Source organism: Phycodurus eques, chromosome 9, assembly GCF_024500275.1.
Source record: "Phycodurus eques isolate BA_2022a chromosome 9, UOR_Pequ_1.1, whole genome shotgun sequence".
NCBI lineage: Eukaryota > Metazoa > Chordata > Actinopteri > Syngnathiformes > Syngnathidae > Phycodurus > Phycodurus eques.
This window is the reverse complement of record NC_084533.1, coordinates 10,849,732-10,993,910: the sequence shown is the minus strand read 5'-3', so window position 1 is coordinate 10,993,910 and position 144,179 is coordinate 10,849,732. Positions and strand designations below refer to the sequence as shown.

Here is a 144,179-nt window from a genome sequence, read left to right as displayed (position 1 = left end):
TGTTGTATTTACCGCGCTGCCTCGGGAGTGGAGAGGTAGGCGGAGATCTTCGCGAATTACTTAGATAAGCTTGAGAAATTCAAATGACCTGATTACAGGTCTCTCAGCAGAAAAAGTCTGGAACTCAGGAATGTGTGGACGATTTCATTCATATTTCACATTTACTGAGGCACCATAGAGCAAATATTAAATCCCAAATATTAGAAAAAGTTGGTTTGGTAAAATACGGGACCTTTAAATTGAAAATATAAAAACAGAGGGAGACCACTGCTTGTGCTTGGAAGGTGAGTCTCTTCCCATGTAGACTAGAGTGTTGACATTTTTCGGGATTCTCACTGGGTTCCTTGGGTCCCACGGGACTCCAGCTGAATGGGAGTGACTTTCACCATCAATCACGGGATTGGGCAGGAGCGGGAGGGAAGGTCATGAGGACAGGGTGGGAGCAGGAACTATGAAAACAAAGTCACCGGGAATGGAACCCATGACGGTAGGGGTTGATGGGAGTGGAAACCCTGACAGGAGTGAAAGTGATGCAGTTTATTTTTAATCAAATCGATATTTGAACATTTCCTCTCAGCATCGAGTTAAACATTGCTAAACTAAGGGACGAATATGGCTTTTGTTAATAAATGTATGTTTTGTTTCTTGATCATATCGCAGGCACGGGGAGAACATGCAAACTCCACACAGGATGGGCTGGGATTTGTACCCCAATCCTCAGAACTGTGAGGTAGATGTGCTAACCAGTCGTTCGCCGTAATAATGTAAACCTGAATAGTTGGTTCCTGCCTTGACAAACGTTCCTGTGAACAAAAAGCTGCACAGTACTGTATATCAAACATTACAAAGGGTGATCAATCAAAAATATCTTTATTAACGAAGACAACAACAAGTGGAACTGTCCTCCTCATTTATATGCAGCTGCCCTGCCGACACGCAGCCAAACAGTGTCACGAGTCGCTCTGGTGTGTTCATAGCCAGTTGGAAATCACAAAAACCTTAAACTTTATCAACCAGGTTGCTACAATTATGAACAATAAAAACCCAAATCCACTTTACCTTGACTTCTTGGCTTGCAGCTTCTTATCTTGACAACAAGTTAGCATGTAAGTGCCTCATCTCACAAATGACAGTCTCAGAAATACTATTACTTGCTAGCTGATTTTGGTTTAAACGAGCAACAGCTTTTAGACTTGGTCCAGAAGTTTCTCTCAGCGCTTTCGAAGATACTTCACACCCATTGGCCATGGTAGCAACAACATGTATTTATTTTCCACAATAGTGGCAATTGTGGACTTGTTTCTTCCATACTGTACTGTAGCCGACTTGAGAGCAAGCTATGCAATGCATGCAACATTGATATACTACTCACAAATAGTCTTTTTTAAGTCCATAGTGAGTCCCTACCTCTTGTGACGCTTGTCCCTTGCTTTTCTTGGACCCATATTGAGCAAGCAAATGTGAAAATAGAGTTTGAGAGTGGTCCGCCTCCCCACGATGGCTGCAGTATCTGGCAGAAAATGGCTCCACCGCCGGGACAAACGAGATGAATGAAACGTTCGCCCACTGCAGCAAGGTGCAACTATCGGACAATAGTTTTGTTTGGTCTGTGGTTTGTACATGGAATAGTGAATCAGGGTTCCATTTGTAGTTTGCTGTCTGAAGAAGTACAACATGGTGTCAGATATAAAAAGTTGGCCAGTAAAATGTTGGCACGGAAACAGGAGTTTACAACATCCGTAGAGAGATTCTAACATTCGTTTGAAAATAGTATTTATAAAAGAATTTATTGTTAATTTCCCCATAGTGGACAAGGACCTAAGAATATAGCTGGTGTCTGCTTCTATTCTACTGCTTGTTACTTTATTATCTTTGTACGGCGTCCTGGACCGCCCAGAAAGGTACCTATAAATAAAATGATTAATTTTTGTTATCCAGAATTTTCTACAACCCCAATTCCAATGAAGTTACAACACCTTTTCTTTTAACAACATTCAATAAACATTTGGGAACTGAGGACACTAATTGTTGAAGCTTTGTCGGTGGAATTCTTTCCCACTCTTGCTTGATGTACAGCTTCAGGTGTTCAACAGTACGGGGTCTCCCTTTTCGTATTTTATGCTTCATAACGTGGCACACATTTTCAATGGGAGACAGGTCTGGACTGCAGGCAGGAATCAAAGGTCACGGGCATTCAATATTGGTTTTCGGCCTTGCCGTTGACATGCAGTGATTTCTCCAGATTCTCTGAACCTTTTGATGATATTATGGACCGTAGATGATGAAATCCCTAAATTCTTTGCAATTGTACGTTGAGAAACATTGTCCTTCAATTGTTTGACTATTTTCTCACACACTTGTTCACAAAGAGGTGAACCTCGCCCCATCTTTGCTTGTAAGTGACAGAGCAATTCAGGGAAGCTCCTTTTATACCCAATCATGGTACCCACCTGTTCCCAATTAGCCTGTTCACCTGTGGGATGTTCACCTGTGGGATGTTCCAAACAGGTGTTTGATGAGCATTCCTCAATTTCTCAGTCTTTTTTGCCACCTGTCCCAGCTTTTGTGGAATGTGCTGCAGCCATAAAATTCTAAGTTAATGATTATTTGCTAAAAACAATAAAGTTTATCAGTTTGAACATTAACTATCTTGTCTTTGTAGTGTATTCAATTAAATATAGGTTGAACATGATTTGCAAATCATTGTATTCTGTTTTTATTTATGTTTAACACAACTTCTCAACTTCATTGGAATTGGGCTTCTACATAATTAATAAAGTATCTAAATACCTACCTAAGAACAGGTACCTATCAAAGAAAATTAAATGTGCAAAGGGGTAGCTTCATACAAAGTTTTAAAACCTTGACTAGGTGTTTCTAATCAAGAATGAAATGGAAAAAAGATTGTAACGCACATGTTTTCGCCAGATGGCACCATGACCCCCAATCTTGGACGGGGCGGCATCCCTGTCTCCGCCCCCCTCGCGGAGACAAACGGTCACGGGGATGCTTTTTTATCTCATACGGATGCTAAATGAATGACCAGCTAGTCTGAAAGAGCTCATCAAAAGCAGAGATGAGAAATCATGACTTCTCACCTGGACTTTAAATTAATTAACAGTTACCCCAGAAACCTGGGCTCACAGTCATCAGAAGACCCTCTGTGTGGGCAGGGCTCAAGATACCGACACAAAAAGTTTGAAAATCCGCTGGCCTACAACCTTCAAATTATGAGAGAGTTTTTTTTTGTCACTTTTTTTCCTAATGTTTTACGCATCTAAAAAGAGACATGATGCCCCTTTTGAGATAAAATAGCCTGATTTTAAGATTAAAATGTAAATTGGACTAACCCGGAAGTGAAGGCAGGCGTTCAACTTCGGCGAATTCATTTCTCAATTAAATTATGTTTTATCCCAAATCCGTATACGCTACAAGATAAAGCTTTACACTCACGGACACACACACATACACTCATAATTTTATAACAATGATATGAGACGTCGTGACCGCGGAATCTGTTTTTTTTTTTTTTTTTTTTATTCCCAGTGACAGGTTTACCAGCTGGTATAGCTAATACAGTACAGGGTTCAAATAAGTAAAGCAGTGAGTGATCGGTGACGGGATAGTGAAAGACAGTATTTGCTTCACTTACTTAGCTGTGGCAGTAGGGCTATGCTAGCTAGCTCCTCCATTACCGTCACCAGCAGTCGGGCTGACTTTGACAGTGTACAGTTTTCTTGGACATGTTATCCAAAAGGAACAAATCTTCCAGTGAATATATCGAAACAGCACAGTTCATTCTCTTTGTTTTGCTTTTAAACTGGCCGCGTTTGGGAAACCAGCATGTACATCGGTGGCCTGTGTCATTTTCATGTTGGCCAACAACAAACTATAGGCTACATCTGTTCCATTGAGGTTCATTGTTTCAATTCACCCACTTGTTAGGCTGCTAAACTCCTGAAAAGGTTGCTTGGCTCAATAGTTTGAAAGCAAGAGTTTATTTTGCTTCCCACTGAGTTACGTGACTGAATCATGTCCACTGATTCAGCGAATGAGGACTTAATGCACTTCCACCTTTCTCTCTTTCTCCTATGCCGTCCATGCACCCATTTGGTTGTTGTCTTTTAGAGACAGTATGACTACGCAATCATGTAAAATTGCACATAGTTAAAGCAACGTTCATGATTATATCGAAGGCAATATATGTCACCCATCCCTAAATGTACAAGTATTTATAGTTTAGGGCTCTCGCCTCAAAATACATGCAGATTGTCGCAAAACAGATGCAGAAGCAATTGTGTTGCAATATTAATGATTTTAAACTTTAAAACAAATGGAAGTTTTCTTCCAGACAGATGGTGAGCTGGTCTGTTTATGCAACATAACTTCATATCCAAATATAGTTTTAATATGTAAAACCACCTTACAGTTGTTAAAACTGTGATTGTGAATGTAAATAATCTCAACAGATCATGATACTTTTCATCAACAGGCAGGGCAGCTGCCACTTCCTTTAAAGAGAACCACTTTGGTGTATCTTGTGGATTCTGACCCATTTTAGCACCTTAAAAAGAAAAGTCTGTGTGCTACCATTTGCCCTGTGGCCAACATCATCTTACATGTCAACACGATGATGATATAGGCCGTCAGCGATTCTCCAGATGTCTCACATTTCTGTCTGCATCCATACAACTTCCAATGAGCAAGAAAAACATGTTTGATGAATCAGAAAAAAAGAGTGGGGCAGAGAGGAGTTTGGGAATCCAGCGCACTCTTAAATAATTCCCCTTGTGCATAATCAAGGCTAAATAGCTGAACGAGGACTGAAATTCAAATTGAAAGCGTACATTATGTGCTGATACCTCCATGCTGCGATGGCCCAAGGGTGCTGCTTGGGTGAGCAGCAGATAGTATCATCATTTAAAAAAAAAAAAGGCCTCAGATAGTGTGTGGTATTGCCGAGATAAATAAGAGGTTTCATATCCACTCACCGCTCTCTCATTCTCTTTGAACACAATTTGGGAATGCCTTCACTGACCTACCCCTGAAAGCCTGAAGAGCACAGCACTTCCGACATCTAACCCCACTCAGCTCTCTCCGCGTACCCGGTCTCAATCACTCGTTCGAATGTCAACTTCAGAGTAAAGATGATACAGTGTAATTGATGCATTGCTTCGCTCCAGTAAACAGCCAACCTGCTGGTGTGAAAATAATTTAACCCCAAGAGACAATCGGCCTCATTTACTAACAGTGTATACGCACAAATATGTGATTCATCAATATGTTCATACTTGAATTTTTGCATCTTTTGCAAACAAATTTCGAACCTCCTCAGACCATGCATACGCACAAATAAGGATCTGCTTTCAAAAAAACTGTAAACACTAGTGGTCGGTCTCTCCCCTTAAAAATCCAATCAATATTCCTATTGTCTTTGGCGAGCGGTGATCGGATCCATTCGATCTCCTACTCGTTGTATTATTCCAAAAAAGTCCAACAAATGAAAAATCCAATTGGATTATTTGAAAATGATCTATAGCCCGGGGGCACGGTAGGCAACTGGTTGGAGTGTCTGCCTCACAGTTCTGAGGACCGGGTTTCAATCCCCGGCCCCGCCTGCGTGGAGTTTGCATGTTCTCCCCGTGCCTTCGTGGGTTTTCTCCGGGCACTCCGGTTTCCTCCCACATCCCAAAAACATGCATGGTAGGCTGATTAAGGACTCTAAATTGCCTGTAGGTGTGAATGCAAGTGTGAATGGTTGTTTGTTTCTATGTGCTGTGCCCTGCGATTGGCTGGCAACCAGTTCAGGGTGTACCCCGCCTCCCGCCCGATGATAGCTGGGATCGGCTCCAGCACGCCCGCGACCCTTGTGAGGATAAGCGGCTCAGAAAATGGATCTATACCCCCCTGTTGAAGTCCTGTTCGCAGCATTTTGAGGTTACGGATTTAGTCACAACATAAAGAAAGCGGGCGGCAGGCGCATTTCCCCTATGGAAAAAAGCTGTTGCCAAAACCTTTCTTGTTAGTATAACATGGCTTATTTTAACCCTCGCTGTGGCCAAAGTCTGTATCAGCAGATCTCATTGTCGAAAAATGCGTACTCCACGCTGCCTGGCAAAATCTTGTCAACTACCAGCTAGTTAGCTTAGCTGCTAGTTAGCAGTAGCTGTTGTCAATCATCTGCCACGATGTGTCGAATAAATCTTGCATAACTTTATCCAATTCATCTGCCGCGGTCGCAGTCTGCCATGAACATTTGTACAAGTTCTCATGGGGCGCTTCGTTCTGCAGAGATTTGTGTCTCAGTGGAGACGGCTCCATGATACGTTACATATTATACATTAGAGCGTCCAGTCGGTACTGTACAACTGCGCATGCTCAGTAGGTCATACGCACCAGAAGTAAACAAGGTCGTGGCCGGATGACTTCATTCATTCCAGCTCCTGTCAGAATAAGATAGGTCAGTGAATGGGATTTTAATTCAATATTCTTTTTTTTCATTGAGAATTTGGGAATTGATTTGAATAGAGAATATATTTCCTAGCCCTTGTAAACACACCTTTTACCCAAGATGCACAACGTATTGAAAACACAGTCTTTCATAAAAACCTTAAAGATGACAACAGATACCCATAATAATAATGAGTTGACTAAATGTACTAAATAACAGTGAAATGGACACTTTACCTTTGCAAGGGTGAAAGTGATCAAAATGCGTGAAGGTGAAATCGTGTGAGGGTAGAAGTGTCCAGAGCGCCTTCTGTCTAAGACCTATTATGTGCTGTACATGTGTGTATGTACAGTTTGTATGTAGCCAGGCATGGGGAGAACATGCAAACTCCACACAGGTGGGGCCGGGGATTGAACCCCACTCCTCAGAACTGTGAGTCAGACGACCTAACCAGTCATCCACCGTGCCTATACTTTGGAAAATTATAGTATTTAATTTAAATTCGTTTTTATTTTAGTTCATTTTTCAACTTTAATTCTAAATTTAAAGATTATGGTCCTCCTGTAACATTCATCTTCTGTTCCGCTTCTCCTCACTAGGCAAATTCTAAGTTAATGATTATTTGCTAAAAACAATAAAGTTTATCTGATTGAAAATTAAATATATTGTCTTTGTTGTGTATTCAATTAAATATAGGTTGAACATGATTTGCAAATCATTGTATTCTGTTTTTATTTATGTTTAACACACCCTCCCAACTTCATTGGAATTGGGGTTGTAGTTTGTTTGTTTTTCAAATGTAATTCTAAATTTGAAGATTATGGTGCTCGACGAGACCACAGACGTTTCCAATCTAAGTCAGCTTGCTGTATTCGTGCGTTATTTGAAAGACAACATGATAAAGGAAGATTTTTATTTTGTAAGCCTCTTGCAACAACAGTTAAGGCAGCCGATGTTAAGAAACTTGTGGATGGCTTTTTCAGAGACAACAATCTTTCGTGGGATATGGTTTCTGCAGTTTGCTCAGACGGAGCTCCAGTCATGCTGGGAAGAAAGTCTGGTTTTGGTGCGCGAGTGAAAGCCGATGCATAACACATAATATTTATGCATTGTGTTCTGCACAGGCATGCGTTGGTAACAAAAACCTTGCCTCCAAAAATGGCAGAAGTACTAAAAATTGTAGTGGAATGCGTGAACTATGTGCGAAATAGTGCTCTGAGGCACCGCTTCAGTGAGCTGTATAAAGAAATGGGCTCTGAATTCGAGGTACTGGTTATCCCGGGGACAGGTGCTGAATCGTGTTTTTGCAATGTGTTTCGAATTAGCCCTGTTCTTGCAAGAGTACAAACATTGTCATGCATATTGCTTTAAAAATTCTGTTTATTTTCATAATAGCGTACATGGCTGATATATTCGCAGCTCTTAATCATCTCAATCAGCAGATGCAGGGCGGTAGAGTCAACATCATCGAAGCGGAAGAAAACCTGAAGGCGTTTCAAAAAAAGCTACCATTATGGAAGCGTCAAACAGAGAACAATAACTTCGCAAACTTTCACCTGCTGAACGACTGTGTGAGTAAGGCCGAAGTTCTGTCTGGAATCGGAGACATTTCTGTACCTGCAGAACTGAAGCAAGCAATTGCCACGCCCTTAGATGAGCTTGCAAAGTCTCTCGATGGATACTTCCCTACACGAGAGTCATATGCGGCATGGGTGAGACAGCTGTTCACGTTTGATGTTGAGACAGCAGATGTCAATGATGTATACCTCGACGAAATCATTGAAATTCAGCAGAGCCAGATTTACCAGCAACTCTTCAGATCAACAATGCTCTCAACGTTTTGGTGTCGACAAATGGTAACATACCCTGTTATTGCTAAGAAAGCCCTACTGATTTTTATACCGTTTGTTACGATATATCTTTGCGAGCAATCATTTTCAAGGATGCTGGACATAAAAACATAGAAAAGGAACAGACTTTGTTGCGAAAACGATCTGAGAGTGGCACTTGCCAAGGTGAAGCCCCGCATTTCTGAACTGGTTTCTCAAAGGCAACAGCAGAAGTCACACTGATTTGCCATAAGTATTTATTATTATGTTTTGTTTTTGTGTGAAAATCCTGTTTTGTCTGTTTTGTTCTTTGAACACAGTGACGTTCATGCACGATTAATTTTGTGCACCAGTAAAACATATACCTATGTCTTGAATTAAAAAAAAAAAAAAAAAAAATCATATTTTATTGTTCAATAAAGAAGGGTTCGGTGACTGCGCATATGAAACTGGTGGAGTTCAGTACCTCCAACAAGGTTAAGAACCACTGCATTAGAACTATAAGGGGGCATATGATAACCACTCATTCACTATACCGCATTATCAACTAATTTGAAATTATTTGGAGAGTTATCAAAATAACATGATGTGGAGAAGATAATAAAAGGAAGCTTGTACAACATTTTATCAAGTGCCGTCTGTGGAGGAGTTGTAAGTAGCCTCCTAGTAATGACGCCCCTAGTCGTCTCCTCCCTTGTCTATTCACTTCTAAGCGCCAAGCAATCTTAAGAGCACACTTGTCTCCTCGTCGCTTTTTAACAGAAAAGATTATGCAAGACTTAAAAAGGGAGGGCTTCAGAATTTGGCAGGTCTGTTTTGTATTTCATTAAAAGAGCTTAGAATCAAAGGAGATGAATGTTTCTTTTACTTCACTTATTTTAATGAATAAGAAAATTAAGGGGGGAAAAGGAAAGAAAAATCCCTTTGACAGATGATTATGGATTCCGGGGAATCTCGCTGTTTTATTAGGCCGAGCTGTGGGATGATCCCACTGCAAAGAAGAACAGAGGAGATCAGTTGTCATTGTCAGGCCTGACAAGATTAAGCCGCCTCAAAAAAAAAAAAAAGAAAGATGATTAGACTGGGACACATTGTGTATGATGAGGCTAGAAAGGGGTGGCCAAAGGTTGTAAACAAACTTGTGTCATTGATACAGATGGATACTTCATCGTCAGATGGAGGCCAAGCGCTCCAGCAGCACTGCAGACATACAAGGACTTCAATTTCGCTACTGTACATTGTGGCATGTTTGCGAAGCAAAATCCGCCAATCTTTTTGACATATTTCTATTTGGCATTAACTAGTGTTGTGTATGTTAATGATTGGGTGGAGGTAGACATGCTGGAATCCCATGATTGGACAACTTAATGGAAAGAATGCAGAACAGACAGAACACAGTAGAGATGAATCAAAGCCATATGTGTTCTTGTCAACAAATATTGTTGATAGTGGTGATAACTAAGACAACGAAAAGACCCAATTTCTCGAACCACATTTTTAACCATCTGTACATCTACCCATCCAACCATCCACGCAGCCATCTCGACATCTATACATCTGCTTGGTCCCTGGTGAGCTAGAGCCTATCCCTGCTGACTTTTTGGAGAAAATGTGGGATAAAACCTAACCTGGTTGCCACCCAATCACAGGGCACATATAGACAAGCAACCATTCACAATAAACAATTTAGAGTCTTCAATTATCCTAACGTGCATGTTTTTGGAATGTGGGAGGAAGACGAACAAGCCTGAGGAGAACATACCAAAGGAACGCAGAATCTGAGATTCGAACCACAAACCTCAAAACTGGCAATAGTGCAAAGTACTAGACCAGCATGTTTTTAATCAAATTATAATGTTGCCATAACTTGTTGTTAAGTAAACTTGTTCTTGTTCATGACCTGCACTCTGCCCTTTGGAATTTGTTGCTGGTATTGTTTTAGGGACTCTCTTGTTTCGGACATCAACATCTGTTGCTTTTCTTGGCCTACTCATTCCATGTCTTTTACTCAGTCCACCAGTGGTCTATTTCGTCTTCAGGGCAGTCAACTGGTTGTATTGGCTATTGCTAATGTTTGTCCAATGGCTTTGACAGATTTTCCAGTTACATAATCGCTCCCCTCCTCCATCCTTTTTGTGTTGCTTACACCTTTTACCTGTACGAGGTGTGTCAAAGAAAACAAGCCTTGCGAGCCATATCGTATTAAAAGTATGTGAACATACCTCAAGCCCTTCTTGAATGGACTGCCAAAACATCCTCTCCCAAGCACCCAGTGACTCCATGTTTTTCTTTCTTCTTTTTCTTCTTTTTGTTTGCCAACTTTCCCATGGCGATCCATTGTTTGACAATAACTTGTTGTCACCACGGTAAAGGCTGTATACGGTTGTGGTGAAAGGTGACACGTTTTCTGGTCACGCCACAGTGTTTGATTTGACAAGATAAAGGCCAGTGATCGTAAAAGATGGGATATGGTGGTATCCAAATACATAATACACAAGTATTGTAGTGTTGCTACTGTCTGACTGAGATATGGCAAGATTTTTTGGCAGTAGTAAAATCGTGAAAGACCAAACTTGTCTGATCCAGGCACAACACAGCAGCTACTCTCCCACTTATACTCCTCGTGATCTTAAACATTTTTTATAGTTACTTGAAAAAAGGCATGCAAAATCATCATGGGTATCAGGCCATTCACTGCTTTACCAAGTCCCTCTGATCACATGTAGTAGACTGCTAGGGAAAATCTCCATTAAAATATAATGTACATGATTTGTGTCCACCAACTTGTGTTTTTTCTCCCCCTTAGTTAATAACTGATTCCTCATCTATTCATCCATCCATCCATCCATCCATCCATCCATTCATTTTCTGAGACGCTTCTCCTCACTAGGGTCGCGGGAGTGCTGGAGCCTATCGCCGCTATCATAGGGCAAGAGACGGGGTACACCCTGAACTGGTTGCCAGCCAATCGCAGGGCACATACAAACAAACAACCATTCACACTCACATTCACACCTTAGGGCAATTTAGAGTTTTCAATTAACCTAGCATGCATGTTTTTGGGATGTGGGAGGAATGGCCGGAGAAATCCCACGCAGGCACGGGGAGACCATGCAAACTCCACACAGGCGTTGCCGGGGATTGAACCCCGGTCCTCAGAACTGTGAGGCAGACGCTCTAACCAGTTATGCACCATGCCGCCTGATTCGTCATAACGAATGTTATTAAAAATAAACAGAAGAATTCTGCAAACATAAATTGGAATTTTTGCTGTGACAGACAAGTCATTTATTAGCATAACAACTGAACGCATCCTATTTGAAGCGTGTTCTCACACGGCCCTGCCAATACCCATCTTTGATTATTCAGTTTTTTATTCGGTCTTTTATGAGCAGCCAAGCTCGTTGATTATAACATTAGAAGACATGCCCGCTCAGCAGACAAAAGTATTAGAGGCTCCGCTACAGCAACAGCCATGTGTCTTCCTTCCGACATTTTCATCTCCTATGCAAATACATACCAAATGGAGCCGGTAATCATTTATCAGGAAACCGTCCTGAAATGGTAACTGCCTCTGTCCTGCTCATTAATTATTCATCACTCCGGCCAGGTCAGGCGGCAAGAGGGTCCACGATGACTACAGTCGGCCTTATTCAAGTGTTTATCTGCCACATTGCTCTACCAATGTTCTTCATCTCTGGCACCAGGTGGGGTTTAACGCGGCTATAGATAAAACACCTTGCCTACAGCTTCTTTACTGTGTTTAATGAGAAACTGCACCACACGGAACACATAGCGGCTTCACATAAAAATGAGTTTTCAAATATGACAGGCAACATGACGTAGAATACACTAGATGCAGATGCATGTGTGCAATACTCTTCAGCCCTAATGTGCAAGATTTGATTGAAATTACACAGAAGAGGTGAGAACATCAAACTATCACCGAGCATGGGAAAGAAAAATTAGCTGGCACTCCAGCGTCTTTGTGCTGTTTTGTCTTGATCCCTGCATCAAAGTGAATAGACCTGAATGCGATGTGATTGCATTTAGAGGTCTATCTTCCTCTCTTATGATAAACAGCAGCACACACTCCTGGTGCATACCCACCTGGAGGCTGGATTCACTTTGAGTGTCTATGTTTTTAGGTTGAAAAATAGTTTTCCAAGCAAGAAAAAAATCCTCAGTGTTGCCTGATGCATGATCATTCTAAATGATACTTCTATGCTAATTTTTCCCGTCGTACAATCAATAATTCCCCAAATGTACAGTAAATTAAGCCTGTCATGCCACTTAACACAACCACATGGCTGTTGTCATTATACTGCACAACAGGAGGCAATGACGGTAATACACCGTCACACTGTCTTAAGAAGGCACGAATGAAGGCAGCAATCTTTTTTTCCAGAAATAATTTCCCAAGTGTTGGGAAACATTCAAATGGTAACATCAAACCAAAAAAGCTGTCTTCCAGCATCGGTGGCGGGCTACACCCTGAACTGGTCACCTGCCCATCGCAGGGCACATAGAAGCAAACAACCATTTGCACTCACATTCACACCTACGGGCAATTTAAAATCTTCAATCAACCTACCATGCATGTTTTTGGGATGTGGGAAGAAACCAGAGTGCCCGGAGAAACCCCACGCAGGCAAGGGGAAAACATGCAAACTCCACACAGGCGGAGTGTGAACCCCGGTCCTCAGAACTGTGAGGCAGATGTGCTAACCAGTCGTCCACCGTGCCGCCAGTACTTAGATATGTCATTACAAATACAGATGATAATATAATAATGAGAAAAACAATTTTTTCGCATGAAACAGTTGGTCAACGTAATACCTGTGTAATTAGTCTGCGATAATTTTGCCCTATAATAATTCAGTGCTGATGATCTGGCAACACCATTCAGCTCCAAGTACAACGCAAAGAATCTGTAGAGAGAACCTTCCTGATTTCCCTTGCTAATAAACCCATAAATGTCAGATGGTAATTGTCATGGGAACCGATAAGCTCAATGTACAGTACTTAACTTTTTAGCCTAAAGCAAAAGCTTCAGCAAGCAATGGCAAGGAGTTTTTAGTTAAGCTGTGAGTGTTTTGTGAAATCTATGGAAAAAGGCCCAAGGTACATCCCCTTTGGTCTCTTATCATACTTAAGTGAAGCATTGTCTAGGCCCTGCAGCTTACCGCCCCTTGATGAAACCGCCGTTGGTGCAAATTCACCAAGACCCCTTCGAGGCTCATTATTCTCGTTGCAGGTTGTCTGAGAATTTGCTGTATATGTAATGCTTCTCCATGTTGTGTTTATCAGCAACTTTGACTGACTTGTCCGTATATCCACAGTGGGTACGGAAAGTATTCAGACCCCCTTAAATCTTTCACTCTGTTATATTGCAGCCATTTGCTAAAATCATTTAAGTTGATTTTTTTCCTCATTAATGTACACACAGCACCCCATATTGACAGAAAAACACGGAATTGTTAAGATTGTTGCAGATTTATTAAAAAAGAAAAACTTAAATATCACACAGCCATAAGTATTCAGACCCTTTGCTGTGACACTCGTGTTTAACTCGGGTGCTGTCCATTTTTTCTGATCATCCTGGAGAAGGTTCTACAAACAACAAGATTCTGCAACAAACAGTTTGATCAGATCTCTTCAAGTATTCCATCTTTCCTTGTTTATGGATAAAGACAGGTATGGGATCATTTCATATGTTATGCATTTTTGGACTGCAACTGTTAAATGAGACCTTCAAGTCTTGGTTTACACATCTGTTGAAAGCTCTTGTGACTTCTGCAGCCTCCTTTCTTTCTTTCTTTCTTTCTTTCTTTTTTTTAATGTTTTCATTTATTTGATACTCTTCTGTGGTAAATATTGCATAGCTCAAATTCCTGGCCATATGCTGTAAGACTGTCTCCCTCTTTCGCGCTTTCTGTTTGTCATTGTACGTGGTTCAGAAGAAAGAAGGTACAGGGGAGTGAGAGAACAGCATTTGTTGACAAGAGATTTAAAAAATATCAACATAATATGCCAAAATGAGAATCATTGCATTTCAAACTGTACCTGTTTCAGTTCTCGCTACATAGACATTACTTGCATTGTAAGATTCAGATACTTCTAAAAAAATGTTCACCATTTTGAGTGCAGCTGTTCAAAGCACCTCTAAATTTGCAACTGTTATGTTTTTCATTATATTTTCATTGTTTTATGAATTTATAGATTTGTGATCAAATGTTATTTGTTAAAAAAAAAAAAAAAAAACTTAATGTCTTTATGTAGTCCACTCAGTCATTTTCGAAAATAAGTGATTTAGTGGACCTGACAAATTATGCGATTTGGGGGTATTGATCACACTTAAGATTGTCAGTGAGATCGACCTTTACTGAAACAGTAACCTGGCTGCCTTAAAATCTTATGCTGATTCGACTAATAGGATTGGTTGGAAAAACGTATTTTTCCTTGTTTGAGAAGCAAATGTAGAAATACATGTTTGTTGGTTGGACTTGTAATGCAATGTCACCTCAACTAGGCATTTAGTGCATACCACTTAAATTTCCTTAAAGTTCCTTGTTAGTAGAACTTAGAATATCAAGTTGAGCTAACTGTTTATCACTCATATTAATCAATTTAACTTATTATTGTAAGTTGCATCAACTCAAATGGAAGTGTAAAGAACTAGAAATCCTTAGCTCTGTAGCTGTAGCAGTAAAATATATTATTTATAATATATTTTATATATATTCTATATATATAGAATATATAGAATATATTCTTTATGAAACGCAACATTTACATAAGGGCATTTTTTGAGTGTGTGTGTGTGTGTGGGCAAATGATCATTGGAAGATCAATGAGTTGTTCCCCCCCCCCCTTTTTTTCTTTTTTTAACCAGCTGTCAGTCAGCTGCATGGCCATGCAGAATAGTGGCTCTGTATGCCATTTGTGCTTGAACAGTTTTGCTGTGCAACAGGGGAGTTTGAGATAGACCCTCTGCTTATTTAAATTTTTAAAAAATTATTCTGATGTTTATTGAAAATGCAGCCGGACAGAAAAGGGTTTTAGGGGACAGACAGAGGGACAGAACGGACAAAGGGGAAAGAGGTGCAAACCACAGCAGAGCAATAGACAGTCTAAATACTTACTTACTTACCACAAGTAACGTTGCAACAGTGTAGCGACTATGGCGCGGTTGTCATGGCAACCCCAAGAAATTATCAACTGTTGCATTCCTGCCTCCTGTACCTCAACCAGCCAGGTTGTTTTCATAAGACACAGGAAACCTGGTTTATATCATCTGACGCCATAAAACTGGTTGCAAATGTCAGGACTGGCACAGCAAGGGGGCGGGGTGGGTGGCTGATTTGGTGACTGTTGAACAATGGAACACGATCAACGCCCCCCAGTGGTGGTTAGCGACACTGCCATTGAAACTCCACGTTTGTAACAAACGAACCTACAGGAATATTCTGAATGTATGCCTTGATGTCTGTGTCATTAATGTGTCAGTTTACTGGTTCGGCTACGAGGACTGTAGATAATGTAAATGCTTGCTGGCCCAGATTAAAAAAAACTGTGGGCCGTAAATGCCCCCCAAGCCATACTTTGCCCACCACTGTATGAATTATACAATCTCTATATGAAACATCCAGCACCAAGATGTTTAGTGGTAATCATCTAAGAGTCATGACATTGTTATGAGTTAAGACAAAAGAAAAACTTTGACCGTCTCACTCCATCTCGTGCTTTCTGGGCAACCCAAATGTAGATGTGTCGCATGCATTAACGTGAGTCACAAGTTGCACAGAAGGAAGGGAGGTTAGTCGGCCCAGAGCAAGAATGACATGCATTCCGTCTACATAATGTGCTCCAACTGTACGTCAAGCACACAAGGCAGCCAAGTTGCAGACATAATTGTGAGGGACACAGACTTGCTGGGGAGGAACAGGCCATCTGCAAAGGTGCAAACTATCACTATGATGCTCACAAGGGCATGAGTGCCACTGACATGACCAATTTATGCAAAAATCTGGTGTGCTGCCTGGAAAGAAGTTTGTATCTCTGATTTGAATGTGAGAAGGCGCACAGCAGGAGCCAAGGCCAATGTATTCTATGTTTTTTTTTTCAATATTTCAAATAGCATATTACCTAAGATTTTGCTTTTTTCCCAGACCCAATGAGTCTGATTGATTGTGAGACTCAAATTGCCTGTTAACATCCGCTATGGGGTTGGCGCCAGGGAACTAAATTACAGATGAGAGGACACGATGAACAACAGTACTTTAATTCACCACGACTAATTTGATAATAAAAGTCCATTTCCATTTCACAGAATAGCCAATTGCAATATGCTGTCACCGAGCTTGGCTGCCACGACTGCAGCTGTAGCAGTAGCAGCCAACGTGCACTAGTTCCCTGGTGCACAATGTCGTTGATGTTTTTCCTTCACTTTTGTGTGCACGTGTGTGCGCGCGTGTGTGCGTGTGTGTGCGTGTTTTATTTCTACTGTGTATGTAAGATAATGAAACCATAACACACACAGGAACGAAAGGCCAATTAATCGCTTATTAAGAGATGAAAACATGCGTTATAAGAACACTCAAAACAAAATTAACCGAAATACAGCATCATTCAAAAATTAATTGGAGTCTTGTCTTTGACATTGAACAAAACCACTGAATGTTCACAAAGGTTACTTAAAACAAAATTGTGACTCAGGATGCTGTGTCAATAACCTAGTGTTTGGCTCTTTGACCTCACCTGCCACAAGCATTTTGGCTCAAGCATCGTTTAAAATCAATAGTAATCTTGTTTTGACAACAAAACAAAAAAATCCCTGAAAATTTGAGGAAGGTCAATTGAAATGTGGGTCGATTAGTGACTACAGCTACACTACAGGCGGTGCTGGGGATTGAAACCCGGTCTTCAGAACTGTGAGGCAGACGCTGTAACCATTCGTCCACCGTACCGCCAATAAAAAAATCAATCGAATCTTTTTATTTTTATTTTATTTTTTTATGTAGAACAAATCCTTGAATGTATGGTGTTAAGTCGAAATATGTTACTCGTACAATGGTGACAACGAACGCCATTTGATCACTGAACCCAGCTACCTTAGCGTCTTCGATTTAATATTCAAAATCAATAGAAATCTAATATTGACAGAAGTAAAATTCCTGAATGTTTGAGGAAGGTCAGTCAAAAATTGTGACCAACTAGTAGTGGCATTTTATCTTTGATCTCAGCTGCCTTGCTATGGGCGACTTGGCTCATGTAAAAACCTAAATCAATAAGAATCCTGTTTTGTTTTGCGCTAGAACAAAAATCCTTGCATGTTTGAAAGTAAGAAATATGTTATTCCTAGCATGGTGAAAATTAATTTACTGTACTTGAATAGTCATTTGATATTTGAACCCAGCTACACCTCAAGCGTCTAAATTCCATCACTCCATCTATCCATTTTCAATAACAGTTGTCCTCATTAGGGTCGACCACAGTATGTAGCATGTTCAGTACATTGTATAATGCAAGCTATTGTGCTGGCTTGCTTCTACAGTCGGATTAAAAGCAGAGGTAAAATTTTAAAATTGTCCACTCTTGTGTTCAGTCATAACATTTTACCTGCACTGTCATGTTTTACATACAGTGTCAGGGTGTGCACTTACCAACCATAGTGCAAGCTCAATTTATGACCATTTTTCCAGAAGTGCATTTGTGAGGTTACACACTGATGTTGGATGAAAAGGCCTGGCTCTCATTCTCCGCTCTAAATGATCCAAAAGTGTTCTATAGTATTGAGGTCAGGATTGTGCAGGCCAGTCAAGTTCATCCCTACCAGACTCTGTCATCAATGTCTTTATGGACCCTGCTTTGTGCAGTGGCGCACAACAATGTTAGAAATGGAAGAACTGTTCCAACAAAGTTGGGAGTCAAGCTAAGCAAAGCAAAGCAAATTTATTTATGTAGCACATTTCCTACACAAGGTAACTCAATGTGCGTTGCATGATTAAAAGCATTTAAAAACAAAGGAAAACAAAGACAGCATATACATATTTAAAACAAAGAGAAAAATAAAAACAAAACAGCATACAGTGCAAGAAAGATAATTTAAAAGTGTAAATGCTTAAATAAATGCTCTTTTAACCTGGACTGAAAAACATGGAAACATGGAATTGTCCCAAGTATTGGCTCCTTCGCTCCAGTGAAAGGAACTCTGAAGCATTCAGCATACCAAGAGCTTCTCGACAATTCATTGCTTCCGACTTTGTTGGAACATTTTGGGGATGGTCCCTACTTGTACCAACATGCTTTGTGCACCAATGCACAAAGCAAGGTCCATAAAGACATGGATGAGAGAATCTGGTGTGGATGAACTTGACTGCACTTGACTGCACAGAGGCCTGACACCAACCTGATAGAACACCTTTTGGAATATATATTCTGTTTTACTTTGACATATCCTTTCTCTCCTTTCCAGTGCTTGCCGCCACCTTTCTAACAGTTGCCCCACCTGCTCCCTGCTTTCACTGCAGATCACAGTGAAACATATAGTGTATATACAGTATACTGTATATATAGGGTATATGTAGGGGTGGTTTCCACCAGCCTACCAATTGTGTCCCGTGTGTCGCAGCGGGACTTTTTTTCTTCACCAACAGAACTCAAGTAGAAGGCGTCAGTAACCTAAAAGAATTGCGGTCGCATAAATTATAACGGGAGTGGAGACAGGTGAAGGAATCATAGGTGTCAATCATCATTACATGTCATCTGCTCCCAATCGAAATTCCAAATGATCTCTCAATTAAGAAGAAAAATGAAGGCATGGATATGCTCAGTATTTGACATCCTTATTAATTACTTCCTACTCTGTGAAGGACGGACTCCTGCTTCGTGTCACCTTGGAGTCCTTCTGTGGGCTTCGCTACATTAGCCAAGAGAGCAATGCAGTAAGATTAAATTGCAGGTGAGAAGTTTTGATAATATTTTTAAGATGTGTATGATGTCATAAAGCTGCACCATGAAATAGTGGTTACCACATCTACCTCACAGTTCTGAAGCTCAGATTTTGAATGTTTACTCCAGCCTTTGTTTGTGAAGTTTGTGTCTTCCTCGCACATTCCAAAAACTTGCATGGTAGGTTAATTGAAGACTTGTCCATAGGTGTGAATGTATGAATGTTTAGATGTACCTACGACTGTCTAGTGACCAGTGCAGGGTGTACACTGCCTCTCAGCTGTGATAGGCCTCTAATGAGGACAAGCCCTATAGAAAATGGAAGGACGGACGGATGATATCATCATGCAAAAATAGAAATGCTTATTGTCCTATGATTGTTGTGTGCACCTGAGCTTCACATTTTGAAAGATTTTTTTTTTTTCTGTGTCAATCCAATAATCATTATGATTTTGAATAATGATCCAAGACGGTTGAAAAATTTTTTAATCTACAGTATACATGGGAACCAGGACCAGGCCAGTAAAATGTTATTTGATCCAAGGGGCTCTATTTTCGTAGACTGCGCAAAGTGCGCCGGAGAGCAAATGGTGGCATATCTTGATATTCATGGAACCGCAAGGATCGGTGGTGTGTTTGCCAATTTGACAGAGCTGCCCCAACAAAGGGTGTGTCCTTTTTTGACTATTTGGTGACTGAAAGTCAGTCTGAACTTCAGCCTGGTCGGACCATGTCTAACTTTTGGCACATCTCGTCGAATAGGATTTTCCAAAATTAATTACACTTTTATCCAAAACCAATATACATTACATCAGAATGTACAAAATGTACTACTAATTTTGGGGTAAAATACCAGCTTCAGTTTCAACTTTGTACTCCACCCGCTGTAACCTATTCACGCACAGCCACACACGATGTCCTATTTTTCTTTACATATGCCTATTTTTCTTTCCATTACCATTATTTTCTTTTTAGTAAAATCTCTCTGCATTGTTTCCCTGTACGTTTCCCTTTTAAAACCCCAATTCCAAGGAACTTGAGACATTGTGTTAAATGTCAGAATACAAACAGAATACAATTATTTGCAAATCATGTTCAACCTATATTTAATTGAATAAATTACAAAGACAAGATATTTAATGTCCAAACTGATAAACTTTATTGTTTTTAGCAAATAATCATTAACTTAGAATTTTATGGCTGCAACACCTTCCAAAAAACCTGGCACAGGTGGCAAAAATGACTGAGAAAGTTGAGGAATGCTCATCAAACACCTGTTTGGAATATCCCACAGGTGTACAGACTAATTGGGAACAGGTGGGTGCCATGATTGGGTATCAAAGGAGCTCCCCTGAATTGCTCAGTCATTCACAAGCAAAGATGGGGGCGAGGTTCACCTCTTTGTGAACAAGTGCGTGAGAAAATTGTCGAACAGTTTAAGGGCAATGTTCCTCAACGTACAATTGCAAAGAATTTAGAGATTTCATCATCTACGGTCCATAATATCATCAAAAGGTTCAGAGAATCTAGAGAAATCACTGCATGTAAGCGGCAAGGCCGAAAACCAACATTGAATGCCCGTGACCTTCGATCCTTCAGGCGGGACAGCACCAAAAAACGTCATCAGTGTGTAAAGGATATGACCACATGGGCTCAGGAAAACTTCAGAAAACCAATGTCAGTTAATACAGTTTGCCGCTACATCTGTAAGTGCAACTTGAAACTCTACTATGCAAAGCAAAAGCCATTTATCAACAACACCCAGAAATGCCGCCGGCTTCTCTGGGCCCGAGCTCATCTAAGATGGACTGATGCAAAGTGGAAAAGTGTTCTGTGGTCCGACGAGTCCACATTTCAAATTGTTTTTGGAAATTGTGGACGTCGTGTCCTCCGGGCCAAAGAGGAAAAGAACCATCCGGACTGTTATGGACGCAAAGTTCAAAAGCCAGCATCTGTGATGGTATGGGGCTGTGTTAGTGCCAATGGCATGGGTAACTTACACATCTGTGAAGGCACCATTAATGCTGAAAGGTACATACAGGTTTTGGAGAAACCATTGCTGCCATCCAAGCAACGTTTTTTTCATGGACGCCCCTGCTTTTTTCAGCAAGACAATGCAAAACCACATTCTGCACGTGTTACAACAGCGTGGCTTCGTAGTAAAAGAGTGCGGGTACTAGACTGGCCTGCCTGCAGTCCAGAGCTGTCTCCCATTTAAAATGTGTGGCGCATTATGAAGCGTAAAATACAACAACGGAGACCCTGGACTATTGAGCAAGAATGGGAAAGAATTCCACCGACAAAGCTTCAACAATTAGTGTCCTCAGTTCCCAAACGTTTATTGAATGTTGTTAAAAGAAAAGGTGATGTAACACAGTGGTAAACATGACCCTGTCCCAGCTTTTTTGGAACATGTTGCAGCCATGAAATTCTAAGTTCATGATTATTTGCTAAAAACAATAAAGTTATCAGTTTGAACATTAAATATCTTGTCTTTGTAGTGTATTCAATTAAATATAGGTTGAACATGATTTGCAAATCATTGTATTCTGTATTTATGTTTAACACAACGTCCCAACTTCATTGGAATTGGGGTCGTAGATTTAATTACATTTTCTACAAGATTCCATTTCCTGTTGTGTTTTGTGTGTGTTTGTGTTTCCGCTGTAATCAAGAACTCATATATCATAAATGTAGCACCGTTCTAGATAACAGAGATTGATAGAGGTTTTTTGTCACTCTTCCAAAATTTTACAAATATCAAAAGAGATGTGGTGCCCTATATAAGAAAATGATAGTTTGATTGTAACTTTAAACATACGTCGAACTAAACCGGAAGTGTTCGTTTTTCTAAATTAATTACTTTTTTTATCCAACAGTCAAACCGTCTTCTTATTTGTCGATGAGGAGACACTCGGTGAGGGCATGCAACAACTAACCAACAGAGCAAGATGAGAGATGACAGAAAAGGGCAGGACAGGACAGGATGTGGGAAATGAGCAAGGCAATGCTACTGATGAGTGGTGCGGTGGGATGCTTTTTATAATGTCTAAACACCAGTAAGAACCTGTGGGTTGATAGCTTAATATAACCTGTATTATTATGAGTGGTCCCAGCACAAACAATTAAAGCCGATAGCGTGTCTATGGAGAGCATTAGTGAATGAAAACCATATCACATGCATGTTTGTCAACTGGTGTACGGAGTTGCTGAGACGACTCATTGAGGAAGGGTGGGCCTGGTGCCCTCCACCCACAATTGGGGGAGCAAAACAGAACTCACTGTTGTAGAGTAGAGTACAGGACAACGTAAAACAGTAAGCACATAGGAAGCACAAGAATGAATCAGAATCAGAATCAGAATCATCTTTATTTGCCAAGTATGTCCAAAAACACACAAGGAATTTGTCTCCGGTAGTTGGAGCCGCTCTAGTACGACAACGGACAGGGAACACTTTTGAGACATAAATGCATTGACAAAAAAAGCAGTAAAGGGTTGTAAAGGGGGCAAAGGGAGCAGTAAAGGGTTGCTAGTTATCTGGTAATGCCGGTACATTTTTTATTTTTTTTTTGACAATTGTGCAAAAAGATGCAGAGTCCTCTAGCACTTAGAGCAGTTTGAATGACTAATATTGCAATAGTCCGGTGCAATGACCATTGTGCAAAGGTCGCCGAGACTTCAAGGAGTGTATGATGTTTAAAGTGACGAGTAGTGCGATAATCTGGGACAATGCTGGTTGTGCAAATGTTGCAGATACTCCTCAATCAGTGTGCAAATGGAGCAGATGCTACTCTGGCATTAGTGGCCAGTATTGGTCAACAACAGATATGCAAAAAGTACAGCGTGGCGAGACTACCACAGTGAGTGCATGAGTAATGTATAATTGGCCCGACAGAAATGTGACGACAAACTCAAGACAAAAAAAATGGCAGCATGTTGCAAAGGAATTGTAGGTTAGAAGTTCTGTTTAAGAAGTTGATTGCAAGAGGGAAGAAGCTGTTGGAATGTCTGCTAGTTCTAGTTTGCATTGATCGGTAGCACCTACCTGAGGGAAGGAGCTGGAAGAGCTGGTGACCAGGATGCGGAGGGTCCGAGAGGATTTTGCACGCTCTTGTCTTAGTTCTGGCAGCGTGCAAGTCCTCAATGGTGGGTAGGGGGGTACCGACAATCCTTACAGCAGTTTTGATTGTCTGTTGCAGTCGGAGTTTGTCCTTTTTTGTAGCAGCACCAAAAAAGGACAAACTCCGACTGCAATAACTACACGGCAGTCACGGAATACGATAAAAAACTCTATCGAGCATACGGGGGTGAGCAAGTGAATAGTCTGACGCTGCCTGCTGTCACAGCTGTACCTAAAAAGCAGCTGATTGCCAATTCGTGACCGGTGCGCTGCCGGGACACCGCTCACCAATGTTCAGTCAGGTACTGAAACTCAAACACAAACTGAAAAAACATAGGCATGACACTTTATAACGAATGCCAGTGGACAAGAATGGACTGCAGTTCCAGCTCTGTCTGTTGGTCATATAATAAAAAATCTGCCATATTTGTCAAAAAAAATTAATCGTTCACAAATGAATAGTTGTGAGAATGGACTCTGTATCGACTCCAGTATTACACACATTTTAGGATTGGTTTTCGCACCACTCCAATGCACACAATCACGACAACACCTCCTCACCTTTAGATCTGTAGGAAAACCTCATTGTATTTGTGCGCAAATGCTACATCAAAAGCATTCGTTCTACATATTCATTGTTGTCAGTATGAAATTTTTTGGGGGCAGCTTGATAGGGTTAAGCATGAGTGGATTAAAAATGCCGGCACACATCCGTTTGCATACTTTAATCCTCTTAGTGCCCACTCCAAATACGTTTTTATATCTTTCCCATCTCTCGTTGAGGTGAAATATCAGATTAGTTGCTCAGGCTCGATTCGATCTCATTACAACCTCATCTAACACCGAAGGCTTGTTAGGCCGATGGTGGCGAAGGGCGGCTGCTTTGGTCATAGAAATACAGAGAAGCTTGCAATGATCGTGTTAGTGGGTTATCATCTGAGTGTGCAAACATGGCACACACACACACACGCACACAGACACACACACACACACACACAAACACGTGTACATATAGTGGAAACATATTGGGTGCTAATCCATCTTCTTGTCCTTTCGCATATGGAGCGGCACTTTGGGTTCATGACGAGGAGACATGATGGCTATTGACTCTGACAAGCACATACACACATATCAACAAAAGCTACTAAATAACCCATACCTAGAGTAAATACTGTAAGTAAATTGCCTATCAACCAGAGACCTAAATTAAATTTACTTGCCGCCCTGAGCTGGATCAGATCTCATAGCGCTAAAATCAATCATTTTGTTGCTAAGGTTAATGAAACGTAGTGCAAGGGAGCTAAATCAATGAGCGTGTTTTACCCACACGACTGTCTGTGTTGGGGTACAACACAAATTGTCCATATTTCAGAACTATCTTGCGTTCACAGCAAGAGCAGCGGCCATTGCAATTCACTACGTGGTTGATGGAAAATATCACATTCAAGAGGAGAAAAAAAGTGCTCGCTGCGAAGTTGTTACTCTGTTTTATGCTGCGAGTGGAGAAAACTTTTTATTTACCCCAAAGATTATTTGGTGTTTTCGAACAGAAGGAGGCCCAGCTGGCCAGAGGCCCAATGAAAATAATTTAATTCAGTCATGATTAGTGCCAAATAAAACCCCCATGCTGACCCTTTTGTTTTGCAACACCACTGGAAGTCCTAATGATGGCTGGACAGATGGATGGATGGAAGGATGGCTATCTGTAGATGATGTACACGAATATGAGGAATAACATTTAAATTTTCTGATACAGAAGTGAACAAATTATACCGTAGTCCAGTCTTAGGCTATCATTAGTGCTCTTGTTTTATTTGTTTTATTTCAGTTTAAACTACAAAACTGTCTATTCGCGAATCAAACGGGTTTATTTTAACACAACACTCTATATATTTCCATTCCCATTCTATAAAAAAAAGTGAAAATAATGTTTGTATTTTATTAGTCCATGACAATTTAAAAAATAACACCAATAAACACAACCAACATGTCTTCAATTTTGCCTCTCGTTACCCTCATGACAGTCACCCTAAAATAGTATTTTACAAGTGAGTGCATCTGTTTAATCAAACTTTATTTAGTCAAGTAAGGTGCACATAAACAACGTCACAAACATAACCGAAAAAAAGTAATTCTGGAACGACAAAGGCTTCAAGCTGGACGTGTCAAATTATAGTCATAACTAAGAGTATGTCCTGCATGTACGCGGTAAAGCTCACAAGCGCTGAACTATGTTGTCTGTATCGGTTTTCAATATAAAGCAACTTTAAAGTAACAACAAATGCATTAATTTTATGCATGTTAGTCATATTAATTGAACTTGTCTTACCTGGTGAAGAACCGTATGTTTTTAACCAAAGATGTAAAACATCAACGATTGCCTTTTCGTCTTGTCTCTAATGCTGGCGCGCGTATGTCCTCTTTTTTTTTAAATGCCAGCAACATGTGATGTGTTATGCTAAAGTTGAGTTTGTGTTTTAGTGCACCATGCTTCTTGAAAATAGTCCAGTTGCTTTGTTTTTGTACCAAATCCTATTTAAGTCTAACCTCATATTATGCCATTCTCCGTGTTTTATACTACATAATTTGTGTGACTGAGTAAAGTTGTAGTTTATGTTAATTTTATATTTTAAAGTGCCATGTTTCTTGAAAATCGTCTCTATTCTTGTATCATTGTTCTGCTATTATCCATTCAATTCTGACCTCATTTGTTTGATCAATTTGTACTTATTCCTATTAAATTCCAACATGACTTTTGCACAGTATGAGCATGTTTAAGGTTCAAGAAAGGAATAATGTATTGTAATCAGATTAGTTTGTGGTAAATGTTATTTCATTGTACAATTTAATTTGAGGCGGCACGGTGGCCGACTGGTTAGATAAGGGGTGCCCAAACTTTTTGGCTCAGGGGCCACATTGCCGTAAAAAAATTGTCATGCGGGCCAGCATTAATTTTACATGCAACCGACGAGGGGAGTGCTTTTTTTGTATTTTTATTTTACTTTGTTTTACTATGCTGTCTGCTCCTAGGTAGATCTTATAACTGCCTGACCTGGATAAATGAAGGTTAAAATAAAAATTAATGAAATGCAAAATAAAGTATTTTTATGAAATATGACTCAAAATTTGACTTTTGACTCAAACTCAAACTTTATTCATCAGAATCAACAAACAGTTCTTAGTAGCTCTTCACGCACGTTCATTACACTGTCCACTCCTCTAAAAAAAATCAGTAACTGAGCGCTGTCGGATGCATCCGTGCTTTCGTCACAGGCTAAACAAAAAAATTCAAACTCCACTCCTTTTGCGTCCAACTGTCTCTTAATATCAGAAGAAACTTCTTCAATCCTTCGTGACACAGTGCTACGCGCCAGGAAAACATTGGCGAACTGTTGCTTTTTTTCAGGACAAATGTTCTCCACCATTTTCATCACACAGTCTTTAATAAATTCACCCTCAGTAAAAGGTTTGCAGTGCTTGGCAATCAGCGTTGCCACCTCATACCTTGCCTTTGTTGTATTTTCATTCGACTCACTGGCTCTTGTGAAAAAGTGTTGCTGTGCCGTTAAACCAGCTTCCAGTTGCTTAAATTTTTCACTGCAATCGTTCCAAGTTAGCTTGTCGTAATTAGCATGTTCCGTCTGGTAGTGCCTCTTTATATTGAACACAGCCACAGTCTCTTGCAGTTGTTTCTAAACTCAGTGAAAAAATATTCAGACTTCCATTTGTCCTGGAAACGTCGCCCCTCGCTATCAACTTTCCTTTTCTTACTTCCAGTTGCCATTTTAGAAATGGGCAAAAAACAGATCATGCGCAAACGGCCCCGCGAGAGTTCAGCCACAAGTTTACTGCCATCCTGTGGTGAAATATAAAATTGCGCGTGTATTTTGTACTGCCGGGCCACATATTATTAGTTTATGACAGAGGCTTCGGGCCAGTGGAAATATGAACACGGGCCGGATTTGGCCCGGGGGCCGGACTTTGGGCATGTCTGGGTTAGAGCGTCAGCCTCACAGTTCTGAGGACCCGGGTTCAATCCCCGGTCCCGCCTGTGTGGAGTTTGTATGTTCTCCCCGTGCCTGCGTGGGTTTTCTCCGGGCACTCCGGTTTCCTCCCACATCCCAATAACATGCATTAATTGGAGACTCTAAATTACCCGCAGGTGTGAATGTGAGTGTGCATGGTTGTTTGTTTCTATGTGCCCTGCGATTGGCTGGCAACCAGTTCAGGGTGTACCCCGCCTCCTGCCCGATGACAGCTGGGATAGGCTCCAACACGCCCGCGACCCTAGTGAGGAGAAACGGCTCAGAAAATGGATGGATGGATGAATTTAATTTGATTTGACTCCAGAAAGTGTATCAAGTAACCTACAGTACAACACGGCTGCTCCTTTTTTTCTCCATTTTTTAACAAAGAACCTACTGAACATATATCATAACAGTCCACTGACTAACCAAACATTGACACAATACTGCACAATGTCACCCATTCATCCATCCTCATTGGCCAACAATGAACGTCGCAGTTCACCTCCTTATCAGCGGAGAAAAGGCAGTGGTTAATCCACAAGGGTTAGGACTGGCAAAGTCAGTCTTTATCCACTTAAAGATGATCCCGCTTTTGCAGCCCTGCACCCTGCAGATATAAGTCGGAGCATGCAAAAGTGTGCGTTGAACGTGCGCCCTGATGTAGGCAATGAGCCATGATGAGTCTCCCGTGAACAGTGTTCCACACTGAAGATTATTAAGGGACGCAGCACAGGTGGACTCAGTATGTGGCATTAACAGCAGTGTGAATACATATTGATGGGCCCGATTAACAGCAGTGTTGATGCTGGAGGGTAGGTGGCTAAACAAAGCATGTGTGTCATGAGCTATATTTAGGAAAAGGTATGAAAATCAAAACTTTATTACTTTTGAGCTGGACTTCTTCAGCAAACAAATACATTTCAAGTAACCCACAAAATGTGTACGTTTTGTGCTGATTATAGCACAATACTCTGTAAGAAAGCCGACTAAATTCTTGTGAGAAAGGTCTTGGGACTTGTGAGACAGAAATAAGAAATTTTATTATATATATGATTGTATTTGTCCGTGTTTGTCTGTTTGTTGTTGGCAAGATTACACTTTATTAATCCAATAGTGCCTTGAAATATGAGTTTAATTACCTCCATGAATACGCATCTTGAATCATCCATCCCTATTGAACTGAATGCAAATACCATTAATCCGTTCCACTGTCCCTCCCCCTCAAAAAACCCACAAAATTCTGTGTTTGTGTTTTTAATGAATTCGCACTCCATAATATTGTACTTTATAAAAACATACAGTAGTGAAAAAGTAAAATAGAATGTAAAGAATTACACTGCTTTTGCCACATTTGTTTTGCTTCAATCCAAAGGACATTATGGTGCTCCTTCTAGTGTGTGCACCTTGGCCATCTGGGAGCAGTCTTATACAGATATAGAGACAAACAAAGTAGATTTCACAACTGACTCAGTAAGGTGCAATAATATCTTTCACAAAAGATAATGAATATATGCTCATGAGTATTATTATATTGTTTTTCTACATGTGTTGCTCCACCATTTCTGTTCAGATGTCCGTTGCTTAAAGTGTTATAATATTGACACACAGATGCTATTCATTAGCCCTTTTATGGTGTTATACATTGTTTGTTAGCATTAACAATGTGTTTGTTAGCATTAATAAATGGACTTTATTAATGCAAAGTTATGTGGTTGTTTTGACAGTATACTTCAACTGGGAGTGGTAATGACAGCTTGAAGCATCTTTTTTTGAATAACTATTCACTAGCTGCTAAACTACTACTTATTGTGAAGTGAATTAAATTGAGTTCACTGCCGCCATATGGCTCTCATACCTCTTAACATTTGCCCGCAAGTCAAAGCAAAAAAAAAAAAAAAAAAAAGGCTCATATCACAAAAATGAAGAAAAAAAATCAGAAAATCCACAATTTTAAAGCAAATAGGGTTGGCCAAGGTGATCAGAGAGACAGACAGGAGAGTAGTTGGTGTATCTTCTGATAGGAAAGTGGGGAAGAAGACTTGGTGGTGGAACCTCAAAATACAGAAAATCATACAAGCAAAGAGGATAGCTAAGAAGAAGTGTACCACCACTTGAAAGGACTAAGGAAAGGAGAAAGGAATACATGGAGGCGCAACATAGGGCGAAGGTAGAGGTGGCAAAGGTCAAATAAGAGGCATATGATGAACGGTAAAGTTTATAAGACAGTAGATAACATTAGAAATGAGCTCATCAGCGGGACGGTCAATGTTCAGTGTTTTGGAGACAAAGTTAGAGAGAGCAGACTTCGATGGCTTGGACACGTCCAGAGGAGAGATAGTGAATATATTGGTAGAAGGGTAATGAGGATGGAGCTGCCAGGCAAGAGAGCTCGAGGAAGACCAAAGAGAAGGTTGATGGATGTAGTGAGGGAAGACATGAGGACAGTTGGTGTTAGGGAGGAGGATGCAGGAGATAGGCTTACATGGAAAAGGATGACACGCTGTGGCGACTCCTCACGGGAAAAGCCGAAAGGAAAAGAAGAAGAAGAAGTGTTAGTTCTTGTCAGGATGCATGCTGTTGATTGAAGAAACTGTAGTTTGACACAATGTTGGTCAGACAAATGTGCATTACAATTTTTTAGTGTTTTAAACTTTTCAATGCTAGTACAATTGTGTGTTTTTAGTGAATCCTTTCTAAAGCACATCAAATCATAACTATGTTGTGTGTACAACATTTATGCTCATTCTTGATTTCAACATGAATGAGAAACAGAAAGCCAATCAAGAAACAGTATTACCCCAGTATGGTCATCTCCCTCTCTCGCTTTCTCCTTCTACTGCAGCGGCCGTGAATGAAATAACTTGACACAGAGAATAATTTTTCTGTCCTTGTGCCACTGTATGGCCAGTGGATTATGAAATGCTGTGATCACCCTCAGTCTTTAGGCCTGGGTAAACATGAGCTGACACACGGGGGAAAGGAATGCCCTCTGCGTCGGGCTAGATCGCCTCCTGCCAAAATAAGCAGCACCATCGCACTGACTACATACTAAGCAATGAGACATAGTGAAGCCACGGCCCAAAGCCTGGATGATGGAGAGGCACATGCATGTACTCATGCACGCATCAGGAAAGGAAGCATTCAGCAGCAGCAGCCTGAAGTTTGAAGCTGATAGATAGTGAAGAGGAAAAGGCGGAAGGAAGGCTGCCCTTTAGTCATCAACGGCTCAGGGCTTGAATTCAGGCAAGGGAAAGGACTGTTTTTTCAGGTTTTCTTCAGCACTCTGCTCTTGTACTTTGTCACACTTTCACTCCATGCTTCTTTGTTGCTTCTTTTTCAGACATTTATGGAGCATAATGCTGTGGCAGTTTGTCATGCACCAGTAAAGGTTATAAATTCAATTGTATAACCCCAATTCCAATGAAGTTGGGACGCTGTGTTAAACATAAATAAAAACACAATACAATGATTTGAAAATCATGTTCAACCTATATTTAATTGAATACACTACAAAGACAAGATATTTAATGTTCAAACTGATAAGCTTGATTGTTTTTAGCAAATAATCATTAACTTTGAATTTTATGGCTGCAACACGTTCCAAAAAAGCTGGGACAGGTGGCAAAAAAGATTGACTGGCCTGCCTGCACTCCAATATGCGGCGCATTATGAAGCGTAAAATACGACAACGGAGACCCCAAACAGTTGAACAGCTGAAGCTGTACATCAAGCAAGAATGAGAAAGAATTCCACCTCCAAAGCGTCAACAATTAGTGTCCTCAGTTCCCAAACGTTTATTGAATGTTGTTAAAAGAAAAGGTGGTAAACATGACCCTGTCCCAGCTTTTTTGGAATGTGTTGCAGCCATAAAATTCTAAGTTAACGATTATTTGTTGAAAACAATGAAGTTTATCAGTTTGAACATTAAATATCTTGTCTTTGTAGTGTATTCAATTAAATATAGGTCGTACATAATTTGCAAATCATTGTATTCAGTTTACATTTGTTTAACACAACATCCCAACTTCATTGGAATTGGGGTTGTACTGTACTATGCATATACTACCAATTTAACTTCTAAAAAAATGGGATGTACTTTCAAATACAGTCTGGGTAACTGTAAACATAGTTTCAGTACTGTTCACAGCATATTCAACACTGCATAAGGGCACAATCTCCCTATGAAACCAAGTAGTCCTACATTTTCACTTCGAACATCAGCAAATGGACCCGCCACCTCTGCGTAGCGGCTCACGCCACCTCCAATGCCAATGTCTTAGAAAAGCTAATTTCCATGCTAATTTCTTTCTTTTCTCCCTCCTATGACTCTAATTCCAGACCAGGCACGAGGCGGGGAGACATGTGTCACTCGATCTAATGGCTGAGGACTAATTGCATTCTGGAATACTCGCCTGGAATTCACAATGTCTATGTGCAGGCAGTATTAGTGCAATTAATAAGCCTTCTTCAGGGGGGAGGAAACATTTGGAGTGTCCAGTCAGGAGATGCACAGCTACCTTTGCTGTGTTCAGATAGAGAGACAGAAGCGCCATCCCCGGGCAGCCCGACTCCTCTGGGGCTCCACTGTGCTTGGACTATTATGAGGCCAACTTAGCCAGTCTGCTCCAATCACAGAAGCACAAACAAGCCCCTAACCGCACTGAATGCTAAGCCAGATCAGTCTCGGGTGTGGTTTGTCAGGTTTTTGCAGGGATAACATAGCATGAGATTATTTTTTTCAGTCCAGAGTCTCTCACTCTCTATTTTTTTCAGTCCAGAGTCTCTCACTCTCTCTTTCTCTCTGTATTTCCGCCTGTGTGCCTGTTATTTTGGATTCACATTTTTCAGAGGAGAATTGCTTTTCGACATATGCCACTGACATGCACGCACACTCACAAAGTGCTGTATTGTAGACACAAATACACACAAGAAACCCTCTCACCACTTATCTCCCCTTCGACACAATCTGCCAAAACAGTGTGTGTATATTTGTTGCAGACGGGAGGGTAAAAATGAAGACGAGGTGTTGACAGCTTGCAAATTCAAGCCGTTAGAATGGGATGTTGCTGAGCCCAGTGTTATTAGATGATGAAGTGCAACATTTTAAATGGGTCAATCCCTGAGCCAGGGGCACCATTACGGGGTTGCCAGAGGCAGCCACGGCCACCCCTAACAACTTGGTGGCCACCCACTCGCCAGTCAGTCACGTAAATCTTAGCGTCAGTTATATTAAACAGCGGTTACGGTTGTTATGTTATGTTAGGTTTAGGGCAAGGGTTGGGATTTAAGGCGGTTTAGGATGGGTTAAGGTTAGGATTAGGGTGGGTTTGGGTTAATGGGAAACATTAATGCCACCACACTTAGATCACATACTTCTTTTCTTATCTGGAAGCAGTAGGGTATGTTCTCCCGGGATTTATCATATTTTCATGTCAATGTGAACAGTACAATTCCATTTTTTTTTTCATATCTGACCTTTCATATGTGGATATAAATTGGATATGTATCCTTGAAATTGCCACAAATGCTTGTTTGTGCACATGCGCAGTGTGTGCACAAACAAGCATTAAAAACTACACTAAAAAAAAAAGAATCCTTTGAATTGACTTAATTTAAATAAGTACATTTGTTACACATGATTAAAATGTGGTAAAGTAATTTATATATTAAATATGAAAAAAATATGAGCATTTTATTTTAACATTAAGCAATAAGCATTTGTTGTCAACAGTGTGCAGTAGTAATAAGATATCGTGATTTCACTCCTATATGGAGTGCATGTTCTCCCCTTGCATGTCTGAGTTTTCTCGAGGTGCTCTTGCTTCCTTCCACATCCTCAAAAGATGTGTGTCAGGCTCATTGAATACTAAAATTGTCCGTTAAGTGTGAATGGTTGTTTGTTTATATGGGCCCTGCAATTGACTGGCGATGAGTTGAGGGTGTACCTTGCCTCTCACCCTGGTCAGCAGGGATATGCTCCATTTACCCGTAACTTTAATTGGGACAAACGAGCAAAAATCGATGGATGGCTGTTGTTTGGTTGGCTTTCTTGTTTGGTTAAAATGCTGACCAAAACAACCGAGTCACTGTCCTCGATCCCATGCCAAGCCAATTATGGAGAAGTTCATTTGTTACCTTGCAAACCACCACAATAGCCTAATACTTTAGTTTGAGTAGCCAGTTGTAGTTTTTATTTAAAAAAAATAAATAAATAATTAAAATAAAATTTAAAAAAAGCTGTTCGAGTCAGAATGGACACCTAGGCTGTCCAGTGGCTTGAATATTTAATATTAGAACAAGCAAGGGCAAAAAATTTGCTGATATGTTTGCATTTGGGCGGCATGGTGAATGACTGTTTAGCACATCTGCTTCACAGTTCTCAGAACCAGGGTTCAAATCTTGGCCCCGCCTGTGTGGAGTTTGCATGTTCTCCCCGTGCCTGCATGGGTTTTCTAGGAGTACTGCGGTTTCCTCCCACATCCCAAAAACATGCGTGGTAGGTTAATTGAAGACTCTAAATTGCCCGTCGGTGTGAATGTGAGTGCAAATTGTTGTTTGTTTCTATATGCCCTGCGATTGGATGGCGACCAGTTCAGGGTGTACCCCGCCTCTCGCCTGAAGATAGCTGGGATAGGCTTCAGCACACCCGTGACTCTCGTGAGGATAAGTGGTATGGAAAATGGATGGATGAATGGATGTTTGAATTTGTTTTCACCAATGCAACAAAACAATGTTGAATGTGTGATTTTTGTAATCACACATTCATTACAAAATGAGAACAATGATATCAGCAGTCTAAAGCCTAAATTACTACTAAACTAATGTGGAGTATTGTAAAATTATCCAAGAGTCATTAAAAAAGAACCAGCGTGATAGATGAGTGAGCAGCATACAATGTCTGTTAATTATAATTTAAAAGCAGCAAAAGCGGCAACAATCATGCACAAATGGAATAAGCTGCTCCTTAACATGTTTTTATTGGAAAGTGAAATGGGTCATTGGGTAACTAATTATTAATTGTTTAAATGTCAACAAACTGCATATTAAATGAGAGGGGGATTTTGATGTTCAGGGACCCCACCAATCATGCAACTTCAAATGGTCCATTCAGACATTTCCTTTTCTCTATTAACATTTGTATGGAACACTCAATCAATGCAAGTGCATCGGCTTTTTTTTTTTTGCTGCAAAACGAGGCGGATGTGCTCTCATGTTACTATTGTGCAGAAGCCTTGACCTCATGAAAATTTATCCAACTAAAAAGTCACTGAGAGGAGGGCAAACTTCGACTAAAGCAGAATATCTCTCAAACTGTACATCCAACTCCTTTGATACAAATTCATGACGTTCTCGTTAATATTGGTTTCACTCCAGTCCAGTAGATGGCGATAATCCACATGACTGCGATTCCAGTTCACATTACCTGCTTAGCTCTACTTGCAGCAGTTTGAGATGGTAGCTTTTCCCACTTCAAAACAGTTGGAATCTGTGAAATCTGTTTCAAGAATTATTTGATGGAATGACACATGCAAATAAAAATAAAAAAAACAGTGGAAGAGAAAAATGGTCTCCTGTATTTACTCTCAGCATGTGGCTGTTTTATTTGAGAGTAGACTGAGGGCAGCAAGAAACCAGACTGTTGAAACAAAGTGAAGACTGTGGCGTATAATACTTAAGTTTCCAGAGCTCAGCAAAGGCTTAAGTTATCGGTAGCACCCATCCAACCATATTCTATAGCGCTTGTAAGTTGAACCCATGCCAGCTGACATTGGGGAAAAGGTGGGGTACAGCCTGAGTTGGTCACGAGCCACACTCATGCAGGGAACTTAAGAGGCAAACAACCATTAACAATCATATTTACACATGAGGATAATTTTGAGTGTTCACTGAACCTAACATTGTTTTTGGAATGTTGTAGGAAGTTGAGAAAACCCATGCAGAAGAGCCTGAGGCATGATTCAAACACAGAATCTCTGTACTGTGAGCCAGACATGCTAACCACTATACCACCTCCTGCGCATCATTAGCATTTAAAAAAAAACATTTCCAGTGGTGTATCCTCAAATGTTCGAATGATGACCAATGAGTGCTTTGCAATGGTTTACAACACCCATATGTTATCAAAAAAAAAAAAAAAAAAATGTGATGACTACACAAGTGGACGCCTCGGTACCGCGCTCTGTCGTAATGTCCTCTTTTTTGTCTTTTTCGTTCATCTTTGGAGACATTATGCGACTTACACTAGGGAAGACTTGCTAAACAGTTTTTTCTCTGAGATACTAGTGGAGCGACTGCACTCTATGGCGTATGGAGAAGATGAAGACGGCACCACAGAAGGAAGTGTGCCGGAGTGCAAGTTAAGCTTTGACTGCAAGGATTTCGAACACCACTTCTGTCGACTTTGCACGTTCTGCCGCCCTCTGCTTCACAGAAACTTGGGTTTGTGAATGCATCCTCAACAGCGCCGTGCTGCTGCCCGGTTTCCAACTACATGAAGCAACCCATGACACGGAAAACAAAGGGTGTAGTATAACTGTATGGAATTTACATTAGACAAAGATGGATGAACAAATGAGGCTCCCACACTTGCACTTTTTTCCTCCAAATACTACTCCTCTACCGTTTCCTCAATAGTCCAGGTTTTGATGACCTGCGCATAAAATCTAGCAAAGTTTTATCCACATCTAGATTTTATTCTTCTGTTGGCACTGAATGTGATCTTGTGTGGTTGTCATTGTCCTTGAAACCAGTCACGACTTCTCCTTGAAGCGCAACCTGTGCAGTTTAGAAACATAACTATTACTAAAAAATGCATTGTTGAAATTGCTGTCGTGAGACGTGGAGAAAAAAAAGCTTTCAATTACCTTTTTTTGTCTGCACTGCGTACTGGAATGGGAGTCGAACATCTGCTTGATGGATATCCTGTAAATTTTTTAAAATACATACCATTACTAGAGAATACATTTTATTGATGACGTGTTTTGCAAGGGTAAAAAAAAAAACATTACTTTTCGTCGTCGCAATTGTAAAGGACGATCGACTCGGGGGTGATGGATTTCTGCAATGTGGACGAAATTGAAAATTCAAATCAGTACTGGCAACAGATGTTAGATTGTAGTGTGAACTATCCATCCATCAATCCATTTTCTGAGCCGCGGGCGTGCTGGAGCCTATCCAAGCTATCATCGGGCAGGAGGCGGGGTACACCCTGAACTGGTTGCCAGCCAATCGCAGGGCACATACAAACAAACAACCATTCGCACTCATAGTGTGAACTAGTGGGACTAAATAATGTTTTTATGTAACAAGGATTGAAGGACCGTGTTTGCTCGCTAAATGTAGCTAACACGAGCTGCAAACGAGTTACCTTCGTCTCCATATCATCCGGAGGAAGCTCCTAATTAAGCTCGGCTGCTTCCAGGCGATCCAGAGGAAATTCACTCATCTGACGATCTGGCAAGCTGGCAGCTGGCAAGCGGCCGAGGATGTCGCTATTTGGCCCGGCATTTTGCGCGATAGCTTTGCAACAAAACAATCGCTCGGAGCGTCATTCTGGCTCGGCGTCCCCAGCATGATCTAAGGCATCATTCCTGTCGGTCACAGGAATATTTTTCTTGCCTTGGCGCAATAAATCTCTAGTACCGAAAGCTTTTTTGTTAGATTGTTTCATTTTGTCTTTTTTCTTTTCTGCCATTATATTTGCCTTCTCTCATTGTCTCTTGGAACCCCCCGGCCCACCCCCTCCTTCTTCTTCCTCTTCTTCCTCTGAGAGATGGATGTTTAGCTCAAGGCATTGTTGCCCTCCACTGGGTGCCAATCCTCATTGCAGTTATCCAGAGGCTCGACGATCACATATAAACTGCACAAGACCCTACCCCACTTATCCCCTTTAAAAAACGCCATTGACGTCTTTAGACGGCATTGGCAGGGAATAGATGGATTGTGAATGACGTCTTTAGATGGCATTGGCAGGGAATGAGTTAACCTTTTAAATTGTTGACTTACAATTTCATTGCAAAATGCTGCCAAGTTTTACACATCTCTTTTAGGTTTTATTACGCTGCACTATTTGCATACTGTTGTTGATTACTACTGCCCACTTATGTGTTTGAGAACTCTCTGCACCATTTACACAATCATCACTGTACCAGAGCATTGCACTCTTAGTCATTTTAAATTGTTCATAATTGCTTGCAGACTGCATCATTTTCACAATTCCCACAATATCAGCATCACCACACTAGTGGTAAACCTTCATTGCGCAATGACTCTCCACACTTGATTTGTTTTTTCTTTTAATGTCCTAAATGTGTATTTTGTCATAGAGGCTCTTTGTCGTCATCCTAGAGTGGCTCCAACTACCGGAGACAAGTTCCTTGTGTGTCTTTTAACATACTTGGCCAATGAAGCTGATTCTGATTCTGATGAGCTCGGCACCCTTGGAAACCTGGCTGACCAGATGCTACAAATATACTACCTGCCAATAGAATAACGTGGTGAGCTGAGTAAATACCATGGAGTGAACCATGCAGGGTGCCAACTGCCACATGCAACAATATTTTTCAATGCTGCTTCATCTCCTGGTCTGTTGCCCACTTGACCCCCTATGTAAGTGGATGATAGCAAAGATTCTTTGTTGGTGTCTACCTTGGTTTGTGTTTTGTCGAAATAATAAAAAAGATTGACCTTTTTGCATATTCTGGCCTACAAACCAACAAACCAATTTGGTGGAACCTGGGTTCCAGAACGACCATGTTCACGAACAAATCAGTTTACAAAGATTTGCAAACAAATACTGCTTCGGGTAACAAAGCATGCTTCAGTTCATCCACAGTTACAGCATCCTATTTGGGATTTTATTCTCTTGCAGTGTGAACGTCGCTTGCTCTGTGTGTCGTATAGTTCATGTACAGACACATATTTTTGTTTTTTGCTCTGAATTAGCCCTCACTATAGCTTATTACTGTTGGAAAATGAATAAATAAATAAAATAATAGATAAAAATTTGAATGTTCTTGTTTCTGATCTCTGTGCCTGGGCATGTCAGTTCTGTACTATTCTCAAGAACAAAGAGGCAATCAAGTGTTCATTTATTTCTATATTTCTTTTTAATAAAAAATACTGTAGGTAAACATGGTTCTGGTTTGGTTCTGGGGCTAGAATGTATTAATTCAATTTATATTCATTTTAATATGAAAAATTGCTTTGATTCGCAGTCTCTGTAAAACTTAAATCTGTAAACTAAGGGTCCACGCTAAAAACAAATGCCTTGATGGTAAAAAAGCAACTATTGATAAGTAAAGGAGGAATAAGCATGAGAAAAATCATGAGAGAAGAAGGCTCACTGTTCAGAAGAGTACTATACACAACGGCATCCACCAACACAAACATCCATCTTTTATTCACTCAAGCGCAGCAAAACTACCACGAGTAAAAGAAATAGTGTTGAGTCTGATTGATATGGACTGAGCAAAACAAAGCCAAGCAAATGTAGCAATGTAATTTCTTTTCCAACATAGCCAGTCCCACCAAGCTTGTGCTTTGGGGAGATTTTGATTAAAAACGGGTCAAGATTAAAAGTGGCAGATCAGCAAGCACTAGCCCAATAATAAAAACAAACAAACAAACAAACTGAAAACTTACGGAAAAGCAGAAAGAGAGGCCCAGTTTGCTGCTGAGCCCTGAGGGGGTGAACAGTGGAAGACCAAGTGGATGCTTAGCGTTGATATTAATTGATGCATCACAGAGGGTGGTGGCATGGAATGGAGTGAAGGGCGTATCGTCATTGACGAGAGGCGGTAGAGTAAGCCTGTTGGTTCCCATTTCTTTCTTACGCCTCTGGCAAAACATGCATAGGGAGGATCAATTTTTGAGAAGTTGTATCGATGAGGATCACAATGACACCAATGTCATCTTTGGCTCAGGCAAGAGGTGTGTCGCACAGGCTCTGCTATTCCATCCTGAGCAAGAATGGCACTCAGTGGAGCGCAGACCTCAGTCAGGGCCGCATAACTCAAAACACACCCGTCCAAGTCTTTGGATGAATTTCAGTTATGATATTGTATTCTACAGTACACACTCAGCTTTTCTTTCATCAGTTTGGGGTGGGTGCTTTACTACATTAAACCATTTGGTACTGTTGGAAACAGAAATTTATATATATAGTATTTCTTTGGGGGGGCTAGAATGGATGAATGGCATTTCTGGTCATTTCAAGGGGGGGAAATGATTTGAGAGATTTGTTTTGAGCATGCTCACGGAACATTCAAATCGTATTTCAATGGGCCATTGTATTGTTTCTCTGAAAACATTTAATAGAATACATTGTTATCATTTTGATACAGTATATTTCTATTTTCTTGTGAAGCTTGTCTGTTTTGTCACAACGTTTTCTGTACAATGACAGCTGTCTTTTTTAAAATCATCCTATTATACCCCAATGGAGAGTTCCTCAGCATCAGGTGTATGGTTTGCTGTTACAAATCCATTAAGCCAATATCATCATGAAGTGTTTATGGGCTTATTGGTTGATTGAATCAAAGTGAACTGACTTTTGCTCATTTATTCAGCCCATTTACAGTATAGAGTACACTTAATTGATTGAACATAAGCGCCTCCGTGGTGAAAAGATGGCAGTTACTAATTTCAAAATTAATTCTCAAGAGCAGAAGACCACATGAATTAAATTTATGCTACACCATCTGAAATAAGTCAAGAATTTTAAAGTTTTATGCTACCTTAATTTACGAATTTAATTGGTTCTGTCACCAAGCTGACAATTCAATTTGCTTATACATCAAATCACTTTTCCCCATTTGAATGAATTGAAGTGCCATTTATCCATAATTCAGAACGAGACGCAAACAAGAAACAACAGAGAAGAACGAGGCTCTCCTGTATTAACTTCTTTTTATTCAATAGGAGACTGAGGGCAGGAAGAAAACAAAGTGCTGCACCAAAGTAGAGACTAAGGAGGACAAACTGCAACATCCAGAGCTCAGCAAAGGTAAGCTATCATTAACATTCGTCCGTCTGTCCCTTCGTCCATCCATCCATTTTCAAGTTCCGCTTGTCCTCATTATTGTGGCGGGTGAGCTGGAATCTATCCCAGCTGACTTTGGGCGAGAGGTGGGCTACAACCGTACGTGTCCGACACCTCTTGCCCAGTGTCCAAGTTCCATTGCCAGGCGGGCCACAGGGGTGATAATGCCAGCATCTGTCACACAGGCTCAGCTATTCCATCCAGAGGAAGCTTCAGGGACAAGACCGCAGCCGCATGTGCCATTCCTCGGCAGGAGAGCAAAAGAAAAATATGCGATATGAGATAAAATTCCGTGTGTACTTTGAGCTGCAACGGTTCAAGCTTTCTGCCACAAGTGCTTCAAAAAACTTCAAACCCCATGCAAACTTGTGAAATTCCCATGGACTTCAATAGCCTCGCGCTGCCTGTCGCCTTCAAGTTAAAGAACAAACCTTGAAGTGCACACAGCACCATGCGGAGTATGTGTCAGGAAACCCAATTAATTATTCACTTCCTATTATGTCAGTCTATGTTTTATTTATCTCCAGTCTACTGGTGGACAATCATGTGGATTTGGATTATTCACTAATCCAAACTAGTCTCAGTTTCCTGCATGTTTATCATCCACAAATCAATGCAAACCTGTGATAAATTTTCCCTTAATCAATATTGTTTAATGTCATTTTCATGGTCTAAAGTCAAAAATTTATATAAAATGTTCCCAATTGGAAATGAAACACATGGATCTGTTCCAGGGACAAACTGTGGCCACCATAAAAATATTTATTAACTGTATAGCTATACCTTATTTAAACAATTTCATAAGTATAACAAGAACCTTAATAATAAACTAATCTTAGCACAAATATGGTAACAAACATGCTTAATGCATCTGCTTGGGAGTTAAGTGTCTTCACATGAAGACAAAATACATCTTACTTTTTGGTGTATATTATGTCCCTTTTCCAATTATTATTATGGTTGATTTAGCCTATTGGACTGAGCAGCCAGGACACTGACATACTGTATGTAACCTATGTTCTACTCTGGTAATTAAAAAACTGCAAATGGGAGAAGCTATCATGGAATGGAAAAGGGGCATAAGTGGATCCCAACTGACAAGCACAACAAGCTTTTTAACCACCGTTCTTTCTGCGAAAGGAGAAACGCATTGTGGCGAAATTATTAAATTATTGTTATTATTGTTTATGTTTGAGTCTGCCACTCGAGGCAAGACTGCTACTTTTTTTTCCATTTTTTTTCTTTTTTCTTTTCAGACTGCACTCGACTGCGGGGATAAATATACTGTATGTGGAACATTTTTATCCACCTCATGCACTGGAGGAGCTCAAATTGGGTCAAAACTTGCAGACCACAGCTTGGCCCTGAGGACATTGAACTCTCAGTTACGTTGGTTAGCAACACACAGCCTAGAAATGAAGTTTGTGTGTAACACCTTAGAAACATATTCGTACCACATGGGGGGGGGGGGGGCGACAACATACTATGACACGATACAATGAAATACAAGAAATCTTGCAAGTCTGTGATTTTGTCTTATTAACATAATTAGAAAGTCAATGTTCTCCAGTATGTACTGTTAAAAGTAGCTTGACAAATTAAAACATGTTATATAATATAATCTTTAACAAGTATCTTCAACCATCCATTCATTTGAGTGCTTGTCCTCTTTAGTTTCAGAGGTGACCTGGTGCCTAGCTGACTTTGGAAGAGAGGCGGGGTACACCCTGGATTGGTCACCAGTCAATGACAAGGCAGACAAACAAACAACCTTCACACTCATATTCACCCCTGGACAAATTACAGTCTACAGTTAACCTAAAAAGACTGTTTTTGTATATATGGAAGGAAGCTGTCACACCCGTAAGAGAACGAGGACAAGATGGAAACTCCATACAGGAAGGCCTTAACAGAGATTCAAAACCAGAACCTCTCAACTGTGAGGCAGACGTGCTAACAATGCACTACCACAGTTGTTCTAAACTCTTGTCACCATGGAAACCGCATTTTCCTTTATTTTATTTTTATTTATTTTTTTGCAGTCGCGAATTTAAATTTTTCTAGAGGTTAAAAACAATAAATAATTGTAAATTATATAACCTATAACCTTATGTAAATTAAATAACCTCTGACAACACATGTACAGTTTACATTTTTAAAAGTCGTTTTAAATTAGTTTGATGGACTGCCAAAAGCTTGCCATAAAATCCATGAGGCAGAGGCTGAGCTGCACTGTATTTGTTTACGGAGTAAACTAGCGACTAATGCATGAGGCAGCTACACTTCCAATCCTGTCGCTTACATAATATGTTCCATGTGGGAATTTGGAACACCTCTGTCCTGTTATGGAAAAATTAAAATATGAATACATGTAATTTTTACTAGCTGTCCAGAACCGCCCCAAAATGATTATTTGACCCACTTTTGGGTCGCGACCCACCAGTTGAGAATGACTGCACTACCGTGCTGCTTGAGTGTTTATATTGTCCTGTCAAAGCCCATATTTCCACATTAGACAGAAATGAGTGATGATGAATTTAAGGCCAATCGCCACAACTTTGTTTGAATAAACCAAGTATCAGTAACCTTGCAGTGGACTGATACAATCGCCTGACTTCAGTGTAGGCAGCGTTGGTTTAGTTCCAACTCAGTGAAGGTGTGAATTTGAGTGAGAAATGCTGTCCGTCTCTATATGTGCCTTGCGACTGACTGGCAACCAGGTCAGGGCATAGTCCGCCTTTTGCCTGAAGTAAGCAGGGATAGGCTCTAGCCCCCCACGACCCTGGACAGGATAAGCAGTATTGAGAATGGATGGATGGATGGATGTTTCCAGCAGATGATTGACAATAAATGTACATGTAATCATTTTTAGACAGATTGAAGTATACAGATAAAAATTGTGTATATAATTCACCATTAAACTATGACTAATACTGATTTCAAATGAAATTAAAGCTGAAAACAGCATTGAACAGGCCCTCATGCACTGGACCAGTCAGCATGAACGTATGTATGCTGGATCGGGTACTCGGTACAAAAATACAGCTACGCAAGAAGCTCTGACCTCGCACGCTCAGAAGTCAGGTGATTAGATCACTTTACAATCAGTGACAAGATGTGATCATCAGAAATGATTGCAGTTTGATTGTCAAAGGTGAAGCCAGCTCTTGTCCGCCATGCCACAGCCACCACGTGGGGGAAAAACTCACATCCCTGGCAATTTAACATCATCCATTTGTGCACTATACCTGTCTGAATATGGAAGATATCCAGTAATTCCCCTATAGAAGAAAGCTATCCCTGTAAGTTTTAGCTACTCTGTGGCCATGCTCCGCCTACACTCTGTGATGAAACTTTCACAATTAAGTGTTGCCCATCTGTCTAGTACACGTCGCTGAAATTTTGCAGGGATTCCCCAGAAGAGTTCATTTCGGTAATAACCATGGAAATGGCCCTCGAAAAATGGCACTTTCAAAACAGAATTGCTGATTACCTGTGAATTTCACAGCATTGATCCTCCATTGATTTTCGCGCATCGTGTCATAATGAACATCTGTGCCAGATTTCGGGTCAACGGGATGCACTTTTGGAGAGTGCCAATATTTTCTGTAAAATGTTCTCAAAGATCCTTGTGTTTAAAAAGTTAGGTGGATTGTTAAAGGCTGTTAAAGCCCTGCAAAAGGCTAAATAGCTGATGGACAATAAACAAAGCGACTTCATCAGGTCCTCACACCTTCGTTCTCAGGCCCTATATATCAATACAGCTACATAGATCCTTTTACCTTAATTCGAAAAAAGATTTTTCTGGTGCCGTCTAATACTATTCGTTTGTGGTGTTTTTGGCGGCACGGTGACCGACTGGTGAGCACATCTGCCTCACAGTTCTGAGGACCGGGGTTCAAATCCCGGCCTCGCTTGTGTGGACTTTGCATGTTCTCCACGTGCCTGTGTGGGTTTTTTCCGAGCACTCCGGTTTCCTCACACATCCCAAAAACATGCGTGGTAGGTTGATTGAAGACTCTAAATTGCCCCTAGGAGTGAATGGGAGTGTGAATGGTTGTTTGTTTATATGTGCCCTGCGATTGGCTGGCAACCGGATCAGGGTGTATACTGTCTCCTGCCCGAACATAGCTGGGATAGGCTCCAGCAGCCCGTGACCCTAGTGAGGAGAAGCGGTACAGAAAATGGATAGATGGATGGATGTGCTGTTTTTATTAAGTACTTAGCGGTAAAACATGTTTTTGTCCCAGTACATACAGGGGGTGCTCGGTTTATTATGGTTCAAACATGCGTTTGGAGTTATGACTAGTTAGGGCAGTGGCATAAGAATACATTGTTGCGAGGCAAGAAAAGGCTAACTCGGTTACCGCAGTACTTACTGTTTTTAATTTATGGCCTTGAAGTATTTTTCATATAAATATTTACTGTAATTATGACTTAATTACAGCAGCAAAGTGGCCTATTGGTTAGAATTGCCTCACAGTTCTGAGGTTACAGAATTTGAATCTCAGTTCAGAGCCTCCTGTATGGACTTTGCATGTGCTCCCTATGCTTTTGTGGGTTTACACCTGGTACTCTGGCTTCCTCCCACATTCCAAAAACATGAATGTTGGATACACTCAAGACTAAATTGTCCAGAGGTGTGAATGTGAGGGTGAATGGTTCCCAATTAGCCTGTTCACCTTTGGGATGTTCCAAACAGGTGTTTGATGAGCATTCCTCAACTTTATCAGTCTTCTTTGCCACCTGTCCCAGCTTTTTTGGAATGTGTTGCAGCCATAAAATTATAAGTTAATGATTATTTGCAAAAAAAAAATCTACTTTATCAGTTTGAAGATTAAATATCTTGTCATTGTCGTGTATTCAATTAAATATAAGTTGAACATGATTTGCAAATCATTGTATTTGGTTTCTATTCTGTATTTATATTTAACACAACATCCCAACTTCATTGGAATTGGGGTTGTACTTTGGTATCTAAACAATCAACATGTTTGGTAACGTTTGGCAACATTGGACTTGGGGTTGTATACTAATTATCTTGATCCCATTGGGTGAGCACCAAAGATTGCCCCCCCCCCCCTCCCACCAGAAAAAAAGAACGTCTCCAGTCGCTCCGTGCGGTTGTTTAACTTGCTGAAGTTAAAAATCTATGAGGTTCAAGATTCCTGTGGCGTGCGACCCCCCCCCCCCCCCACACACACACACACACACCCCACCACACCCCCATCTTCTGCAGACACATCTCGAAAACTGTTAGGGAGAGGCAAACAAATTGGTACCTACTTGGTTGTCAAGGTGACGCAAGAAATGAGATCAATACTGTATATACAGTCCCCTCCAAAAGTATTGGAACGGCAATGCCAATTCCTTTGTTTTTGTTGTATACTGAAGACATTTGGGTTTCAGATCAAAAGATGATTATTGAGATAATTATGAGACAAAATTCCAGCTTTTATTTCATGGTATTTACATCTAGATGTGTTAAACAACTCAGGACAGAGCACCTTTTGTTTCTTCAGTATACAACAAAAACAAAGGAATTGACTTTGCCGTTCCAATACTTTTGGAGATGACTGTGTAGCTGTGTTTCTTTGGCAACTAGGATTTCAACAGTGTGTCTGTAGCACACAGGTGGGCCATTCTTCAGATATGCTTCACATGCATTATATTGAATACATCATCCCCATTACATCCCCATTAAACATGTCTGTAAATTCACCACACTAAGGCCTAACTTAATGATACCCCGTCTGTTTGCATTTTGACAATACAAGAATTGAAAGCCTTTTTTTTTCCTTCTGCCGCAGCCATTGATGAACAATGATTGGCCTTGGCTCAGTCCTCAATCACCTCTTGGACTCCACATTAATTGTGCTCCAACTGTCCAATACTATTTCAATATAAAGAGCAAACTGATTGCGCCATTGTTATTCTCCTGGCTTGGAAGGCTGTCATTTTCTCTCTTTTTTCCGCTGCAGTGCGAACTATCAATGCATGCAGCTGCAGACACTAGGTGTCACCCTTGTGACTTTGAAGACGGTCTGCCTCTGCATAGAGTGTATGCGTGTGTGGCCTGAAGTGGAACTCGACATTCACTTCCTCAAAGTCAGACTGAAGACGAGACAGCATTGGTATTTGCCGCTTGAGTGTTGCACGGAACGGGGATTTGTCATTCTTTACATTTTAAAGTTTGACACGCTTCAAAAGTGCTGAAATCAATCCCATGACCAGAGAATTTAACATACAACACTGCGCAGCATTTTCACGACACCTGCCTATTAAATAGAAACCTTATGTTTTGCTCCTTCTGAAGTCCTCCGTTTCAAGCAAAGGCAGCATGATATGATGTGATGTGATGTGATGTGCAGAGCAGCAGTGAGTCTATATGCACAGATAATGATGGTTGATCATCATATAGAAAGCATATCTTTTCATGAGGTAAATCAATGATTCAGGGATTGTTTTTGTCAACATAAAGGACATACAGAATAATTAAAATGCCGTTTCTCTCTCTCTCTCTCGCTCTCTCTCTCTTGTAAAAAAATAAACACAAATATAAAATAGAATATATAACATTAGACTGAAGAAAGAATTAATAGTAAGTACAAATCTCATTTAGATGTGGAGTGCAATATCTTACCACTATATATGTACTCATTATTCCTTAGTATTCATTTTAACAATACGTGTATCGTTGTGGTTGTAGAGTGCAGTGGTGCATCACAACTACTACGGCAAACAAGAACCTCAATATTACACTAAATCTTGTGGTAAATGAACTCATGATGGCAAAAAACTGAGCATTATTATTGTAATTTTTTGGCACTGTGCAGGTGTCATTAATATTGGGTCTACTTTTCTTTACCTTGAGATGGACCCCCATAGCTGTAGTGCTAAAGCATGCAATGCTGGAGTATGCATGTCGTAATTGCAAGTTGAGAAGAAGAGCAGGTATATATCTGCTGGCAGTCGCGCACGTTATTTTTTTTGTTTTTTTGCTCCACCCACAAGCGACTCCAGCCCCGGCTGTGTAACCCCTGATTGGCTGAGGAGGGGAGTGGATGGGCGAGGTGGGGGGTGGGGGTGGGGGGGGGGCGGTATACTGCGGGTCCGTACGCACTGAGCGCACGCAGCGGCTCTGGCGCTACGCGGCGTCTGCCAGTGTGCGTCAGTGGAGCCAGAGGAGCGCATGTTTGAGTCGGAGTTCTTTTACTTGGGATGATAGGAGCTGCTGGGTCTTCGCATTTACGGCCCTACGTCTGTTTTTCTCTTGTTTTTTTTTTTTTTTTTTTTTTTGGGGGGGGGGGTGCATTTGTAACGGATTTCTTTAATAACGTGGATATTTGGTGTTTCGCAGGGGAACGTGGCATCCGCAAGTCTTGAGGAGGGGACTTAAAGAGAAAAGATGTGCTGGAATTAAAACAGATCTTGGACTTTAATGTGTGAAACATTAGCAGGCGACCAAAATCGGACTTGAGCTGATATTTTCAGATATTTGAGCAAGGAATTCGAATTGAAGTAGAATCTATGCAGCAATCAAGGGACTTTTGAGCATCATCACTTGGGAGAATTTTAAAAATATCAATTTGATTTTTGGGGACTTGCAACTAGCTGGATTTTTCTTTCGTTTCGGACGAATTATGGACTTTGCTCGTGTGAGACAGTTCTGCTCTGTGAGGACATGCACAGCGGCACTTGGATGAAGACGTGCACGGTGAAATCACTGCAGCCTCCCCTGACACCGTGCGCGATGCATAGCCCCGCCGTCACCCCTCGCCTCTCCGCACCGAAAGACGGACTATACGATAGATGTTAAATGTGCATGCACACAAAACCATTTGTCTCATCATTTTTGTTCTACGTGACATGCTTTTGGAGGCACGTGAGCGCGCGTGTTAATCAAGACCTTTTCTTAAGGCGAACTCAACAAGTCGGGAAGAATGGAATTAATACATTTAATTGTGCTGCTGCTCTTGTGTTGGGTCGGCGGAGAGGCTGTCATTAACCTCAAGTATGGAATAAACGAGGAGATGAAGCCCGGCTCAGTGATAGGGAACGTGACAAAGGACGCGCTCAAACAAGGCTTCCAAATCGCGCCACAGCCGCCCTACCTGCGGGTCATCTCCAATTCGGAGCCGCGCTGGGTGGAACTCAGCCCGGCCGGGATTCTTACCACGCAAATGAAGATCGACCGGGATATTGTGTGCCGCCAGAACCCCAAGTGCATTATTTCTCTGGAGGTGATGTCCAACTCTATGGAGATCTGCGTCATTAAAGTTGAAATTGAGGATTTGAACGACAACTCGCCTAGGTTCCCGACGAGCCACATTGACATCGAGATCTCGGAAAACGCATCCCCCGGGACCAGGTTTCCCCTGGAGGGGGCAAGCGATCCAGACTCGGGCGTCTTCGGAGTGCAGTCCTACTCCATTACCCCCAACGAGCTCTTCGGACTGGAGATCAAAACGCGTGGGGACGGCTCCAAAATTGCAGAGCTTGTCGTGCAAAAATCATTAGACCGAGAGACCCAGTCCCACTATACTTATGAGATCAGCGCGGAGGACGGAGGAGACCCGCCAAAAATAGGTGCGGTTCAGTTAAACATCAAAGTCATTGATTCAAATGACAACAACCCTGTTTTTGATGAGTCTGTGTACACTGTTAATGTCATTGAGAATTCCCCAATCAACACTCTAGTCATAGATTTAAATGCAACAGATCCCGATGAGGGCACCAACGGAGAGGTGGTGTACTCTTTTAACAGTTACGTCACCGAGAAGACGAGAGATGCGTTCAAAATTGATCCCGGGACGGGTATCATCACCGTCAATGGCGTTCTAGATTACGAGACTGCCCAGATCTACGAGATCGACGTGCAGGCCAAAGATTTGGGTCCCAACTCCATACCGGCACACTGCAAAGTCACCGTGAACGTGATGGACACCAACGACAACCCGCCTGTCATCAGCCTGCTCTCTCTCAACACGGAGATGGTGGAGGTGAGCGAGAACGCGCAGCGCGGGTACGTCATTGCCCTGGTGCGTGTCTCCGACAAGGATGCGGGGGCCAACGGCAAGGTGCAGTGCCGGCTGCAGGGCAACGTCCCCTTCCGTCTGCAGGAGTATGAGAGCTTCTCCACCATCCTGGTGGACGGTCGGCTGGACCGCGAGCAGAAAGACACATACAATCTGACCATCCAGGCTGAGGACAGTGGCGTCCCACCCCTGCGCGCAACCAAGTCGCTGGTGGTCAAAGTGGCGGACGAGAACGACAACCCGCCGCACTTCCTCAAGCCACACTATCAGGAGATGGTGATGGAGAACAACCTGCCCGGCTCATGCCTGCTGGCGGTCTCGGCAGAAGATCCCGACCTAGGCATGAATGGAACGGTGTCATACACCATAGTCCCTGGTGAGATTAAGCACATGGACGTTAACACGTATGTGAGCATCAATCCATCGGGCCGCATTTACTCCATGAGGTCCTTTGACCACGAGTACACAAGGACATTTGACTTTAAAGTTCTCGCCCGAGACAACGGCAATCCCTCCTTGTCGAGCAACGCCACTGTGCGAATCGTGGTGCTGGACGTCAACGATAACACACCTGTAATGACCAACCCGCCTCTGGTGAACGGCACCGCCGAGGTGTCAATCCCTAGGAATGCTGGCGCGGGCTACATGGTGACCCGAGTGAAGGCGGATGACTACGACGAAGGCGAGAACGGCCGGCTTACCTACACCATCTCCGAGGGTGACCGGGCCTTCTTTGAGATTGACCAAGTCAATGGGGAGGTGCACTCCACCCGCATGTTCAGTGAGAACGCCAAGTCCACCTACGAGATCACAGTGGTGGCCCGGGATCACGGCAAGCCCTCGCTGTCTGCCTCGGCCTACATCGTGGTATACCTGTCGCCGGACCTGAATGCCCAAGAATCCATTGGAGCCGTCAACCTGTCCCTCATCTTCATCATCGCTCTGGGCTCCATCGCTGCCATCCTCTTTGTCACCATGATCTTTGTGGCGGTTAAGTGCAAGAGGGATAACAAGGAAATCCGGACCTACAACTGCAGGTACTGACCCACTTTTGTATGTGTGTGTGTGTGTGTGTGTGTGTGTGTGTATGTATTTGTATTGCAATCCCCTGTGTTGCATTCTGGGCCTGCAGATTTTTCTCCTTTGGTTTAGTTCAAGGCTGCTTTTGAAATAAAATTAGTCAATTTAAGGGGCATTGTTGCTGGTGATTGACTGATGTAATCTTTCCTTTGTGACCAACTGCATCATTAAGTATGAGTGTCATGTTAAATTTGTGGGTGTGTTTCTGGTAAATTAACGCCCCACTAGTTCGGTGGTAGTCGCAGACGTTTCTTATTTAACCATGGCTGATTGGTTGTTTTTAACTGTAATATTTTATGATCATGGAGTTGGTCAGGTTTAAGCCACATTTAATTTGGCTCCCCTCTTTGACAGAACAGCAAATCACAAATAGTTTCAAACGTGGTCTCGATGAGCTCAAATAAACAACACTCAAACAGCAATTTTAACGAATTTCCTGGGAATTGGCACATTATTATTTATTTGCACATCGAATGCTTCGTTTTTGTTCATCAATCTGCAATCAACCCTGTTGCCATATTAACATTATGCATTTACATATAGATTGGATTTGAGACTTCACCTGCAGCCATAATCATATTTTGCTTCAAGTATTATTGGAAGGCAAGTTGAGATGTTTTTTTGGCCCATCATCATTCTAAAATGGTACATCACTACTTTTACTTGTTGCTGTGCATTGTCTGGTTTAATACACTCTATGGAAACAACATTAGGTACACCCATACAATATAATGGTGATTTAAATACAAGAGGCGTATTAAAACATCTGTCTTTACAAAGCTGATAATACTCAGTTTTGATTGACACACTCCGATAAATGTTTATTATCTATGCTTATGTACAGTATTAGAGCTTACTAGACGGTACAAGCGTACCTAATGCTGTGGCTGGTGAGTGCATATAACCCTCTTCCTAGCAGCTTTGAAGAGGTTAACATTAACCAAACTGTTTTGAACTGAAGCCAGATTTACTGTAGATGGTTACACCTGCGGCATTAGCTTCATGGAAAGGGTTTTGCAGGTTAAAATCGTCCCTTCTCTTGCCCCGTGACAAATCTTGTTCAAAGTAGAAACAATTATGAACTATAGATTCCAAAACGCAAGACACTCTCCCCCCTGCTGGGTGTTATAATCAGCAGTGATGAGTTATGTGGCCTTCTTACTCAGTCCCCCACCTTGACTATGAGGAGCAGTTATCTGCAATTGATTGCTTGTTCTCAGTCAGCCTGTCTCACTCAGAACAATCCACTCTCCCTGATTTGCATATTGAAGCAATGTACAGCGGAAGGCAGCATGCTAAATGATGAATGAAAACAAGGCGGAAAACGTTCTGCCTTTTGTTTGCGGCTGCCCATTTTCTTTTCGCTAAATCAAGGGGACTGGGGGGGGGGCTAGAATGAGGGCAGCAGCTCTTTTCAAGATGCAATCTGAGAGAAAAATGAAAGCAAGGGAAAAACAATGCTGCTTCTTAGCCTGAGTGATTGTAGAAGTGTTGGGAGGATTAGAGCTGTGTTTTAGTGAAGAAACAGAGGCCAGTGGGGACAACAGTCACACAGATATTCCACATGCAACTGAAAAAGACTAACTCGCATTTGAACAATATAAATCATATGCTCCACGCCGTGATGACATAAATGGCATTACAGTATCGTAAAGAAAAGAAAACATAAATCACATACAATAATTTTGTCTAATGACATTTGGACATAGCAGCTGTTCTCCTGCGGAAATCCCCAAGCCTGTCAAAATAATTTGCTATTTCCCAATCTCGGAGAAGCCTTTGATGAAACATAGCACAAGTTATGCTGCTCATTTGCTCTTATTTCAGTCAAAATGCTCTCTTAAGAGTTTGTGGAAAACACAGAGGAGGTAAATGAATTTGAATCTGCAGTACCCACCAGCCACCAGCCTATATTCAATATTGCTAGTATGCTTGCTTGATAGTCAAAAGAGTGTGGTTTGTGTGCTTTGGATATGATTGCATAAACCGGTGGTGCTGCGCTGAACCAGTGTCATTTGTATCTGTGGTTTTTGGCATGTTTGCATACTGTCTGCCTGTTTGTGACATGTCCAGTGTTGAGCATGCAAATCCAAACATACAAGAAATGGCAACTCCTTTGCTGTCTCAAGGTGGGGAGTCCCTTAAGTGGGCCTTGCCACTCCTGGACAATTTGTTTGTCTGGCACCCATGGACCCAAACGTTATCCTAGTTGGCATGATGGTGGGAGCGCTTTGACTGTGTGCAAAACAAAGGCCAAGACAGAGCACTGCTTTATTGAGTCTGTTCAGTTTCTTCTACTTGCGCAGGGTGGCTGAGTACTCCTATGGCAACCAGAAGAAGTCAAGCAAGAAGAAGAAGCTGAGCAAGAATGACATCCGCCTGGTGCCGCGCGATGTTGAGGAGACAGACAAGATGAACGTGGTGAGTTGCTCGTCACTCACCTCCTCGCTCAACTACTTCGACTACCACCAGCAGAGCCTGCCGCTGGGCTGCAGGCGCTCTGAGAGCACCTTCCTCAACGTGGAGAACCAGAACTCGCGCAATGCCGCACCCAACCACGGCTATCAGCACCCTTTCACCGGGCAGGGCCACCAGCAGCCAGACCTCATCATCAACGGCATGCCACTGGCAGAGGTGAGAAACCGTGCACAGTAGCTCTGGACTATGTCGGGAGACGAAGTAGGAGAGCAAAGCTGATTGATATTGGATGAACAAACCCTGAAAGCAAAGTTTTTGTAAGACTTCATTCATCAATCAAAGGGTCTGAAAGGTCTGTTTGATATCCGTTGATGGTCTGATTGGGATGGCAAGATGCTATTTGACACATTTCAACACATCTCAAGTTGTGGTGATATTTAGCATTCCATCACAATGAAGATGGTGCTGTCAGTGAAATGTCTGCCCGTCACTGACTAAGCTATTTGAAATGGCATGTGTGACATGTCAATATATCCGAGTGAAATGTTCAAAGCATTTCAAGACATATTTAAGTAGACCAGAGACTGAAAGCATTTTGCCAGCACAACCTGGAGAATTGATGAAAGGAATAATTTGCCCTTTTTCTTACATCTTCTTATTTTTGTACTTCATTTGTGGCAAAAAAAAGAACCCCTCAGAGCAATGATATATTGATCCAGCTAATCAGCTCCATCACGTGTAATTTCGGGTGCTAGCGGAAAGAATAATCATTGCCTAAATTACCTGCCTGCCGTCCATTTGGCCAAGCAGGCGTGCAGTGTGACCGCATGGGTGCCCTGTGCAGCCAGCCATTGAATTATCCTGACAACCATGCACGGCTTCAGCAAAGCAGAGGTCTGATGAGAAAGCCCTTTTCAGCTGACAGCGTATGCAGACCAGCTGATCTTTATTTCGGTTTCCAATGTATGAACTGCTTAATTGGATTTCTTGTACAGCCACACCTCTTTGTTGTCATGACCCACTTCTCCTGAATCCTGCGAGAGCAGTCAACAGTTTTGTGAGTGACAGCAATATACATTTTTGCTTTGTTTGCGGAGGAGGTTGTGTGACGCTCACTCCATGCAGCACCGGGAAAGGTTCTGCGGCCACACACCTTATCAGACAGAAGTAATTGATGACTCCAATTTCTCTTTGACATTCATGGAGAGGAAGGTGGGGTGTTGGGAGTCTTACAACAGGAAACACAAGATGGATATTGATGTATTGAGCAGACAATCCAGAGATATTCAGGCACCCGTGGATGCAGAGAGGTCAATGAGACCTACTTACAGGCATGCTGATTTACTGGGTCTCTCTGAGCTGGTTCAGAGGCAGTGTGTGAATAAGATAGGGAATAAGAGGTGATGTTTGGGGATGGTTTATCTATCTATGCTAGCGACATACAGTGACAGGCAGAACAATGAAATGCTCTTCCACTGGAAGGCAAAAGGTACAATTAATTTGTATATCTACCGTTTGCCATTCATACAACAAAGTGATAGCTTTGTGTTCAATTTAACAGGCCCAGATTTCATGAGTAAGTACATTTCTAAGAAAAGTGAGACAAGATAGCTATTATTTTGTCATGCGTACAGTACTTTTTGCAAAGGTTTTGTTTGTTAGTGTGACCTGAGATTTTTCAAATGTAAAATATGCGGTTTAGCTCAACAAAGGTTTTGGAAATGCTGTTCTAAATGGTATTCAACGGACAGCAACTCCAATCTTCATCCAAAAAAAAGACATCACCCAAGTTTGACTTTCGCACAAGCTCCTGAAGCATCCTTCGTCTGTGTCTTAATCATCCAATAAAAGCACATTTGCTGCCAGATTAGCAAAGCCTTGATTTGCCTGGGCTAATGAAAAAGTAAAGAGTTAGAGAAATTAGGTTCGATTGATTCCGATAATCTTATATGCAAAGCTCTGAGCCGCCTTGATGGAGCCTTGCGAGGGGCAAACAGAGATGAGAGAGAGGAGTGAAGACTGAATGAGTGCCAGTGCCAGGTGTCTAGGCCAATGTTGTCTTAGAGCCACTTGATTGGCTTGATAGAGGCCAGGCCTGCTTAGCACGCAGGCTCCATCGCCAGCCACTTCTCTTGAAGTTGACAAGCATCTCTTTGAGCTAGCCAGCCCCCATGTCTGGAGATGCGAACGAGACTGCGCTTTAACCTCCGATCGCGTTTACCTCGACGGCACAGTTGCTGTTGATTTCCTGCTTCCCGTCGTGACATCTGCCGTCGACAGAAGTGATAACTGATAAGGAGACAACTTAAACTGGAAACCACTTGAGTCTGCCCTTGACCTTTGGACCCTTCTCTATGATTAGGATAGCTGCTTTCGCGTATGTTGATTCATTCACCCTGTTCAAAGGAGTTTTATATATTTTTTTGCCAACCATTTTTTAACTAACGCATGCTAACATTTTGGTAACATTGGGAAACATTTTTGGAAACTGTGGTAACTAACTCATGGTACATTTTGCCAACTTTTTGAAAATGTTGGGAAATATGGTAAATGAAATTTGGTTAAAAAAATGGCTACCTTTTGTCAACAAACTTGTGCTAACATTTTGGTAATTGGCATTTTATGAATTGATGGTAGCTAACATTAAATTAACATTTCAGTAACTAGCTAAATGTTTTGGAATATGTTTGGCAGCTAGGATAACTGACATTTAGTAGTTTATTTTGGCAATGTTTTGTTAACTGACCTATGTTGACATTTTGATAACTTCCAGCAACATTTTTGGAAACTGATAATTTTAACTTTTTGGGAAACTTTTTGTGTACTAACTTTTGATGAAAGTTTTGGTAACTATTGTAAATAACTTGGTGGTACATTTGTTAATGTTTTGTAACATTTTTGAAAACTACGGTAACTGAAATCTTATTTATTTAAAAAATGGCAACCTTTTGTTAACTCACCTACAGGTATGTTGAAATTTTTAGAAATAACCCATTTTTAGAAACTAGTAATGAACAGTCAGTAACATTTTGCAAGCTAACGTTTGACAACATTTTGTTAACTTTTTGTGAATTAAAGGTAAATAATAAAAAACAATTATGTATTTAATTTAAAAAAAATAATGATTTAAATTTAAAAAAGTAAATGCTGTGAAAAATATTGTAAAGGATTGGAATAATGTTTTCTTTTTTTTTACACAATGGCACAAGAATGTATCTATTTATTTTCCAATCATGTCCTTTTGATCATTTCCTACGTGGCTACGAGGCTACTAGCATTTGTTGTGATTATCCTCACAATCAATGCACTTATACTATATTGTTTGCTGATGTGAGCCAATGCAAATCTTGCTCATGGCAGAGCAGCTGGTGACAAAGCATTTCCTGCTTCAGAAATACACATCCTGTACTCAAACAACAGACCAGGTCATGATAACAGTGACAGGTCTCCCCAAAGGCCTTATACCTGCAGTTGTGTATATTGTATTCTCCCTTGTCAGAGTAGTATATACCTCCCTCTACATCCCCGCTTGTCCATTGTTTTGAAGCACTACAACTGTAAGATGTTTGTTAGAGCTATATGAGGATATGCGTGATCACAGGACCATAGAGATGTCTTCCATGACTTAATTAAAGTGTATCACTTGCTCGGAAAGACAATTATACAGTAAAAGAATGGCCTTTGGCTACAATGTGTTTTTGAATATGTTAGGAGGCTTTCGCACCTGTGATTCCAGATAATTAGCACGTAGTGGGAAGATAAGTTATTCTAAATGTATTGATTCATCTCAGCCAGGTGTTCCCCCCCCCTGCCCTCCCATATAATTCTGGTAATTAATGAAAGAAGATGACAAATGAAGCAGAAAGTAGGACTTCTCCAGCCGACTGATAGTCAATACAAGTCTCAGTCACTGCACCGTTTCATCCAAGTTGCAGTCCCTCCTATTTTATTTCAGATATGTCATATTGAATTATACAATTAGTAGGTAAACCACGCTTTGATAAGTAATATTAGACATTTGCTCACTGCAGCTGAAATAGTTTAGACACGATTCAAGAACCGTGTGAACCATGTGATTCCTCTCTGCCAATAGGCAAAAAATTTCACTTTTTAATAACAAATGACAGTTCACATTCACATTCCCACCTATGAACAATTTAGAGTCTTCAATCAACCTAACATGCATGCGTTTGGAATGCTTGAAGAAGACACCGTACGTGGCAAAGAAAACAAAAACAAAAACTATATTTGTGCTGAATGTATATGAAGAAAAATCTATACAGGCACAGCATTATTTTAAATATGACGGTCATTATTGAAATTAAAACATAATAAGGGACATTGTATTTATTAATTACTACATATATTTTTAAACAGTGTCAAAGAGAAAAAATGCATCCTGGAAATCAAAGACCACACAGAAAAGAATTAATTGACTATTACAATTCGTTACATGACTCGTTGTATTTAGCAACCTTCATCATCATAAATATATACATTTATGTTGTTATTTTCTTTGTCTGTTGACTGGGATAAATCACATGGTTTACCTGCCTTATATATTGTGGCATTCATTAATTTAACAAATCTGGTGCCTACATAACATTAGCAGATTCTCAACATCACACCGGGATGCATGGCAACAGCCAAACATAATATCGAGCGAGAGGCAGACGTGTTGCTGTCATTAACATCGTTGCAGGTGGCCTTATACACTCGTGATGAATACACATGCACACACACAAAACATCTCTTATGAATTGTCTCATTTATTTGAAACGTGGGCTGTGACATTATCATTTCAATCCAAGAGGTTGACTCAGGGAGGAGAGGCATAGTCAATAATCAGACATCATAGTGATCCTGTGTTTAAAGTGGCCTTTTAATGCTTCTGTAGTTAATATTATTGTGTTTCATATACGGTTAGACGTAAATGTTGCTTTTATCGCTGCCAGCGTTATACAGTACTTTAGAGCAGTGTTATTCAAAATATATGGTTGATCTCAGAAGTGCTTCAAATTGATTTAAGCATTACCCAACTGTACATTGAAATAAGACCCATTTGTAAAATATTAATGACATGACTTTTAAAAATACAGTGGCTTTGTTAGCTTGTCTAGATAATTAGAGAAAAAACATTTTTCTCAGCCCATTAACTTGACAGGATGGTTGTCTTGAAATATCAAAAGTTCACTCTGGTCATTAACCAAGCAAAGGGGTACTGCACTTTTCTAATTTTCATATACATTTCAAGGCTTCGTACTTAGTTCCCTTTGTAAATGAGATTGGCTGTGGTTCCACACGTACAAATGGGAACACACACACACACACGCTGCTAATTTAACTGTTCCGCCGCATCCACAGTCGAACCCTCGCCAAAGTCCCTCACGTGGACTTTGGCGAGGGTTAAAAGTCACAGGCGGCGGGCTCACTCAAGAAAAGTCCAGATGCCAAGATATTTCTTCTTTATGTGCACATGACATGCAGCGCTGAGGGCACAAAAAACTGGGGAGATGGATCTGCTGATAGAAATTCCATGACTTTCCACAACCTGAAACTTATTAACTCCACCAAGGAAGATTGTAAGTTTCCTTTGACGTTTATTTGTTTGGTGCCCAGGGTTACGATAAAAGTACTCAACCAACGCCTTTGATACCTCCAAATAAATTAGTCTATCTATATTTTGGTAACTTTTGGTACCATTTTGGGTTACAATGATAATGACCTTATTGTCACATTTTTGTAATATTTGTTAACATTTTTGGAAGCAGTGGAAACTTGGTACCATTATTGGTTGCTCTTGGGATCTAACCTTTGTTAACTCTTGACATCTAAGCTTTGGTTTATATTTGGTATCGGTGTTTGGTAACTATTTTGTAAACTATGTAAACTATCTTTTTGTCACACTTTTGGTAACTTTGGTGACTAACCTATGGTCACATTTTCCTAATGTTCGGTAAAATGTTTGGAAGCCATACAAACTTTTTGGTACCATTATTGGTTACTTTTGGCATCTAACCTTTAGTCAAGTCTGGTCAAGTCTACCTTTGGTAACAATTTTGCTATTTAAACCATCTTTTTTTCGTACTTTGGGTAACTTTTGGCAACTAAACTTTGGTTACAGTTTTGTTGATGATGTAAACTAACTTTTGGTAATTTGGTATTTTTTTGTTGATTAACTTTTGTTAAATAACTATAATAACTGACATTTGGTAAATTTTGGGTAAATTTTGGCATGTACATTTTGGGAAAAAATTGAGTAACTACAACCCCAATTCCAATGAAGTTGGGACGTTGTGTTAAACATAAATAAAAAACAGAATACAATGATTTGCAAATCATGTTCAACTTATATTTAATTGAATACACTACAAAGACAAGATAGTTAATGTTCAAACTGATAAACTTTATTGTTTTTAGCAAATAATCAATAACTTAGAATTATACGGCTGCAACACGCTCCTAAAAAAGCTGGGACAGGGTCGTGTTTACCACTGTGTTCGAGCACCTTTTCTTTTAACAACATTCAATAAACGTTTGGGAACTGAGGACACTAATTGTTGAAGCTTTGTAGGTGGAATTCTTTCCCATTCTTGCTTGATGTACAGCTTCAGCTGTTCAACAGTCTGGGGTCTCCATTGTCGTATTTTACACTTCATAATGCGCCACACATTTTCAATGTGAGACAGAGCTGGCCTGCAGGCAGTCTTTTGGTACGAAGCCACGCTGTTGTAACATGTGCAGAATGTGGTTTGGCATTGTCTTGCTGAAATAAGCAGGGGCGTCCATGAAAAAGACGTTGCTTGGATGGCAGCATATGTTTCTCCAAAACCTGTATTTACCTTTCAACATTAATGGTGCCTTCACAGATGTGTAAATTACACATGCCATTGGCACTAACACAGCCCCATACCAACACAGATGCTGGCTTTTGAACTTTGCGTCCATAACAGTCCGGATGCTTCTTTTCCTCTTTGGCCCTGAGGACACGACATCCACAATTTCCAAAAACAATTTGAAATGTAGACTTGTCAAACCACAGAACCGTTTTCCACTTTTCATCAGTCCATCTTAGACGAGCTCGGGCCCAGAGAAGTCAGCGCCGTTTCTGGGTGTTGTTGATATATGGCTTTTGCTTTGCATAGTAGAGTTTCAAGTTGCACTTACGGATGTAGCGGCGAACTGTATTAACTGACATTGGTTTTCTGAAGTTTTCCTGAGCCCATGTGGTGATATCCTTTACACATTGATGTCGGTTTTTGATGCAGTCCCGCCTGAGGGATCGAAGTTCACGGGCATTCAATGTTGGTTTTCGGCCTTGCCGCTTACATGCAGTGATTTCTCCAGAATCTCTGAACCTTTTGATGATATTATGGACCGTAGATGATGAAATCCCTAAATTCCTTGCAATTGTACGTTGAGGAACATTGTGCTTAAACTGTTTGACTATTTTCTTACACACTTGTTCACAAAGATGTGAACCTCGCCCCATCTTTGCTTCTGAATGACAATTCAGGGAAGCTCCTTTTATACCCAATCATGGCATCCACCTGTTCTCAATTAGCCTGTTCACCTGTGGGATGTTCCAAACAGGTGTTTGATAAGCATTCCTCAACTTTCTCAGTCTTTTTTGCACCTGTCCCAGCTTTTTTGGAACGTGTTGCAGCCATAAAATTCTAAGTTAATGATTATTTGCTAAAAGCAATAAAGTTTATCAGTTTGAACATTAAATATCTTGTCTTTGTAGTGTATTCAATTAAATATAGGTTGAACATGATTTGCAAATCATTGTATTCTGTTTCTATTCTGTATTTATTTTTAACACAACGTTCTAACTTCATTGGAATTGGGGTTGTACTTTGGTATCTAAACAATCAACATGTTTGATAACGTTTGGCAACTGAAATTTGGTAGTATTTTTGGTAAGTTTTTGTTAACTATTCGTAACTTTAGTAACTACCTTTTGGTAACATTTAAAACTATGGTAACTGAAACAATTGAGCAATCGATCGACCTATCTATCTATCTATGCATCAATCCATCCATCCATCCTTGTTGTTGCTGATTCAGTTCATGACTGTTTGACCTTAGTAAAGGTCTGCGCCCTATTGAGTGCTACTGTATTTATTTTTCTTCGTATAAAACCTGCCCTTCAGATGAGGAAGCATATTTTTTTTCTTTTCATCACACTACCATTTAATTAACTAATTTTAGAACAGATTATTTCGTACTGTGGCACTAAATATTACTTGAGTGTATCACACAACACGGATGTGGCATTAAGTGAAGATAGTGGTGTCAGTGGATTTTACACTGTATGTGACATATTTTATTCAGCAGAGACAAAGTGGTTACCATTTACTACTACTACTACTATTTATCCAGCTTCCTTTGAAAACCACTGAAAAGGAGGAAATGTGGAAATGGTTTGTAATATAAATCACAAAAACGGGAGTATGATTCAGTCACACAGCTGCATAAATCGCTCTAAAGACTTAATAAGGCTACAAAAACGTCGGACCAAGGTTGATTGGTCCACATGTAATTTGGAGGTTAAATGAAGTGAAGGAAATGGACGCAGTGATGATGTTTATCACTGGGGAACAGGACATCATGACGCACCTTGTTAAGCCCTGCAAGCAATGTGCATGGGCGTAATTACCCATTTAAATGAACATCCTTTGGCGTTTTTTTCACCTGCCCCACTCCCGCTTTTAATTTCTCAAATTAAACTCTCAGACATAAATATGCTACATTGTGTTTCCTTTCATTGAAATCATCTGACTGTTTCAAGTCCCAAAAGAGCACATGAATATTCAAATGTTTACCGTCAAGCGCATAATGATCAGCATTACTAGGAGGCTATGATGGGAGAAGAAATAGCTCATCTTCTAGTAATGGGACTTGGTGTAGCCCCTGAGAATAGCCTACATTCATATAGGGGAAAAAAGGTCAGCCTGCATATTAAAAGCACAAAACCAAATATTTGCAACAGCCAAGCGAGAAATGTCTTTGCAATCCAACTCAGCAGTGATAGCCTCCAGCATACAGTACCTGCGACCCCAGTGTGGACAAGCGGTTCAGAGAATGGATAGATGGATGGATTAATCTCCTTCAATATCACCAAATAAACTGGGTGTCTCTCTCTCTCTCTCTCTCTGCCTTATATGTCAAATAGGGATTTAAAGAAAGATTGGCAAATCTAATCATTGGCATCTAACAGTGTATGTAACCCTTAATTGGGCGAGCAGCCATTGTTGGTGACTGACTTTCGGTAACATTTTGGTAACAAGTGCAACTAACCATTGGTTACTAACTTAAGGTAACTTTTTGGTAACAGCGGTAGTTAGTTACTTTTTGTAATATCTATGGTTATTATGTTAAGTAACGTAGGATGACATTTTTATGTAAATATGGTAAATAAGTTCAGGTGAAAGATATGTTAGGTTTTGGGTCAGTCATTTTGGTAAAATTCTTTGGAACTTTTGGTTGGATTCTTGGTAAATTTTAGCACCGTAACCAACTTTCTTGCTAGATGTTTGCTAACCATAACTCTGGTAACATTTCTCATCATGTTTGGGAACAGTTTTGGTAATTTTGAAATGGAGGCCAGTAAAGGCATTTGATTTATCCCAGCCAATAACCAGAAGTTTAATCAAGTAATTTTAGAAATATTACATCATCATTGGCCTATGAAAAGCTATATATGTTATACAAAGCATAATGCAAAGGTTAGACAGTTAACATTGATTGTTCTATGTAAACATTTTAAGAAAGTGCCAATTTGTGTTTTCTGGCTACTTGGTTCATGGAGAATGATGAATGGCGTTAGGATGGCAAATAGCGCCTGGCAAGTTCATGTTTTGTTGTTGCTATATTTCTTTTTGTGAAACTGTTGCATCGTCTTTTTTTATCACAACATAGAGGCACAAACATATTTATTCAATGCTCACTGTGAATGGAAAGTTCCTCGAGCAGCCAGCTCTAACACTAGGGAAGGGTGACCTTTTAGTGGAGGCCTAAAACAAGGAGGTAGCGGGAGGATGTTTGTTAGCATTTCACCCATCAGATTAAATGTCAACTTCTGCATGCATTATTGTAGAATAATAAGTAGGAAGACTTGTCAAACAATTTTCCAGAGAGGGTAGAAACCCCCCCCCCCCTTCCCACTGCATTGCAGTTATGCTGCTGCACTTTGCCACGCTACTGCCACTATATTTGGATGTACATTGGTACCTTGATTTACAAGTTAATTTTTTTCGTCACCAAGATCGTAAGTGAATATATTTGTGCATCAAATCAAATTACCCGATTGAAATTAATATCCAGCCTACCCCAAACAATGTTTTTGTTTTTGTTTTGTTACATGCTTTTAATGAAGAAAAATGGCAGTCTTGTAAAATGTAAAACTATACAAAATATATAAATATAAACACATAAAACAATAAAAAAGAATTTAAAGTGCAATTACTGTACATACTGTACTATTTATGTGTTGAATGTGTGCTTTTAAGGGGTTTGGCCTACTATGTGACATCAGGAGCTGGAGTCGGGTTGGCCAGCTCCTTGCGAGTGTTCTCATTTTGTATTTGTGTGGTTGGCCATTCATCCCGTTCGATAAACGGCTGAACGTGCATCAGTGACTGCGATTACAGTGCCTTAATTACTCTTGTAATATTTTTTCACTTAACACAGTATATGTAACGAGCTTGTACCTCAATTTTTGTTTTGTAATGCAAAGCAAAAAAGTGACTCAGCGACAACCTTGTAACTTGAAAAACTCAGAAATTGGGGCACTCCTAAGTCAAGGTACCATTGTACTATAGAGCTATAGCGACTAGAATTAGCTTGAATCATTCTATTGTCACATGCTTTTTAAAAGTGAGAAGATGTTAAAAGAGCAGCACCGAAATAGCGAACAGGCACATCCAATTGCTGCATTGTTGTTGTTTTCTTGGCCCAGTGGTGCAAAGGCCCTTCATTTCATTTGAAAACATTCAAATGGCGCTTTTGTTTCAAGATACAAACTTGCAGGGCCTAACATATAGAGGTTTTGACAGTAGTGGTGGCAGAAATCAGCTGACTCAGAGGCGCAGGGCGGCATGGCCAGCAGAGCAGCGGGGTGGCGTAATCGTGCATTGTGCAGCCACACAACAGAGGTAGAGCATGTAATGAGCTACAGCACTTGCAACCAGTCAGCTTAATGGGCTATGACCGAGTGTGGAGGCCTCACATTCCCCCGGCCCTGTGTGGCTGCCATTTTTTTTTCTCCCGTACTCCCCGCCGTTACCCCTGTTATCCCCTTCCTTTATGTCTCCGGCTTCGTGTGTTTAGCTCCTATTCTCATTCATGATGTGTGCAAATCTCAGAGCAGTTGGTGTGATTGAGCTGCGAGATGACATTACGAATCAAGCGGCACAATGAAGGCTCTGGGAGTGAATTTTGCTGATGTTTGATGTCGGGGATTTGTTGTTTGAAAATCTCACCTTTCCATTAAAGAGCATTTTGCATTTTTGCATTCACACGCAGAGATGCGGGTTTCTGCCCGGGCTAGTGTTCCTGGGATTATACTGTAGGTTTCCAGAAAAGGGCCGAGGTGTATTATTTACACCAAATGGCGGCTCGAAGAGGCATGAGAATCCATTTCTTTGCCCGAGTAATGCCAGGTCAAGTTTATAAGACAGGAATGTGTGCCAGGAATAGATGATATCGCGTCTTCCCGGGCTCAGGACACAAAGGATGAAAACACCACTAATGATAATATTTATGACTCCCTTGCTTCGGAATTAAAAATGACGACGCCTCCTCCCGCTGCTCACTTTCGGCATTAGGAAATAATATTCAGGCCGTGGCGCACAATGGGCCGCCGCGTTTTGACTTTCCCCTCATGCCCGACGTTTGACGCGCAGCCCATACAGCCAACTTTCTGAACAAAAGAAAAGCACTTAGCCTCGCTATGGCAGCTTTTTTCCACGCTAACTGCTTTAGTTCCACCTGAGAGCTGCTCCCTGTTCCAGTCAGAAAGGTAGAACGGAAGGTCTTGTGCTCCTTAAAGAAAAAGCCTCCATTTTTTGGTGACCAAAGCAGGAAGGTCGCCACAGAGCAGTGTTCAAGAGCTTTTTTAACATTTTGCATCATTTTTCTGCACTGAAAATAGTGAAAAAATAGACAAATAATGCCTCACCTTTCGGTATGCTTTCCTTTTGGTACCAGTTGTAATACAAATGCATTTAGTATGGTAATTTATTTAACTGCTTTCATGAAGATTGACTCAGGGACAATAGTAATGCTGTGATCCATCCATCCATCCATCCATCCACCATCCATCCATCCATTTTCTATACGGTTTAGCCCGTTCGGGGTCACAGGTATTACACTTTTACAAATCCTGGTGCTGCCTAGCTAATGCAAGCTAACAAAATGCAAGCTAACATTAGCATTTAAAAATGGCTGACTGTCTTAAAAAAAGGCTAAGAAAAATAAAACATTCAACACACGTCAGTCGTCCAACACTGTGACACTTTCACAATGACACATTAAAAGTGTATAATTTATAATTAATATTAAAAAAACAAATCTGGTAGAGCAGCAATTCACTAGCAGTTATACGGCCATAATTTCCTTCTACTCTATATATTCTTTACACCGTGTATCCTGTTTAGTGGTATTAAAAATGTGTTTACTTCAGTTGCACGTCCTACTGTTGTCTACAAAATCTCGCTCGGAAAAGGGCAAACCAAAATGAACTGTGCGGCTTGGTGGAAACAGTTTAGTTGCAAGCAGAGATGACTTTCCCAAATTTAACCTTTTAAAAGATAAAACAAATTATACTAGTAAAAACACTTACACACTCATAAATAACAGATATTTACTGTGTTCTCGGTAGCTGCTGTGCTCCTCACAGCCTGTCCTACCGTCGGTATCAGTATTGGGCCAAAATGTCACAATACAAGTGTGTTTGTCCAATATAGAAATCCTCGTGATGTGTAGTTGCCAAAATCTGAATGTGTTATTAAAAAAAGATAAATATATATATATATATTTCCACTTTGGAAACCCACAAAATACAGAACTCGAGCAATGGGGTTGGAAAGACATGGTTGTGGTGTTGTGACTTTTGATTTCTATGCTACTCGCTGATTATTATTTGAGCCTCTAAGCTGCAGATTTGACGTTGTTTTTGTTGGGTCAGTGGGGACAGGATAGCTTGGCTTGAGGAGCTTGCGTGAGGATAAGCCGGTTGGGAAAGAGAATCAGGTACATGCATCATGCAAGACATTCTGGACATCGGTACTGACGGTCAGCTAAATGGGTAGAATTAGAGTTTGGTGGCTAAATGAGAACATATTTCTAATTCTAAACCTCCATCAGTTTCTTTGCTAGCAGCACTGGTAGGAAGCCAGTCTCCCATCTTGAATGAGCAACTGGGGGAATCAGATTTCTTTGGTTTAATTTGGGGGACTAGCTCTAATCCGGACTAAATCTCTCATGGATGAAGCCCCCTCCCGCCTCCCACCACAGTCGGATTACGGGAGTGTCTTTAAAAGGATAAGGGTCCGCTTATTGCCGCTTCCCTCAACATTTGTTTGGGATTTAAAGAAGCGGGGGAAGGCGTTTCAGCGTCACCTGATGTGGCCAGGGCGGAGATGAGTCAGAGATTACGCATCTAACAAATGAGATCAATGGTAATCACAAATTGTATTTATTTAAACCACCTCACCCACTCCCCGCCACCAAATAGACACAATGGCAAATGTTGTAGTGTTGTTAATGGACTGAAAGAGGCAAAAAAGAATGTCTTGTAGAACTGAGAAGTGGCTTTAATCACTTTCTTTCACTTATTAACACCACAAACCACAACATGACAAACATATCGGCGCTGTAATGAAAATAATGAACCAATTTGCTCACATTTAGCGTGCTCAAAGAATTTATCGTTGCCTTTTGAAAACTGCCCATAGTCTTGAATGAATACATCAAATAACATTAAATAAACCTTCTCCCATTGTCTTAAAACTCTCGCGAAACTTGTCAGTTTAGATTTAGATTTTATAATCGAATCGAACCATGTCGAAACAAATATATATATGTACGTTTGTCGCCTTTTAATGACGTATAGGTCGGATGAGCGCGACTTGTGCGTCCATACTGCTCTTGCATCGGATACATATCCGATTTATAGTCACATACGAAAGAGGTCTGGGTCAGATATGAAAAAAAAAAAAAACAACTTAATTGTACTGTTCACATTGACATGAAAAAATCTGATACATGTTACATTGACCTGCAGTGTGAACAAACATAGACTAAGTTGTCCATAGGTGTGAATGTGAGTGTGAGTTGCTATTTTGTCTCTTTGTGCCCTGCGACTGACTGGCGACCAGGCCAGGGAGTACCCCTCCATTCGCCTAAAGTCAGCTGGGGTAGGTTCCAGCGACAACCACTATAGAAAACGGATGGCTGAATATCGACAAATGCTACCAATTAGATCCACGTAGCTGTTTTCTTCTGAAAACTAATAGTCCACTTACCAAAACAATGCTCGTTCATTGCGCATCCCACCAAAGCAGCTAGAGCAATTACTGAGCTCCGAAGTACAAAGACAAATTACAAAGTTCATCTCAGTTGAACTTGAGTGCACTGAACCCAGCAGTGAGCACAGCATGAGCTCGCATAGGGTTTATTTGCACACAGTTGACACATTGATTGACACACATATAGACGACTGACCTCCTGGATCTGCGTTACATGGTTTCTGATATACTGCCCCTGTCAGGAGATGACTGGCATGGACAGGAAATTATGGAAATCTATTTTAGGCTCAAAAGTGACATCTTTATTAACGGTACAGATGATGTTTTCAGGTACACTTTAACAATCTTAACTGTAAAACAAGTGTAACAATAAGCTAAAGGAACTCCGTGTCCTGTTCTTTGGCTATCATCCCAATTGTCATCTTTGCAAATTAAATGTACTGCTACATACAAAGTGGTGACATCATACCCCCCCCCCCCCCCGCCCCCCACACACACACACAACCACACGCACTCTCCTCCGCTTTAAATGCTCTCTGACCCTAACTGTCACACAATATGAAGTCCAGTGAGATTTCCTTGATGGCAGTTTGAAAATCTGAATTTTTTTATGTCAAATTTCAAATTGTTAGACTGGAGTAAAACCTTCCAAATTTTCATAGCAGCTTGTACTGGTGTTACTCTTGTTCATTTTGCACAATTTTTACATAAATTTCATAATTACATGCTTGTTGGGGTTTATTAGCACACTGACTACACGTTAACTGACATGCACACATCACACCATCAAATCAAACACGTGACTCCCAGGATTTGTATAAAAAATGTGATAACTGTCGAACCGCAAATGAGCAACAAAGGAAAGCGAGAAAAGTCACAGACTTTCAGGCACGAATAAATACAACCTTGTAGCTAATCGTTTAAATGCTCCGAGAGCTGAATTGGCATGCTGAAGTCTTGTGAGGTTTGTTTGATGGTGGTTTGAAATCTGGAGTTTTGAGGCATTTTTTAAAGTCCAACAAACAAGCTGAGTTTGGACGAGAGGCAGGGTACATCGTGGACTGGTCGTCAGCCAGTTGCAGGGCACAGCTAGACAAACAACGATTCGCACCCACATTCACACCTAGGGACAATTTAGTCTTTAGTGAATCTAAAATGCATCTTTCTGAAATGTGGGAGGAAGCCAGAGAAAATTCTAAATCAAATAAAAGTTGGGAAGAAAAACCCACGACTGCACGGCTAAGGTGGTGTGAAAGAAAGAGTTCACCCTCCCAGTTGCATTTAATAGTTGCGACAGTTGAACAGACACCAATCTGGCACACTAAAGCATATGTGTTGCTTGAGATATGTAAGTGTGAGGCTGTTGCTTATTTCTCCACGGTGCGACGGTGACAAGGTGACTGTAAATTCATTGCGGATGCCGCCTTTAAAAAAACCCTGAGCTCTTATCTCGGGAGGCAGCCAGGGAGTTAAGATGTCGCCAAAACCACATAGGGAAAGCGAGGCTGGTGTGGAAATAGAAGCACCTCACCGGAGGGAGTTGTTTGCCACGGCGCTTTTGTCTCAGCCTGTAAACAACTGATCACAGTTGGCAAAACAAACCTTGCCCCTTCACAATTAACAATGGGACCTATACAGTTAGCGTAAAGGCATTAGACGGCAGCTATGCAACAAATGGGGACGAGCGCAGCGACCTCACCTCCAAAGGCACAAAGACATCCCGTGTAGCTTTTTGTTGAAACGGAGTTCTGCTATGCATCTTGCAATTAAATCAGTTTTAAAAGCAGTTCTAAAAGGTAACAAAGAAGAAGAACGCCATCATCTCCCCGTCCCTTACTTTCTTCTCATTATCCATGCAGCCTGCATCTTCTCTAAATAGTTTTGCATGACCTTTGCGACAAAAGCTATAATTATTAGCAGCACATAGGCCCTGTAAGGCACACGGCTAATTAGAGTGGATTTATCTGAGGGGACATTGCCGCCGTTCTTCACAGGCATGACTGAGCTGCCATCAGTGCAGGTGATTTAAAACCACCCCTAAGGTTAATCTGGGTGACACAGTAATAGTAATTAAAATCATAATCATGACAAACACAATTTTGATAGTAGCGCAGAGCAGATCAGTCACAGGGTTCGTGATTAACAAGCCAACTTTATCATTTCTATTGTTTTTTTTTCTTTTCACTACTTTAGACTGATGTTTCACTATACTTGTTGAATGCTATATGACTACAAAAAAACTCCACTGCCCTTTAATATAGGACTTCTTGTCATTGCATTGCATAAAGAGTTGTTACTGGAGAAATCCGTATTTTTCAAAGCTTCGACATGAATGGAGAGGGGCAGCTGGAGTTATCTTTTGGCTGGCGGGCAACTCGTGTAATGAGCCTAAGAGGGTTCCAATTATTCCACTTGTGATCAAAAAGGAGATGGAGATTACTTCTCGCCTCTTTTTTCCCTCTCTCTCTCTCTCTCCCACTGACATTTTGCACAGTAACATCTTTTGATAGGGGCCAGGGGAGGGAAGGGGAAAAAAAGATGATTACTGGAGAGCGTCTGATAGTCTTGAACAGGCAGTTCTGGCCTCTGCGTTAAGACAAAATAAGATTTTTGTGGCTGTCATTTTATTTTGTACTTTCCTGTCAGGATGGGCCATTTAAGACACAATCAAAAAAAAAAATGCATTAAATATTATTCTTTTTTTAAATATCGATTTCAAATGGTGTGATTAACTGCCTTGTTTAAAAGAGCAAATAGCGAAACAGAAAGATCCTGGAGTTGGAACTCCGAAATAAATGCCTTTGCAGCCAAGCCGACGAGTATGTTTGCAAACTCAGAAACCCCATTACGTTTTGAGAAATAGCAACATATAAAATATGCAAACACCTAATACATGCGCTAACTTCGCCAGCCAATTTTATACAGTTTGACGCAGGTTTTCCACAATTTAATTAGCAAGTGAACAGGAACCACACTTTTTTTTTTTTGAACCAAGATAACAAAATGGAAAGCTCAGAGCTAACAACTGTAGTTAACTTAATAATTCACACTTTCTGTTACTTTTTGAGAAATATGAGCATAAAACACCTACGCCTATGATTCAGACATACCAATATGCTAACTTTACTTTTACCCGATTTCATACAATGTGATGAAAGTGTGCTTTTCGGAAAATTTATTTAACAGGTCAACATAAACTGTCTTTTTAAAAAACAAAACAACAGAAAGCCAGGAGAGTTGAAGCTCTGACCTAAACGTCTTGGCAGTTAAACGTGTAACTGCAGTAATAATACTCGCTGTTACTTTTGGACAAATATGAGCATCTAAAACACCTACAATACTCTTGACGATTCAGACGTACAGAATCTTGCTCCATGCACTTACACTTGCTGATTTTATACCATTGTGCTTTTGCACAATTGAGTTAGCGAGTAAGTATGAAGTTCCTTTTTTAAACAAAATTAAAACAAAATTAAAATACGGGAAAGCTCAGAGCTGGCATTCAAATGCAATTCGACATAATCAACGCAAGTAATTCAGATGGCCTGTTACTTTATGAGAAAAACACCTGCTCAGAGGATTCAGACGTTAATGACAATGACATGCTAACTTCACCAGCCTATGGAACCTCAGTCCATTTACTTTGTGTATTAAGATTTAGTAGACAAACATTTCAGTCTGGCCCCACACCAAAAGTGTGTTAGTTTCTTCTTACATGCTGTTTATACATTAGCCCATTTAGGCAAACAGGGCTGGATGATTAGTTACGACTGTTGAATTGTGAAACCTTGTAAAAACCATTACGCCTCACTTTCTCTCGGCTGTTGCTACACCACAACATTATCTCATGGACACGTTAGATCAAATATTGTATGATCTAAAACAATAGTAATGCTTTGTTTGCAATCAAAACTACAGTACTGCTTTGAGTGCACATATTACAAAAGAGGAGCTTGACTCGATGGCCGAGCCCTGCGCTGTTTTTCTCTACACTGTAGCTGTCAGGAGAAAGGCGTGTTGTGTTGTTTGTGTACTCGCTCGCTGCAGCTGTTTCTCCTCCGCTTAATAGTGACAGCCATGCCTCCCACTCGCTGCAGTACAAAAGGGAGTTGAAGCATTTGATTGTGTGCAGATTGTTTCCTCCCCCATTTGATTTATGAAATTCACAGATTACAAGTAAAAGTACATTAGACACCTGGGAGTGACTAAAGGGATTTCTCCACCATTGACTATCAAACTATCGGGGCTTGGGAGAAATGGAGTGATGAAACACAAAAGATAATATTGTGTACTGTGGCACTAGGACAAGGCGAACTCTTCCAATCCATCCATCCATTTTCTGAGCTGCTTATCCTCACGCGGGTCGCGGGAGTGCTGGAGCCTATCCCAGCTATCATCGGGCAGGCGGCGGGGTACACCCTGAACTGGCTCCCAGCCAATTGCAGGGCACACATAAACAAGCAACCATTCGCATTCACATTCACATTCACACCTACGGGCAATTTAGAGTCTCCAATTCATGCATGTTTTTGGGATGTGGGAGGAAACCGGAGTGCCCGGAGGAAACACACGCAGGCACGGGGAGAACATGCAAACTCCACACAGGCGGAGCCGGGGATTGAACTCCGGTCTTCAGAACTGTGAGGCAGACGTTCTAACCAGCCGTCCACCGTGCCGCAATTCTTCCAATCAGCCCAGATAAACATCCAGCCTGGAGATATGTTCTTGCAAGATAACAGCTTAGCACACACGCTGACATACAAACACAAACGCGCACAGAGCGGCGCTTTTGATAAGCATCGAAAATGACTACATGTTGTTTATGGTGGCAGAACAAAAGGATTAAAAAAGACTTCATTTTAAGGAATCAAACCTGTGGAAAGGTGGATGCTGCAGTGTAAGATGCATTTCAAGGGGTTAGATTAGACTTCATAATGGAGACATAATTACAGGAAAACAAGATATGTGTTTGCGTATGTATGTATGTGGCAATACAGCAGCACCTCGGCTTCCCCATCAATGCGCTACAGCGGGAAGGAGGCACAGACTCACCGTCTGTTGCTGTTTTTCATGACCCCCGTACATCCCCCCACGGTGAAAAGCTGTTCACCCCCCAAAGTCGGACAAAATACAAATTCAATTAAATGAAGTCAGTTCAGCTATTCCCCCGACACACACACACACACACACAATCACTTCCCCCCAACGAGCAACGAGTGGGTCATTGTTATTGCCCACTGCATCTGGCCCCACTCTTTCTCTTCCAGCAGGCCCCTGCTCCAGTTTCTATTCCCACTGTAACTGTGTGTGTGTGTCTGGGTCAACACATTTCACTGCAGATTCCTATTGCGTTATTCCCCATCCTGACTCATCAGGAATGCACAACGTTTATTCCCCGCCTTATTTATTCTTTCACCCGCTGTATTTTTTTTCTCATTGTAAATGGATTATAAAAAGAAGCACAGCACTAGATGTTATTCCCTTTGGAGAGCACCCGATCCTGTTAAGAAGCCGGATTTGCAGATGCAGCGATGATGTGAAAGCAGTTAATACTCTGCTGTCACTCTGACAGCTGCCTAGTAAAACCATTGCCATAGATGACCAAACAGATGTGCATCTCATTGATTTACCAGCAAACAGGATCAAAATCATTACGCAGTATCTGCTTATCTGGATCACTGATAGGCGTGGCGTTATCTAAAGCAGTGGTTCTCAATCTGGGGTCCTGGGACCCCCTGTGTCCAAGAGCCATAACTTGGGGCTCTGCAAAATGATGATTATGTTGTGTCATTTGTCAAACATATGTCCAATAGAATAAAATAACATAACATAACACATAACATACTTTACATTACTCATTACTACCTTAGCTTCGGGCCATTTAAAAGCTCTGATGTGATTTTGACGTATCACGTAAATGGGACATCCCTACTTGAGCACTGCATTTCTAGCGCTCTCACTTTCTTTTCTCAAGTATATTTGGCCAGTTGAGGCAAGGCCACCTATTTAAAATATTTGCAGCTTGGAAGCACATTGCGGGTCAAATGTTTTGAACATGTCGCTAAATCACTGCTTTTGCCATGTATAAATGGGCACTATGTCTTTGGCAATAATCAGCAAAACTTACTATAGATTGGTATGGTATGGTAGCATTTTATTATCAGTCCTCAAGATATGTGGAACATACAGAGGGGTAATATTACTTTTCCAAGAGGCCACTGTCACAAAAACAATCTCAAACAAAGACGAACAAATGAAACATAAAGACAGAGAAAAACATTCATCCCCTTTGTTGTATCAAGTGGTTTTACTGTAGGTGAAAGAGGATTTCTTGATTCTCCCTTTACCAGTTGATCATAGATGTTGCAATCACAGCATGCATGACGTCACTCCCGTTTGCCACAAGCTCAAGTTCAAACAGAAAAAAGCAACTGTAGCGTTCGTTTCCGAGTAATATACATCCAGAAAGTGTCTCCATTTTCCAGTCCCATCTAGGTCAGCATCGCTCCTCAATTCATCCTTTGCCGACGCTCCTCGCTTGCCTCAGCTCCCCTGTCTACCTGTCCAGTCGTAGAGCACCATCATAGGCGCTCCACCAGCTCCGACGTTTCCGCGGCTATTGAAAGAGCTTGAAAGTGCTGCCTATCGAGGCTCAAAAGCAACCAGCGGCGACAGTCGAGCAGCACCGACATTTCCCTTCTCAGAAATGTTGCTGCTGCAAACCTGCGGCCGAGAGGGCAACCAAGCGCAAGCACCGACATTCTCCTTCAGCTACTTAATGGCACCATCTTGAAAAAAAAACAACAACGAACACCGGGCTCTTTTTCCAGTCTTACGTAAAACAATGTGAAAAGGATTCCACTCATGTTGTTTACTTCTTGACAGGATTTAAAATCTATGGTTGCCTTTTTTGAGAAATAGTCAGGACAGTGGTCATAAAAATCAATAAAATAGCAACCAAAAAGCTAAGATTGCAGGACTGACTGTGCTTCTGTAAAGTAGCTTCTCTCTGTTCCCAGCCCTGTTGTTCGTGGAAGCAGCGCACATCATCTAGTGACGATGGATAATTATTCAATTTAATTTGGGTAAGTTCCTTTCTATTAAACAGTGCATGAATATTAAGGTTGAAACTGACGACCTCCCACCCACCCAATAAAATTATCTTGGCATTTAGGGGTACAAATGGTAGTTATGTTTATTTGGAGGTTGGGATGATGAAAAATGTCTCCCTTGTAAGGATTCCCTGGACTCAAACGGTTTGAGAAGCGCATCAGTTTTTGATCTTTGGTTTGTCAGACACGAGCTGGGTTAAGATGCCGGTGCGCACAGATATTGTAGCACATGCACCTGTGCTGGGTTCCCTTTAAAAGGTTGCGTCGCCTCTTCACCCGAGCAGTCCAGAGTGTAAACACAATTTGTTTGCGAGACTGGCCCGGGGTGGTGGGATTAGTGAACGCTGATGAAGTTCCACTCGTATACTGGGCGCTGCCGCCCTGTTTGTCGGAGTGGCTCGTGATGGTGGAGTATGCCTCGAGGCGGTGACTAATTCCCTTTACCCAGTGTCAGATTAAGGCATGTCAATAAACAGACCAACTCAATCCATCTCTGAGCAAGTGCATCCGCTTGCTGAGACTTCGCGCTCTGTAATGAGCTGCTGCAATGGACTGAAATGTCTGGAAGGATGCCTTGTCACAGTGCAGGGGCGGGGCAACGTGTGTGTGTGTGTGTGTGTGTGTGTTTGTGTGTGTGTGTGTGTGTGTGGGTGGGTGTGTGCTGCAGGGAAAGATGGAACTGCTGCCTTCCACTACATGGTTTTATCAACATTTTTTTGCTCCCAAGTGGCACAATTGGGGGAATGCAGCATGGTACGTGGCATGTAATTAGGCTTCTTCCAAAAGTACATCAAATCAGATTGAATCGGATACCTGCTGATGCATCTGCAGCGAAAACGGACAGATAGGATGTGGAACCAGATGTCATTGAAATAAATGTTGTATTAGGGCTGCACAATTAATCGAATTTTAATCGTCATCGCGATTTTAGGTACCACGTTTAAATGAGCCTGATCATCGGCGGTTTTTTACATTTAATATGCGGGCACTGCTGCATATGAAAAGTGCTTCATTTGTAGCAGTCCCCGCAACCTAGTCAGCCAGCCACCAGGGGGCGAACGTACAGTTAAGTGTTTATTAATACATATGGTTAAGGCCTTATCAAGGACCGGCTCCGTGGCCAACTTCAAAATAAAATATAAAAAAAATAAAATGTCATTGATGTCCACTGTAGTAATATATGAACCTTTTATTTTGAAGTACGCGCTCTCAGCAGAGACAGCGTGTCACGGTAAGACCCTATTAACAATCGTTCTAGCGGCTGCCTTGAGTTCAACCTTTTGGCTGACCTGACCACAGCAAAAAACAAAAAAAAAAACAGCAGAAGTAAATAGAGGGACATCACTGCTGTCGAGTTCTTTGCAGCTTGCGACCGTGCACGACTGATCAATGGTCAAGCAGAACGGAGACGTACCGTCCTCGACAATTCATTATAGTGATGACAGAGATTTTTTAAATGAAAAGTCGGTGCATACAGCCTAATGTGATTGCGTTTCATGCATTAACTGTATTTGCTTCTATTAAGTTGCAATTTGTGATTTCACTTTGTAAAAACATATTTATTCAGTTAGCCCTCGGTAGAATTATTTTGGGGTACATTTATTTTTTATTATTATCTATCATTTATTCTCGTTTAAAGATTAATTTTGCACTGAAAACTGTTGCATATTGTTTGTTGAAAAGTAGTGCAATAAAAATAAAGATTTTTCCCTCACACGAGGAACAAATCGTGATTAGAATATAAATCAAAATAATTGTGATTATTATTTTGGCCATAATCGCGCAGCACTGCTTTCTATTATTTATTAACTTAAAGGTCCTTTTGACACTGCTTTGTTTCTTCAGTTCTATTATTCTTAAACCAAATAAAAGTTAAAAGTTTTCCCAGACTTAAAATGTGTATTCATTTTGGTAAGGACTTGCAGGTGGGACCCTCAAAAATTGGACCATAATATATGTTTTTTTAAAATTCTACCTCCGAAGCCAGTTTTACTGAGCAACATGAAGTTTGGTCAGCATGTTATGCATGAGTATACCCACAAAAAAGTCTCAAGAACCTATGCCTGAAAAGACACAGGAATCCATTGTAGGTTTGAAGCAGGCATTTTTGAGTCACTTCCAGGCAAAAACGAACTTGTCCCAGAGATTTTGTTCAATTGCTCCCAAACTTGTATACGAGACGGATGGATGATGCTCAATCGCAAAAGAAAGCAAGTTTCTGTCTTTGTGTGTTGGCAAAGCAAGATAACTCCTAATAAACTCATTAAATCAACTCTATAAAGTCCAAGCTAGACCTAATATGCAGCCCTGAAGATATTCATGGAGGCCCCCACCTGTAAGAACTCTGTATACTCATATCTAGTCCTCCATCCAACAGACTTGGAAACTTTCCCCTGTCCCACGCAGATGTGACGGTATGAGGTCCTGTTCATTATTGCATTTACGGTACTAGGGACAGTCAAATATGTCAGTGTTGCTCTGGTAATTACTGTGACAATTTACAGATACTATATACGGTACTGTATCCACATCGATCATTCAAATTCTTTACTTCCTTATTGCCCGGTGTGTTATGACCTTGGCTTAAAGGCTGCAAAAAAAAAGGGAAACACTATGTATAAAGATTACTCATAGTTGATTGAAATACATAAATCAAAAATAAATACAACGGACCCAAAATAGACCAAATTACGATGTATAAATAAAGTACATACATAGAGTAGTAGAGGCAGTCATGTAGTGAGTCGATGAGTGGAAAATCTGTGGGTGATGTAAGGTGTAAACATATTCTAAGGATAACAAAACATAATCAAACGCAAGACCAAAGGAGTGATGTGCAGGCTGGACGGGCTGTCCTGGAGCCAGGGGTGGACAGCTAAGGAGAGAAACAGCGAGTGAAATATTCTCCACACGATTTATGTAGACTGGGACTCCTGGACACCACAGGTGTCCAAAATCAGCCCACTCACGGAAGACACATTCAGCCAGCGACATGGCACCTCGCAGAGGATCCCGGGGGCCACGACATGATGATACTTCAATAGTTGTGCATTGGGTTTGTCTCAGGTGTTACATAAACGTGAAACTAAAATAATAAATTAATAGCTCTCGGATTTGAGCTTTAAATTTAGAACAGAGCCCTTGAAAATCCAGCCGAATGTATAAAGAGGAGATTTACAAAGAGATGCTCCATCATGTAAGGGGGAAGTTTAATCACAACTCTTTCGGCTAATTTCTCTCCTCCCAGCATGAAAATTAGTTAATCAGATGCTCGCTAATTTCTGTCCTGCTTCAAAAGTAACTTAAAGTTATGCTGTTTACTCAGTCGGCAGTGTTTACGTAACGCACACTGTTGCAGAATGTGTGTTTGTAAGGCCCGGCCCAAGGGAGGTGATGGAATCCTTTAGGGATATCTCATGCTCTAAATTAGTCTGCCTCACTTCTCCACACAACACTGGCTAATGTAGGGCACAACCAAGAGGAGACAGCGCGATCTCATAATTTGCTCACCAAAAAAACAAATAAGTGACTGCTAATTATTTTGTGTGTAGTGCTTGGTCCTAAAGGGTCATAACCACAAATCCTTTTTAGAAAAGATGCAAAGCTCATCTTTTCCTGAAACGAAACCTTGCTCCTTCATGGCAATTTACATATTGTTTGGTGGGGATGAGCTGACTAAAAACGTTTTGGTCTGAGATCCAAATGAAATCAAATCCCCAACGTCTTCCCCTCAAGAGGGAGTTCTTAAAGTGGCACTAAGCGGGCCCAAAAAAATGGCATGTAAATTCGACACACCACAGAGAAGAGTAATGTTAACAAGCCTGTCAAATTTGAATGAATAAAACAAATCACTAAGTATATAAAATCAGGTTTCAAAACTTAAAAAATAAGGGCCACCTCTGACCTCTCAGACACTGTGGGCGTGTCGAGGACTCAAATATACTGAGGGGGTAATAGCTTATACGATGTAAAATCACGTTAGGAGGCTCAACTTAAAAATCGAATGGTTAATGTGGAGTATAATCATAAAAATAAGAACACAAGTCAATGTACCCTCGTTGTTGGTAACATAATGTCACAGCCAAACACTAGTGATGTTACGAGATGTGCCGAGTCTTCGAGGCGTGTGTCGAGTAATGGAGGGGGCGTTTCCGCAAAGCGCGTATCAAGGCTTACTTCATCGCATAAGTGATGACGTCCGAAGCCTCGCTGTTGGACAAAGACTGTGCAGTTTGTATCGGCTAATAGAGTTTTGAGTGTTGACAGCAGTTTGGACAGTCGATAGCAAGCAGATCCATTTCACTCCTCGGAATCCTGGGAAAGAGACTGCTGCCCGCTAAGCTGTTGGTGCACTCGACATGGGGTATGGTTGACGCCTGAGTTCGAACCCCAAGCAGGGCTGCGCAGCACAAGGAAATATCATTGTGGCTTATCAATTACCTTTGTGTATCAAAAACTGTTTCTTATTTTATTCATGGGGAAAGTATATATTGTGTTCACAGAAAGCAAGGTAAAATAAAACCTCACTGGGAAAGGAGAAATGACTGCACCCCAATTTTAAAATCTTGCTCTTGAATGAATCACATCAACACAAAAATTATGATAATTTTTTATTTCTAAATAAGTACTTTCAAAATCCTCTGCCCTCTTAAGCCCATGCCATCCTCCCAAAGTGACAGAAAAACATTATACAACCTGCCATACCAGTGATGATGAACATTTTAAGCACACAGAATACGTTAAAATATATATATACACTTTATGTTGGCAAATTAGTTGGTCAAACATTGTTTTGTAATACATTGTCATTCACAAGAGCCAAAAAGACGCAAAAATGCAACGCTGAACACACTGCATGTGGTAAAGATACAGCTGCCTGTGATTACGCACATCGCCAGTGTGCAATGAAGCATCAAAGCACCAATGGCTGAAGCGTTACAATGCTTCACGAAGCTTCATCTCGCCATCACTACCGAACACAGCACCTGACGACAGCGGGAGGGTAGGAGGAAGCCCAGGGAGTTAGACAGTCGGCACTGCCCCGTTCACTAGTATCAAGTTACCCACGAAAGCATGTTGTCGCCGGTCAAAGTTTACAAAACTATCCGTCGTAAAATGCGCACTGCAGAGTTGCGTTGATGTTCAGCTCGCCATCGCGTGTGTCTTCAAAAAGTTAATCCATCAGAATCAAGTTACCCACAAAACCATGTTGTCTCTGGTGAAAGTTTACAAAACTATCTGTCGTAAAAAAACACAAAACTACAAAACAAAACTATCCGTCGTAAAATGCGCACTGCAGTCACGTTGATGTTCAGCTCACCATCCGCGTGTCTTTAAAAAGTCACATTTTTTTCCCGCATTTTTTGGGAGCTTAAAAAAAAATCGTCACCGAGTTGTTCTGTAAATTGAGGCATCCAGCGAAGACGCATTTTCGGGGTATAGCCATCGATGGTTTGCTAACTGCGTGCTTGAGTGGTAAATGGGACTTGTTATGGAAGCTAAGCACAGCTAACACTCAGCTGAGCAGCCAAACGGAATGACATCACTTTTTTCTTTTATAGTGGGGGAGGGAACTCACACTAGGAAGTATAAGCCCCCGCCCCATGATGTCACGGGGCTGTGTTTTAGCCCGGCCCACAAAATCAGGACAATTCAAACGATGAAAAAGTTGCTTAAGCTATTTCTCAACAATCCAGCGCTATATTGTTATGTTTTTGCCTATGTTTTCAGCACTTATCTTCAAACATATTTAATGTATTTAGAAACAAAACACAGATATCTGCTTAGAGTCCCTTTAAGCTGATTTGTTATAGGAAACTGCGCAGATACATTTTTCTCCCACAACCTTCCAGCCTCATTATTATGTAAAACCGTAGAACCTTATCTTATACTCTTCTTTCTTACTCGGAGATGGAAGTCTGTGGGCACGTGCGGTCATGAATGCTGAACAGGTGTTCAATGAAAACCTTACGCGGCTTCAGGAGTTTTGTGATGCAGTACCAAGATCGCTATTCAACTGACGCCGACCAGCCTTGTCACTCGGGACAAAGGCGACACAAAACAACCACTGCAGGAAGTCACATGGCCACCAAAGTTTGGAAAAAAAATGTCAGAGGTGAGCGGCGACCCCCTCCTCAACCAGAAAGACAACAGACTTAAGCTGCTTAAGCGTCGCTCGACTACACTGGAATGCAGATGTCTGCAGAGGGGGGCCTATTATTTAAGAGCTTTTCATCATGCTGAAAGGGGGGAAATGGCTCTAAAACACATGAATAATTAATGCAGTTTCTATCAATGTATGTATAATTAATCACATCTCTTCCAACTGGACGTCTGTGGAGCCTCTAGGCCTGAGTGACATGGAGACAAGTCTGGACTATTGTCTGTGTCTGACAGTAAAAGAACAAAAACTAATCGGCATCATCTGCACTTTCTTGATGTAGGCAGTGCGGATGGGTGTAGAAACTGATTAATCGATTAAGCGATTGTGAAAATTCTGTCGATTGTGTGGAATTGAATTTTGATCGGTGGTGAAACGGCAAAATTGAGTGCACCATTTGACTGTGAGCAGCAGAAGCAAAGCCTGCATCCCTGAAGAAGAAGAACACGATGTCAGATTTGGGATGTTGAGCTGCATAGACACTGTGTCACAAAACTGAAAAGGAAACTGGAGTTCCAAACATGCGTAGTTGATCTCGGAAGTTTGGTCAAATGCTTACGCAACAAGCCCCTTTCATGCTGGCCATCGCTGTTCATGTGTATCAGGTATAGATTCTGACGTAATAACTCGGGCGTAACAGAGGTGGATGACCAATATGTGTAGTTTAACACCCGAAAGTCATATGTGTTGAAAGAAATTGTCACCTTGCCTGGCACTGATGTTACCACGCATCTACTCTAATTATCTGAATACGTGAAGCTGTAATAGCTGTGTGAATGTGTAACAACAGACACGGCAAAGTTCTGTCGGAAAGACAGAAGTGAATAAATGTCACCTCTTGGAATAGAGATAAATAAAGGCTGACTTCTCCAGCCTTTTTTGGGGGGGAGAAATTTTTCAATTCATTGTCTTTTTAGACAAGAGTGGGAAGTATTTGTTCACTTGTCTTTTTAGACAAGAGTGGGAAATATTTGTTCACCTTCACACGGGAAGGCTAAACGACAGAGACAGAAACGTAAGCAGGAAGTGGTATTGTTTTTACCCGCAAGTGTCATTGTGTTTGAGAGGGACCATTATTTGGCTTGATGGGACAACACTCGACATGTACCGCACTATCAACACAGACTGTTGGCAATCGGTTTGTTTTTGTTTCTTGCTTACAATTGTTATTGAAGCCCAAGAAAAAAGGGATGATTTTTAACACATTTCCTCACCCACAATTATTCACTGGTAGGAAAATTGTTTCCGGGACAGGGCCGCATGTTTTGGACTAAATTGATGGGTGATGGAGTGTAATCATGTGGAGAATGTGGCAGGTTGTTTGTCACGTGTACCCATCTGTCAAAATTGATTGAATATAATTTGAGCGTGCGAGGAAGCCCGTTGATATTAAATGGTAATAACTCTGTATTCATCAGGAGCGACTCCCCGTAGCAAGCAGAAATAGAAAAAGTAATCTCATCCACAACCGTGGCTGTGGCCTAAAGCTCTATTCCATGCTTTTTCACCACTGATCCTCCCTGAGGGGCCCCTGGCCTCTCAAGGAAGAGGGGAATCTATAATCCACCAGAGGGCGGAGGATCTATGGGAAATTCTGTTATCGGGAAGAAAGTGGAATAGTTGCCAGCGTCCGGGGCAGAGGGGGCGGGGGTTGCAAGGGGTCATGGTAGCTCAGCGGTGTGGGGTAAACAGAATATAAACCCTTTTACTGAGTTGGAGGGGTCTTTGTCTTACGTGTCACCGGAATGGGCCTGAGCGGCTCGGCGGGGTTGCAGACCTACAGGTGAGCCGGTCGCCTCTTTAAAATTACATTTCTGCCAAGTCGGGGGATTTTGGTGCTAGAAAAGCCCAACAATGGGAAGCATCTGTGTCTGCAAAAATGTGCATTAAGACTCAACGTTCAGCTTGGTTGCAGTCACAGGGGGATGCAAACGTAGTCTTCTCCATCCTCACAAGCGCAGACTCAGAACCCAAATAAGATCCCAGGTCAGTTTTATTAGATAGAATAACCCCTAATGAGTCCCAAAATAGGGACATGCTATAATATTGCATTATGTTGGGTTACTAATTATTATTTAAAAAAAACCCAAAAAATTATTGATCATCTTCTTGGCAAATGTCTTCCATTCCTGTTTGTGGTAGAAAAAAAAGGGGAAAAAAAGAATGCCTGCTGTGTTCTTTAGCAATAATGTATGTTGATGTTGACGTTACAGTTGAACAAACACCAGTCTGCCCTCACAAAACCCCACAGCTACATTTCAAAGTGATTTAATTCAATCAGTCTGGTTTGTCATTGTTTTTTTGTTGTTGTTTTTTTTAACTGCACTTTTTAGCGCGGACGTTTTTGTCCACCGAATTGAAAACTAAATTGTTGCAACTCTGACAGACATAAAACACTCGTGTCTGTCATTGATTTTCTACTTTTTAAAACACACAAACCTCAAGTGCCTGCTTCAGCATCTCACCCTTAATGAGAGATGCAACACATGTTCATATCTTCATTAAGGGTTTATAAATTGTTTCTACACAGTCTATTACACGCGACCTAATAAAGTGAGAAATAGTTAAGCATTAGATCTGAATATTTGGAGTCACCTCCTCCATGCCAAATAATTTAGTATTTTGCATTTTCACTTTACTTCACATTTAAAAGCTTATTAATGATATTTTAGCTTCACACTCGCCAAATTGGGAGCCAATACTCACAGGTGGACGGCATGTATGGTTCTTTGTCAAAGATTTACACTTGCCTAATAGTGTAGACATTTGTTCTTGTCCTACAATGGGGAAATTTGGATTATTCTGTTTTATTCTGGGTCGCTGATTGGTTGTAGTAAAATGGTGTAAGCTAATTTATTGTCATCAGCACACATTGATTCCTTTTGTGATTTTTAACAATCGCCTGTTTGCATTTATAGTTTTTTTTTAATTCAATTATTAACACAAATAATGTGCCAATAATCTTGGGGTATTTGTCAGGGGGAAACCCTGACATGGGGAAATTATGGTATATTCCATAACATTTGGTAATTTAATGTTATTATTCATGACTTCCACAATTTGAATTCAATCTTTTGTGCAATGTGCACATTAATTAAAGTATCAAAAGACATGAAGAGATGCTTGCACCTGGTTTAGATGAAAGCTAATTTCCATCTGTAGTCCAGTGCACAAACCTGCTGTGTTTGGCAATTTGCACTGATGTAAGGCATTTATGTTTTTTTTCTTTTTACTGACGATTCACACTTTTCAAATAACTCTTACGGTTGCAAGGAATTTGTTTTCACCCTGCAATGGGAAAACTATATATCATAAAAATATATTATTGGGTAGTTTCATGTTGTTGTTTTTTCAGACAGCCAATTCTCACTGTTGTCAGGCATAATGTTGTTTCAAATGGTTTACACTTGCCAAATAGTGAGCCATGCGGTACACTTGTTTATTGTTGTGTATTAATGCTGCATTAATGTTTTAATATTGCATTACTAGCCTAATTTATAAACAATTGATTTTCAGTAGGTACCCTTCATTCTAGTTTTATCTTTGCACAAGTTAATGGCACGAGCGTCACTTAAATTTTAGCATTCTACCCACGCAGCGATGCCATCAGCCAAATGATTGTTTTATCAGCATCATAGCGTTCCCTTTTATCGCTGTTTTATTTTTAAACTGTAAATTGTCACGGTCGGACAAAAGGGAACATGACAGAAAAGTCTTTACCCATAAATTGAACAGATTGGCGGTGACTCCTTTTACGGTTCAGTTTTGTTCACATCTTATTAGTGCCTATTGCTCCATCTGCCTCTGCTTGCTTCAACTTAAGCGTTGCAGTTTGCCGCCACCGCCTTCATAGAGTGAGGTATCTGTGACATTCTGTCTTTTCTTTTTTCTCCTTGTTATCTTGTTACAAAATCTCCTGAGCTTGTCGGATGTTTACTGGCACCCTCACCCCCGCAAACCACCACCCACCCCAACCTGTTCCACCCTTAATTCCTCTCTATAGTCCCGCGATCGCGCGGACGACAGCGTCGGCATTCCATCATGTGATCGACACATTGAGCCACGCGCCCCTTATGCGGCCCCTATGCGACACAAATTGTCGCCGCTCGCAGAATGCCGCGGAGATAATCCCTTGTGATTGGTCCGTTTTAGTCACATGCTGTGTTGACATACTCAGCTTTCCCCTACGTTCCATAAACCACCTACGCTGCCGCCTTCTGGATCGATTTTGCAATATAATTAAACGCATCATCTGGTCATCCAGGCGGCACGGTGACCGACTGGTTAGCACATCAGCTTCACAGGGTTCAAATCTGGCCTCGGATGTATGGAGTTTGCATGTTCGCCCCGTGCCTGCGTGGGTTTTCTCGGCGTACTCCGGTTTCCTCCCACATCCCCAAAACATGCGTGGTAGGTTGATTGAAGACTCTAAATTGCCCGTAGGTGTGAATGTGAGTGCGAATGGTTGTTTGTTTATATGTGCCCAGCCATTGCCTGGCGACCAGTTCAAGGTGTACCCTGCCTCTCGCCCGAAGATACAGGTAGCTGGGATAGGCTCAAGCACGCCCGCAACTCTAGTGAGGATAAGCGGCACAGAAAATCGATGGTTAGTTTGATCTGGTCATCTAGGTCCATTCATTCTAGCAGGCACTGTTCCACAGTAGCCATTGTTGTTGCTTTGTTCCTTTTTTTGGTAAGTAAAAATAAACGGCTACTGGAACTGGCCAGGCGGCACGGTGGCCGACTGGTTAGAGCGTCAGCCTCACAATTCTGAGGACCCGGGTTCAATCCCCGGCCCCGACTGTGTGGAGTTTGCATGTTCTCCCTGTGCCTGCGTGGGTTTTCTCCGGGCACTCCGGTTTCCTCCCACATCCCAAAAACATGCATAAATTGGAGACTCTAAATTGCCCGTAGGTGTGCATGTGAGTGCGAATGGTTGTCTGTTTGTATGTGTCCTGCGATTGGCTGGCAACCAGTTCAGAGTGTAGCCCGCCTCCTGCCCGATGACAGCTGGGATAGGCTCCAGCACGCCCGCGACCCTAGTGAGGATAAGCGGCTCAGAAAATGGATGGATGGATGGATGGAACTGGCCATAAAATGCAGAGGAAACTCCAGCCCTTGGTCTCCTAGCCAACACCAACCGTAGTGACACACCCGACTCGGCGTAGAAGTGCAGCACACTTTCAAAACAGCGCGCGTGGGTTGCGCTCGAGTATAAAGGCAAACTGTGCCGCAGTGACCTCTCCGCGGTCGTGGCCCGCACAAGTATAAAGAAACCTTTACTATTTTCCGACTGTGCGTCCAGTGCTGCAAGGAAGGCAAATCAAATCTTAGAGGAGATTGCGTTTTCTTCTGATGGCAAAAGGCGAGTCCATTGTCCCGGGGACCCTGCTTTTATTGAACAGAAAGATGCAAAGGCTTAAAAAAAAAAGAAAAACAGGGAAGAGGAGGGCGTGATGCTTCTGTGTCCTGCAGGTCAACTCTTGCCTGTTTCCTCCCATCTTCAAGCCGCTCCCTCGACTCCCTTCCCTACTCATCGTGACACAGCGATCAGTCACATTCCTCCCTGCAGTCCTCCAGATGAAACAGAACAATAATTATGGGAATTGAGTGGCTCTGGCCGCCAAACCGGGGCCACTCGGATCACAACAACACATTGTCCAACCTGATTAAGGAGCCGTTTGCAGCCGCCTCCTCCTCCTCGGCTGCTCTCGGCTGCAACTTGACCCCTCGCAGCAAGACGTATCGATACGCCCTCCAATTGGAGGTCGGTCACCAACGTGGGAGGAGGCGATGTGTTTCTGTGCTTAGCCTTCGACGGAGTGAGTGACTCATCAAGGTCGCTCCTTCTTGTTTCGAGAAGAAGGCAACGTCGGTCATTTCCTGTTAAATCCTATGATTAAACATGTTGCGAGTTCGCGACAAGCAGGATGTTTTCTGTCCACCAAATTGATGACAGTGTTTATGGCAGACAATAACCATCTATGTAATAGACTTTTTTCTCTTCCATTTTTGAAATTAGTGAGTGATTTGAATAGGATGAAGAATTGTTTGTTCAAGTTGTGCAAAGTGAAGGTGCATCTTGCTGCGGTCAGGGCAATTTCCACAATACGTGCTCAAGCTGGTCTTTTAAATGACATTTTGTCATGTTTGTCGTGCTTTGTATTTGTATTCGGCTATAATTGGCACGATTGCTTGCAAATTGCAATGCATTGCCATGTGATGATATCCACTATAAACAATTTGTCCATATATAAATTTTCTACCGCAGGAAATCAACTTGGACTGAGCTTGAGTGACAAATCTTGAACTCTTGTGGGATTTGCTGAAGTCCCACGTTACATCACACATTATTGGTTTTTGTTTGATTTTTTTAGCCATACTTTCTCCTAAAATGTTAGCGGGAGTTCCACTGTAGATTTCCTTGTCACTTTTAAAGCAAGGTTAATTCTTTGATGCCAGCTGAACTGAGCGCTGGTGAGGAACACTAGTGTCATGAGACACTAGTGTGTCAACCTCCAGGGTTTTGCGCTTTTTGTGCAACTTTTGAGGTATACTTTTCTGGAAAACAAGCACCTGCATTGACTTGACTTCCTCATAAGGGTGTTTTTTTTTCTTGTCTTGGTTTTGTTACTATTTAAACTTAGCTTCAGTATCTGCACAGCTGCTTTCACACAGAGGTCATGGGGTCGACCCACAGTGTCTTATCACCGCTTTCTATCTCCACTCTGCCTCTGCTCTCATTCCGTGGAAAAATAAACCTGCATCTGATCACACTTTGCATGAAGGGTCACATGCTGGCTTTTCACCTGGGTCTCCATAATTCTTTTGAGAAGCCTCCCTTTATTTAGTGGGAGTTGATTGATGCGGGGGGGAGGGGGGGGGGTGTCATAGATCCTCACCAAATATAAACGCTGGGCGAAATATGAATGTGGTATGCCTTTGAACTTTACGCTGTAATGTGGGTCAGAGATCTATCGCATGCATATTCTGAAAAAGTCTTTTCATCTCTGATTGCGGCGTTAAGATTTCCCCCGGTACGCTTTTAATTTCATCTCCTTCTCTCGCTGTTATTTATTTCATTTTCTCCACATTAATGTTTAATCTTCTCAAATGTGTTCGAAGTGAAATGTTCGCATGAGGGCAGGGGAGGGAGACATTTTTTTGGAAGGAATTCTTCTTCCACCTCTTGCATGAAAGGATGGCCTTCCTGATGATGATTCCGTTTGAAATATGGTGTGCTGACCAGCAAGGGAGTGAATGAGGACAAGGGTTTGAAGAAGCTTGTGTTCACTGCGCCACTCAACTCCCAGTCAGCCTCAATGTGTTTGTGTGTGTATGAGCTTTAAAAGAATAGGGTTCAACTGTTTCAAAGCCAAGGACACGCTCCTACGTGTAAAAACACATTCCTTCTGAAAACCAATTCCTGCTAACATAATTGTAGTTTCTTCTCCTATTAAACGTATCCGTCTCTCTGTTTCCCCCCTCCCGACCCATATCCCTGACTCACTCACCCCACCTCCCCATCCCGCTCTGTGTTACAGACGGAGAATTATTCAATTGACTCCAGTTACGTGAACAGCAGAGCCCACCTCATTAAAAGGTATGTTCATTAGTATTTTTGTTCCAAGCACCTTGTTACCATTGTTATCTGTAATTGTTTTATCTAATGAGAGCACAGGAATCCTTGCAGCGGTTTGTATGAGATTGTTTTGGAGTTGGGATAATAGCGATTGGAAGAGAATATGCAGAATAAAAAAAGGAAAGCCTCAAGATTATTCATTAGGCTGACGAAAAAAGATGCATAGAAATGACTGAATTAGACGTACTGGAGCTTACGATTCTCCATGTACCTGATAGGTATCAATTCCATACTTAAGCAAGACATGATGCAAAGCTGTTTTTTTAAGCAACAGAAAGTAACCTTTTTACTCACCCTATAGTTGGGAGGAATAATACAAGAAATTGGATATAATGCATGAATAATAATAAGTAATAAGGAATCTTTTTTGCAAGCAAGCACTGATGCTAGTTCTAACACAACATGAGAGGTGTCCAGGCACGTCCACCATATCAATGACCCACCCAAAGTAGGAGATCCAGGTTCACTATGACAATTAAAGATATATTATTCTCCTTTATAGAATCTATATTTATCTGATATTAATCAACTGTGCTGTCAATGGTGTTTGTGGTGTTGTGAATGGTGATTCACTTTGGTGCATAATATATATAACAAGCCATAAAATCAGTGTCTTGAAATAAACTTGTAAAAATCATCTTTTAGTTTTTTCGCAAACTAGTATCCTTGGTTGCACTAAACAACGGCGAAGGTGTCCAGGTAGGTCCAACAAATTAAAGACCTTCCAGAGTAGGAGATCTGTGGTCGCCATGGCATTGGAAAAGCTTTCTATTACCCCTTTTAGAATCTACTTTTGTCTTATGTGAATCATATGTCACGTAATATTTAAGCAAAATATGATAAACCATTTTTTTTTTTTTTTTTTAAAGCAGAGTAAGTAATACGTTGAATAATGTGCTCCCTCTTAAGCGGTGAAGTGAATTTTACTTGCGTTAATATAAGCATACCATCAGGGTCTTGAAATCATTACATTGAAATCTATTTCAAAAGGTAGAATTGGCAGTAGCACGAAAGAATTGTGGAAGGTGTCCAAGGAAGTCCACCATATAAGACCTCCAGAAAAGGAGATACATGGTTGCCATGGCAATGAAAGATTTTCCATTCTCCTTATTGGCCCCCCCTGTATTTGTCAAGCACATTTGTAAATAAATGCCATAGATCAAGCGACTGTGCAGTTTCTTGAAGTCAACATCATCATACAGAGATTTAGCAAGGTAGCACTAATGCTAGCTAGCGTTTACACAAAGTGTCCAGGCAGGTCAACCATATTAAATACTGTCCAGAGTAGGAGATATAGATACACCAATGAAAGAGATTTTATTCTACCGATTACAATCTGTATTTTTTAAAAATAATTTCATACTTAAAATTTTATCCAAAGCATATTTTTCAAATCAAAAGTAAAAGTATTTTTGCTACCACTGTAGTTGTGAAGTATAATAGTCATCGAATACAATGCATCATCATGATCTTTTTAGCACTCAAGCACCGAACATTACAATGTCCAGCTAAATCTGAGAAAATTAAAGACCCCTTGAGTCATAGAAAAGACATTCTAGTCTCTTTATTAGAAGTCAGTGGACCACCATCTTGAAAATGGAGCTGTTACTTGAAGGAAAAAAACATGACTGTTGCTTTTAAGTATAGGATTGAGAAAAGTGTTTTAAACAATGTAAAAAAACAAAGTGCCTTATGTGCATTGTATCTATTAAATATTTTACTACTTGTGAATTATTACATATCACAGCAGAATATGTTCAATGACCTCATCATTGTACGTGTCAATATCGTATCGATGACAAACTTTATACACATTTTGCAAATGAAAATATGATTATTGGAGGTGTCAGAATACATCAACTAGGTACTTGCTGATGCTTTTTAAGGTTTCTGTTTGGCTAAATAACAGCTGGCCAGTGTGGTTTTATGTGAAAGTAGAATAGATATTTTGAAGCAGCCATGTACAGTATCTATAAACTCACAAAGTGGATATCTCATCCATCTATTTTCTATAGCATGGGGTTTATCCCAGAGGTTGGTCACACCCTAGACTGATTGCCAGTCAATCAATCCAAGGGCACTTACAGACAAACAACCATTCACATGAATACCTAAGCACAATCTATAGTCTTCAATTAACCTAGCATGCATGAATGTGGGAGATAGCCAGAGTACCCAGGGAAACCCCACACAAGGACAGAGAGACTGTGCAGTCTCCTGAGATTCAGACAGCGAACGTCTTTGAACGTGAGGTACATGTGCTAACCACAAGTCCAATGTGCTGCCCCAAATGGCATTTCAATTTGTGAATGCAGTGTTAACAAGTTGGCATGGGGGTCAAAATAATTCCTTCCGGCTGTGGAATATTTTTGCAAGGGGGCTCTTTTTGATTCCACAATTGTCCTTTTGTTACCTGCAGCCTTTTCAACAATGGAGGCTTTCTTTTGTTTGCCCCCAGCTTCCCCCGTTCCCTCCCTTAAGTCCCATTATGACAATTTCCCCTCCAAAGATTTCCTGCATTTATGTAAACAAAGAGCATTGAAGTGCAGATTCCCACAAAGCAAGCCCCTCAGGAGCCAAGTGAGCCCCCCTGGTCCGGGACAGGTGCAATTACAGTGATAACATCAGAGGGTCACCATTAGCCGCCGCTGCAGCCCCACAATGGCGAATGTTCAGCCAGCGTTTGAGGATGCAGCTACCTTGGAATGTCCTTCATTGCTACTTCACACACTCTCTCCCTTCCACTTGCTCCAAGAACACATGTTGATTTATTCCCCTGCTCTTTAGTGTTGTGTATAAATGGGAATTTGTTCCACTGGGATGGCACTCAAATGATGGGAAATCACACTGTTACTGTGCAGCTGTTGATTGTTTCCCTATCCCCCCACCCACCCTACTTTATTGACTATGAGCCCCCAGCGCAAGGCAGATGCTCCGTTTGCACGCCTCCAGCGTTTCCGACATCCATCGTCCTTCCCAGAATTTCTGATTGCTGCAGTATTTGTTTGATTGAAGTCAGCGAGCACCTCCCTGTTTGTTCAAGAAACCCTTGAAGGCAGCACGTCCATTCAAAATGTGTGTGTCTTTGCCCCCAAGGAGATTCATACAAGCTCTTTATATCAGGATTATTTCAAGTTGATTATTTCTCGAGGATTTATTCTGAAGCCAATGGCTTTTTATGTCCAGAATACATGGGAAATGGCGTCGTAAAAAATTGGAGGGGAAGGTCACTTGAGAAAAAAATGCCCAAGAGAGAAAAATATGGACCCCTCCAAAGCGACCATGTGAGTGAAGGTGATGTGACAGTTAATCAACATCTTTCTCGGCCCTCTCTTGTGCAGCACGTCGACATTCAAGGACCTGGAGGGGAACAGTCTGAAGGACAGCGGCCACGAGGAGAGCGACCAGACCGACAGCGAACACGATGTCCAGCGAGGCCACTATGTTGACACGGCTGTCAATGACATGCTCAACATGACCGTACCTCCCAATGTTTGCCAGCTGCCGGATCAAGGTAAGACCACAAGACTACAACATAATGAGTAAACAATTTTTTTACAGTTCAGTTCTTTTGAAATCGAAATGGTAACTTCAAATCTTGCTTGTGTTCCCACCATTGGGTTTGATGTAAAATAGTGGGACATCTTAGCAGTTGGACACAGTGCCCATGTATTTTGTCAATTTTCTCTTTTGTATTCATAATCACTCTTTAACCAAGAAAAAATTTAGTTTATCCAAATACTCAATTATTCAATAGAATTTTCAATAGGATACTTGAATTCTAAAATATTTGATAGCCGCAGCCCGAGATTGAACTCCACCATTTTATTGTCATATTTTTTATTGTTTAATACAACTCAGTGGCACGGTGGATGACTGGTTAGAGCGTCTGCCTTCAATCCCCGGCTCCGCCTGTGTGGCGTTTACATGTTCTCCCCGTGCCTCGGTGGGTTTTCTCTGGGCACTCCGGTTTCCTCCCACATCCCAAAAACATGCATGGTAGGTTAATTGAAGACTCTAAATTGCCCGTAGGTGTGAATGTGAGGGCGAATGGTTGTTTGTTTATATGTGCCCTGCGATTGGCTGGCAACCAGTTCAGGGTGTCCCGCCTCCTGCCCAATGATAGCTGGGATAGGCTCCAGCACCCCCGCGACCCTTGTGAGGATAAGCGGCTCAGAAAATGGATGGATGGATGGATAATACAACTCTTGCTTTATGCCCCTGTGGGATTTACCTGCAAAAAAAAGGTCCTCAAAATTAGCAAGTTGGTCCTCAAATGAAGTCATTGATTAGCAAAACTGCCAAAGATTTTTGACCCTTGTTGTTGTTGTTAGCCTGTTAACTGCAACACGCCTTCTGTGCGAATCACAATGACAGAATTTATAGGTTTACCGAATATTGTGGCCAAACATTGTAAGTGTGGTCATCCATTTGTTGTGCGGCACTTTATGGAATGGTCAGGGCTCTTTTTTAGGCTCATCAGGCTGGCCTCCTCTGCTTTAGGTGATCCTGGGGGGCACATGATAATGAACTACTATTCTCCACTCGAACGTCTTACTAATTAATTATATCAATAAGACACTTTTTAAATGGTTGCATATTGTTGCTTTCAATGTTGAATAAAGTGGTTTGGTGGTTTGAACATGGACATTGGATATCCGTGGTGATGGATTGTTTTGTAACCATGCTCCTAGTGAAGCTACAAAGTACTGAATAAATATTTGGAATGCCCCAGCCAGAGCCCAGATTTGAAGGAAGTCTTACACATGAGACACCCTGGCAGTCTAACATGTTTGGAGTCCTTTTTCCTAAAAATTTAACATCTTGAGGTTGGTTTAAGGTCAAATTCATGCATACTGTTGCTTTAAATATTGGATAAACACAAGTCATTTGTTGACAAGAACATGGCTATTGAAGGAATTAGCATCATTGATTCAGAGCACCTGACTTATTTTGGTACCCACTATCTACACACCCAACTTTTGACAGTTGGAGAGGGAAATAAAACACTACACGGTACCGTTCTGACGCAACCTCAGACGACACACATTGATTGACAGCAGCTATGTTTGCGTTTGAAGGCTCGTTGAATCCCCATGAGCTGGCGTGGCAGCAATTAGGCTGACAAAGGTGGACTTTTACATATCTCCACGAGCCCTGATCCATTATTCAGAGGAATCATTTAGCCAGCGAGTTAATGTGGATGTTTCATATCTGACTGGATCGTTTAAAAAGACATCCCGTTGTCTGGCAGCAGTCAGTGTAAGGGGTCGTGTTGGTGCTTAACTGCTGCCAATCACACTGGAGGAGGATGAAGACATCTGCAGATGTTGCCGTGCACCTGGGAGCTAATTCAGGCTTGCAGGAAAACACCGCAAGTGTCCGCTTTGGGGAAAACATTTAGGATGACCCGTGTTTCCGCTTTTTAGCACAGCAATAAGGGTTTATCCATTGCTGTGTCTTCCCTCAGTGGTGTTATTTTAACTCAAACCATAATAAGCACCTCACTTTTCTTCTCCCCCTTAGTCACGTACAAAATAATTTTTTAATGAGCGTGACAGAATAAAAATACGCTTTTATGTCAATGAATAATAAGGCTTCCTTAAAGTTGATGTAGCTGGGAGCAATTTTGGCTGAAGGTGTTGTCTAAGTGGGGAATATCAACAATAGGATACACACTTAATGACAGACATGCAAATGAACACCACCGCCGCCGCCCCCGGCTGCTCGCCCGTCTTTTGTAACGACTTGGCCAAGTGTTTTGAATGTGCGGCGTGTGTTTAACAGTGTCATTTCACAGTGTTGTCTGTCCTTTTAAGCAGAACAGAATAGCAAAGGAGCTGTTTTGAATTACAATCAGGTCATTGTTTTTGGGATGTTTTCCATATTACTCCCCAAAAAAACTAAATAGTTTGTCTTTGCTGTCTTTGCCAATAAATGGCAAGAGTCACAAGAGAATTATGAGAAGTAAGATAATGACCGACCAAGGCTCCACACATATAGTCTAGTGTTGGGGACCCCTGGTCTTCATTATAGTCTTAGGCCAGCATTAGGTTAGTCATTCTAGTAATACTATAAGGACTTTAAGCACACGTTGGCAGATCTTTGCTAGCCTATCGTTAAAGAAAGACTAAGTCACAATGGTCACTGATAGAATTTGAAACTGACTGGCTCGAATTTACCAAAATGCATACTGACAAGCCACAAGCCTCCGGGAGAATTTCCTGTGAAGAAAACTGGATTTTGGGGGAGAAAGTCACATCAACTCTAGAGTAACTGAAACCATAATAATGCCAACAAAGAAATAAACACTATACCTACTGTGAAACATGTTCCTGTACATGTTGCGAATGCTGCATTGCTACATGTGGCACAGAAGCAGGGTACAATGAAAATCTGAAGAATATCAAGGCATTCCGGAGCAAAAGGTGCTGCCCAGTGTCAGTCGGACAGATTGGTGTTAGGCACAGGTCACGGGTCCTACAACAGGATAAAGACCCAAAAGACGAGATGTGCTAAAAATAAAACATTTCGACTATTCTGAAGGTCCCAGGTCTAAATCCCATCGAACATCTGCGATCCAATCCAATTAGAGTCATCAAATCATCAAAGCTAGTAATGGAAAACTTGGAAACAGAACAGCCGAGGCAGGTTTCACCTCACTTTGAGTCCATTTAATTGACAAAGATTGGACAGTGTGCAGGTGTTATTGCATGTTGGGTGAAGGGAAGGTATTATCAGAAGACAAATAGTTCACTAAACACGCTTGTATGTCTACTGGGAGGCAAAGCTGCAGCACAATACAACGACAGACAAGGCTGAGGATTCATTCTCTCCATACTCACTTTTATTGTCGTGTTTTCTTGTGTTGAAGAGGGCCGGGAACCAAATAACCAGGAAGGTGCACGGGTTTAACTCCAGGGTTTTAACAGAGCAAATGTTTATCATTCCCAGTGCCAAGCAAAGGTGCTGTTTGCCCAGGAGACGTGACTTACCTTCACACAAAGACCCTCCACAGACTATAAATATGCAGGCTGTCTTTCACGAGAGTATCCCTTTGTGCTCAGCAAGCCCCCCGATTCCTCTCCATCACAATGGACAATCCTTCTTCTTTGTCCCTCACTTTTATTGTTCGTCACCACTGTTGCACCTTTTTTCATTTTTTGGTGGGTAAAATACTTTCAATCCAGGCAAACATCCGGACGAACAATGTAAAGGGAAGCAGTAGCTTGGACGTGAAGACAAAAGGGTTAAAAATAAATACATTAAATAAATAAATAAATAAATACATTTTTCCATACCACTTCTCCTCACTAGGGTCAGCTTTCTAGTCTCCTGAACAGTGTCAAAGTACCCTCGAGCAATCAAAAGATCCCTAACCTCCATTCTATCCACCCAAGCTAAAGTGTGTGGTCTGGTTGTTTGTGGGTTGTATTGCATGCACAAATAAAAAGAGGGACGTGTATGCAATGTAAAAATACTTCAGAAATAGAGAAAGGATGCAAGAAATAATTGGGAAAGGGGTGCTAAATCATTAGAACACAAAAGAAATCAAATCAAGGAAGTGAATGTTTAATTGTGTAATATATACACACACGCCTATAAAGGGATGTGTGTTTGTGTGTGTGTGTGTGTGTGCGTGCGTGTGTGTGTGTGTGTGCATGTGTGTGTTTAATTATGTGTAAAATGCATTTCAGGACACATGATTAATAACAAAATTAATTTAAAAAAAATAATAATAATAATAATTTAAAAAAAAAATAATCACTACCTGTGCTCTGAGCATAAAAGATAGGAAACATGTCAACTGCATGTATAAAAGTCTATAAATATAAAAACTGCACAAATTAAAAACACGGTGTACTTTTTTATCATCAAAGTAAACAATATTTAGTGTTTACACTTCGCCAATACAAACAAAATATGTTGTACTTCCTGATCTCATCCTTTCGAAACAAAATGATTTTCAAACTTAAAGTCCAACATCAGCTGTATTTGAAATCTTTATTTTATGTTGTAATTCTTTTTTGACGTTTTCAGTGTCCCACCAGCTAAGAATCAGCATTCTAGATTGTCTTAATCGTTTGCTGAATCCCTGCCAAGATTCTTAAGAGAAACCTCACTCCAGCCAATTTGATTCTTGAAGTATGTACAGAACAAATCACATTGAATCTCTTAAAATATATACAGGAAGGGCTATCTCTAATATGACTGAAACCACAACCTCTCAATGTGGAATGTTTAAGAAATTATTTACTTTTCCACTGAATTGGAGGGATTTGCTTGAATGGAGCTTTCGCAGTGGCAAGCCATGACTGTCATGATAGAAGCCAGCTAACAGACAGCTAAATTAGTTTTTTTTTTTGGGGGGGGGGTCTTCCTTTGATTGTCAGCGCTCTCACGTAATGCTTGGCGGATATGGATGAGCCGCTGTGTTTTTAGGGATTAACATCCATGTTTTGTCGAATTTCTTCATGTAGGAATAAAGTAGGGAGGGCGATGTTTGTTAGATTTTGTGGTTTTGCAGTTATTTCAAGTTCATTAGAGTAGGGGGGATTAAAAAAAGAATCAGTCCTTGTGGCTTTTTTACATACCGAGGAAATGCAAGTGTTCAATTAGCCCGACCAGGGAACAGGCATCTTTTATTTTTGACATATTCCTCGCCAATCCACCCCCCCCCCCCCCCCCCCCCCAACTCCCACATGCCCTTCCCCAGCCCCCACCCCCTGCTCCCTCACCTCTGGAGAATTTCTCTCATCTATGTGCTGGCTCCCTGTGGGGGTGTGCCTGAAGCGCGGAGCCCAGGAATGGTTGTCTCCACCGAGGGCCGCAGATTCCTCCATATTCCCATCTTCCATCAGCGGGATCCACTGGGTCTCACTGCTCCTAATTGAATCGAGCGTCTCCCCCTTCCTCTCTCATTGCAAACGTCTTTTTCTGTCTTCCCTTAAACTTTGTGCCACTCAAGCACTTCCCTTTTTTTCCCTGTTGAATTTGAAATGAAAAAAAAAGTAAAAGAAACTCGTATGTTTCTGCTGCAAAAACTTGCCCTAAATTCAACACGGGAACATTTCTAGTTTGCAGTTCTGTGATCTCCTAAGGAAAATGCTGACAGGTGTCAGAGTGTGCGAGGCGGTGGGGCTGTGCTGACAGCAGGGAGAGGAAGAGCAAGAGGAGGAGGAGGAGGAGGAGGAGGAGGAGGAGCAGGCAACGCGAGGCAGACAGAGATGGAGAGATGAGCAGAGAGTATAGTAAGCAGTCTTAGTGAGGGAAAATGGAAAAAAGGAGAGGAAACAATCTATCTGACAGGTAAGAGTGATTTTTTTCGGTGACTAAAACTTTGACAACATCGAATCAAGTGTGCAACAACAAATCTTGTTTGATGGTATTTTTATGATCACATCCACAATCCAGACTCCATACAGGGACCATCCATTTTGATTTGCTTAATCTAATGTGGGAGCCATGGAGGTGAAATGGCCGACAATGACAAAGAGCGGTAGGGAGGTGCAATACGAGTTAAGGGAGACGAAGTGCACCACAGAGCGCGAGTCCGATTGGAGGAAATATGAAGGGGAATAAATTGGAATTTCAAGCTGCGTCCATCTGTGCTCCAGTTTTCTCCATCGTAGAAAGAACAGACAAAAATAATTAGTGAAATTAAGATGAACACCATTTTTGAGGGCCGTCTTTTAATTCCACACTGCACCGTTAATCGCCAAGCCGACAAAAAGTGCTCACACTTTTAAGTTTTGGATGGCAGTAATGAACATTTTTATCTGTTGTCAACTGTCAAGACAAATCGTGAAGAAGCCTGAATGCTAATGTTAAAAAGAACGTGAACAACTTCTCATTTGTACATCAACTGTGTGACTGATCCAACAAATTCCAAATCATCATATGATCGCGCCGTAGCACTCCTGATTGTAATGACTAATAACACCCTATGTGACTTGAAATCAGCCCCAATTGAAAAGTGAGTCAAACGACTGGAAACCGGGCTTGTAAAAGGCATAATCCGCACCTCCGACAAGGAGGAAATGTTTCCATCTGAGTGAGGATTAGGCAAAACACACTTCTCGGTCATCAAACCCATTTAATTTAGTTTTGGATTGTAGCCTGTGAAGGACATAAAAAAAATTCCAGGCATTTAGAGCTTTTTTTACTGATGTAATTGGTTATTGAATAATGCACAACATTTATGACAAATTTAGTCATACTCATTCTTATTTATTTCTAAATATCTGAAATGTACTTTCACACTGCCGTTGCGGCTTTGCGCATTCAGATAAATACATTGGTGACGATTGCTTTCGATGCAAAAGCTCGTGGGCAGTGAGTCACGGGTGTTAAACTCTCGGCTGGAAGCATTTTGCCTCTGATACTACGTCAGAAGTTGGCAAATCCATCGACTTTAACTGCAGATCCCGCAAGTGTGTTGTGATGTGTTTGTACACCATTGCAGGTGCCTCTAAAACTATAACATTAGTGTCATCCGAATGCTAGCAGCATGAGGAGGTGTCTGGGCTGGTCCACTATGTATCTATGTATCCGTCTATCAATGTAAATAGTGTACTCCATCTCGTTATAGAAGAAAAGCTGACCAGCGTTTATTTTACCCTGTGGAAAAAAAGCTGCCATCTCTTTCATTGTTTTTACACATCTGAATATGTTAAGCAAGCGTGTACGCTGCTTTTATGTTTTAAAATAGCCGCGGTCTCTTGGTAGTAGTGTTTGTTTGCTATATTTGCATAAGTAAATCAACAAATTCTTTTAAAAAATCCCGCCCCGCCCTTCCTTTTCCTGTTAGTTCTTTACTTAAATCCAAGCGGGAATAAGTCAAGGGATGTGAGGATGGATTTAAACAAACTTGATGTGTTTTGATGCTGTAAGTTTAACAAATGTCTTTTGCTGCTGGGTTTTGCACACGGGGACAAACTGAGAATGTAGATTATCTCTGCCGTGGAATGTCGTAACACGGTGGGAGCATCACCTGATCCCGGCAAAGCTTCCCTGAATACAGCCGGTGTGTTTTAATCAGCTCAAGAGGAAACTGCTTATCTCTGTGCATTTGTTATAGATAGCGTATGGAACATATCAAAGTGAGAAATGGGAATAGTTCATTATTTCACAATGTGTCTGATGTATCTTATAGAGAGCCCTCTGCTGACAGCTCATTTTCCACACAATCCTGGCATTCAGCTCGCTGTCTCAGTGTGAGGAGAGAGCGAGAGAGAGAAAGAAAATAGGCTACCGGATCTGCATTCCTTATTCATGATGCTGTGGCATGCTAGGTGTGTTAATAATCTAGACAGAAAGAGAGTGAATCACACTTGTTTGTCGAACACTTCGTCAATCCAGGTCTCGCTCGGTGGACGGCGGGTGGGGAAACAAGGCTTGATCAGGGGTTAGGAGGTGGATTAAAACAGGTAATGGGCTGGAGTTTGAAGGCCAAGAGTGGATCAGATTAAGAGTGGAATGTTAAAAAAGGCCGCGCACAAACATTGCACAGCGTGTCGGAGAGCTTGTTTTTAAAGGTTAATCACAGAAAAATGAGGAATACCTGGTGAGCGATACAGCATTTTGAAGGCCCTCTTGTGATATGATAAATGAATCACCTTTTGGGGGCCTCAAGATGTCCGAAAACTCACCAAATGTTGTGTGCGCTGGTTAAAATATGGGTTATTTTCTAATTAGCACCCACTGAAAAAGTGGGAAAAAAATAGCCCCAAGCACCGGTGCCACCAATTGACACCAAATTGGGTGTATATCTCTCATAACAAAACAAAAAGGTCTCAAAGACCCATGCCCAAAATTGAGCTGGAAGTCCAACAATTTTAGAGCTCATACGGTACATATGAACTCTGAAATTCACCCAAATGAGCCCCAATCGAAAGAAGGGATCCTAGACAAATAAGCAACGCTAGACTGCCAAGCAGTTGCCTATGCCGTCTAATCAAAGCTTCAAAGTTTGATCATTGCGACTGTTCATTTCTCCTTGCATCTTAAATTGTGGTTTTAACGATTCAGGGTCAACAAATGGGGATATTCGACAAGTACAACAAAAAAGCATTGATACATTGATTGGAAATTTAAAAAAAGAAAAACAAAAGAAGAAAATATGTCACCCAGTGTGTTGTCAAGTGTTTGTTCAGAAGGTCGAGAGTTGCAAAGGGGAGGGACATTTTCTGGGCAATTTCCATAAAAAGTGCATAAAATGTAAGAAAGTTACATGGGACGTAATTATTTTTTTTATTTTTTATATTTGAACTATGTGAATACAAAAGTAAATCAATTATTTAATTGTACAACACTGTAAATGCAAATGTTTTTTGTTTTACTGTTTTGTTTACTTTATTTGTGAGCGATAATTAAAAAAAAATGTTTAATTGAAGAAAAATCTGGATAGATTCCATCAGAATAAATAAAAATAAATTTGCAAAACTTTTACATTGGATTGTTTTGTGAATATGTCCTAAATCAACTTCGTGTACGAAAACAAGAATGTTAAATTAACGTTACCTCTCGCTTTTTAGATCCCATGTAAAGTTTCTGCAAAGATGAACATGACTTGAATAGAACTAACATATTAATTGCGATAAATGTCCGTTTAATCCCACGGGTAAATTCCAATTTTCTAACCCTCGTAAGGGTTGAGGATGATGTGAAGTTCTCACACACCACACTCATCCAAGCATGACTTTATGGACCTTGCTTTGTGGTCTGTGGTCAACAGAAAAGGGCCTTCCCCAACGTCAAAAGATGGAAGCATGATAAAGTGTCCATGAGTTGTTAAAGTAAAAAAAAATAAAGATTCAGCTCTAGTCTCGCTTGTAATTGATTAATTTGATGGGTTTTTTTTTTTTGAATATTTTTGTCCATCGAGTGTATAAAGTGAGCACCATCAAGTCAACATGGTTTTAGAGCCGCTATGTATTGATACTCAAAGGACCTTAGGATGTGAAAACATTGCTTTTGATAATTTCTCCCTCTTAGAGAAATGCAAACAGTTACCCTCCCATGCCCTTGCAATGATTCTTTTGCGCATATGATTACATTAGCCTGGGTCATTGCGGTAGCAGAGCTACGTTCACTACCACTGGGTGGCAATTTGCATGACATGCGTGATGCACATTCAGCATAAGGAGAGTTAAGATTGTGGGCCATACCCCACCGCTCGGTATTTAGCGGCTTCCCGCCCACACGCACAATTACTTGTCAAGAGCCGCTGGAAGGGCACTTTTTGTCTTTGTGACATGTGTGGTGAGCTCAAGTGACGAACTATACCACCATCTAAGCACCTTTTTAAATCAAAGGTGACATTTTATAGATGAGAAAAGAGGGTGATCTCTGTCAGGGAAACGCTTCTTGAACTGATTAGTCACTGTCATTCTACATTTCAGCTGTGCTATTTGTTTGCACACCACAAAGGTTTTCTTGACCAGTGGTCCCCATCCGCCAGGTCACAGACTGGTACCCGTCTGTCGGACATTGGCTGCAGAGGGCGACTTGATGCTAAATATTTTATTGATCATCAGAGTCTGAAAGACGTTTTATCCGATTATCAGGTGTTTCCGCCTGTGCCTCTGTTCACGTCAAACCGCTCGTCTCGGTCACATGCTACGGTCATAAAAACGAAAAGCCGCAAGCTAGCAAAAAATGTGTTAAAAAAAGCACTTTTTCAATTGATTCTTTGGAAGGGGGAAAAGGCTGAATGACGACACTGAAGACGAGGCTATAAGTTCAGAAGGTGACCACTGCATTTCAGAGACAGTATCAGGAGTTCCACTTAAAATGCAGGTTTGTTGCTAAAGGTGATTCTCAATGGACTCACTAAATTCTCGTCTGAATACCTTGCTTCTACTTCCAACATCCTATCTTGAGAAGCTGTGCTTGGCTAACGATCAGGGACCTTAATGAGAACAAGCCCTATAGAAAATGGAATGATGGCTGGCTGTCTTTGTGAAGCTAGAGTCTCTACAATGATGGCACCCTAAACAAAATTACAGAGTAGACTGGACATAAGTAACACACTGCTGGTCTCATTGTCTCCCTTTTGGGACCGGCTCATTGAAGAGAAAAAATTTGCGTTGTACTTTCAATCATTTGTTTAGGTGCTAAAATATTGCTTCATAAGTAACTTGCCTGTGGCGCAAAAAAGGTTTCAGACCGCCGATCTAGTTTCCCTCGCCCACAACACCTCACCCAAGGACAGAAAATAGCAGTTTCACTCCGGAGCCGTGAACACAGTCACAATGGACTTGTGGCATCGTTGTTACTGGCAGAGGAAACAAGCTGATATAAAGACACACACATATAGACATGGACCGGAGGAGACCTGCGAGTGGGCAGGATAGCCGCCGAGAGACTGCCAAGCCGGGCTTGTATTACAGGGATCCCAGGATATGAGACACCGAGCGGGCGGTCTGCGCTCCCTCGAGGGAGCTGGCCCGTGGCCCAGCTGGCTATAATCAGCTTCATTACCTGTAGTACTGACTCACATTTAGGAGCACTCATAGTGAAGTCATGAAGCGGGAAGTATTAACATGTGAGAAGCCGCTGCACATGCACAGCACAGAAAGGCATGTGTTTTATCTCCTAAGAATATAAATTAAACACTCTGTTTAAATCAGTGGGAATAATCAGCCGGGGACCAGTACGTTGTAGCTCACACTTTTCTGTCCAGAATACAAAGAGACACTTATCACTGCAGCTGGGGTGATGAGGGAGGGGTAGAGTGAGAGAGGGGGGTGCCTTAAGGCATTTTAACCCCTCTCACTTCCTTTCCTTTTCCGTGGGAAAAAGCAACACCTCTATCTCCATTAATCCATTTGAGTTTTTTTCTTCTCATCAGTCCGTCACATTGATGTAGCATGGCTTGACTGGGACATGGAGTAGCATGCGTTTTCAACTGCACACTACACGCCTTGATTTGGAATGGAAAATCCAAAAAAACAAAAAACAAAACATAAATCACTCTAAACAAGCTAACAAACAATGAAGGAGAACCAGGGTTTCATTTGTCTACCTTTCAGCTTGGGGAAAACGTTATCTGAGAGGAGACTCGGGGCTGAACTGCTGCAAAGTGGAGATTATGGAGTATAAACTAGCAGCGATAAGGCATAGCAAAAGGGCAAGACAATGGCAAATTTGCTCTAAACATGGTGAAGCAGCATTTAGCTATTATGCTGCACACAAATGGAATAAGTTTCCAACAGAACTAACGTCAGCCCCAAGTGTGCATGTTTTTAAGTGCATGTTAAAAACTCTTCTTTTTTCCCCATTCTTTTTAGAGCATTTCCACTTTTAAAATATTTCTTGCGCTGTATGCTGTTTTAATTGTACTTTTATATATATTTTTTTCTCTTTGTTTGAAATGTTTATATGTGTTGTAATGTTTTTAAATGCTTTTAATCATGTAAAGCACATTGAGTTACCTTGTGTATGAAATGCGCTATACAAATAAATTTGCTTTGCTTTGCTAGCATTGAGTGTGTAACAGTTGTTTACATCACTCTTACGGTATTGACTACATGCTAGAAATTCTTCCAACCAGTTTCTAGAAAGTGCCTTCCGTGTCCAGGTAGTAATTTGATAGCCAGTATAACTGCAAAAGTGTGCTGTTCCAGGGTGAAAAAATATCATCTTAAACACACACGTAGGCGTTCCTTGGTTTACAACAGAGTCCTGTTACTATGGCTCTAACATTACCCAAATTTGTACGCAAGTCTGGATGTGCCGTAGTCCACCACCAACCTACGCTAACGCAATATTGAAGTCATGAGTACATTAGATATTTATATTATGAAACGTGCAAATGAAAAATAGTAAGTGTAGCAGTAACTGAGCGTGCCTTCCTGTGCTGTGACACTCTGTACAGTGTTCTTACTCCGCTGCAAAAACTGTTTCATTGCGCACCATTTGGAACCTGGAAATGTCGCATGGCGGGACCGGCCGGACTGTAATTTTATCCCATAATCATTTGATAGCTATTTAAAAATCTGATTTTGCCACGAAAGACCCAAACTATTCAGTAGAGCCTTGCAGACACTATCACGACTATCTTTCATTCAGCGCTCAGTGTCGGGGCTCTTTCGCTGTCCCCCAGGTGACCTTGGCGAGCTGCGCTCTAATTCGACATTCAGCCTCAGCAGCGAGCGGCTCGACATGTGACTCGCGATATCAACTATTGATGAGGCCGGACCTTTTTTTCTTGGTCAAGGCTCTTCAAGAGATCTTGGACGTTAACTCAAGTCACAGACAGATTTAGACGTGGGCTGCATCGACTCTTGCCTCATTGCATAGTTGTCATATGTGAAATAGAAACTACAGTTCGAAATTGTGTGTGATATTTTAAAAAAAAGCCTACAATCTGTCCACAAAATATCAAATAAACACCCAAAGTTAGATATTTGAAATGGGAATTCCTTTTTAAATATTCATATTTTTTGACTTAATAATTCAAACACATTTTAATTGATCAAAAATTCAAGTGAATTTGTAAAATTTACAAATGTGGATCCTCATCATAATTAACCCATTCACTTCCATGGATGTTTATACTGGTCAGCTGAAATCCAAACGTTTTCTGCCCCTGGTGAATGTATTCGTCAAGTACGTTTTTCAATGGGTAGGCATGGAATAGGGTTCTACCAAGCTCGTCTGTGAAATATAAGCTTCTACATAACTGTACTGCCAAACAGGCACCAATAGAGGGTGGCATTTCATTACTATGAAATTGAGATCGAGACGGTTTTGGAGTCTCAGCTTGTCATGTCGATTATGAGGGAGAGAAATGCCAAAGCCCTTTCATAGTTTGTAGTGTCACAAAAGCAACAAAATATAGTCAAAGCCCCTGTTCTGCTTGACATTTCTTTTCGGAAAAAGCTTGTTTTCTTCTCTTTTTGATGCACAATCAAAATAATAGAAAAAGCTAGAACCAAGCTTTTTTTCCAGCGAAAGAAGAGAGTCTATGCTCTCTTTTGGTAGATTCAGTGTTTATATTGTGACAAAACACAATATTTGGTAGGTCTTGAAAGATCAGTCAAAATACTCTAAAATTGCTGGCAATGTGGGGACTTCTGCTTTAAAAAATGGATGGCAGTGAATGAGTTAATGAAAACTTAACATAAATGTTGAATGAACATATGAACTTCGTCCCACCCTATATACTGCATTAAATGTCCGTTGAATCTCGGTATCCAACTTTTCAACACTCACAGAGGGTCGGGGTTTAGGTCAAATTCTTTTACACCACAGTCATTCATACATGCCTCAATGGACTTTATAGAACAATCCACCGCTGACATGAAAGAAAATTGCACCCTAGATGCTATGAGTGGTAAGATCGGAGCAATCTGATTGGATGCTTACTCTGCATGATGATCTTTTTGGCAATGCCACGATATCATTTTCTGTTGCCTTCCTGCAGAAAAAAAAGTCCAATATCTTGGGCTGACAAAATTAACAGCACACCTACCTTGAACAAAGCAGACCTTTTTTTTTTTTTTTTTTATTGTCCCAATTCAGTGAAAACCGAAGATGCTGTATCATGTTGCTAAAGCATGTTTTTGTTTGTTTGTTTTTTGTTTTGTTATTGCTGTAGCTTGTAAACAATACAGATCTTAAGTACAGTGTGCACAGTTGTAACAGTGCGTGGATGATTACTACCAGTAGTCACTCTGAAGTGTGTTGTGCTATATGCTAGTTTCCGCTTGTTTTTCACCCACTTGAGCGTGAAAAAAGGTCAGACGCATGGATGTGTTTTATGCATCATGGCCAGCGGTGGTGCATAAGCCAATTAAGTGAATTAATCAACATTAACAACATTGTTCACAAAGAGCCATTTGTACAAAAAAATTATATTTCCTTCAGGCAAATCTTTCTGGCCATTAGCATAATTATCGCATTAATGTAAAGTCAGGCAGATCAGTTGCTGGTTATTTACAGTCTTGAGCTTAGAGTTAGTGAGGAGAAAAAAGTGCACTGTAGCGGCTTTATTGTCCTTTCTTTCATATAATAACTAAAGCGAGGGATTCAATCAATGGGGGCCAAATTTAACTTTTCAAAGCCCCTGTGTCCCCTGCCTCTTAAAGGGAAGGATAAAAGGTAATGGGAGAGGTCGGCTGTTAAGTTAAATGGCAGACAGGCAAGTCTCTGAGGGGCTCTATTTAATGATGTGCCTCTTCTCATGCCGCGCTCGTTAAAGGCGAGGCCAAAATGCATGAAGAGGACAGACACACAGCTCTGCGTTACCCCCTTTGTCTAAGATCTGCACCACAGGGGGAGGGGTGGGCTTTTGTGTGTTGTTTGCACCTACTCGGCTCACATTAGCATCACAAAATAAATAAAGTAGGCACGTCTTCTTCATTTCTCAACATAGTTTCAGCCGTGTTGCATTTAAAAAGTCCACGCAAAGCCTCTTGTGTGACTTTACCACAGGGGGACGATCGCTGCTCGGCCGCCGTCTTCCGAGAGAAGGAAGCGGAGAAGCCGATGGCAGGAATTGGATCTTTGACACCTGCCACTTCCACTCTGCTGCACCTTGACCCCCCCCCCCACACACACACACACTTCTTGCCCACCCATTCCCCATCGCCACTCGTTTACGTGTCAGACCACAACATGTTATCATGAGTGGGCGCATGCAGGGAAATCAAATTACTTCCACTGTGTCAGACCCCTGTCATCATCCTTATGCATGTAACACAAATTTAAAAAGATGTGCCTATTAGACGGCCCTTCCGTTGACCAGTCTCCTACTGGCTGCCACCCCTTTTCCCACCCGTGCACATGTTCAGATCTTTTCGCGGACTTGGACACTGTTAAAAGTGCAGCACTGGATGGCAGGTGGTAATGCTAAGCCCATTGATTCTGACTCATATTAAGTAGTATTGTGGAGCGGCTGTCGCTGTGGTGAATAATGTGGAGCTGGAAAGAGATCAGCACGTCTATTGCTGTTTGACAGGCAGGATAGCCTTTTTGATGAGGAAATACTGCACCTTGTAGCCAAAAAAGCTTCTGCATTCTGTGTCCTAGGTGTATGTTTGCTTGTTTCATTAAGAGCAAAGACACTATGTTTACATGTCATTAGAATAAAGTGGATTATTCAGAAAGTCCAATTTTAACTGGACTTACAGTACACAGTTGAAGTGTGCGATTCAGACGTGGACCAGTGTTCATCACCATCATACAAGGAAGGCATCACTAGAGCAGAGTTTAGTGAGCGTCAAATTATTAATTAAGGCCATGGGTTTTGCTTTTGCTTTGCCTTATTGTGTTTTTTTGGAACACTTTTCAAAAGAATGAAAAGACCATACAGTTGATATAAAGTCTACACAAATGCCAAATTTGTGAGATTTGAAAAAATTACACTGCGATAAATAATTTCAAAGCTGTGTCCACCATTAATCTAACCTATAACCCGCACAACTCAGTTGAAAAAATTCAATATTTTTGAGAAGTGAAGTAAAAATAAACAGCAGTAACTTGTAACTGGGGATGTGGCTGTGTTCAAAATTAACCAATCACATTCAAACGTACGTTACATGGCAGTCAGCACACACCTGCCACTATTTAAAGTACCTCTGATTAACCCCAAATAAAGTTTGTTTGCTGAAAAAAGTGATGCATGATGCAAAGCTAAAACTGTTTGTCTTTGTTTTCATAGTAACGTTTAACTGACTTTTACACTTGTATGGCAGTTATGAATGTTAAAATGTAACTTGAAAAAAACTAGTGGGCCTCTTTTTACACTTGACATGAAATCATTTTTATTTACCTTTGCACTATTCTGTTGTTGAAGTTGACTACAGTATTTTGTTTATGATTTACTGAAAAAAATGCCTGTACAGTTTGAATCTGGAACAGAATTTTCAGCATGTGTGGAAATGGTTTATTGATCCAAGAACACAGCACGATATAGACCACAGGAACAATGCAGGTAGTGCAGTTAAATGTCCAAATTGCACATGAGCATGTATTGACAGTCTCTGGTTCCTTGAGAAAACAGAGGGATGTGTCTTTTTGAGCACTGATGGCTAATTCAATGTGAAGCACTCCATCTCATTGTGTGCTTTTCTGCTCATGGAGCTCAAGCTGCCCCTCATACTTCATACCGTCACTCACCGTATTACAATGTCCTATTTCGAGAGGTTGTTAAAATTACCTCGAAGAGACTTTTCAAGGGAAGGGGGAGGAAAGAAAAAGCGGACGGTAAAGGGGGAAATGAGAGCGTGGGTACCTCACCGGAGCTCAGTGACAAGATAAAATGGAATATTAAACACATAGTCCTGCCTGACACAAAGTGAATGTGACTGAATGAGAAGGCACATTGTATTAATTATGTAAGGCTGCTTTTTTCAGGCAAGTCGGAAGCAGAGAGAGCGAGAGCGAGAGAGAGCGTTTGGATTTTTGCTATGCTGTCCTGGTGTGAAGTCCAGACACATATAGTAGTAGCGCGGAGGTTTTGTATTTGTTCCACACGTCAAAATAAAGCAGCACTACAAAGCAGCGAAATAATCAAGAAAGGAAAGAAAATAGACATGTTCCCCTTTTGTGTGTGATATATATAGTAAATGATTTCAATTATACCACACCTTTATAGCACAAACTCATGTGTGCAACAATACTTGGTTTGGGTTTGTTTACTGAAAACCATCACTAACATACAGTATCTAACTTATTACGTGCGTACAGTAGAATTGCAGTGATTAATTCCAATGCTTTTGTACTAGAAGTAGAAGTTTATTTTGTTCAGCATTTCACCTTTAACAAATACATTCCATCTATAATCGGTTGAGCCAATGGAAAAGGTATCAGCTGAAGCTTAAGCATTTTATTTTACTCTCAAATGATATGGTTTAGCTCACATTTCAACACCTCAAAACAAACAAGGTAAACACTTTTACAGAATCAAAACATACTTTCGTCTCATGACAAAATTCCTTGCATGAGTTGCTTCAGTATTTTCACAATTACTGTTTGTCATGCTAGGCAGCACTTTGGATTTGTGGTTAGTGCATTATGCGAAGCGCATATTTTCACAGGTGATCAAAATCCATTTACCCACCCCCCTATGGCTTTCATCTCTATCCCAACACCAACCACTGATGTAATTTAAAAGTCTGCTTCTGCCCCTCCTTTAGGTTTCCCCCCCAGACTCAGGGGTTTAGGAGGAAATTAGCTTGTGAGCTCGGTCAGGCTTAAACACCTAATTGGTGCATTCGTTTTGGTTATATTTAAAGATGTCCTCTGCTAAAAGCTGTGCAGAGTTATAATGATTCAATCACATATGCGGAGGCGGGCGGTCCGCTCTGCTGTCATGGAAGGGTTGGCAGGTGCGCAGGTGGGATACCAAACGCCTGCTGTGTGGATTTTTGGTGAGGGCGTTGTATTTTCCACATGGATCAGGAGAGCAAGGACACAGGCTAATTTTGAAGCTTACCATAAGGAAGGCAATTTGGAAAGTTGCGAAAGCGGACAGTTGGCAAAGGTGACATTTGTTGTGTTACAGCAGTGAGCACCAAACAGCATACGGTATTGCAAAAGATGGAAAGAACCCTATCTCACTGGCCTGGAGCCTATTGGCAACCTGATGGCAACTTTTTATATGTCTCCGGGACTGATCAGCCTCAGCAGTCTCTATGACATCTCCGCTTAGGCAATGTTTCATTCCAGGGTCAAATAAACTGTATATTGTAGTTTTAATTTGAACTTTGATTGCATCACTTTACATACTCTGACTCAATTATTTTGGCTTTCTTTTCAGCAGGTTGGACTAGTAGTTAGCACGTCTGCCTAACAGTTTTGAGGTTCTGGGTTTGAATCTGGGCTATCGTCTTCCTATTTGCATGTTCTCCAAGTGCTTGTGTTCGTTTTCTCATGATTCTCTGCTTTACTTCAAGACTCTAAATTGTTCATTGTTGTCAGTGGTTGTTTGACTATATGTGCCCGATATCACGCCTCTCAGCTGGGATAGGCTCCTGCTCAGCCTCATGAAGACAAGCTGATGAAAAACAGAAAGTATGGCCATAAATGAGTGTGCTTTCTTGTGACGCTTGACGACGTATTCTTAAACACACTTCCAATACAAACCAGTTCAGTGCGCACTTGTAACCTTGAAATGTCGTACGGCGGGACCATTGTAAACTGAGGACCCTTTGTATTGGCTTAACTTCTTTTTTTCTTTTCTTAGCTATTTTGACACAATTGGACAACAGTGTTGCATTTTTAAGACATTTGAACAGTGAAGGATATGTCATTTTCAAGTCTAATTAACACTTCATTTTGGGAAATTCAAATACTTACACCATTATTTTGGTATTTATGTAGCTGCACCTTTTTTAATTGTCACACTATAAGCCAAAAAAAAAAAAAAAAAGCTACTCCTGGCCTGTGCTACTGATGGTTTTCACTAGGTACAATAATGTGGAAGAATCCCATCATTGCCGGGACATTGGAAAGCACCCACCCACGTATCATTGCAAAAACTGGCTTATTTGTACTTCACACAGCAGTTCAATAGCCAACAGTCCTGCCTTTGAACCTAACAATGATATAATGATTTATTAACAGCACGCCCATTGTTAGGCGATTGTTCCACCCACCTGTCGCTGTTACACAGCTGTTAAACAGCTGCTGTTTGTACCAATTTAGATGCAAGTTCATTGTTTGTGAACACGGGTTTGGTAATTCATTCCTTACATCAAAACCTGCTGGCTCGGGATCGCCGGAGGCCAAGGTCAAAACCTGGAGTACAGTTTGACCCTTTTTAAACAATCGGGCAAATGCAGCTATAGAAGAGCATATACATTAGACACTAGAATTAAGTTGAAGTGACATATTTTAATAGCCCTGGGGAGGGCACAGCCATGCGTGCGGCAAGTGACAAGCTGTCAGACATTCCGCCCCGTGATGGATTCAACGTTGCAGCCGTTCTTCATAAATTGAATGGTGCTAACGTGCAAATCAAGAACCGTGTGAACCCCTGACTTCGCTGCATGTATCAAGGAGCTAACAAGACCAGTTTATTTCACAATTAACATTTGACTGGCAGATTTCTTCATTTTCATTGCAGAAATTAGAAGAAATTTGGATCAGGGATAGATGTAATTACAGCAATGTTCGTCAGACATCAGCTCTGATGAGATGAAAGGGGAGGACAGGAGGAGGAGATGTATGAAGGATGGGCTTTGGGCGGGAGCTGCAAGGGAAGTGGGCTTTCTAGGGGGTGTTCTAGAGGTGGTGGTGATTTAGGTTCATATGAATGAAACAGATGCTGCGGGAAGGAGAGGACTCAGTGCTGTGCGGAGAATGATGGCTTGCCCGGCGCACTAAGGGTGCCCCTCTACTGTTTGTAAAAACAAGACCATCACATTCCATCTTGCCGCTCCCGTTGGAGCCGAGCCTGCGGACTGATTTATGGGACACACACTGAATTGGCTCACGAGGTTGACTGCAAGGCCCAGACTCTCCCGGGTAAGTGGTAGATGAGGCTGTTTGTCCAAGACTCAGCTGGCCGGAGCGCCCGTCCACTTCTGTGGTTAGAACTGACTAGATGACCACATGTGAACTTACTAGACTCCCAAAACTGAATATCAGTCTCTCCTGCCTCTGCATTGCTGGTGTCATTTTCCCCCCTGAATTGTTCTCCCCCTTCTATCCGCTTCTGTGGCAACAGCTTCATCAAGGCCCTGTAGTAACAATTTGAATTTAATCAATCTTTGCTGTGTGGCCGCCAGAATGGAAAATTAATACGGAGTGCAATTACAAAACAGCCATTTCACTGTCAAAGTTACAATGCAGCGCCATGATGAGACCAGTGAGTGGATGCTATCACGCAGCAAATTTTAGCCCTTTCATGCAGACATGGCAATGAGTTTCGGCTGTCAGGTTGTACTCATAACAACCAAGAGTACTGCAAGACACTCTCTTTGAAGAGATTTAGGGATTCTACACAATCTCCAGTCACGAGTCAACAGGGTGAAGTAAGTGCTAGTGAATTCACAGATTTGCGAGGAAATTTTGTTTGAAATTGCAAACTGTCTAATGATGAAAAGATAAGGTACTGAATACAAGCATCGTGATCAAGTACTGTGTCCCAATAAATGTACCTTTCTCAAACTTTTAAAGCCACACACCCCTTCCACATCCCAATAGAGCTGGTGTACCCCTCACCAGCGCAAATGCAAATGACACAATAAAACACCCCTGTCTTGGTAGCTTGAGAGATTTCATCAAGTTCATGCGAACAATCTTTAAATATTTAAATATTCAAGTTTTCATTGTGTTTCAAACATGTAATGGTTGTACCAGTCTGCCATTACACTTTTAATGAGGTGCACCACAGTTCGGATATATAGGAATAACAAGAGAGACCTTTTGCCCTTTGACTTCAACTGCTGTGGCCATCGTCTGTTGGGTATAATTTGAATTGAATCATTACATCATTGCTGAGAGTCTCAGTTGAAAACCGATATCGGTCAGGGTGATTACAACCAAAACTAACTGAGCATTAAAATTAGCAGTGTCGGCCAACTTGTTTCAGCTGTCATTCTAAAGGACACAATCGTCTCTTGAGTTTAAGGACAGTGGTTTGAAAGCTGAATGTGGACGAGTGACCAGGAACATGGACCAAAATGGTTGTTAACATCAGAGAACTTGTTTTTGATATCAAAATCAAACTATCCGTAGCATAGACAAATGGTCAGGAGAGTGAAGACAGGAAACCACGATCAATGTGACCAAATCACGTAGCTTTTCGGTTTCAAGAAATCTTGGCTGGCCGCCTCGACCACATTCAGTTGTTGTCGAAAAGTGCTACTTAAATGCAGCTGATTTGCCATTACTTGTTGACAGAGTAGCTTTTTGTTCTCTCTGTCGAATAATTGTCCTTTCAAACATTACGATAGATTTGTCGAACCAGATTCATTTGATAGGGTTTCATTTCAAAAGCCATCACAACAGAAGAGAAAAGTGGCGTATCAAAGCAAAGTGTCGGTTGCATTCCAGCCGCACCTATAACATATCAAGGTGTAAATTGCTCTTAATTATTCCTTTTCGTAGCACCAACATCACAGTTCCATCAACATGTCTGCCTGTCAGCTGCAGAGCGTCTATTTTCATATAACAAGCACAATGCGGGCACTCGCTGCACCAACAACAAAAGTGTCAGTGCAAAGTGGAGAATACAAAAAGGTAGTTTTGAGCCCAAAGTGGCAGCTATTCTCCCCATAAAATGATTTATCACACCATAGTGCTGTTTCAGGTTCTCTTTTGGGTTCATCCTGCTGTGATAGCAGACTGACTAAATGTGTCATTCTGCATCACCCAATTGCCTTGTGGATTCTTTTTAAAATAAAGTTGTAGCGACCTAACTCCACCTTGACAATGACCACCCGTCTCTTTGGCGTATGTGATAGGCTAACATGACTGTTTAAGATCTTCTAGTCTGTTTGCTGAAGTGGTTGCAAAATAACTTACAAGAGCTCTGGTAGTTTCTTTCACATGCTTGTCCTGACAGTCCTTGTCCTCTCCTATTCCCGTCACCTGGGATTTTTAGTCTTTTGATTATTTTTTTTTCTCATCTTCCCTCCATTAGCCACACACAAACATTACCTCCAGTTGTATGACAAGAGGGGATCATTTTGTGCAGCACACGAGGCGACGGCAAATTTAGTGATGAGCTTGTCAGGGCTGAGGGATTCCTTAAATCTCTGTGCCAGGAAGTTAAGATGTCTTCATCAGATGGAGGGAGGCTCAGAATTTAATGAGAATGGTGACTAACTATGAGGAAGAAATAGTATGGCATGTTCGGGTTTTGCTCTTTTATGCGACCGTAAACAGTTAAACTTGGACAAAAATAACATTACAATTGGCATTGAGGTATTTGTTAGGGTGTCACTGAGGCTGTAGTGGTTCATTCGCCTGGCTTCAGTGAAAACAGCATGGGTTTATTGCTGATTCTGATTCTGATTTAGTTCCCACTCAGTGATGGCGTGACTCTATGTTTGAATGGTTGTCTCCCTCGATGTTCCCTATGATTGACTAAAAACCAGTCCATTGTTGCCAACATGGCGACTTTCTTGCTAAATCTAGGACTTTCCAACTCCTCTTGGAGACTTTTTTTTCACAAAAGTGACTAGCAACAAATATAGCCTACTTTTTTCTTCATGTTTTGGAGACATGAAAGCACGAACCCTGTATCTGTCTGCAGTTGATGTCCTCAACGAGCAGCGGATGCTGCCGATGAGCCCCTACACCATCGCAAAGCAATTGCAGGTGCTCGGGTTCATAGTAGCTGTCACTGCAGTCAACACACAATGATTAAAAAAAATAATAATAAAAAAATGTCTCACAGCAGCGCCTCGGTCCCAATCCCATTGTTCATATTAATGAGCGAGTCAAAAGATTTGTTTTGTTCATGAATGTCACAAACCTCCAGTTTTTTGATACTCTAACATTTAACAATGCAGAGCTAAATTGATTTAAATTTGAAGAAAACTAAGAATTAACAGAAGAAAGTTCATTTGCAGTTCTTGTCATACTAAGTATTTTTTAACTCACTTTTTATCTCTCCCACGATGTTATTCCTCTGTCCTACAGCGCACATTCCAACCAACTATGCAAATGAGGCTATGACATCATCTGGAGACTTCTAGCAACTTTCAGGACAGCCATTAGCTACTTTCCTTTCTGAGGAGTTGGCAACACTGATGTCAAGTCAGCCTTTCCTCCAAAGTCTACTAAAATAAATTGGATGAATGCTATTTCTTCTGTTTCAAAGTTTGATGCCTTACCAGACTTTACATCCGTGTCCAACTACCTGCACTCACATTAAGAGTGTTTGAGTATTAACTGACAAGAATCCCACTCCTATGATCGGAGTTCACTGTGTAATTATTGTAGTTCTCAATCCTCTATAGTGTGGCCTATTTTAAGTCTTATCTTAAATTTGATGGGCCAGCTTATTTCTAAACAAAATCATAGGAGGTGCCTCCACCATCTTTGCTTCTGCACTAGATGCTCACAAATTTGAGCGTGGTTCTATGAAGCCCGCAATTCATCTCTGAAGAGCGCATTTTTTGGGGTGAGAATAGGAGAAGATTGTGCTTTGTCGGAGGTCACTTCTTGATTTAAATTCTGACTCCCCAATTTGTTGCAGCTCTTTAGAGCAACATCTGCGTTTTTATGAAGCTCCACGCTGAGGCAGGATGTGTGGGAGTTAATGGCACTTTCACAACAATGACTTTTACAACCCCGGTTGCTCTCCCATAGACCCCAAAGGGACTGGGAGGGAGTGAAAAAAAAGAAAACATTCACCGGAAATGCATGCACTGCTAAATAGGGAGCATACAACTTGTGTGTTTCTCTTTATACCTCAAGGGCTTTTCATGCTTTTGAAATTGCTTCAGGCTATAGAAAAAAAAAAGCAGAAATAGTCGGCGGAAGCAGCATTAATTACCAAGAAGCTTTGTTATCTTTTATAAATTGAGAGATTTACTTTGTCAACCCTGTCACATGAGACTTTCTGTAAAGACATTTCGTATCATTAAAGGCATACCCTGAATTTGGCAAAAGAATGAACCAGGTGACGGTAATGTCAGAGGTTGGAGAAAAGACTCAACAAATATTCCCAATACAGCCGGTATGAATGACTTGGACTTTTGTTGTAAATGACATTATCTAGCTGTGTCAGCATGTCACATCCATTCATTCCAAATAACTCCCTATGTTTTGTTTGAGCTAAAAAAGGCAGCAGACAGGGGATGGTAGTCCAGATCCCCATTCCCCATAGCAGCAACACCCAAAATTGCGCTGGAGATGGCTTTTAGTTTAATAGGCATTCCAGGTTCTGCTGAATCCAACCCACACGTCATCAAGAGCGTTGCGTTGATGAAAACAACTGTCTGGTTCATTTCATAACTTTTTCACATGCCATACCAGCCCTGTCTGAACATCTTAACAACAACCAGTTTACATTGCCAGGGGATTGGTCTACTTTAGTTTACGACTTGCTTTACCCTTTAACACCAACCTTCTAGGTGTCTGGTCAGACCCATAGACAAAGTGCTAAACATCCAAAATAACCTTCTCCAAGGGGTACGGCACCCTTTTTCGTCAGGTAGCCAATTAAAGACGCTGCTTGATGAAGGTTTCAGGAATCAACCGCTATTGTAGCTCGAGTAACACTCGAGAGACTGTTGGCTGTGATTACGTTTTTATGGTCTGATTGGATCCCTCATCTCGATATACAAATACCATTTTGTCCCCTTAGTCTGCTTGATTGCCACCAGTGCAGCAACTCCAATCAGCATTCATGCAAATGTAAGAGTGGAAGTTGTGAAAAATAGATTTAATTTTTTCATTCTGACATGTTTTTTTTTCTGGTTATAGTGACTATGGTATTGTACTTTTAAAATTATTTTTTTTATTGCTGATATCAAGATGACAGCATCTACGTATGTCATCCTTTGGACAATGGTCACTCGTGAGCTATTTTCTTGGTGCCAGTCTTGCGGGTAACTTGATTACGCCGCAAGGTACATTTCTACTGATATCAGGATTTGCTTGGGCATTCCCACATTGTCAATTTGATTGAACGGTATTGTAAGAGGGAAGTCTCTAGTAAACTGTCACAGCCACATCTGCAGTCTTCAGCTATCGATCCCCAGAGCCTCCGCTGAGGTGCAAGGAATGAAGGAAGAAAAACAGATCATTAATGATTTTAATTAGGTGATCTGTCAGGTTGCAATTGCCAGATGTAAGCGGATGCATTTGGGTCGATGGCAAACAACCACCCCTCTGAGATCCTGTCTTGTCACCTTGGGCCTCTTGAAATGGAGGTTGACTTATGCTCAATGAGAAGAGTGGAGCTCCAAAATGTGTCAGCGCATATCTGTGTGGCAGGACGGCCCACCACAGCCCACTGGAGAAGACATATTATCATCCATTATACACTATGGCTCAAGCATCTTTAAAAGGCATGCTGTGGCCAACATTTTGTAATCAATCCTATGAGGTAATTTAGTGTGCAGATGTCAGGAGAGCATGACACCTTTGTTGTAAAGAGCTGTTCTGAAAGTCCTCCCCTTTTTGAAGATAAAGAGAGAGAGAAAGTGCATCTATAGACTGCAGACAAATCTCATATTCACTACAGTGTAAAACATCATTACACATTTATGAGTCGGTGCCAGATGACAGACGCAGCGAGAGGTATGAACCGGGGCGACAACACCGGAACCTGTCTGGTGTCTTTTTGTGAAATATCTGATCGCACTGCTTCAAATGGCCTCTGACGATCGACAGTTGTCACCCGCCCAAAATATATATAATTACATAAAACATGTTAACAGACTTTTTATTAACAATATATTCATTAATCAGCAGTTGCTGCACCCCTCATCAGATTCCAACATTGAGGCTTGAAGTTCGCATGGGTTCTTTCTGACAAGAATTTGGCGCACTATAATAATATGCTATAATAATAGAGCATCTGCCTCACAGTTCTGAGGACCGGGGTTCAATCCCCGGCCCCGCCTGTGTGGACTTTCTCCCCGTACCTGCGTGAGTTTTCTCCGGGCACGCCGGTTTCCTCCCACATCCCAAAAACATGCATGGTAGGTTAATTGACAACTCTAAATTGCCCGTAGGTGTGAATGTGAACGCGAATAGTTGTTTGTTTGTATGTGCCCTGCGATTGGCTGGCAACCAGTTCAGGGTGTACCCCGCCTCTTGCCCGATGATAGCTGGGATAGGATCCAGCACGCCCGCAACCCTAGTGAGGAGAAGCGGCTCAGAAAATGGATGGATGGATGGATGTGTTTGCATGCTATAGAGCAGGAGTGTCAAACTCATTTAAAGTAAACCCAGTAGGTTGCCATAAAAAGCTGAAAACACAAACAATGAGTCGATATGAGCTTAGCATTAGTCTGCACAAACAATTAGCAACCCCTCTCCAACTATTAGCATGCATCAAACTAGCTTGTAGCTACATTTCACTAAAGCAGTGACTTTCAGCTTTTCCCTATCAGGGGTCTCAGCCACAGGAAGTCACTCGGATGGTTTGCTTGTCTGACGTAAAGCCAACGTTGTGATGGCTTTAACAAACCCATTTCCCAATAAACTTCCCAAACTCGTTTTTAACTGCACAGTCTGCGCATGTGCACATTTGCACATGAAATTAATTAACAAACAATACTCCATATGAAACATATACAGTTTATAGGCACTGCTTCACTCACTCTCTTACGGCATATGGATTTGAGACATGCCCCGCCACGCCAATCTTTTCTCTCTCTCTCAGCTTCGTGAATGTCACATCACACGACACACAGCACTTCCAGTTCTATGGTGCTTGTGTCAAAATAAAAGCATGGGTTTCAAAATAAGAGTCTATATGTACAAATGAACTAAAACTTGCCTGATGGCAGAACAATGCCCGTGGGGAGCATTGGACCCCCTGACGGGCCGGTTCTGGCCTGCGGGCCATACGTTTGACACCTCTGCTCTATAGTAAAGACTGTGTTCATTTTACCTGCAAACACAACATAATATATTAATATGAATCTATTTTTTTGTATCATTTCCCAGTAAATTGCAGCATTGTGTTTTTCAGTGATTTCTTGTTGACATAAGGCATTTACAATTTAAAGTGAAGTGAAGTTTATTTGTATAGCCCTTAATCACAAAAGAGTCTCAAAGGACTTCACAGACTCACAGTTGGCAATGATTGACGACATCCCGTCCCCTCCCAATCGGGCAAGGAAAAACTCAAAACCCTCTTGTGGAAAACAGAAACCTTTGGAAGGGACCGCAGATGGGGGTGGGGGGTAGTGGAGGATCCCCCTTCCAGGATGACCAGAATGCAATGGATGTTGAGTGGACAACATTTATGGTATCATATGGTTTGGTGCTGTACAATGTTCATTACGTTGTTAAATTCTAACAGTCTATTTTCCTGTGTTTTTCCCACTGGAGAGCCCGCTGAAGGCTTCCACTGCCAAGACGAGTGCCGCATCCTTGGACACTCCGACCGCTGTTGGATGCCTCGCGTCCCCCTGCCAGCACGCGTCAAGTCGCCCGAGCATGCCCGCAATGTCATCGCTTTGTCGATCGAGGCCACCACAGTGGACGTTCCCCACTATGAGGACGGCACCACTAAGAGGACTTTTGCCACATTTGGCAAGGACGGGCCCGAGGATGTGGAGCGGGGCGACGTAAAAGCGAAGCGGACTCACGAGTCTCAGGTGTGTAGCCCCAAGGCCAATGGTGGCGCCGTTCGCGAAGCCGGCAACGGGCGAGAGGCGGCCAGCCCCATCACTTCACCCGTGCACCTGAAGAGCCCCATGTCCAAGCCCTCGTCTGCCTACAACACACTGAAATGCCGTGACGCAGAGCGCATCGCCAACCACAGTCTGCTACGGCAACCGGAGGGCAAAGACAGTGAGCCGTCGGTGCGGGAGTTCAACACGCTTCTGCACGACGGCCGTGACAAGGAATCCCCCAGCAGCAAGCGCTTGAAGGACATTGTGCTTTAGCAAGCTTCTCTGCCACACGCTTACAGCTCATGCAACGTAAAACTCACGTACCATATATAAATATATATATCCTGCAAAAGCTGTACGTACACAAAAGAAGAGTCCGGCCATTGGACAAGACAAGGCACACTCATTTGCAGTATGCAATATTCAAGCGTGTGCTGCAGCTAATTGTGTGCTCATGCCAAGGTAGTGGATGTGGCTTTGTTGTAGTCGCAGTACTTTCTCCTTGTTTGCTTTCTTATTATTTATTTATTTTTTTCTATGTGCAGCGAGCTTACAGGCAGATTACTGTTGACTGCACGGACATGGCTAGCGGAGCGCTCCAGCTCTCACGCCAAAGCGGGACATATTGGACACCAGAGGTGCCGACACCCGAGTACAGTTATGCTTTTTCGATCACTTTTTGTATCACAATACAATATTTGCCTTCTTTGGTTTTCGCAGTTTGTTTCAAGCTGCGAAAATCTGCTGTTTTTTCCTTCGTAAAATGAGCTGTCAGTGTAATAAACACGACACACAGGATTCATCTCAAAATCTACTCCTGGATTCGGGGAGACATAAAATGGTGACCTAGGCGTCTCGTTTGCACCCAACCCCACTAATAGCCTACGAGAAGCTTTCTCTGCATCTTTGAACATACACCGGCGTCACCAGACTGTGAGCTCTTTACAGTATTTATACTCTGTCACAGACGGAGCTAAATGAACTGTTGCTATCTGCCTGAGCCTCTCTGAAAAAAAAAAAACTGGAAGCGGGACAGATGGAGACGTGTTCTCACCCGGGTGTATGATGTTCTGTCTGCAATGCTCAACCTTGATTGTAGCCAGTGGAGCACAAGTTAGGACCCTATGCTCCACGGAGTCTTGTACCTTTTTTCTGAATTTTGACTATGGGGCTAGGATAGAAGGGATCGTCACTCTTGTCTTGCTATGTGGAACTCTGTATAGAGTTTACTATTATCATTTTTTATTAACCTGTTGTTATGTGACAATCCCTTTAATGTTTTGTTTCAACAGATTAAAAAAATACAAATGAACATAAACATTGGTGTTCAACTGAAGCTACAGTAGCGTTTGTAACACACACAAAAATGGAAAAAAACATGCCAAAATATATTTTATAGATAATTTAAAAATGTATAATGAGAATATTTAATGCTGTGTAGTTATTCTATGAGTAAGTTATACTTGAAATTAACTTGCTTTTGTTCATTGTTTTGTCTTTTGCTTTTATATGGAACCTGTTTTTTGTTTTTGTTTTTATTTTTCAAAATGAACTTGGATTATTATTTTTCTTTTACTGTGCTACCCCTGGTAACTGTTGACTTGCAGTCTACCTTGTTGTAAAGAGTTTCTTATTGGTCATTTCTTGTGCTATAAAGTTTCTGTGTGAGCTACTGGAAATGTAAAAAAAAAACAAAAAAAAAACAAAAAAACAAAAAAAAAAAAGAAGAAGAGATTTCAGCACCAACGTTAGTGTGTCCGTTCAATGAACATTAGAGTGAGATAGCAAAAAATAAATGCATAATTCAAGAAAAAATAAAAGGAAAGCTGATAATTGGGGTTCTACCTGGTATCCTACTGGGCCCAAAAAGGTTTTGTATTTTCAATGGTTCCACCGAGGGTTTCAGTTTACCCAACAGATGTCTGACATTTTTGTTGATTGACACAAAGTTTTTGTTGATTGACACAAAGTTTAGATCAGAGTGTTATAAACAGGACCGCCCCCCCCCCCCCTCCCCCGGCCTCTACAAATAGCAAGAAAGGTGGAATTGTGTCTGACATGACAAACATCTAAGGCACATTAGCAATGTGGTTTTATGTTGCTTTGCAGTAAACTATGTACAATGTGGTTCATGTGAATGAAAGTGGTCAGAAAGCATACATAAAAACAAAAAAACAAAATCTAGATCTTGTAACTGAATGTTTTGCTGGTCTCACCTTAGCTTCTGGCAAAATGAACATCGGAATAATCACTGAATGTATACAGCAGCTTATAATTAAACTATTAAATGTGCTCTGCCTTGTTGCCTGATCTTTTCTGCACACACAAGTTGTTGTTGAGGAGACAATTTCTGAGCATCAAGCCACTGAATTACATCAAGGAACCTAATATTGGAAAAAGCTTACAATAAAATTTGGTATCGTTACAGGAGCAATACATGGACTCTGCATCACATACAAACTGTGATAAAAGGCACCCACGGGTGAGGAAGATCAAGAAGCTCACTTTGACAATTAAGAAAATTCTTGGTGTCTTTGTGTTGTGGTTCAAGTATCTCAACAACACTTGTCCTATAATAGGCATGGAGTTTACTCACAACTAAAGACACACAACTATTCAACATGACTTGTTGTGCTACTTCACATCATATAGCTTTGTGGTCCCTGCAAAAAAAGAACTAGCCTTCAATCTTTGTGTCTGCTATCTCTCTAATTACAATCTTCTTTAGGAGAATCATTTTTATTTAATAAGGAATAGTTTCGTTGAGATTTGGAATCTCTTACAAATGGGTCCTGGCCAAGACAGCAGCACAATAGTTTCAAGTAAAATACACATGAAGAACAAATCAGCAGGAGTTAAAGTATGCAAATTACATCAATATATCCTCATCGTCATCATCATCAGTCTTTGGTGCGAAAACAAAAGCATTCAGTACTCAAATGCTCCTTAACTTTTACTTTAAACCGCTTTGTACCAGGCAAATAATCCAATTTAAGATGACATTGTAATTTACAACACGACAAGGGTGCAAACAAAGATGCAATTTCACCGAAGACCGTCCTTGTCCGCAGAATGACAAACACAATTTGTCCATCAGATTGCAGATTTGTTCTATTGGGGACTTTTAGAATCAAGAGGGAACATAAACAAGGAGGCAAGTCACACAGAATAACCTTATAAAAAAAACTATACCAATTTTGAAGGGTTCCATGTGCTGTCACAAATTTCATTAAGATACAAATCTGCTTTGGCTTTACATATTTGAGAGACACTTGTTTCTTAGGTACCTAAAATGTTGCCAGTCTGTGTTATGTTTGGATTTTCTTGTAGTTGTCTAAGCAAGAGCTCTTTCATGAATGATGTCGACCAGTTGCTCTGAGAACCACAGATTATCACGTCCCTTTAACCTTGTATTTCCTGAGAGGAGCATTTTTGCTTGTAATGCCCCAAAATAATTATTTAAAATACTCAAAAACTGTTTCATTATCTGGGATAAAATGAACCCTGGTCCAGTCACTTAGATACGGATCATTAAAAAAAACAAAAAAAACATCCCACAAGCAATAACACAGTGATCGCAAGCTTCATTTCAAAACACAGCAGTAGCTTTTTATTTCTGCAGAATTCTGCATTTGTTAAAACCAAATCCAGGAGCGTTGACTTCCCAAGATGTTTTGTGTTTCGTGTAGTTGGCGAGTCTATAATTTGTGTCAAAAACGCTGAGTCACAGAAGCATTTCAAAGAATCAGAGGCAGGGGTTAACTAGTCGGAGTTTAGGTCCCCCATTAAGAATAATTCATTGTAGCTAAGAGATGATAAGCAGCCAGACAACTGTCATAACAGCTCTTCGGAAATTCTTCTTACAAGCCAAGCAATTCAAATTATTTCGGCACAGTCATGGACAATTGTAGTGATGCCTGAAATGTATTTTTGACATAACTGTATGATCGCGATTACTGATCGTGAACATTTTGAGGTCAATTACTGTAATCAGATGTGAGCTGATTTACCCCATCAACATGGCAGAAATGTGCACGACAACAGCTAATCAGAGTTTACTTTTTGCTGCCACAGCTTCGTTTGCAAGTTGTAGAAGTTAACAGAAAGTACAAACCCCAATTCTCATGAAGTTGAGACATTGTGTAAAACAAAAACAGAATACAATGATTTGAAAATCCTTTTCAACTTACAGTATATTCAATTGAATACACTATAAAGACAAGATATTTAATGTTCAAACTGATGAACATTATTGTTTTTTGCAACTATTCTCTCATTTTGAATTTGATGCCTGCAACACATTTCTAAGAAAGCGTCACGAGATAGGCCATTCTCTTTGTTATAATAAAATGGAAATTCACAGTTGGAGTTGGTGCCGGCTCCACAGCTAGCCATTAATATTCACACCACTCGCTGTTGCCATTTCCCATTATTTCCTGAGCGGACCTTTGGGGGAAAGTTCCAACAAGAGCGGTGAGTGCTTGCATGCTCGCGTCTATTTCTGGTGGGAAGTGTTCTTTTTATTTCCCAGAGTGGGTCACAAGGTGCAATTTCTGTGCCAAAAAACAACACGGCAAGAGTCACTGATGAGGCCTGTGTTACATTCACTCTGACGCCCCTTCCCAGCCAGCAGTATGATGTCAATAATGACTCGTGTAACCTTATTTTCTTGACTTTGTGTGGAAGGATGGAGGAGTCTGCTACCTTTTCTATAATGCTCCCACTCAATAAATGATCCAGGTTTCACCTTTCACCCACACACGGAACAGGCAAGCTTATTCAGGATAAGATTCCAGCGCTGGTCAGTGGATGAGGAAGGAGAATGAGCAACAGGAAATGCGCATCTGCCCTGTCTGATAAGAGGCTGTCTTCATTTCTATAATGAATTTGCCATTGCCTCTATATAGCCTCTGGTGGAGCCAACATGAAAGCTGGTCTGAAAGCCCTCTTGCCATAATGTGGCCATTAAATCCATAAAGAGGATCTTGTTTCTCCCAGCTAAGTTGCAGGCAGCATTGGGACACACAGATGAATTACCGCTGGAGGGCCTCGTCCCCCGAGTAGACAGAACAAACTAATATAAACCCAGTGCTATGTCTAGCCCATTTTTAGTGGTTAGGGTAACCCTAACTCTAACTCTAACCACCTAACCCTAAAGTGAATAAAACCACTCTGCAAATTTTTGTTTTTAACTGTCCTTTTTTGTTTTTTTGTTTGTTTTTACAAGCTAGAAACTTTAAGAACCATATAGTACTTGGTTGAAACGTTACAACAAAAATACAGTACTCCCCCTGCCTCAAAAATGTTTTTTTTCACCCCATCCCTACCACCTGTCCTTGACTGAAAGCAGCGAACGGGCTAAAAGGAGAATACCTTTATCACCTTCCTTCCAGTGAGATAGTGACATTCATATATACCTAGGTTGCTTAAACCACTCAATACCAACACATTGTTATCATTACCAGGCTTAATTTCTTTCTGCATTTAACCGTGGGTCTCTGTTCAGTTGTTAGGTAGGAGTTAGCTGATGTTTTTGTCTAGTCAGGAAATGTTACAGGTGGTCACTGCCCTTTTTGAGCTATGAGAGCCATTGTGAATGAGAGAAATAGGTATTTGCCATGTGTAGGTGTGAATATTAAAGCCTAGGTGCTGCTACAGAAATAAACCCTGATAATTTTCTTTCTACCGTTGTTAAAAAGTGTAATTATTTTAATAATAGTGTAAAACTGGAAGGCAAACTGTCAATTATATATTTTAACTGTAGGAGCATAGAGTCGAATTTCAAATCTATCAAACAATATTTGTATAATTTACCTCACCCATTTAGTATTATTGCAATCACAGAAACTTGGTTCAATATTCATAAAGGTATTCATGATTTTGGATGAATCAAAATATACTGTATGAATAGAGAAAAGAAAACGGGGAGGGGTTGCATTATATACTCACTGATCAATAAAATTCAATGTCGTAACAAATATGACATTGGAAATTGAGGGAATACTGGAATGTTTAACAGTGGAAATTCTAAATGTAAAAAGAAAAAATGTAATTATAAGCTGTATATCGGACAAATGGGTCAGGTATATAAACGTCCTCTGAAGTTTGGTAAAAACCAAAGTAAAACAAGAAGGGATCAAAAGAGTAACGAATGGAGTCAAATGCTCTGTAAAAACGTTGATTTCCTTTAATTGATTTTCCTTTACCTACCAACCGAGGAGGCACAAGGTTAGTGTTTGTGATGAAATTTGTCCCAATTGTGACGTAAAGTTGTTCGTTTGACCTTTGGTGAAGTTTTGTTAAGCTTGTAATGCAACTGTTTCTACTTTCTTTCCAGTATGGTAATATATATATATATATATATATATATATATATATATATATATATATATATATAGTTTTCTGTCATCAAGTCTTACGTTGGTTTGAAGACTAAAATAACGCTACAAACCATCAGTGGAAGAGTGCAACCCAGCGTTTAACTTGCCTCAGCCTTTAACTGCCTCAATGTTGGCATGGACGTATTTGATTGTTTCACTCACTCAATTGACTTGACTGAGGTTCTGTGTGGTGTAGGCTAATCCAAGTGTATCACTGAGGTGACTGATCATTTTAACATAGTTAAGACACACTTTTGTTCGCCGCTGCCGTTGAGCACAATCACATCTTTGTGCGCGTGCTCACGCACACACACTCATTGAATCAGTCCTGTGTTCTTCGATCACAGTCTGGTCTGTTTTGGTAGACATCGAAACTGGGAATCGAAATGTTTTAATTTGAACGATTGCGGAAGAACCGGAATGTTAGTCCCAATTTCAATCGGTTCTCGATGCCCAACCCTAGATATAAAGATATACAGAAATACATTTACAGACATTATTAGAACTAGAAAAAAGCTATATCGTAAAAATAAATTACAAGAAAAAGAAAACAAAACAAAAGGAACTTGGGATACACTAAATAGCTTAATTAAGCAAGGATCTTCTAAGTCCTCATATCCTGACTATTTTATTGATAACAATGGTAAAAAAAAGACCAACATTCTAAAAATGTAATGATCTTGTAAAATACAACACATCAATGATCATATTCAAAGCATTCAACAAATTATTACTGACTAACCGACAGCTGCCTTTCACAATAAGAGAAAGATGTAGATGTATATGGAGTAGATGTGGAGTGAAATTTTGGAATAGTCTCGTAATGCTACACAAACAATGCCAAAATATTCATAAATTCAAACGTTTTTTTTAAACGTTTGGTCTGGTCTCAGTATACAATATAGAGAGAAGGTCTTAAACTTTTACTCCAATACTCTGTCTTACTAGTGATTGTTTGTGCCTCTTTAGCGTATACGGGTTAAATAAAAATGTAATTAATTTAGGAGAAAATAATATTTCCGGTTTAGCGTAATTTTAAATTACAGCGTTATAAATCAAGCTATTTAATCTTTCTTTCTGCGAACCCAAACACACACAACAATGCAGGTAGTGAATTTTATGGAAATTTTAATGATCTAACATGGGGAATCTACAGGGAAGCAATACAGAAAAACACAAAACAAACAAACTACAGACGAACATTGGCAAAGGAAACTGACTTGTGATGTGTGATTGGTAGAATGAGCGTGTAGTGACAATGCATATAGCTGGGGATTCCTGTTCTCGTTAATTTAAAACCCAAATATGCACTAATCTGTACTTTTAGTAAACCGCAAGTTTGATTTACGTGTGTTGACCAATTCAGGCAGACGGGTCGACCTTCCGGGGGTTGGAAAGAGCACTCACGAGGGATGGTTTGCAGGAAAGGGAAGCAAAGAGAAAAAGACGCACTTCAATTGCAGGTTGGCCGGCGCGCTGGCAGTGGCAATGCTTGCCACGCGGTTAGAGAAAGTTCGCACCGCAATTCCTTCCCAACGGAGCCTCGTCCACAAACTGCCCCACACCCAAAAGGGTAACTCTGGGGAGCTGGCAGGTGCTCCCTGCAGTCCACGCTTGGCAGCATGGCAGGGAATTTCGGTGTCTCCTAGCCTCCGCCACCTCGTGGTGAGGTTGGAGGCTCCCCGGGCTGGGCCAGGCCTTCGGCAGGTGGAACAATGAGAGAGTGAGAGAGAGAGCAATAGGGACAAAGAAGCTTCGACCTTTTTATCCGGTTCAGAGAGCAAGACCGGCCCCTTTTGACCAAATGGAAGGCAGACGACGCCTCTAGAATTGCATTTCATATTAGTATAATTTGTCATCATCTCTAATGCCTGTAACAAATGTTTCAATTGTATGTTTGTTGAGAACACTGTCATATTTGCAATGTGGCATTTGCGTGGTGTGGAGTGGAACATTTCATCCGGTTCAGTTGACAACCGATTTGACATAAGACATTCAGGTTTGCAGAAATACAGTCACTAGTGGCGTTCATGTAAAGTTCTTAAAATATTAGATCCCAGTCAAGTCCACTGACGACTGTGGTTAGTGAAGCCGTGTTTGCATTGGTTTTCCACCACCTGTGGGTGTCGCGAGTACCACTTGCATTGTCCCGGCTTGACTGGCCAGGTGTAGCACCGGCGCAGTAGGGAGGAGATGCCTTTGTTGGTGAGGCTCTCCGGGGAGGCTGGTGGTGGAAGTTAATTAATTTAGCCTTCTGGTGCAAAACCAGGTGTCTTTTGTCTCCGCTTTGATGCTTATGGTGCTGGTAATTCACCTAGCGTCGGCGTGCAAACCAGATGTCTGTGCCTCACTTTAATGCTCCTGGCTTGTAATTCACTTAGGGTCTGTATGCGAAGTTGAATCTCTCCACCCCGTGGTAGTCTACCTCGGTGGGGAGAGTGCGGTCGCCCGAGACTCGGGTGCTGGGTGTCATCTTTTAATGGCGTGTCCGCTACACCTTGTTTCCTTACCATTGTTGGTATATTATCTATTACCCTTTGCTGGTATAGTTGTTCTGCACTGTTGGCATGTGCTTAATTTACCATTGTTAGTATAGCTTACTTCCTTTCCATTGCTGGTAAGAAAACACTGTTACAATGTGACAGTCTATCCGTTGTTTATGGTAATGCCACCATGAAATAAGGTTTTTGTTATTTCAGTAATTGATTTGTGAACTAAGGTCTATACTAATGTGTGGAACAACATTAATGATTAAATATCTGCTCTAGCAGTATAAGTCCTTAATTTGTTGTTAGATCTATTATTGTTTATATAAATGAGAAATGGGGGTGGGATTAAGTAAATGTTTCTTCTTCCCACTCCCTTCTTCCCTGTACCCCGCCTCTCGCCCAAAGATAGCTGGGATAGGCTCCATCACGGCCGCGACCCTAGGGAGGATAAGCAGTGTAGAAAATGGATGGATGGATGGAAATATAAAGTAGAATGTGACTTATCCAAGGTTGACAATTGATATTTTAAAAGAAAAACATTATGTTTTTTCTTTAATAATAATAATAATAATAATAATAAATCATAACTTATGTTAATATAGCGCCTTTCATTAACACGAGTGGACAGAGAAAAACACAGAACAAAGGAAACTACACTGTGTGAAATAGATGCGTTTTAAATTTTTGTTTGAAAATGTCCAACGAGTGGGGGCTGCAGGTCTGCAGGAGGGGGGAGATTTCCAGAGGGTGGGTGCTGCCATGCTGAAGGCTCTGGACCCTAAGGTTTGCAGGCGGGTGCGGGGAATGGAGAAGAGACCAGAGTTGAAAGACACCAGGTCCTGGGATGGGTTGCATAGGTCGAGGAGGTCTGACAGGCATTGGGGGAAAGTGCATGGTAGGGATTTATCGATGAGGAGCAGGTTTTGTATATGATACAGGACTTGACCGGGAGCCATTGGAAAGTCTTTGGCAGTTCTGTTGTTGCTGTCCTACATTACAAAGTGCGACGTAATGCTAAGTACTGTTTTGAAGGCAAATTCTGTCGCCCAACAGAAATAGGCGTACTAGTTTTAAACACAGAGTAAGGAAGAGTGTTTTAATAGTTTTTGACAATTACTTTCTATACATTCCCTTCACCCTTTTCCCTTTGAACATTTGTTTCGGAGTTGGTAAGTGTTCCACGTTTTGTAAATGTGTTTGCATTTTTGACAGTTTGTGTAAATTTCTCTAATCACACCATAATCTTCCCACCCCGGTGAAGGTCTGTGCTCAATTTATTGAGCTATCAATGTAAATCCCCCGCGAAATGGTCCTTGTTCTACAATGTTTAATCACTTCTGATTCACAATGGTAATGGAGAATATTTCCCCCACTATAGGCGAGATTTATATCAAAGGTTACCGGGACACAGATCCTATTAACGCCCTATTAATGTTTCAATTATCACGTGTTAAGACGGGAATTCGGAGAACAATTAGAGTGATTTATTTACGAACGGGACGAACACAAGAAAAGCCTGCTGCAACCTTCAATACAGAATATAGATTGAAGGTCCTTTTGTGTTCGACCCCCATACTAAAAACTCAATCAACCCGCCTTCATTCAAAACACTGATCTCTGCCTCTTTGGTGACCTCATTCTATCAAAAGACGTTGCAGCTGCTCCTTCCTCCAAAAAATATTTTAAATGCTGGTGGCCATTTGCTGTGTATTTAAGTAACAGCATGTTTGACACTGGGTACACTGCTTATTCACCATTGTTAAAAGAAAATCATTGGTACTGTTCGTCAAATACTACCCTAATTTATGCATTTTAACATACTCAGTTTTGAATATCCAAAGTTTCTCCTCCCAAAACCCATACATTCCTCGGTCTTTCAGCCCATATCACAAAAAATACTGAATAGTATTAATTAGTAGAGATTCACTGGTGAGTTCTAAATCCTGAGCGGATGTGAGATTCCGCCACTTTTAAGCACATCAGCTATTTCTTTGAAGACACTTTCGGCCCTGCGTATTAAACGATTAGCCAGCAACCCCCTCACCTCTGAAGAACAGTCGACCCGGCGACTTGAAAGAGATACCGCTGCCATCTTAGCGGGCAGATATGAATAGGCTCAGTACTTAAGAGCCTTGGTGAAAACAAGTTTTCTTGTCGCTCATAAGCCCACTGAAGATTTTCTATAGAAATGCGAAAAACTGAGAAATGTTGCCATTTCCTTCATCACATTTGTTTAATTTCCACTGAAACAGTACACAATACAATTTCATGCAAAAAGCAATGAAGTGTCCATGTAAATGTAATAATTGTGCACACCATTTTTTAAATATATATTAAAATGTTCTCCCGGTACTCCGGTTTCCTCCCACATCCCCAAAACATGCGTGGTAGGTTGATTGAAGACTCTAAATTGCCCGTAGGTGTGAATGTGTGTGTGAATGGTTGTTTGTTTCTATGTGCACCGCGATTGGCTGGCGAGCAATTGAGGGTGTACCACGCCTCTCACCTGAAGATAACTGGGATAGGCTCCCAGTTATCGACCCTAGTGAGGATAAGCGGTACAGAAAATGGATGGATATTAAAATGTTAAATACCAGGACATAAACCCCCAATGTCTTCATTTCGGAATAATAAAGTACTGTATATAAAGGTAGCCAGCTGTCCCAAAACGTATTCAATCCAGTAATCAAGCAGCAATTCCAGAAATATATTTATTTTCCAGTGTGATTAAAAAAAAGATCACTATCTAGCTAGCTTTCCAGAAATCAATGCACATTTCTGGCGAGATCACAAAAGTTCTTGTCTTGCTATCCATCAACCTATTCAAGCTAATATTATCAATTTGGTGAGCGCCTATGCTGATATATGCTTTTTTTTTTTTTTTTTTTTGCAGGGTATGCTCGTTATCTGTCCAGTAACTTATCGAAAGTCTTGTTGGTGGGGAAAAAGGACCTAGCTAGATATCAAGCTAATTTACAAGTTAACTTTAACTACCTGGCTAGCTATACAGAAACCTCTGCTAATTTCCAGCAGAGGACAAAAGTATCAAGTAAGCTACCTCGCTAATGAACCTAGCTATACAACAACCTACCACTCAAGAATATACAGTCATTGTGAAAAACCCCAGTGCTAAAAAACAAAAAAAAAGCCATGACTGTAACTAGTTAACCAGCAGTCTTTCTATGCTAGCTATACATCAAGACATCTGCACTGATTTACTGTGGGGTAAAAAGTACCAAGTACCAAGCGAGCTAGCTCGATAATTTACCAGCAAACTATCTACACTAGCTATCCAGCAAACTGCCAAAGCTAATTCGCAGCAGGGTAATAAAGTGTCAAGCTAACTATCTGGTTAATTTACCAGCTGCCTATCTAAGCTAGCTATTGGCAGAGGGTAGTAACGTGCTATATATACTCCGTTACATTTACTCAAGTAGCCTTTTGGATAAATTATCCTTGTCAAAGTAGTTTGGGATGAATTCTACTTGTCAAAGTAGTTTTAATCCTCTATATATTTTACTTTTACTCGAGCATTTATGTTAAGAAGAAACGGTACTTTTACTCCATTACAGTGATCTCGCTACTCTTATTGATCAATTATTGCTTATTTATTAACTATTTCGTCCGCGACCTATCTGTTTAGACTACGACTACGACTTCTAAATTGGGTGCCGTTTGCTCCAATCCAATTTAAGCGCATTTGACGTTTAGGTCTAGTTCACCAATCAAAAGATACAATGAATTCACATGACCACATAGAACGTCTTCTATTGGGCTTCCCAGGCATAGTGATGAAGACTAGATAAGCCAGTCGGCTAATCGGCGTGCCTACGTGGCGACCATGTTTGTAATGTCATCTTTACCATTAACAGCAACGGTACGCTTCTCGTGGTTACATTGAGAGAAAGAAAAGCAACAGCTTTCTTGTATTGTAGTGTATTTTCTGGCACTGTCTGCCCAAACATGGAGATTTCAGCCCACTTACAACTTGAGACAACACCTTGCGGTAAATTGCAGATGTTTTTTGTTGTTTTGGCTGTGCATATTCGGCCAGATTAGTCCTATTTTATCACAAGTAAGTGTAAAACATGCATCTCTTGAGGTACGCGCTAATCTCGCTCACACGTTACACACTCGCACGCGTGCAGACACACACACGCGTACACACACACACACACACGATATCAGAATTTGCACAATCACATTTTATTTTGTTATTTTTATTTTATTGAAGTTCATGCTCTGTTTTAAAAAATAAAATGTTATTCACCATTTACTCAGTACTTGAGTAGTTTTTTAACCGTGTACTTTTTACTCTGACTCAAGTAATTTTTTTGGATGACTACTTTTTACTTTTACTTGAGTCACATTATTGTCAAGTAACAGTACTCTTACTTGAGTACAATATTTGGCTACTCTGCCCACCTCTGGCTATTGGTAATCCTCCATCCATCCGTCTCGCCATCCATCCATCCTCTGTACTGCTTATCCTACCTACGAAAATTATTTTGTTGTAGGATAAAAGTACTAATTACAATTTCTTAAGCAATGTTCATTAATAAAACAAATAATACATTAAATTTAATTGAATTTATTGTGTGATAATAAAGATTCTACTAATTAGCGCCTACCTAAGGGATCTTGGTAGTAACCTCCACCCATCCATTTTTTGAACAGCTTATCCTCACTAGGTTAACGGGCGTGCTCCTCCCATCTCAGCTGACTCTGGGTGAGAGGCGGGGTACACCCTGAACAAGTCGCCAGTCACAGAGCACCTACAGACAAACAATCATTCACACACATGCACACCTATGGGTAATTTAGAGTCATCAATTAACCTACCATGTTTGTTTTTGGAATGTGAGATGAAACCGTACCAGGAGAAAACCCACGCAGGCACAGGGAGAACATGCAAACTCCATACAGGCGAGTGTTGGATTTGAATCCGACTCCTCAGAACTGAGACAGATGTGCTAAACAGTCGCCAACCGTGCCACCTTGGTAATAAAGTATCTAAGCTAATTTCCTGCATGCTATCTATGCTAGTTGTCAGGCAACCTACCTAAGCTAATTTATTGTGAGACAGTAAAGAACCAAGCTATACATTTAGCTAATTAACCAGCAATCTATCTACCTAGACAACCTATTCGGCAGCCTATCTACCTATTATATAATCAATTATAAAGGCATTATTATATAACCTACCTAAGCTGTTATGGGATATTAAAGTACCCATTATAATTTCTTGACAAATAATAATAACTCCAGTAGCCCAAAAGACATGCAAGTTTAGTTTTCTTCAGCCCTCATATTGCCACACATTTAAGTGAACCGATTCGCATCCCTTCTGGACGGGAATCTAAGCGACTCCTGGCATTGTATGAGTCCTCACACTATAACTGCACAGCTCCTACACTGAGACCTAATGGAGTTGGACTAGTAAGTGATTACAACACTTTGTCACTCCAACAGGGTTGCTCCCAGTCCATGTCGTTATTAGGCAACAGAGGAGAAATTTGGTAGAAATTATGAAGACTCTCTGGGATGGATTCTCCTTGGCCGACAGGCAGGACTTTCCATGCAAGAAGAATTGCCTTTTGTTGGAGCTTTGTTTTGAATTGAAAAGGTTAGTCTTTGTCACACTGAGAAGTGGGCTACTCATTGCTATCAGTAAGAAGACGACACAGATTATACTCTTCATCTCCCAACCACAGCTACATATCTGCCCGCTGACCACTTCTTTTTGTGGAGAACACAAAGGATCTTTGATCACCAGTGAAATGAGTTGTACAGACAATGCTCTTCATTCACACAGGGCCACCAAGGCCTGTCTGGAATGGAGGAGCAGCAGGAAACCTCCCTCGCCACATTCCCCCAGCAGTCGTTCATTAGGAGTGATGCTGGACAGATCATATCATAACCATTAGTGATGCCCTGATAACACTGCTCCATAAAGCAGCTTTGTCTGAGATGGGTCCGCCGAGCTTACTGGGACCCCTCGGGCCGCCAGCCTGACCTCAGCCACCTTGCTCGGACATCCGATGTTGGATATGGGGGCAGATAACCCCCCACCGCTCTCCACTCTAAGGAGGATAAATTGCCTGATAGCAACAAGAAATGAGGGAGTGTAGCCTTTGAAATCCTCCGTTTTTGTCAACAGGAGCCCTGGATCTCATCACAACTCCCCATGGGTGCATAGTATGGAACGGGTGATGACTGGACGGTTTATTGATATATTTTACCCTTAAACAGGTACATGAACTTTGCTCCTTGCGCTCTAGAAAAAGCATTGTTTTTTGAAAATGTTGATAGCACAGTTTATCAGATTGTTGGGATACTGTTAGGATACAGTATTCATACACCGGTACCAACCATCGATATAACCATCTGTCGCATCAAAATCAAGTATGGTTTTTGCGCGCTATATTGCAGTTCATTGTCCGCGCCCCCTGTAGAGCAGATTTTAACGCAATCTTTTTGTGTTTTTACAGTATACATACATTTGAACTCAAAATAGGCCACTTACGTGAATCGTATAGAGCCGATGAGTTTTTCCTGGAATAGGCTGTTTTGTACTCCTTGAACGCTGGCAGCTAGATCCAATCCACACATCCACACACAGATGTAATTGTGAATATTACTCCGCGGCGGACTAATATGCGGCCTGAGGTTCCGCTTGTGCTTTTGCGAGTTCACAGGAGTCGACGAGACCATAAAAAAACTTCCGCCCCTTCTGCTGGTAATGAGTCACGGTACTTTTACTCCGTTACAATGATCTAAATGTCGCTCGCTACTTTTATTTATCAATTATTACTTTGTGGAGTTTGCATGTTCTCCCCGTGCCTGCATGGGTTTTCTCCAGTCACTCCGGTTTCCTCCCACATCCCAAAAACATGCAGCATAGGTTAATTGAAAACTCTAAATTGCCCATAGGTGTGAATGTGAGTGCAAATGATTGTTTGTTTATATGTCCACTGCGACTGGCTGACAACCAGTTCAGGGTGTACCCCACCTCCTGCCCGAAGATAGTTGGGATAGGCTCCAGCATGCCCGCGACCGTGGTGAGGATAAGCGGAACGGAAGATGAATGAATGAATGAATATATATACGGGCAAATACAAATGTCAGTGCAGCACAAAGAAAAACACCTAAAGGCTGCCGCGCGCTGAAATTTTGAATCGCACCATTGCAACGTCACCGCTTACAGCCACTCAAAATGCACACAAGCTTTCACTCACGCTGAAAACGGGTTTTTACACAAGCAAGACACCAAATGGCCACTGCCCCACCCCTAGCAAAACAATTGGCATATATAAAACATCACATTTTTTTTTACATCAATACTTAACTATATTCATGATGTATAATGTGCCTGTGGATGAAAAAGCAAAGCTTTTGACCAAAATGTACATTAATGGCACATACCTTGGTGGGTACCTTCGAATGAATGGCGTCGGCGAGACTCCATAAAATATCCACACCCACGCTTGTATTCTTACCCACGTTCACTGTCTTTAGCTACCCGCGTCTTCCTTAACTATTGGTCTATTTTTTAAGGTTTAAGAAATGTGATAAATTCCAACATACTGTCTATACAGCATCAAACACCTATACAGGCTAGCTATTCAGGGCATCCATATATCCAATCGCTCATTGTGCAGGGCTGCCTCAGTAACTCTTATTTTTATGTGATGGTCGAGTCCAATTGGGTTCGACCGCATCGCACAGTGTGCGGCAGGCTTAATGCGGTGCAAAAGCAAATTTCAGTGGCATTTAAACAATTTGAGGCACAATGTCATGATCCATGCACTGCAGTTCCTCTTTTAGAGCTTGGGTTTGGCCGTGTGCCTTGTCTCAATCAGCATCACCTGTGCAGCGCACCTCTCTTCAAGCAGCACCGATTACTGCCTCCATTTAAAGCCTGTCAAGTTCTACAGCCTTCGCCTGAGTATTGACGCTTGTTTGCGACTCACCGCCCGACACTAATACTCCCAGGTTTTGTGATACGATTGTATTATCCTGCAACGCAGATCTGTACTCACCTGATTGTGTTCCTTCCGCGCCCTCCCCGTCTCGCTGACCGCTCCAGCCACGGCGCCACACTACCCCACCTGCTTTACGTTCCTGCTTCCTGCTCGCTCCTCGTTCCGACGGTCTTCCACCTTGCCTTGGATATTACCCTGAGCCAACCTACAATAAATCATTCTAAATCTACTCCCTCCGCCTCAGTCTGCTCTTGGGTCCAATCCAATTCACATCCTACTACGCTCCGTGACACACAAGCAAAAATACACCTCTGAAGTTACACAAAAACTTGGAGGTCAAACAGTCATTCTCCAAATTCTGCATGCACTTGCGGCAGTCGTTGGCAAATGTCATGAGACTTCAGCTAACCAAGTACTTAAACCATGGGCTTCTCAACTGATATTGCCCTGGAACCGACATTTAGTGTATATTGGTCAAATAAAAAATTTAATTCATTTTGGAGCTAAGAATGAGCCGGAAGCGATGCTTGCGTTACTTCCGGTTTACCGTAATCTTAAGTTTAATTGTTAAAATCAAACTAAACTAAATGGCACCACGTCACTTTTTATGGATAAAATGTAGGAAAAATGCCGAGAAGCCTTTAATCTGAAGGTTGCTACACTTTCGGAAATTTTGAGTGCTAGATGACAGAGGTTTACTTAAACTCAGAACACACACAAAAAATACAACCAACAGTGGAATTTTATGGTGTATTTAATGACATCTAAATGGATCTAAAGGTGAACACACAAAAGGGGTCTAACTAAACAAAGAAAATAACACTAATAACGGTAAAAAGGAGGAAAATCGGCATACGAATAGGGGAATAGAACATCGTGTGTTGGACTAAAGTTGGAAATGTGAGCGTATACTGCCTCCAGTGCGGACGGGAGAGAGAGGGCAAAATTGAGATTATGTCTGAAGCTAGTAATTTCCCAAAATTATTAGGCACTAATATTGTAGTCTGGCAAAGTTGCCATGTTTACTCACGACCGTAGATTCAAGATGGTGGGTGGTAGTCTTTCTTTGGAAGTGGCTCAGGAAGCAAGGCGACAGATTTGGTTTCAGACGATAAAGATGTAGAAAAATAAAAAAACAAAATAAAAGAGGCGGAAGAAGACAAATGGCTGGTCGTCACACCTTCTTGGGAGAACTGGACGTCTCACTTCCTGCCACCTTTTGTGGCTCGCTGACAATTTCAGAGCAATCCCGCTTGGCTGGGAGCGTACCTGGTCCTTCGTAGTAGCGGCTCTGATCGCTCAGCGGAGGCCCACGGTTAGGCTGGGAAGCGATGTCAGTTCTATCCTGGCTTGCGGTTACCAAGCCGTGTGCCCGCACAAGAAAGGGGAAACGGGGGAGGGGTGGCCGAAGGCCAGCCCGGCTGGCGAGCTGCCAGCAAGGTAAGAGGAGAGGAAAATAAACACAAGACTAGCAGGAGAAGGTGCGAGTTAAGAGTTAAATACCCCAGAGAGGTGGGGCGTGGGCAATAGGGCTTGCCGACTGGGAGAAGACCACACCCATCAGCCTGAATCTTGTCCACAAATTTGATCAAATGGGTTTCAAATCAAATTAATCTAAAACACTCCCAACTTTGTACTCTCACGCATAGAATCATTGTTTAAACTTTGGTCGTGGCAGATCGGTTGCTTATTGTTCAATACAACATTTCTTACTGTTTGATTTCAAATCACGAGGAACAGTTCTCAAATATCTTGCAGAGGACCTGTAGATCTGAAATAGTGACACAGACACCAAGGCATACATTTGGAATATTTCTACAGAGTTTGTAAGATATCAAAACGGACATTTTATCTTCTGTTAACAAACATCAAAGGCGAGTTGGTTGGAGCTTGCAGTTCCTCTCAACGCCACTGGGTGGCGCCTCACATGCATGTTTGAATATTAACCACATAGTCTTCTTGGAGGGAGGGTCCCTCAACCTTTTGGTCGGGGAAGGAGTCTTTTGAAGTCAGGAATCAAGATTTGACGGGAAGCTGCTTGAGTTCAGGTCCACTTGACGCACATCAGGCATTCTCCTCGTGGCCGTCTCACAGCAGGGCAGCGTGGAGGAATGGGTTTATCAAGTGGTTGGGTGTCCCTGTCGCACCTCCGTTTGCGGGAGCATATCCACTACAACTGTATGATACTTCCAAAAGTAAAAAAAAATCAATGACTTTACAGTTATTGGACAAGTATGGATCAGTCTTACTGTTCACATTTTTCATTGCCTAGACGCAAATTATTCCATTAAATAGTGTGCAAGTGCAAAAAAAAAAAAGCTGGTCAGCTAGTAAAGCTCAGTACTGTGGCACACTGCTATAATGGTGAACAATGATGAGCGTAAGGTCATCACAAGGCAAGGTTTTGTTTTTTGTTTTTTTGGCAGCATTGGCTGGAGCTCATCAGCAGTCGACCTGCCTATTCAACGTGCTCAATTGAATTACTCACGGAGAGAGTCAATGAGAGAGCTGTGCAGTTGCGTGTTCAGCCAAGCAAATCAGTGAATACACATTCAGGGCTGCTTTGCCCTTATTTTGCTGCTTGTTGTAGAAAAAAAAAGTGATGGTGAATATATACTTGAACAGAACATTCAGTGCAGTACACCTGCACAGTCTTACAAGATTATCTTAATACAGTGTCGTGAAAAAGGATTTGCAGTCTTCTCTTATTTATTTATTGTTTTGCATAGTTTCCCACTTAAAGGTACCATATTTTACCAAACCAACTTTTTCTAGTAGTTCTGACATAGTATTGGCTCTATGGTGCCTCAGTAAACATGTGAAGTATGAATACAAATCGTTCACACATTCCTGAGTTCCAGACATTTTTCTGCGGAGATGCCTGAAATCCGGTCATTCGAAATATCTCAAGCTTATCTACGTCACTAGCAAAGATCTCAGCTCCCAAGCCAGCGCTGTCAACATAACAAACGTATGCTCTCACAAATGCGTCTTCTACACAGAGCCAACCAATCAGCGGAAAGGGGGTGCTCTTTGCCAAATATGGACAAAGCAGATACAAAACTGAGTCAAACAGAAGAAACCCTTCTGGACTTTCATATGACAAAACCAAGGTGATTATAGAAATAAAAAATGTACACTTTTATATTAAGTCCATTTTAGAGAGTCACTCTATGGAGGTCTAAATAGCCAAAATATGAGACCTTTAAATTTTTAGGATCATCAAACAAATGTAAATATCAGACAAAGATAACCCAAGTAAATATAAAATACAGATTTTAACTGGTGATTTTATTTATTAAGGAGAAAAAAATATTCCAAGGTACCTTGCCTTGTGTGAAAAAGTAATTGACCCCTTGTTAAATCATTTAAATCAAAACTATCTGCTCATCAGGTTTTTTGAAAGCTGAGTTGATTTTCACTCACCACACCCAAGCCTGATTACATCCAGAAGTGTCTGATGAAGAAATCTCTTAAATAGAGTCTGTCAGACAAAATGAAGTCAGCCCAAAAACAAAATCTAAAAAAGCTTCAACAAAATGCAGAAGAAAAAACAAACAAAAAAACAAACAAACAAACAAACAAAAAAACAGATGAGAAATAAAGTAATTGACACCTGTCAGTCTGGAACACATTTTGAACCCATTTCAATAGCTGTAGTATGATGGCCTGGAAGTGCAAAACAATATAACAAATTGTGAAACACTTTTACATTTCAGGAAACTAATTAACAATAGCCGAAACACTTTTACAAAAGACGAAACACCCGGAAAGGGAAGGGCACATACATTCTTAGAAATCCCACGCCCTTTCTTTGCAAGACCCACCCCGCTTTAACATGATTGGCTCCTGTATTGCTCTTATTTCGAGCCTTACGTAATGCCGCATAACGGCGGCTCTGTGAATGAAAAAGTAAATACCTACAGAGGCCTGTCAACCAATCAGTGTTCGTCAGCACAGCCCGCGCCCTCAAAGAGTTCCTGGTAGCTCTAGGAAAACCCAATCCGCCAAATCTTGCGCGTCTGCTCACGAAGTCTCACGATGATCTATCGTAAGAAATGGTAAGTCTTTTCTCCTCATCAATCATCAAACATCAATCGCCTCCGTCCATCCCCACCCACCACACTGCTGCTGTCTTTGTCCATAGGCTCCTCACTTCCTTCCTGGATTTTCTCTCCTAATTAGTCTCCCCCACAAGTAACTACAAAAACTACAGCTTCTCCAGAAGTCTAAATTACAAGGAACCCCTCCACGAACCACATCACTCCATCAATAACCTCTATATCTTGTTGACCTCCTTCATGTTGCCATACACTCCTGCTCTCTCAGATCTTCGTCCTCCATCCACCTCACCAACCCTTCTGCCTGTCTGTCCACCGTGAGGGACAGAGCCTTCAGCCGCTCTGCCCCCACCCATCTTTAGAACTCACTACCACCTGACCTCCGAAACGTAGACTCATTAACCCTCTTCAAATCCAAATTCGAGACACACCTATTCCGGACTGCCTACTCACGTTAACATTTCCCACATCATTTTCCATTTTAATTGATGTTTTATGTTGTGTTTTTATTGTATTGCTTGATTTTGATATTTGTACGGTGATCTTGAGTGTTCTGAAAGGTGCCAATAAATAATAAAATAAATGAATTATACATTCATCCATCCATCCATTATCTGAGCCGCTTATCCTCACAATGGTCTGTAGCCTATCCCAGCTATCTTCGGGCGAGAGGCGGGGTACACCCTGAACTGGTTGCCAGCCAATTGCAGGGCACATATAAACAAACAATCATTCACACTCACATGCACACCTAGCGGCAATTTAGAGTCTTCAGTCAACCTTCCACGCATGTTTTGGGGATGTGGGAGGAAACCGGAGTACCCGGAAGAAACCCACCCAGGCACAGGGACAACGTGCAAACTCCACACAGGCGATGCCGGGATTTGAACCCCGGTCCTCAGAACTGTGAGGCAGATGTGCTGTTCACATCTTGGGAATATGATTGCATCAATCAGATCACAATCAATCAATCAGTCAATCAATCAATCAACATACAATCATACACAAAGTGCAAAATCTGGATATAGAGTCATCTATAATTTACGTTTGATATTAAGTGAAAATGGATATGTGCGTGGCATAATTCACCAACTCACTAATTGTATTGCTAAATTACCGTCTCCTAAATGTGCTTACTCATGTGTCAGAGTTTCCGCATCGGTGTGTACGTTCTTTCTCTTGTTAAGTTTATCGTATTTTTATAGGTCACACACATACCTTGGCTGGTAGTTGCGTACACATCTTTCAGGCCTTGTGTTGTGCATACGCAAAGTTGATACGTGAGGCCCCAGAAAAATCAATAATATTGTTGATTGACACTTTCAGAGAGGCATTCATTTAACATTATGTTTATTGTTTATTTATTATTCTCGATTTATCGGTCGGTTTACCTACCCTCACCACGGTCAAGAACTGTGGGTCATGATCGAAAGAACAAGATTGCGCTTACAAGCAGCCGAAATCCGTATCATCCGCAGGCTATCCAGGTTCAACCTAAGAGATAGGGTGAGAAGCTTGGCCATCCGGGAGGGGCTCAGAGTAGACACACTGCTCCCCTGCATCGAGAGGAGCCAGAAGAGGTGACTTGGGCATCTTGTTCGGACGCCTCCCGGATGAGGTGTTTCGAATAAGTCCCACCGGGAAGAGGTCGGGGGAATGGCCCAGGACAAGCTGGAGAGACTATGTCTCCCGGTAGGCCTGGGAAAGCCATGGGATCCCCCCGGAAAGCTGGACAAAGTGACTGAGCTTCCCTGCTTAAGCTGCTGCCTCCGGATAAGCGGAAGAAGATGGATGGATGGATGGACTTATTATCATGGCCAAAGCACCAGGCGGGGCTGCTTCATGCTTGTGTTTATTCTTCCAACGATTGAAATGCCTTTTGGGGGCCTTAACATTCGAGAAAACTCACCAATTTTTGAACGCATGTGTAAATATACACTACCGTTTAAAAGTTTAGGGTCACTTAGAAACGTTCTAAGTGACCCTAAAAAAAACATATGTCACTGTCATGAATGTCAGCTTATTACATTGCCTGTGATTTCCCATTACACAGAAATTTTTGTGAACAAAACATTGGGTGCATATTTCGGAAGCATTATGATTCATTCTTATTACATCCATCCATCCATCCATTTTCTGAGCCGCTTATCCTCACTAGGGTGAGGATAAGCTGTCTATAAACTGTCATCGGGCAGGAGGCGGGGTACACCCTGAACTGGTTGCCAGCCAATCGCAGGGCACATACAAACAGACAACCATTCGCACTCACATGCACACCTATGGGCAATTTAGAATCTCCAATGAATGCATGTTTTTGGGATGTGGGAGGAAACCGGAGTGCCAGGAGAAAACCCACGCAGGCACGGGGAGAACATGCAAACTCCACACAGTCGGGGCCGGGGATTGAACCCGGGTCCTCAGAACTGTGAGGCTGACGCTCTAACCAGTCGGTTACCGTGCCGCCCATTCTTATTACAAGAGACCAATATCTGCTTCACCTCCGTAATTTATATTCATCATTATTTGAACGGCAGAAGTAGAAGAAGATTACAACCAACAAGGACCTCATATTTTATCATATATTCAAAACAGCAGGGTTCTTGGTAGGACAAAGTTTTAAAATCTATGAAAAATGGCTACTATTCTGATACTGATGCTGCATTCCAGACTGCTGAGAAATCAGGAGTATCCCACTTGGAGTTTACAAGGTTCCATTCAAACGTAGACAAAAAACATGCACAACGGCGGTGGTCAGCCAGCATTTGTTTTGTTTTGTTTGTGAAGAGACCATTTGACTCCAACGAACCTTTTTTTGTCTGGCTCCTTTGAGTGTTTTTTAGGACCAAATAATGCCATTTGTCGTTGTTATATTATAGTGGAGTACAGTCTTGACTGGTTGCCAGTCAATAGCACCACTTTTAACTTGAACAACAAATATACTTTTCATCTGGATGGATAGTGTGGCACTTGGCGTGCCAACATGTGTTAAATCAGATTGCTGCTGTGAAGATGAAGTACATTGATTAGCCCCGAGTTCGCATTTAGGACACAGACATCTTTTCCAATACACTTTTCGGTGACTCACACTCAGAAATTGTCCCAGTTTTCTGTAATACAGCCTAAAATCCACGTTTATTTATCCTCTACCTCATTGTGTTTTGACCATAGTTGATGCTTTAACACGGAGAGAACGTTGAAAATTTTGAGCGACTTGGCCTGGTGGGGGCCTGGCAATAAACATGAAGCTAATGAGCTGACTTTTTACCTTACTTACTTTGACCATTTGGGGTCAAATGGGTAGGATTTACATTGGAGCAAATGAAATGAGATGTATAGCTAGTATTGACTTGACTCTTGACCGAAGCATCCCTCAGTCGGATGCTTTATTTGGTCATGTGGATAAACAAAACAGGTTTCAGGATGCATTTGTCTATGAAGAACCATAGGCAAAACATGATTGTGCAGACATTAAAATAAGAGCTCCTCACAAATTGTTGTTTAAAAGCTGCAATAGAGTAAATGTAACTTAATTTATAAAAATCTGAGTTACCAGCCCATTATTATAATAAATGATCTGTAAAGCACATAATAG

General features: G+C 41.3%; 1 protein-coding gene across 4 annotated transcripts; it reads left to right on the top strand.

The window, feature by feature from the left end:
• Positions 1 to 47,589: 47,589 nt before the first annotated feature.
• Positions 47,590 to 121,964, top strand: pcdh19 (protocadherin 19). Of its 4 annotated transcripts, none has more exons than XM_061685415.1 (5): positions 47,590 to 50,498; positions 52,848 to 52,962; positions 88,310 to 88,368; positions 91,749 to 91,921; positions 119,386 to 121,964. In XM_061685415.1, exons 1-5 carry the CDS (start codon positions 48,367 to 48,369, stop codon positions 119,943 to 119,945), a joined length of 3,039 nt encoding a protein of 1,012 aa, XP_061541399.1. In that variant the 5' UTR covers positions 47,590 to 48,366; the 3' UTR covers positions 119,946 to 121,964. The 4 variants fall into 4 exon arrangements, with proteins under 4 accessions (XP_061541399.1, XP_061541397.1, XP_061541398.1 ...); XM_061685413.1 differs by having other exon boundaries at positions 52,848 to 53,175; XM_061685414.1 differs by having other exon boundaries at positions 52,830 to 52,962.
• The last annotated feature ends 22,215 nt before the right edge of the window (positions 121,965 to 144,179 follow it).

Bases quoted from the DNA above. Each gene is read 5' to 3' on its own strand.
- pcdh19 (XM_061685412.1), top strand. From the start codon at position 48,367: ATGGAATTAATACATTTAATTGTGCTGCTGCTCTTGTGTTGGGTCGGC. The intron at 50,499-52,829 runs GTACTGACCCAC...GAGTCTGTTCAG, and splicing joins ATCCGGACCTACAACTGCAG to TTTCTTCTACTTGCGCAGGG. The intron at 91,922-119,385 runs GTAAGACCACAA...TTCCCACTGGAG, and splicing joins TTGCCAGCTGCCGGATCAAG to AGCCCGCTGAAGGCTTCCAC.